The following is a 143,155-nucleotide window of genomic DNA, read 5'->3' on the forward strand; positions in this document are numbered from 1 at the left end:
CCATGGACCCTCCTTTTTCTCACCTATATACTGCCAGGAGGTGACATCGTCCAAAAGCATCGTGTTAGGTTTCACATGGACACTGACAATGCCCAGCTCTCCCTCCCCATCATCCCTCTTCATTACTCCACTGTTACTCAGTTATCAAACTGCTCACCACGCTCCCACTACTCAATTAGCTGCAATTTTCTCCAATGAAACATTGTAATGGTTAAAACCATTGCCTTCAGTTGCTATTAAAAATTACTTTCCCTTACTGCTCAGTCCCTCCCTCCCACTGGGAAATATCTGAGGTACAACTACATTCTTTCCAATATTGCTGTTATATCTGACCCCAAGGTGACCTTATGATCAGACATCCACACAATCACAAACACCAGGAATTCCATTCTCTAAAATGTTGCTTGTCTCCTCCTCACCCCAGCTCCATTGTTATGAAACCCCTTACCCGGGTCGGTGTTGCCTTAAACTTGATGAATCTGAAGCAGTACCCTTGATTCCGTGACTGACCCAGAACCTGCTGGCTTTCTGTGTTTTCTGCCAAATTACCCCCGGTCCCTTTGTGGCGCAGCTTTTTACAGTTTCCACCATTTAAATAGCACTCTGTTCTTTTATTATCTCCTCCAAAATGATCAACTTCCCATTTTCCCAAATTATACTCCATCTGCCAACTTGTTGCCCCCTTCTCCTGTGCATCTCTCTCTCTTCACAATCCTCTTAGAACTTTACAGTTATGCCTTTTCTGACAGATTTCCGCCACCCAATTCATCTAAACGTTTACTGGGAATCCTGGGAAGTGGGAAGCGTGCAGTGTTGCTCTGTTTTTCTATGGGATGACTGGGAGGAGCTTGCTGCCCATTGGTCAGAATGGAGACAACTTGCCCATCAAGCTGCATGAGCCTCTCACTCCCATGTCTCATTGATGAGGCACAGCGGCAGCACGGAAGGAAAGAAAAGGAAGGAAATCCTGCTCTCCACATCTCACTGACTCTTGGATCATTCTGGCCCATCTCTGAAAGATCTGCCCTGTTCAGTCACATGAAGTCCCAAGGTGGAAACCCATAGAAACCCACATAGATTTCCCCCTGAACTAACTGCTGACCTCCACAAGTGGTAATGTGTACAGTCATCCTGGCCCAGGAGGAGGGAATAGTGTGAGTTTCTAATCTGAACTGACAGTGATGGATTTTATAACTTGTATAAGAGGATACTACATGTTGACATTTCGATGGTAATCTCAGTAACTGTAATGCCAAACTCTGACAGCATTACTCAATTAATCAGGACCTGGATATTCACATTGTGCATGAGTATTGTGTTCCAGCTCAATCCCATTTACTGCATAAAAGTTCTCCTTTAAATCATCCCATTCTCTCAAGTGTTCTCCCCACACCTTCAATGTGTCCTGTAATCCTTGTATAATGAGCTGATGGGTGTAAGGTTTATTATTACAACGGGTAACTTTTGTAAACCCCTCTGTCACAGCTCCCCGCAATTTCCTTTGCTACAAGGAGAACAATCTCGGTTTCCCCAAACCCCTGATTCCCCAATGTCTGTTTGCTCTCTATAAGGTACACATCAGGATTGTGTTGGAACAGTGACCATTTGCCTGCGTCAGTGCAGCTCCCAGCAATGTTAAAGAACATGAACATCCTCCAGGACAAAGCACTGTGCCTGAGTGGTGTCCAATCCACAACCCACAGCATTCCCACTCTCCACTCCCGAGATACAGTGACATCACTGTGTAAGAGGCAAAGTCAGTATTGTCCTTCCAGACCATAGGGCTGCTCTCTCATTAGCGAGAGATGACTGGTCATGGTTTAACCTGAAGGTTACCCCAGCTCAGGCAAGGAGAGAAGTTGAGAAGGAGAGTCCATCTATTGTAGATCGATATTATCTACCCAATGTATCAGCAACAACTATATCACACCAATGAATAATGTAAAATAATATACAAAACATGCTGCTACAATTCCCCATTCCTTGAACCATCCTGGTAAATCTCCTGTGCCCTCTCTCAGGGACCCTGCCATCCTTCCCAATGTATGGGCGATCTCTGGTTTGCACAGACCCAGCTGCTCTGTGTTCCTGTGGGTGATGTCATCATCGAGCACCAGTTGCACTGAACCTCACTGTCTGGAAGGGTGGGAGACACAGAATTCCCAATAGCATTTAAGACATATTTAGGTGCACACTTGTGATACCAAGACAGATGGTGCGAATGACTGTGTATTGGAAAATGGATAAGGATAGTTTGGTGATAGTTTTCTTTACTGGCACAGACTCAATGGCCCACTGAGCCTTTTTCTGTGCTGTAAAACTCACGACACTTAATATAGGAATATGACAGGCCACCATTGAAACTAGGTCAGAAAAAATTATAGTAGAATCGATTACACATGATTTGTCAATGTGTTTGGGAGGAAAGTGAGATGGAGAGGTTTAGGCGGAAATTCTGGAGCTGGATGCAGGAATCTGAAAGGGACGTTATCAAGTGAGAAATAAAAATGGGGAATCCTCAAGGCTGGAATCAAAGAAAGGCACATATGGCACAGCTTTGAGAGACTGGAGGGGATTAGAGTTAGGGAGGGGTCTGAGGCTGGAGAGGAATTATTAGAGATAAGGATGATGTACACCGAGCTGGGAATTTGTGTTGCAGACATTTCGTCCCTTGTCGAGGTGACATCATCAGTGCTTGGGAACCTCCTGTGAAGCGCTTCTGTGATGTTTTCTCCGGTATTTATACTGGTTTGCATCTGCTGCTTCCGGTTGTCAGTTCTAGCTGTCCGCTGCAGCTGGAACTGACAACCGGAAGCAGCACATACAAATCAGTATAAATGCCTGAGGAAACATCACAGAAGTGCTTCACAGGAGGCTCCCAAGCGCTGATGATGTCACCGAGACAGGGGACGAAACGTCTGCAACACATATTCCCAGCTCGGCGAACAGAACCACAACAACGAGTACCCGAGCTAAAAAACTTCTCACAAACTTTGAAGATAAGGAAGAGTTGTCTGGCTGGGTGAGGTGACAGAGATAGGGAGAGATGTGAAGAGGGAGGAATGCAGAGATAGCAAGAATTAGAGTCGTAATGTTATGTAGCATGGAACCAGACCCTGTGATCCAATCAATCCATGTCAAACATAATTCCAAACTGAGTTAATGTCACCTGCCTCCCCCTGATCCACATGTATCCAAACATTTCCTAAAGGTACCTGTCCAAATGAGTTTCTCGTAGAATCACTGTGGAAAGTGGCCATTTAGAGTCAGAGTCATTGAGATGTAAAACATGGAAACACACCTTTCGGTCCAACCCGTCCATGCTGACCAGATATCCCAAGCCAATCTAGTCCCAACTGCCAGCACCTGGCCCATATTTCTCTAAACCCTTCCTATTCATGTTTCCACCGACAGAGGAACCCACATTATGTGAATGAGTTGGGTGGGCACTAATTCATTCGTATAATCAATGATTCGGTGAATTGATTAAATGCCTTACCTCTGGGGCTCGGAGTTTTCAAAGTCTGCTCCCCATTCAGAGGATTGCAGCAGCACACAGCACGATTGCCCGCGCACACACTGTCCCCAGCCTGACCCTCACTGCCGTCCACACACCGTCCCCAGCCTGACCTCCACCGCCGTCCACACACCGTCCCCAGCCTGACCCTCACTGCCGTCCACACACCGTCCCCAGCCTGAGCATTAACGCCATCCACACACCGTCCCCAGCCTAACCCTCACTGCCTCCCACACACCATCCTCAGCCTGACCCTCACTGCCGTCCTCACACCGTCCCCAGCCTTCCCTCACTGCCTCCCACACACCATCCCCAGGCTGACCCTCCCTGCCGTCCAAACACCGTTCCAAGCCTGACCCTCACTGCCGTCCACACACCGTCCCCTGCCTGACCTTCACCTCTGTACACACACCGCCCCCAGCCTGACCTACACCGGCATCCACACACCACCCTCAGCGTGACCCTCACTGCCATCCATACACTGACCCAGCCTGACCCTTACTGCCACCCGCACAACGCCCCCAGATTGACCCTCACTGCCATCCACACACCGCCCTCAGCCTGACCCTTACTGTTGCCCACACACCACCCCATCCTGGCCCTCACCACCGTCGAACACTACACCCAGCCTGACTCTCACTGCCGCCCACACACCACCCCAGCCTGACCATCACCACTGTCCACACACTGCCCCCAGTCTGACCCTCACCACCGTCAACACACTGCCCCCAGCCTGACCCTCACCACTGTCCACACACTGCCCCCAGCCTGACCCTCACCACCGTCCACACACCGACCCCAGCCTGATACTCACCACTGTCCACACACTGCCCCCAGTCTGACCCTCACAACCGTCCACACACCGCCCCCAGCCTGACCCTCACTACTGTCCACACACTGCACCCAGCCTGACCCTCATCACCGTCCACACACTGCCCCCAATCTGACCCTCACCACCGTCCACACACTGCCCCCAGCCTGACACTCTCCACTGTCCACACACTGCCCCCAGCATGACCCTCACCACCGTCCACACACTGCCCCTAGTCTGACCCTCACCACGGTCCACAGACCGTCCCCAGCCTGAGCATTACCGCCATCCACACACCGTCCCCAGCCTAACCCTCACTGCCTCCCACACACCATCCCCAGCCTGACCCTCACTGCCGTCCTCACACCGTCCCCAGCCTTCCCTCACTGCCTCCCACACACCATCGCCAGGCTGACCCTCCCTGCCGTCCAAACACCGTTCCCAGCCTGACCCTCACTGCCGTCCACACACCGTCCCCTGCCTGACCTTCACCTCTGTCCACACACCGCCCCCAGCCTGACCTACACTGGCATCCACACACCACCCCCAGCGTGACCCGCACTGCCATCCAAACACCGTTCCCAGCCTGACCCTCACTGCCGTCCACACACCGTCCCCTGCCTGACCTTCACCTCTGTCCACACACCGCCCCCAGCCTGACCTACACCGGCATCCACACACCACCCCCAGCGTGACCCTCACTGCCATCCACACACTGACCCAGCCTGACCCTTACTGCCACCCGCACAACGCCCCCAGATTGACCCTCACTGCCATCCACACACCGCCCTCAGCCTGACCCTTACTGTTCCCCACACACCACCCCATCCTGGCCCTCACCACCGTCGAACACTACCCCCAGCCTGACTCTCACTGCCGCCCACACACCACCCCAGCCTGACCCTCACCACTGTCCACACACTGCCCCCAGTCTGACACTCACCACCGTCAACACACTGCCCCCAGCCTGACCCTCACCACTGTCCACACACTGCCCCCAGCCTGACCCTCACCACCGTCCACACACCGCCCCAGCCTGATACTCACCACTGTCCACACACTGCCCCCAGTCTGACCCTAACAACCGTCCACACACCGCCCCCAGCCTGACCCTCACCACTGTCCACACACTGCCCCCAGCCTGACCCTCACCACCGTCCACACACTGCCCCCAATCTGACCCTCACCACTTTCCACACACTGCCCCCAGCCTGACACTCTCCACTGTCCACACACTGCCCCCAGCCTGACCCTCACCACCGTCCACACACTGCCCCCAGTCTGACCCTCACCACGGTCCACACACTGCCCCCAGCCTGACACTCACCACTGTCCACACACTGCCCCCAGCCTGCCCCTCACTACCGTCCACACACTGCCCCCAATCTGACACTCACCACCACCGACACGCCGCCCCCAGTCTGATCCTCACTGCCGTCGACACACTGTCCCCTGCCTAACCACCACCACTGTCCACAAACTGTCCCCTGCCTGACCCTCACTGCCACCCACACACAACCCCCAGATTAACCCTCACCGTCATTCACACGCAGAGACACAAGCCTGTCCCTCCCCGCTGTCCACACACCATGCCCAGTTTGACCCTCACCGCCATTAGCACTGCTGCCCACAGCGCCTGAGACCTGGGCGACAATTCCCGCCTCAGGCAACTGACTGTGTGGAATTTGCACGTTCGCCCCGTGTCTGCGTGGGATTCATCCGGGTGCTCCGGTTTCCTCCCACAGTCCAAAGATATGCAGGCCAGGTGAATTGGCCATGCTAAATTGCCCGGAGTGTTAGGTAAGGGGTAAATGTAGGGGTATGGCTGGATTGTGCTTCGGGGTCGGTGTGGACTTGTTGGGCCGAAGGACCTGTTTCCACACTGTAATGTAATGTAATGTAATCAAATCTAATCTAAAAATATCTAATCATTTACACACCGCCCCCAGCCTGGCCCTCACTGCCGCCCACACACCGCCCCCGAACTAACCCTCACCATCATCCACAATCCGCCCCCAGCCTGTCGCTCACCACCGTCCACACACCGCTCCCAGCTTGTCCCTCACTGCCGTCCATTCACCGCCCCCAGCCTGACTCTCACCACCGTCCACACACCGCTCCCAGCTTGTCCCTCACTGCCATCCACACGCCGCCCTTAGCCTGACCCTCACCAACGTCCAACACTGCCCCCACCCTGACCCTCACTGCCACCCACACACCACCCCCAGCCTGACCTTCACCGCTGGTCAACACCACCCCCAGTCTGACCCTCACTGCCGCCCCCAACCTGACCCTCACCACCCTCCAACACTGCCCCCAGCCTGACCCTCACTGCCACCCACACACCACCCCCAGCCTGATCTTCACCATTATCCAACACCGCTCCCAACCTGACCCTGAATGTCACCCACACACTGCCCCAGCCTGACACTCACCACCGTCCAGTCACCGCCCCCAGCCTGACCCTCAACACAGTCCACACACTGTCCCCCAGCCTGGCCCTCACTGACGCCCACACACCATCCCCAGCCTGACACGCACTGCTGCCCACAGACCGCACACAGCCTGACCCTCAGCGCCATCCACACACCGCCACCAACCTGATCCTCACCACCATCCACACTCCGCCCCCAGCCTGGTCCTCACAGCCAGCCACACACCACCCTCAGCCTGACCCTCAGCGCTGTCTACACCCCGCCCCAGCCGGACCCTCACCACCATCCACACACTGCCCCCAGCTTGACCCTCACCACCGTCTACACACAGTCCCCAGTCTGACCCTCACCACCACGCAAACACCGTCTCCAGTCTGATCCTTTCCGCCATCCACACACTGCCCCCAGCCTGACCCCCACCGCAGTCTACACTCCACGCCCAACCTGACCGTCACCGCTGTCCACTCACTGCCTCCAGCCTGATCCTCACTGGCATCCACACAACGCACCCCGCCTGACTCTCCACTTGGTCCACATACCGTCCCCAGCCTGACCCTCACCGACGTCCCCACACCACCCCCAGCCTGACCCTCACCGATGTCCGCACCACCCCTAGCCTGACCCTCACCACCATCCATCACCGCACCCAGCCTGTCCCTCATCGCTGTCCAACACCGCCCCCAGCCTGAACGCCACTGCTGTCCACACACCGCCCAAGACTGGCCCTCAGTGCCATCCACACATCTCTCCGAGCCTGACACTCACGGCCGCCGAAACACAACCACAGCCTGATCCTCACCGCTGTCTACACACTGCCACCTGCCTGACCCTCATTGCCATTAACACACCGTTCCCAGCTTTACCCTCAATGCCATCTACACCCACCCCACCTGACCCTCACCCGCCGTCCACACACTGTTTCTAGCCAGACCCTCACAGCCGTCCACACACTATCATCAGCCTGACCCTCACCACCATCCACACACCACCCCCATCCTGACCCTCACCAATGCCCACACAGCGCCCCCAAACTGACCCTCACCACACCGACACACGACCCCCACCCTGACCCTCACTGCCATCCACACACTGCGCCCATCCTGACCCTCACCACACCGACACACCGCTCCCAAACTGACACTCACCGCCTGCCCAAACACCAACCCCCAGCCTGACTCTCCCAGCCATCCACACACCACCCCACTCAGCCTGACACTCACTGCCCCCGACACACTACCCACAGTCTGACACTCACCACTCCCCAAAAAACCGCCAACAGCCTGACCCTCACCGCCCTCCAAACTCATCGCCAAACCGACCCACAACGATGTCCACACACCGCCCGTCGCCTCACCTTCACCACCACAACACACCACCCCAAGCCTGGCCCTCACAGCCGCCCACACACCGCCCCCAGCCTGACCCTCACCGCTATCCACACACTGACCCCTGCCTGAACCTCACCGCCGTCCACACACCGCCAACAGCCTGACCTTCACAGCCACCCACACACCGCACCCCAGCCTGACCCTCACGTCCAGTTAACACCATCCCCAGCTCACTCTCACCACCGTCCACACACCGCCCCCAGACTGACCCTCACCGCCCCCAGCCAGACACTCACTGTCCCCAGCCTGAACCTCACTGCCATCCACACACCGCCTCCAGCCTGACCCTCACCACCCGCAGCCTGACACTTACCACCCCAGCCTGACTCTCACTGCCATCCACGCACCAGCCAATGCCTTATCCTCACTGCTGACCACACACCGGCCCCAGCCTGACCCTCATCGCCGTCCAACATCGCCCACAGCCTGACCTTCATAACTGTCCACACACCGCCCCCAGCCTGACCCTCATCACTGCCCCCTCCCCCAACCTGTCCAACACCGCCCTCATACCCAACCCATCCAACACCACCCCCTCCTACAATTACATCCAACACCACCCCTCCCACTTGCGCCATCCATCACCGCCCCCTCCCCAATACCGTCAAACACCGCCCCATCCCCCAGCCCCGTCAAACAGCGCCCCCTCCCCAAACCCATCCAACACCGCCCCCTTCCCAAACCCGTCCAACACCGCCCCATCCCCCAACCCCGTCAAACAGCGCCCACTCCCCCAGCCCAGTCCATAACCGGCCCCTCCCCAAACCCGTCCAACATTGCCCCCTCCCCCCAACCCCGTCCAACACCGCCCCTCCTCCCAACCCCGTCCAACAACGCCCCCTCCCCCGAAAGCCGTCCAACATTGCCCCCTCCCCAAACCCGTCCAACACCGCACCCACCCCAACCCCATCGAAAACCGCCCCCTCCCCAATCCCGTCCATCATTGCCCCCTCACCCCATGGCCGTCCAACACCGCCCCCTCACCCCACTCCCGTCCATCACTGCCCCCTCCACTAACCCTGTCCAATGCTGCTCACTCCCCCAGCCCTGTCCAACACCGCCCCCTCCCCCAACCCTGTCCAACACAGCACCCTCCCCAACCCCGTCAAACACTGTCCCCTCTCCAAACATGTCCGACACCAACCCTCCCCAATATCGTCCATTACCGCCCCCTCCCAAACCCGTCAAACACCACCCTCTCCCTAAACCCGTCCAACACCGCCCGTCCCCCAACGCCATACATCTCTGCCGGCTTCCCCAAACACCGTCCAATACCGCCACTCCCCCAACTCCGTCCATCGCTTGCCCCTCCCCCAACCCCGTTCAACACCGACCCCTCCCCAACACTGTCCATCTTTGCCCCCTACCCCCAACTCCGTCCAACACCGCCCCCTCACCCCAACCCTGTCCATCACTGCCACCTCCTCCAAACACCGTCCAACACTGCCCCCTCCCCCAACCCCGTCCATCATCGCCCACTCCCCAACCCCGTCCATCATTGCACCATCCTCCAAACCCCATCCAACACCGCCCCCTCACCCCAACCCCGTCCATCACTGCCCCTCCCCAATCCCGTCCATCATTGCCCCCTCCCCCAACTCCATCCAACACCGCCCCCTCACCCCACTCCCGTCCATCACTGCCCCCTCCACCAACCCTGTCCAATGCCACTCACTTCCCCCAGCCCTGTCCAACACCGCTCGCTCCCCCAGCCCTGTCCAAAACCGCCACCTCCCCAACACCATCCAACATGGCACACTCCCCCAGCCCCATCTAAAACCACCCCCTCCCCAACACCATCCAACACCGCCCACTGCCCCAGCCTCGTCCAAAACCGCCCCTTCCCAAATACCGTCAAACACTGCCCCCACCCCAACCCCTTGAAACACCGCCCCCTCCCCAATCCATCCCACACCACCCTCTCCCCAACATATTCCAACACCACTGCTTCCCCAACCCCATCCAACACCGCTCCCTCCCCAATCCCGTCCAACACAGACCCCTCCTCAACCCCGTCCAACACCCCCCCAATCCCGTCCAAAACCGCCCCCTCTCCAAACCTGTCCAACACTTCCCCCTCCATCAACACCATCCAACACCGCCCACTCCCCCAGCCCCGTCCAACACTGCCCCCTCACTCCAACCCTGACCATCACTGCCCCTCCCCAACCCCATCAAACACCAGGGCCATCCCCAACCCCGTCCAACGCTACTCCCTCCCCAATCCCGTCCAATACCACCCCCCCAATCCCCATCAAACACCGCCCACTCCTCAACACTGTCCAACACCGCCCCCTCTCAAACACCGTCCAACACTGCCCTCTCCCAAACACGGTCAAACACCGACCCCTCCCTAACCCCATCAAACACCGATCCATACCCAACCCCATCCAACACTGCCCCCTATCCAACTCCGTCCAACACTGCACGCTCCCCCAACCCCGTCCAACACTGTCCCCACCCCAGCCCCATCCAACACCACCCCTCCCCCAACCCCGTCCAACACTGCCCTCTCCCAAACCCTGTCGAACACTGCCCCCTCCCACCAACCCTCTCCATCACCGCCCCCTCACCCCAACCCTATCAAACACCATCCCCTCCCCCAACCCCGTCCGTCACCTCCCCCTCCACAATCCCGTCCGATACAGCCCCCTCCCCCCAGCTCGTCCAACACCGCCCCCTACCACAACCCCGTCCAACACCGCCCACTCTCCCAGCCCTGTTCAAAACCGCCCACACCCCAGCTGCGTTCAAAACCGCCCCCTCCCCAACACTGTCCAACACCACCCCGTCCCCAACCCTGTCAAACACTGCTCCCTGCCCACAACCCTGTCCAACACCACCCCCTCACCCCAACCCCATCCATCACTGCCCTCTACCCCAACCCCATCAAACAACGGCCCCATCCCCAACACCATCCAACACCGCCCCCTCCACCAACCCCTTCCCACACCACTCCCTCCCCAAACCCGTCCCACACCTCCCCCTCCTGAACACCATCCAACACCGCCACCTCCCCAACCCCGTCGCACACCGAACCCTCTCCCCAACCCTGTCCCACAACACCCCCTCCTCTAACCTCATCCCATGTCACCCCTCCTCCAACACCGCCCAACACCGACGTCTCCCCAACCCCGTCCGACACCACACCCTCCCCAATCCTGTCCGACACCGCCCCCTCCCAAAATGCCGTCCCACACTGCCCCCTCCCCCAACCATATCCAACAACGACCCCGCCACCAACACCGTCCAGCACTGCCGCTTCACCAGCCTCGTCCAAAACCGCCCCCTCCAAAACCCGGTCTAAGACTGACCCCTCCCCCCAACCCTGTCCAACACTGCCCCCTCACCTAACCACGTCAAACACTGCCCCCACTCCCAACACCATCCAACACCGCCCCCTCCACCAACTCCGTCCAACACCGCCCCTCCACCTTTACCATCCAACAGCGCCCTCTCTCCCAGCACCGTTGAAAACCACCCCCTCCCCAACTCCGTCCAACACCGCCCCCACCCAACCCCATCCAACACCACCCCCTCCCCCAACCACGTTCAACACTGCCCCCTCCCAAACCCCGTCTAACACTGCTCCCTCCCACCAACCCGGTCCAACATTACTCCCTCCCCCCAACCCCATCAAACGCCGCCCCAACCCCAAAACCGTTCAACACTGCCCCCTCCCCAACCCCGTCCAACACCGCCCACTCCCCCAGACCCGCTCACAACTACCACCTCCCCATCCCTGTCCCACTCCGCCCCCAGCCCATCACCATCCAACACTGCCCCATTCCGCAACCCCGTTCAACACCGCTCCCTCCCCCAACCCCGTCCAAAACCGCCCCCTCCCCCAACACCGTCCAACTTCGCCCCCTCCACCAACACCATCCAACACCACCCAGTTCCCCAGCCCCATTAAAAACCGCCCCCTCCCCAACACCGTCCAACACTGCCCCCACCTCAACACGGTCCAACACCGACCCCACCCCAACCCTGTCAAACACTGCTCCCTCATCCCAACACTGTCCAACACCGCCCCCACCCCAACACCGTCCACCACCGCCCCCTCACCCAAAACATTCCAACACCGCCATCTCCCCAAAACCGTACGATCCCGCCCCTCCCCAATCCCATCCAACACCGCTCCCTCCTCCAACACCTCTCCCTCCTCCAACACGGTCCAACACCACAGCCTCCCTAACCCCGTCCGACTCTGCCCCTTACCCAACCCCCTCCATAACCGCCCCCTTGGGAGGGGAGTTGGGCGGTGTCGTACAAGTTTGCGAAGGCAGCGCTCTTCGGCGGTGTAAGGGGAGGTGTTGCTGTGGAACGGGATTGGGGGAGGGGGTGGAGTGGGACGGGTTTGAGGGAGGGCATGTAATGGGACAGAGTTGGGTGGGGGCGGTGTCGGACGGGGTTGGGAAAAGGGTTGGAGTGGGATGGGTTTTGGGGAGGGGGTGGTGTGGGACGGGGTTGGGGGAGGGGGCGGAGTTGGACGGAGTTGCGGCCGGATGCGGTGTTGAATGGGTTTGGGGATGGGGTGGTTTTGGACAGGGTTGGGGAGGGGGTGGTGTACGGGGTTGGGCGGGGGGGCTGTGTTGGACAGTGTTGGGGTGGGGGCGGTGTTGGATGGTGCTGGGGAGGGGGAGGTCTTGGACTAGGTCGGGGGAGGGTGCGGTGTTGAACGGGGTTTGGAAGTGGCCGGTGTTGGACTGGGTTTAGGGGAGGGGGAGGTGTTAGACGATATTGGTGAGGGGCCGGTTTTGGACGGGGTAGGAGAGGGGGCGGTGTTGGACGGGGTTGTGGGTAGGGGGTGGTGATGGAGGGGGTTGAGGGTATTGGGCGGAGATGGAGGTTTTGGGAGGGGTCAGAGTTGGACGGGGTTGGGGGGAGTAGGGGGTGTTGGACGGGGTTGGGGAGAGGGCCGTGTTGGACGAATTTGGGGAGTGGGCAGTGTTGGACGCGGATGTGGAGGGGTTGGTTTAGAATGGGGCTGGGGGAGTGGGCGGTGTTGGATGGTGTTGTTGGAAGGGGCGGTGTTGGACTGAGTTGGGGGAGGGGGAGGTGATGGACGGGGTTGGGGAGGGGGCAGCGTTGGACGGGTTGGGGAGAGGGCGGTGTTGGACGGGGTTGTGGGAGGGTGCGGTGTTGGACGGGTTTGGGGAGGGGGTGGTGTTGGATGGGGTTGGTGAAGCGGCGGTGTTGGATGGTGTTGGTGAAGCGGCGGTGTTGGACGGTGTTGGTGGAGGGGTCGGTGTGGGATATGGTTGGGGGAAGGGGGCGGTGTGGAACAACTTTGTGGGAGGGGGTGGTTTCGGACGGGATTTGGGAGCGGGCGGTATTGGACAGTGTTGGACGGGTTTGGGGAGGGGGTTGTTTTGGATGGGGTTGGGAAGGGGGCGGTGTCGGATGGGATTTGGGAGCGGGCGGTGTTGGACAGTGTTGGGGAGGGGGAGGTGTGGGACGGGTTTGGGGAGGGGTTGGTGTGGGATGCGCTGGGGAGGGGTCGATGTTGGACGGGGTTGGGGAGGATGTGGTGTTGGACGGGATTGGGGAGTGGGTGGTTTTGGACGTGGTTGGAGAGTGGGTGGTGTTGTACGGGGTTGGGGGGTGGGGCGCTGTTGGACAGTGTTGGGGTGGGGGTGGTGTTGGATGGGGTTGAGGAGAGGGCAGTGATAGACGGGGTTGGGTTGAGGGGGCGGTGTTGGGCGGGGTTAGGGGTGGGGGCGGTGATGGAGGGGGTTGAGGGGAGTGGGCGGTGACGGAGGTTTTGGAAGGGGGCGGTGTTGGTCGGGTTTTGGACGGAGTGGGAGGTGTTGGATGGGGTTGGGGAAGGGGGCTGTATTGGACGGGTTTGGTGAGGGTGCAGTGTTGGACGGCGTTGGGAGGGGGTGGTGTTGGATGGGGTTGGAGGAGGGGGTGGTTTTGGACGTGGTTTGGGAGGGGGTGGTGTGGGACAGGGTTGACGGTTGGGGGCGGTGTTGAATGGTGTTGGGGAAGGGGTTGGTGTGGGGAATGGGTTGGGGAGGGTCAGTGTCGGACAGGGTTGGGGAGGCGGCGGTGTTGGACGGTGTTGGGGGATGGGGCGGTGTGGGACGGGTTTTGGGTTGGGGGCGGTGTTGGATGGGGTTGGGGAGCGGGCGGTGTTGGACGGGATTGGGGAAGGGGCGGTTTTGGGACGGGGTTGGGGGAGGGGGCGGTGCGGGGTGGGTTTTGGAGTGGGGGCGGTGTTGGGTGTTGTTGCGGGAGGGGGTGGTGTGGGACGGGTTTTGGGGAGGGGGTGTTTTAGGACAGGGTTGGGGACGTGGCAATGTTTTACGGGGTTGAGGGGTGGGGCTGTGTTAGACAGTGTTGGGGTGGGGGTGTTGTTGGACTGACTTGGGGGAGGGTGCGGTGTTGAACAGGGTTTGGGAGGGGCCGGAGTTGGACGGGCTTGGCGGGGTGGGGGAGGTGTTGGACGGGGTTGGGGGAGAGTGCTGTGTTGGATTGGGTTGGGGGAGGGGGCGGTGTTGACGGTATTTGGGAGCGAGTGATGTGGGACTTGGTTGAAGGTGGGGCTGGTGTTGGATGGTGTTGGGGGAGGGGTTGGTGTGGGATGGGTTTGGGGGATGGGATTAATGAGGGACGGGTTTGGGGGAAGGGGTGTTGTGGGACAGGGTTGGGGAGGGGGCGGTGTCGCACGGAGTTGGGGAGGTGGCGGTGTTGGACAGTGTTGGGGGAGGGGGCGGTGTTGGACGGTGTTGGGGAAGAGGGCGGTGTTGGACGGGATTGAGGAGGGTCGGTGTCGGACGGGGTTGGGGAGGCAGCGGTGTTGGGTGGTGTTGGGGGAGGGGTTGGTGTGGGGCGTGTTTGGGGGCGGGGAGGTTTGGACGGTGTTAAGGGAGGGTGCGCTGGTGGATGGTATTGGTGAGGGGCCAGCATTGGACAGGATAGTGGAGGGGGCAGTGACGGACGGGGTGGGGTGAGGGGGTGGTGTTGGACGGGCTTGGGGAGAGGGGGAGGTGTTGGACGGTGTTGGGGGAGGGGGCAGTGTTGGACGATATTGGTGAGGGACCGGTTTTGGACGGGGTAGGGGAGGGGGCAGTGATGGATGAGGTGTGATGAGGGGGCGGTGTTGGACAGGTTTGGGGATGGGGGTGGTGATGGAGGGGGTTGAGGGTAGTGGGCGGTGATGGAGGTTTTGGGAGTGGGCATTGTTGGTCGGGGTTGGGGGGAGGGGGAGGTGTTGGATGGGGTTGAGGGAGTGGATGGTGTTGGATAGTGTTGGTGGAAAGGGCGGTGTTGGACGGAGTTAGGGGAGGGGGCGGTCATAGACAGGGTTGGGAGAGGGGGGTGGTGTTGAATGGAGTTGGGGAGGGGGCGGTGTTGGATGCTGTTGGGCGAGGGGGCAGTGTTGGACGGGGTTGGTTGGAGGGGGCAGTGTTAGACCGGGTTTCCGCGGGGGCGGTGTTCGAAGTGGTTCACGGGAGGGGGCAATGTTGGACAGGGATAGGAGAGGGGGCAGTGTTGGACGGGGTTGGAGGGGGGTGGTGTTTGAAGGGGTTCACGGGAGGGGGCAATATTGGAGGTGGTTGAGTAGGGGGCAGTGTTGGAGGGGGATGCTGGAGGAGGCAGTGTTGGATGGGGTTGGGGAGGGGGTGGTTTTGGATAGGGTTGGGGAGGGGGTGGTGTTGGACGGGGTTGGTGAAGCGGTGGTGTTGGATGGTGTGAGTGGAGGGGTCGGTGTTAGACATGGTTGGGGAGGCGACGGTGTGGGACGGCATTGTGGGAGGGGGTGGTGTCGGACGGGATTTGGGAGGGGGCAGTTTTGGGCAGTGTTGGGGAGGGGGAGCTGTGGGACGGGTTTGGGGAAGGGATGATGTAGAACGGGGTTGGGGGAGGGGGCGGTGTTGGACGGGGTTGGCGGATGATGTGGTGTTGGACGGGTTTGGGGAGGGGGTGGTTTTGGACCTGTTTGGGAAGGGGGCGGTGTTGTACGGCCTTCAGGGGTGTGACATTGATAAACAGTGTTGGGGTGGGGGCGGTGTTGTACGGAGTTGGGGAGGGGGAGGTGTTGGACTAGGTTGGGGGAGGGTGCGGTGTTGAATGGAGTTTGGGAGGGGCTGGTGTCGGACGGGCTTGGGGGGAGTGGGAGGTGTTGGACGGGGTTTGGGGAAGGTGCAGCGTTCGACGATATTGGTGAGGGGCCAGTTTTGGGCGGGGTAGGGGAGGGGACAGTGATGGACGGGGTTGGGGTGAGGGGACGGTGTTGGATGGGGTTGGGGATAGGGGGACGGTGATGGAGGTGGTTGAGGGTAGTGGGCTGTGATGGAGGTTTTGAGAGGGGGCGGTGTTGGACAGGTTTTGGGAGGAGGGGGAGGTTTTGGAAGGTTGGGGGAGAGGGCCACGTTGGACGGGTTTGGTGAGGGTGCAGTGTTGGACGGGGATGGGGAGGGGGCGGTGTTGGATGGTGTTGAGGAGGGGACGGTGTGGGATGGCATTGGGGAGGGGGCGGTGTTTGATCAGGTTGGGCAGGGGGCAGTGTTGGACGTTGTTGCGAATGGTCCGGTATTCGACAGGGTTGGGGACGGTTCTGTTTTGAACAGGGCTGGGGGAGTGGGCATTGTTGGGTGGTGTTGGCGGAGGGGGCAGTGTTGGATGGTGTTGGGGTTGGGGCCGTTGTTTGATGGGGTTGGGGGAGTGGGCAGTGATGGACGGGGTTGCGGTGAGGGGGCGGTGTTGGACAGGGTTGGGGGGCGGTGTTGAACGGTGTTAGGGAGGGGGTGGGTTTGAACTATGCCAGGAGAGTGGGCAGTGTTGGGTGGTGTTGGCGGAGGGGGCAGTGTTGGATGGTGTTGGGGATGGGGCTGGTGTTTGATGGGGTTGGGGTAGGGGGCAGTAATGGACGGCGTTGGGGTGAGGGGGCGGTGTTGGATGGTGTTGTGGAGGGGGTGGTTTTGAATGGTACCGGGGGAGTGGGCAGTGTTGGGTGGTGTTGGGAAGGGAGCGGTTTTGAAAGGGGTTGAGGAGTGGGCAGTTTTGAACAGGGCTGGGGGACTGGACGGTATTTGATGGGGTTGGGGAGGGGGAGGTGTTGGACCGGGTTGGGGGAGGGGCGGTGTTGGATGGGGTTGCGGAGGGGGTGATTTTGGAAGGGGTTTGTGGGCGGGGCTAATGTTGGACGGGGTTGGGGAGGGGACAGTGTCCGACGGGGTTGGGGAGGGGGCGGTGTTGGACGGGGCTGGGGGGGGTGTGGTGTTGGACGGGTTTGTGGAGGGGGTGGTTTTGGAGGGAGTTGGGGAGGGTGTGTTGTTGGACAGGATTGGTGAGGCGGCGGTGTTGGACGGTGTTGGGGAGGCGGCGGTGTTGGACAGGTTTGGGGATGGGCGGTGTTGGACGGAATTTTGGAGGGGCGGTGTGGGACGGTGTTGGGGAGGGGTCAGTGTTTGATCAGGTTGGGCAGGGGGCAGTGTTGGATGTTGTTGGGAATGGTCCGGTATAGGACAGGGTTGGGGAGGGGTTCTGTTTTGAACGGGGCTGGGGGAGTGGGCAGTGTTGGACAGGGTTGGGGCGGCGGTGTTGGATGGTGTTGGGGAGGGGGTGGTTTTGAACGCTGCCAGGGGAGTGGGCAGTGTTGGGTGGTGTTGGCGGAGGGGGCAGTGTTGGATGGTGTTGGGGATGGGGCCCGTCTTTGATGGGGTTGGTGTAGGGGGCAGTGATGGATGGGGTTGGGGTGAGAGGGCGGTGTTGGACAGGGTTGGGGGGGGCGGTGTTGGACGGTGTTGTGGAGGGGGTGGTTTTGAACGGTGCCGGGGGAGTGGGAAGTGTTGGGTGGTATTAGTGGGGGGCTAGTGTTGGATGGTGTTGGAAAGGGGGCGGTTTTGAACGGGGCGAGGGGAGTGGGCAGTTTTGAACAGGGCAAAGGGAGTGGGCGGTGTTGGATGGGGTTGGGGAGGGGGAGGCGTTGGATGGGGTTGCTGAGGGGGTGGTTTTGGAGGGAGTTGGGGAGGGTGTGGTGTTGGACGGGGTTGGTGAGGCAGCGGTGTTGGATGGTGTTGGGGAGGGGGCGGTGCTGGACAGGTTTGGGGAGGGGCGGTGATGGACGAAGTTGTGGGGGGCGGTGTTGGACGGGATTGGGGAGAGTGCAGTGTCGGACGGGTTTGGGGGAGGGTGCGGTGTCGGGCGGGGTTGAGGGAGGGGCGGTGTTGGACGGGAATGGGGAGGGGAAGTGTCAGACGGGGTTGGGGGAGGGGGCGGGGTTGGACAGGGTTGGGGAGGGGGCGGTTTTGGACAGCTTTGGGGGAGGGAGCGGTGTTGGATGGGATTGGTGAGGGGAAGGTGTTGGACAGTGTTGGGGAGGGTGTGGTATTCGATTGGTTGGGGGAGGGGGTGGTGTTAGACAGGGTTGGGGAGGGGGCAGTTTTGGACAGCTTTGGGGGAGGGAGCGGTGTTGGATGGGATTGGGGAGGGGGCAGTATCGGACGGGATTGTGGAGGGGGCGGTGTTGGACAGTGTTGGGGAGGTGGTGGTGTTCGATGGGGTTAGAGGAGGGGGCAGTGTTGGACGGGATTGGGGAATTGGCCGTGTAGGACTTGGTTGGGGAGGGTGAGGTGTTGGACGGTGTTAGGGAAGGGGCCGTTTTGGACGGGGTTGGGGAGGGTGTGGTGTTAGACGGGTTTGGGGAGGGGGTGGTTTTGGAGGGAGTTGGGGAGGGAGTGGTGTTGGATGGGGTTGGTGAGGCGGCGGTGTTGGACGGTGTTGGGAGGGGGCGGTGTTAAACAGGTTTGGGGAGGGGCGTGATGGACGGAGTTGTGGGGGCGGTGTTGGACAGGATTGGGGAGGGGGCGGTGTCAGATGGGATTGGGGAGGGACGGTGTCGGACGGGGTTGAGGGAGGGGCAGTGTTGGACAGGTTTGGGAGAGGGGGCGGTTTTGGACGGGATCTGGGAGGGGGCAGTGTCGGACGGGGTTGGGGAGGGGGCGGTGTTGGACGGGGTTGGGGAGGGGGCGGTGTTGGACGGGAATGGGGAGGGGGCAGTGTCGGACGGGTTTGGGGGAGGGGGCGGTGTTGGACAGGGTTAGGGGAGGGGGTGATGTTCGATGGGGTTGGGGCAGGGTAGGTGTTGGATGGGATTTGGGAATTGGCCGTGTTGGACTTGGTTGGGGAGGGTGCGGTGTTGCACGGGGTTGTGTATAGGTCGGTGTTTGACGGGGTTAGGGAGGGGTCGGTGTTTGACCGGGTTGGGGAGGGTGCGGTGTTGGCCGGTGTTGGAGAGGGGGCGGTGTTGGACATGGTTGGGAAGGGTGCGGTGTTGGACAGTGTTGGGGATGGGGCTAGTGTTTGATTTGTTTGGACAGTAGTGAGGGTCAGGCTGGGGCCAGTGTGTGGATGGTGCTGAGGGTCAGGATGGGGCCGGTGTGTGGATGGTGCTGAGGGTCAGGCTGGGGGCAGTGTGTGGATCATGCTGAGGGTCAAGCTGTGGGCAGTGTGTGGACGGTGGTGAGTGTCAGGCTGGGGGCAGTGTGTGGACGGTGGTGAGTGTCAGGCTGGGGGCAGTGTTGGACGGCGGTGAGGGTCAGGCTGGTTGCGGTGTATGGGCATCAGTGAGGGCCAGGCTGGGGGCGGTCTTTGGAAGATGGTGAAGGTGGTGAAGGTAGTGTGTGGATGGCACTGGGGGTCAGTCTTGGGGGCATTGTGTGGGCAGCAGTGAAGTTCAGACTGGGGGTGGTGTGTCGATGCTGGTGAAGGACAGGCTGGGGGCGTTGTGTGGGTGGCAGTAAGGGTCAGGTTGGGGATGGTGTGTGGGCGGCAGTGAGTGTCAAGCTGGGGGCGGTCTTGGACGGCGATGAGGGTCAGGCTGGTGGTGGTGTTGGATGGTGGTGAGGGACAGGCTGGGGGTGGTGTGCGGGAGGCAGTGAGGGTCAGGCTGGGGACGGTGTGTGGACGGCATTGAGGGTCAGGTTGGGGGCGATGTTTGATGGCGGTGATGGTCAGGCTGGAGGCGGGGTGTGGGAGGCAGTGAGGGTCAGGCTGGGGACGGTGTGTGGATGGCAGTGAGAGTCAGGCTGGGGACGGTGTGTGGGAGGCAGTGAGGGTCAGGATGGGGACGGTGTGTGGACGGCAGTGAGCATCAGGCTGGGGGCGGTGTGTGGACGGCGGTGTTGGTCAGGCTGGGGGCGGGGTGTGGGAGGCAGTGAGCGTCAGGCTGGGGACGGTGTGTGGGAGGCAGTGAGGGTCAGGCTGGGGATGGTGTGTGGACGGCAGTGAGCATCAGGCTGGGGGCGGTGTGTGGACGGCGGTGTTGGTCAGGCTGGGGTCGGGGTGTGGGAGGCAGTGAGGGTCAGGCTGGGGACGCGGTATGGGAGGCAGTGAGGGCCAGGCTGGGGACGGTGTGTGGACGGCAGTGAGGATCATGCTGGGGTTTGTGTGGACGGCAGTGATGGTCAGGCTGGAGGCGGGGTGTGGGAGGCAGTGAGTGTCAGGCTGGGGACAGTGTGTGGACGGCAGTGAGGGTCAGGCTGGGGACAGTGTGTGGAAGGCAGTGAGGGTCAGGCTGGGGACGGTGTGTGGACGGCAGTGAGGGTCAGGCTGGGGACAGTGTGTGCGCGGTCGATCGTGCTGTGTGCTGCTGTAATCTCCTAAATGGGGAGCAGACTTTGAAAACTCCGATCCCCAGAGGTAAGGCATTTAATCGATTCACCGAATCATTGATTATTCGAATGAATTAGTGCCCACCCAACTCGTTCACATAATTGAGGTTCCTCTGTCTGTGGGAATATGAATAGGAAGGGTTTAGAGGGATATGGGCCAGGTGCTGGCAGGTGGGACTAGAATGGGTTAGGATATCTGGTCAGCATGGACGGGTTGGAACGAAGGATCTGTTTCTGTGCTGTATATCTCTATGACTCTATGACCTTCCAGCCAATTTTGTATCCCAATCGCCCCATCTCCTTGTATTCTACGGTGATGAACTTGCTAACCAGTGTGTGATGTGGACTCTTGCTGAATGTCTTTCTGAAGTCCAAGTTAGTGATTCCCATGCACAAATCCATGCTGACTATCCCTAATCATTCTTGTCTTTCCAATTACATGGGCATCCTGCCCGTTAGAATCCTTTTCAACAACTTGCCTTCTACTGACTTCAGGCTCACTGGTCTATAGTTTGCTGAATTTTCCTTACCACCTTTCTCAAATAATGGCACCAGTCTTCCAGCATCTCGTCCACAACTAGACGGCATAGGTGTAGCATGACAGGGTAAAGATATAAAAGAGACAGAAGTGGCAACTTTTTCACACAGAGGGTGGTACGTGCATGGAATGAGCTGTCAGTGGAAGTGGTTGAGGCAGGTACAATTGCAACGTTTAAGAGGCATTTGGATGGTTATATGAATGGGAAGAGTTTGGAGGGATATGGGCCGCGTGCTGGCAGGTGGGACTAGATTGGCTTGGGATAGCTGGTCAGCATGGATGGGTTGGACCGAAGGGTGTGTTTCCATGTTGTACATCACAATGACCTCTGACTCTAAATGGCGAGTTTCCACAGTGATTCTAAGAGAAACTCATTTGGACAGGTACCTAATAGGGAATGTTTGGATACATGTGGATCAAGGGGAGGCAGGTGAGATTAACTCAGTTTGGAATTATGTTTGACATGGATTGATTGGATCACAGGGTCTGTTTCCATGCTACATAACATTAAGACTCTAATTCTTGCTATCTCTGCATTCCTCCATTTATGAGAGGAATGCATCCCCAGTTTATGAGAAGATTTGTAGCTCGGGTACACGTTGTTATGGTTCTGTTCGCCGAGCTGGGAATTTGTGTTGCAGACGTTTCGTCCGCTGTCTAGGTGACATCCTCAGGGCTTGGGAGCCTCCTGTGAAGCACTTCTGTGATGTTTCCTCCGACATTTATAGTGATTTGTATCTGCCGCTTCCGGTTGTCCGTTCCAGCTGCAACGGACAGGGGACGAAACGTCTGCAACACAAATTCCCAGCTCGGCGAACATCTTTCTTATCTCTAATAATTCCTCTCCAGCCTCAGACCCCTCCCTAACTCTAATCCCCTCCAGTCTCTCAAAGCTGTGCTATATGTGCCTTTCTTTGATTCCAGCCTTGAGGATTCCCCATTTTTATTTCTCACTTGATGATGGCCCTTTCAGATTCCTGCGTCCAGCTCCAGAATTTCCTCCTCAACCTCTCCGTCTCACTTTCCTCCCAAACACATTGACCAATCATGTGTCATCGATTCTACAAGAAATTTTTCTGACCTGGTTTCAATGGTGGCCTGTCATATTCCTATATAAAGTGTCTTGAGGTTCACAGCACAGAAAAAAGCTCAGTGGGCCATTGAGTCTGTACCAGTAAAGAAAACTATCACCAAACTATCCTGATCCATTTTCCAATACGCAGTCATTCGCACAATCTGTCTTGGTATCACAAGTGTGCACCTAAATATGTCTTAAATGCTATTGGGAATTCTGTGTCTCCCCCCCCCCCCCCACCCTTCCAGACAGTGAGTTTTAGTGGAACTGGTGCTCAATGATGACATCACCGACAGGAACACAGAGCAGCTGGGTCTGTGCAAACCAGAGATCGCCCATAAATTGGGAAGGATGGCAGGGTCCCTGAGAGAGGGCACAGGAGATTTACCAGGATGGTTCAAGGAATGGGGAATTGTAGTAGCATGTTTTGTATATTATTTTACATTATTCATTGGTATGATATAGTTGTTGCTGATACATTGGGTAGATAATATCGATCTACAATAGATGGACTCTCCTTCTCAACCTCTCCCCTTGCCTGGGCTGGGGTAACCTTCAGGTTAAACCATGACCAGTCATCTCTCGCTAATGAGAGAGCAGCCCTATGGTCTGGAAGGACAATACTGACTTTGCCTCTTACACAGTGATGTCACTGTATCTCGGGAGTGGAGAGTGGGAATGCTGTGGGTTGTGGATTGGACACCACTCAGGCACAGTGCTTTGTCCTGGAGGATGTTCATGTTCTTTCACATTGCTGGGAGCTGCACTGACGCAGGCAAATGGTCACTGTTCCAACACAATCCTGATGTGTACCTTATAGAGAGCAAACAGACATTGGGGAATCAGGTGTTTGGGGAAACCGAGATTGTTCTCCTTGTAGCAAAGGAAATTGCGGGGAGCTGTGACAGAGGGGTTTACAAAAGTTACCCGTTGTAATAATAAACCTTACACCCATCAGCTCATTATACAAGGATTACAGGACACATTGAAGGTGTGGGGAGAACACTTGAGAGAATGGGATGATTTAAAGGAGAACTTTTATGCAGTAAATGGGATTGAGCTGGAACACAATACTCATGCACGATGTGAATATCCAGGTCCTGATTAATTGAGTAATGCTGTCAGAGTTTGGCATTACCGTTACTGAGATAACCATCTGAATGTCCACCTGTAGTATCCTCTTATACAAGTTATAAAATCTGTCACTGTCAGTTCAGGTTAGAAACTCACACCATCCCCTCCTCCTGGGACAGGATGACTGTACACATTACCCCTTGTGGAGGTCAGCAGTTAGTTCAGGGGGAAATCTATGTGGGTTTCTATGAGTTTCCACTTTGGCACTTCATGTGACTGAACAGGGCAGATCTTTCATAGATGGGACAGAATGATCCAAGAGTCAGTGAGATGTGGAGAGCAGGATTTCCTTCCTTTCTTTCCTTCCGTGCTGCCGCTGTGCCTCATCAATGAGACATGGGGAGTGAAAGGCTTATGCAGCTTGATGGGCAAGTTGTCTCCATTCTGACCAATGGGCAGCAAGCTCCTCCCAGTCATCCCATAGAAAAACAGAGCAACACTGCACGCTTCCCACTGCCCAGGATTCCCAGTAAACGTTTAGAAGAATTGGAGTGTGGGGGGACGAAGGGGGGGTTGGGAATCTGTCAGATAAGGCATAACTGTAAGGTTCTGAGAGGATTGTGAAGAGAGAGAGATGTACAGGAGAAGGGGGCAACAAGTTGGCAGATGGAGTATAATTTGGGAAAATGGGAAGGTGGTCATTTTGGAGGAGATAATAAAAGAATAGAGTGCTATTTAAATGGTGGAAACTGTAGAACGCTGCACCACAAAGGGACCGGGGGGTAATTGTGCAGGAAACACAGAAAGCTAGCAGATTCTGGGTCAGTCATGGAATCAAGGGTTCTGCTTCAGATTCGTCAAGTATAAGGTAACGCCGACATGGGTAAGGGGTTTCTGTAGCAATGGAGCTGGGGTGAGGGGGAGACAAGCAACATTTTAGAGAATGGAATCCCTGGTGTTTGTGATTGTGTAGATGTCTGATCATAAGGTCACCTTGGGGTCAGATATAACAGCAATATTTTAACGAATGTAGTTCTACCTCAGATATTTCCCAGTGGGAGGGAGGGGCTCTGCAGTAAGGGAAAGTAATTTGTAATAGCAACTGAAGACAATGGTTTTAACCATGACAATGTTTCATTAGAGAAAATTGCAGCTAATTGAGTAGTGGAAGCGTGGTCAGCAGTTTGATAACTGAGTAACAGTGGAGTAATGAAGAGGGATGATGGGGAGGGTGAGCTGTGCATTGTCAGTATACATGTGAAACCTAACACGGTGCTTTTGGACAATGTCACCTCCTGGCAGTATGTAGGTGAGAAAAAGGAGGGGCCATGGATAGATCCTTAGATTCCCTACAGTGTGGAAACAGTCCCTTCAGCCCAACAAGTGCACACCGACCTTCCGAACATAAACCCACCCAGGCCCATTCCCGTACATTTACCCCTGATTAATGCACCTAACACTACGGACAATTTAGCACATCTTCGGATTGTGGGAAGAAACCGGAGCACACGGAGGAAACCCACGCAGACACTGGGAGAATGTGCAAACTCCACACAGACAGTCCCCCGAGTCTGGAATCGAACCTGGGTCCCTGGTGCTGTGAGGCAGCAGTGTTCACCACTGAGCCACCGTGGTGCCCAACCCTTGAGGGACATCACATGCATTGAATTCAGAAAGGAAATCAGAGAGGGTATCACAGCTACAGAAGTTACCATTGTCGAGGAGGGTCTGCCGACTGAGTCAGTATAGGTGGAAATTAGGAACAGTAAGGGAGCAGTTACTTCATTAGGGGTTTACTACAGGCTCCCCAATAGCAGCAGGGAGATTGAAGAAAGCATAGGTCGGCAGATTTTGGTAAAGAGTGAATGTAATCGGGTTGTTGTAATGGGTGACTTTAACTTTCCCAATATTGATTGGAAGCTCCTTCGAGCAGATGGTTTGGAAGGAGCTATTTTTGTAAGGAGTGTTCATGAGGGTTTCCTAACTCAGCACATTGAAGTGGCCGACGAGGGGAGAGGCCAGTTTGATTTTGGTGCTCGGAAATGAGCTGGGGCAGGTGACAGATCTTGCTGTGGTAAGTATTTTGGTGATAGTCACCACAACTGCCTCACATTCTACATAGCTATGGAGAAAGAAAGAAACAGGCACAATGGGAGGATATTTAATTGGGGAAAAGGAAACTATGATACTATCAGACGTGAGTTGGGAACCATGGACTGAGAGCAATTGCTCCATGGAAAGGCCACTATAGACGTGTGGAGGCGGTTTAAGGAACAGTTGTTGTGAGTGATGCATAAATGTGTTCCTCTGAGACAGGCAAGAAGGGGGTAAGATAAAGGAACATTGGATGACGAGAGCGGAGGAGCTTCTTTTCAAAAGAAAGAAGGCAACTTACGTAAGATGGAGGAAGCAAGGGTCTTGCTCAGCTCTAGCGGATTATAGGCAGGCGAGGAAGGAGCTCAGAAATGGTCTGAGGAGAGCCAGGAGGGGGCAGGAAAAAGGCTTGGCAGGAAGGATTAGGGAGAATCCAAAGGCACTTTACACGGAGGTGAGGAATAAGAGAATGATCAAAGAAAGAGTAGGGCCGATCAGGGGTCGCACAGGGATCTTGCATATGGAGTCTGAGGAGGTGGGGGAAGCCCAAAATGAGTTTTTTGCTTCTATCTTTACTCAAGAAAAGGACCTTGTAGTGAATGAAACCATTGAGGAGCAGGTGTGCATGCTGGAATGGTTAGAGATTGAGGAAGCTGATGTGCTGAAAATTTTGAAAACATTAAGATTGACAAGTCGCCAGGGTCAGATCAGATTTGTCGTCGGCTGCTTTGGGAAGTGAGAAATGTGATTGCTTCACCGCTTGCAAAGATCTTTGCATCCTCGCTCTCCACCGAAGTTATACCTGAGGACTGGAGGGAGGCAAATGTAATTCCTCCCTTCAAGAAAGGAAATAGGGCAATCCCTGGCAATTACAGACCAGTCAGTCTCACATCTGTCTTCTGCAACGTGTAAGAAAGGATTCTGAGGGATAGGATTTATGACCATCTGGAAGACGATGGCTTGATTAAAGGCAGTCAGCACAGCTTTGTGAGGGGCAGGTCATGCCTCACAAACCTTATCAAGCTCTTTGAGGATGTTTTTCGACAAGTTGATGAGGGTCGAGCAGTGGATTTGTGTATCTGAACTTCAGCAAGGCATTTGATAAGGTTTCCCATGGTAGGCTCGTTCAGAAGATCAGAATGAATGGGATACAGTGGAACTTATCTGTCTGAATGCAGAATTGGCTGGTCAACAGAAGACAGTGAGTAGTAGCAGAAGGAAAATATTCTGCCTGGAAGTCTGTGGTGAGTGGTATTCCACAGAGCTCTGTCCCTTGGCCTCTACTGTTTGTTATTTTTATTAATGACGAGGATGAGAAGATTGAAGGATGGGACAGCAAGTTTTCAGACGACACAACGTTTGCAGGTGTCATTGACAGTATAGAGGGCTGTTGTATGCTGCAGCGGGACATTGACAGGATGCAGAGATGGGCTATGCGGTGGCAGATGGAGTTCAAACTAGATAAATGCGAGGTGATGCATTTTGAAAGGTTGAAGTTGAAAGTTGAATACAGGATTAAAGCCAGGATTCTTGGCAGTATGGAGGGACAGCGGGATCTTGGGGTGCTGGTACATAGATCCCTTAAAATGGCTACCCAAGTGGACAGGGTTGTTAGGAAAGCATGTGGTGTTTTGGCTTTCATTAACAGAGGAGTTGAGTTTAAGATACGTGAGAGTTTGTTGCAGCTCCATAAAACTTTGGTTAGAACGCACTTGAAATATTGTGTCCAGTTCTGGTCGCCCCATTATAGGAAAGATGTGGATGCTTTGGAGAGGGTTCAGAGGAGGTTTACCAGGATGCTGCTGGGACTGGAGGGCTTATCTTATGAAGAGAGGTTGACTGAGCTCGGACGTTTTTCATTGGAAAATTAAAGGAAGAGAGGGGACCTAATTGAGGTGTACAAGATAATGCGAGGCATCGATAGAGTCGATAGTCAGAGGCTTTTTCCCAGGGTAGAAATTGTTAACACAAGGGGTCATAGTTTTAAGCTGTTTGGCGGAAGGTATAGAGGGAATGTCAGAGGTTGGTTCTTTACGCAGAGAGTTGCGAGAGCACGGAATGCGTTGCCGGCAGCAGCAGCTGTGGAAGCGAGGTCATTGGGGATATTTAAGAGACTATTGGACATGCATATGGTCACAGACATTTGAGGGTTCTTACATGAGGTTTACCTTACATGAGGATCAATGGTGGGCACAACATCATGGGTTGAAGGGCCTGTTCTCTGCTGTACTGTTCTATGTCCTATGTTCTATGTTCTATGAAGTGTATCTGTACCTTTTGACCATCTGCACCCTGTACTGACAGATAGTGCTCCCTCAATACCTTAGAAACCATCCCAGCAGTAAGTTTATCCCCAAAACACTTCAACAGAACATTCATGCCCTCAACACCTCTGAAAGCAAATCTGTTGCCCCCTTGTACTGTGTTCATCCCCAAACCTGTTCTCACTGTGATGACCCACTGCCTCCCCCAAGATTGGAGCCCAGGGCCCAGAACATTATTTGAGTCTCTGAATTGATCATAGATTCCCTAAGATGTGGAAGCAGGCCATTCGGCCTATCAGGTTTACACTGACCCTCGGGAGAGCATCCCATCCACCACCACCCGCCCCCCCCCCCCCCCCCAACCCGCAACCCCCCCATCCCTGAATCCCTTCATTTCCTGTAGCTAACCAACCTAGCCTGCACATCTTTGGACAGAGGGAGGGAACTGGAGCACCAGGAGGCTGACACGGGGAGAATGTAAAAACAATGACTGCAGATGCTGAAAACCAAATACTGGATTATTGGTGCTGGAAGAGCACAGCAGTTCAGGCAGCATCCAACGAGCAGCGAAATCGACGTTTTGGGCAAAAGCCCTTCATCAGGAATAAACGCAGTGAGCCTGAAGCATGGAGAGATAAGCTAGAGGAGGGTGGGGGTCGGGAGAGAGTAGCATAGAGTACAATGGGTGAGTGGGGGAGGAGATGAAGGTGATAGGTCAAGGAGGAGAGGGTGGAGTGGACAGGTGGAAAAGAAGATAGGCAGGTCGGACAAGTCAAGGAGACAGTAACTGAGCTGGAAGTTTGAAACTAGGATGAGGTGGGGTAAGGGGAAATGAGGAAGCTGTTGAAGTCCACATTGATGCCCTGGGGTTGAAGTGTTCCGAGGTGGAAGATGAGGCTTTCTTCCTCCAGGCGTCTGGTGGTGAGGGAGCGGCGGTGAAGGAGGCCCAGAACCTCCATGTCCTCGGCAGAGTGGGAGGGGGAGTTGAAATGTTGGGCTACGGGCCGGTTTGGTTGATTGGTGCGGGTGTCTCGGAGATGTTCCCTAAAGCGCTCTGCTAGGAGGCGCCCAGTCTCCCCAATGTAGAGGAGACCACATCGGGAGCAACGGATACAATAAATGATATTGGTGGATGTGCAGGTGAAACTTTGATGGATGTGGAAGGCTCCTTTAGGGCCTTGGATAGAGGTGAGGGAGGAGGTGTGGGAACAGGTTTTACAGTTCCTGCGGTGGCAGGGGAAAGTGCCAGGATGGGAGGGTGTGTCGTAGGGGTGTGTGGACCTGACCAGGTAGTCACGGAGGGAACAGTCTTTTTGGAAGGCGGAAAGGGGTGGGGAGGGAAATATATCCCTGGTGGTGGGGTCTTTTTGGAGGTGGCGGAAATGTCGGTGGATGATTTGGTTGATGCGAAGATTTGTAGGGTGGAAGGTGAGCACCAGGGGCATTCTGTCCTTGTTACGGTTGGAGGGGTGGGGTCTGAGGGCGGAGGTGCGGGATGTGGACGAGATGAGTTGGAGGGCATCTTTAACCACGTGGGAAGGGAAATTGCGGTCTCTAAAGAAGGAGGCCATCTGGTGTGTTCTCTGGTGGAACTGGTCCTCCTGGGAGCAGATACGGCGGATGCGGAGAAATGGGAATACGGCAGGGCATTTTTGCAAGAGATAGGGTGGGAAGAGGTGTAATCCAGGTAGCTATGGGAGTCAGTGGGTTTGTAAAAAATGTCAGTGTCAAGTCGGTCGTCACTAATGGAGATGGAGAGGTCCAGGAAGGGGAGGGAAGTGTCAGAGATAGTCCATGTAAATTTAAGGTCAGGGTGGAATGTGTTGGTGAAGTTGATGAATTGCTCAACCTCCTCGCGGGAGCACGGGGTGGTGCCAATGCAGTCATCAATGTAGCGGAGGAAGAGGTGGGGAGTGGTGCCGGTGAAATTACGGAAGATCAACTGTTCTACATAGCCAACAAAGAGACAGGCATAGCTGGGGCCCATACGTGTGCCCATGGCTACGCCTTTGGTCTGGAGGAAGTGGGAGGATTCAAAGGAGAAATTGTTAAGGGTGAGGACCAGTTCGGCCAAACGAATGAGAGTGTCAGTGGAAGGGTGCTGTTGGGGACGTCTGGAGTGGAAAAAACGGAGGGCTTGGAGGCCCTGGTCATGGTGAATGGAGGTGTAGAGGGATTGGATATCCATGGTGAAGATAAGTCGTTGGGGGCCGGGGAAACGGAAGTCTTGGAGGAGTTGGAGGGCGTGGGTGGTGTCACGAACGTATGTGGGGAGTTCCTGGACTAGGGGGGACAGGACAATGTCAAGGTAGGTAGAGATGAGTTCAGTGGGGCAGGAGAATGCTGAGACATTGGGTCGGCCAGGGTGTCAGGCTTGTGGATCTTGGGAAGGAGGTAGAACCGGGCAGTGCGGGGTTCCCGGACTATGAGGTTGGAAGCTGTGGGTGGGAGATCTCCTGAGGTGATGAGGTTCTGTATGGTCTGGGAGATGATGGTTTGGTGATGGGGGGTGGGGTCATGGTCGAGGGAGCAGTAGGAAGAGGTGTCCTCGAGTTGGCGTTTGGCTTCAGCGGTGTAGAGGTCGGTGCGCCAGACTACCACTGCGCCCCCTTTATCCGCTGGCTTGATGGTGAGGTTGGGATTGGAGCAGAGGGATTGGAGGGCTGCGCGTTGTGAGGGTGAGAGGTTGGAGTGGGGGAGGGGGGACAACAGGTTGAGGCGGTTAATGTCCCGGCGGCAGTTGGAAATGAAGAGGTCGAGGGCAGGTAATAGGCCAGCGTGGGGTGTCCAGGTGGATGCAGTGTGTTGGAGGTGGGGGAAGGGGTCCTCAGAAGGTGGGCGGGAGTCCTGATTGTGAAAGTAAGCTCGGAGGCGGAGGTGACGGAAGAATTGTTCGATGTCACGTCGTGTATTAAATTCATTGATGCATGGACGGAGGGGGATGAAGGTGAGTCCTTTGTTGAGGACTGATCGTTCGTCCTCAGTGAGTGGGAGGTCTGGAGGGATGGTGAAAACTCGGCAGGGCCGGGAGCTGGGATCTGGTGCGGGTGTGGAGCTGGGAGTGGGGTCGGAGCCAGTACTTGGAGTGGGTGTGATGGTGGGGGGAATGGGGGTGGAGGCATGAGCTGGGGTAATGTTGCCCTCAGGGTTCTGGGGTGTGGGGATAGTGACAGTGGGGTTTGTGGGGGGCGTGTCAGCAGAATGCAGGTGAGTGGCGCTGGTGGAGGCGGAAGTGGTGGTGATCATGGCAGTAGAGGAAGTCACTGAGCATGCGGCATCAGCGATGATGTGAGGGCCGGAAGTGGCTGTGGGAGTGGCCATGATGGGGGCAGAAGTGACATCATCACTCAGCGTGGGGGTGGTAGCTGCGTCAGCTGCATGGCTAATGGCGTTTCCGAGGCCAGGGGCATCTTCTGGACTGTTTGAGGAGCACTGGTTATGGAGGTGGGTGGATAAAAGTTTGTTGTCCTTCCAGTTTTTGATGTTTGAGATGGAATTGAAATTCTGTTTGTTGAGAGTATGAATTCTCCTGAGGATGTAGTACAGAGTCGGACCTTTGCAATTCTGAGAGAGTGTGGCCCTCAGCTGAGGCAGGGATGACTGGAGAGAGGTTAGATGACGGCGCATTGCTGCAAGCGTGGAGCGGAGGATCTTGAAGGAGAACTGTTGCTGGTGTTTTTGAATCTGTAGTCTGTCCTGTTTGTCCTGTTCGGGTCCGAACTCTGCTGGTTTAAAGGTGGTCTGGAGTCCGTGTGGGATGAGTTGATTACGGAGGCATGAACTGAGGAAGCAAATGTGGCTGTGGTACCGAGTTTGTTTCACAACATGGTTGAAGAGCTTCAGAGCAGAGGAAATGACCTGGGAGTTGCAGTGGGAGAGGGACTTTCTAAATGGTGAGAAAATTAATAAAGCCAAAGCACAAAGGGATCTGGGAGTGCGAGTCGAGGATTCTCTAAAGGTAAACATGCAGGTTGAGTCTGTGATTAAGAAAGCGAATGCAATGTTGTCTCTTATCTCAAGAGGGTTGGAATATAAAAGCAGAGATGTACTACTAAGACATTATAAAGCTCTGGTTAGGCCCCATTTGGAGTACTGTGTCCAGTTTTGGTCCCCACACCTCAGGAAGGACATACTGGCACTGGAACGTGTCCAGCGGAGATTCACACGGATGATCCCTGGAATGACAGATCTAGCATATGAGGAACGGCTGAGGATACTGGGATTGTATTCGTTGGAGTTTAGAAGATTAAGGGGAGATCTAATAGAGACGTACAAAATAATACATGGCTTTGAAAAGGTGGATGCTAGGAAATTGTTTCTGTTAGGCGAGGAGACTAGGACCCGTGGACACAGCCTTAGAATTAGAGGGGGTCATTTCAGAACAGAAATGAGGAGACATTTCTTCAGCCAGAGAGTGGTGGGCCTGTGGAATTCATTGCCACGGAGTGCAGTGGAAGCCGGGACGCTAAATGTCTTCAAGGCCGAGATTGATAGGTTCTTGAAGTCTAGAGGAATTAAGGGCTACAGGGAGAACGCTGGTAAGTGGAGCTGAAATGCGCATCAGCCATGATTGATTGGCGGAGTGGACTCGATGGGCCGAATGGCCTTACTTCCACTCCTATGTCTTATGGTCTTATGGTCTTATGGACTCCCTGAGATTCTTGTAGAGAGAGGAGGAAAACTTCTTCAAGGCAGGCATCCTTGCAAGAGGATTCGCAGTAGGGTTAAAATCAGCAAGGTAAAAACAATGACCGCAGATGCTGAAAACCAAAAACTGGATTAGTGGTGCTGGAAGAGCACAGCAGTTCAGGCAGCATCCAACGAGCAGCGAAATCGACGTTTCGGGCAAAAGCCCTTCATCAGGAATAAAGGCAGTGTGCCTGAAGCATGGAGAGATAAGCTAGAGGAGGGTGGGGTGGGGAGAGAGTAGCATAGAGTACAATGGGTGAGTGGGGGAGGAGATGAAGGTGATAGGTCAAGGAGGAGAGGGTGGAGTGGACAGGTGGAAAAGAATATAGGCAGGTCGGTGCCAACTCCACACAGACAGTCGCCCGAGGCTGGAATCGAACCCGGGCGGGGTGAGGCAACACTGACCCCCCACCCCCCCCCCCCCCCATGACAATCCCACCATCTCCTCCCCGTTGATGATCATTTGATGTCTATACCCGGGGAGTATCTAACTTGTCTAGCATTATTTAAGAAAGATTAGGGATAATGGTATTGTATCCACAAGCTCAAGATGCTCGATCCCCCTTGAAAAAAATATTTATATCAATTTCAAAAGGAGACTTCATTCACAAAAACACTTTATGTACAAACATAGTCACTAAAGTTCGGTTCTGTACAGTTTTTACAACAAGTCTTTGTCATGACATATATACTCCCCTTGGCTGATGAACTGAAATGTTACGTCTGAGCTGTTCCTTCTGAATTAACATCACAAAGTTAAATTGAGAAGGATCTTTGTGAAGTGTCTGTGTTCTGTATCTGTTCTCCCCGCACTCCGAATACAACACCTTACAAAGCCTTAAACCTGTTTGTCAACTTTCAGCAGAAGCAGCCTCAGGGCATTGAACACAGACTGAATTACTCAGTGACGCTTGGACCAGGTCACATTCTCAAGCAAACAGATGGCTGGGGACATTCAGCAGGTAGCAACAGTGAAAAGAGAGAGAGGAACAATTCACATTTCAAGTGACCCTTCCTCAAAACGGTCTGTTCTGAAGGAACTTTCCCGCAGAAATCAATGGATTAATAGGTGAACTCTGTCTGTCTCTTTCTCCCTCTCCTTCAGAGATGCTGCCGAACATGCTTAGCGTCTTCAGCAATCTCTGTATCAATGTTTCAGGTCTCCAGCGCGTCCGTACAGATTGATTTTAGTGTTCAATTCTCAAGCTTGCTCTATTAAAGGGATTGAATCCCTCGGCGACAAAGGGGGGTCAGTTACCACAGCTAACAGGTTTGTGATGCCAATATTGTTGGTTCGATCTCTATCATGTCTGAAATGACCATGAAGCCCCCAGCTTCTCAACTTTGCCCCTCACCTGAGGTGTGTGACCCACCAGTCCTCTCTCTCTGACAAGACAGCCGCTCTCGGGTCCTCCTGGTCTATATTAACTTCCCAATGTTAAAAAGGCACTCCAGTAAGAGAGCCCTTTACAGGGTTCAGGTCACAATCCCGGAGCTCCCTCCCTAACATCACTGTGGGACACCCAAGGACTGCAGCAGGAGAGTACACCCCACCCCCACCTTCCAGGCAAGTATTAGAGGGTGTGGTAATCACATACAAGCCACATTTGAAAATAAGTTTTATAACAGGGTCACGGTGTTTGGTCACTAACTCTGTTTCTTTACCTGTGTTAAAATCAGGGGAATGAAGAAGCTAAGGGTCGGTTGAAAATGACAATGATAGCCTTTCGTAGGTTGGTGTTTATGAGAGTTTGTATGAATGTTTGAGCACTTATTCAAGAGCATGCAGGTAGCTGCCTGAGTAACTGATGTGGGCTGGTATAATTGCGACATTTAAAAGGCATCAGGATGTGTATGTGAATAGGAAAGGTTTAGAGGGATATCAGCCAAGTGCTAGCAAATGGAATGAAATGAGATGAGAATATCTGGTTGGTATGGACAAGTTGGACAGGAGGGTCCATTTCCAAGCTGTGCACCTCTGTGACTCTGTGCCTCTGAATAGTGTATTGCCGAGAGTTTCAGACAGGGTTTGGTTTGTGTGTCTCTCTCATGCTTCCTCAGAATCTGCAAACCCTATGTCTCCAAATTTCCACAAGTCTCTATGAAATAGGAAAAATGAGGGTCATTGCTGATGGAGTGCTGTACTGTCAGAGGGTCAGTACTGAGGGATTGCTGCACTGTCAGAGGATCAGTACTGAGGGAGTGCTGCACTGTCAGAAGGTTAGTACTGTGGCAGTGTTGCACTGTAAGATGGAGTACTGAGGGAGTGCTGCACTGTCGGATGGTCAGTACTGAGGGAGTGTTGCACTGTCAGAGGGTCAGTACTGAGGGAGTGCTGCACTGTCGGATGGTCAGTACTGAGGGAGTGTTGCAATGTCAGAGGGTCAGTACTGAGGGAGTGCTGCACTGTCGGAGGATCAGTACTGAGGGAGTGCTGCACTGTCAGATTATCAGTACTGAGGAAGTGCTGCACTGTGAGAGGGTCAGTACTGAGGGAGTGCTGCTCTGTCAGAGGGTCAGTACTGAGTGTGTGCTGCACTGTCAGAGGGTCAGTACTGAGGGAGTGCTGCACTGTCGGAGGATCAGTACTGAGGGAGTGCTGCACTGTCAGAGAGTCAGTACCGAGCGGGTGCTGAACTATCAGAGGGTCAGTACTGAGGGAGTGCTGCACTGTCAGAAAGTCAGTACTGAGGGAGTGCTGCACTGTTAGAGAGTCAGTACTGAGTGAGCACCACACTGTCAGAGTTTCAGTCCACACGGCAAGCCTCACTATCAGAGGATCTGCACTGAGAGAGTACTGTACCATCAGATGGTCAGTACTGAGGGAGTGCCTCCTTGCCAGAGGGTCAGTACTGAAGGAGTGCTGCACAGTCAGAGTGTTAGTACAGAGAGAGTGCTACACTGTCAGATAGACTGTACCCTGAGGCACTGCCTGACTGTCAGAGGTGCAGGACCGAGGCAGACGGTCAGTACTAAGAGAGTACTACACTGTCAATGAGTCAGTACTGATGCAGTGCTGTAGTGTCAGAGTGTCAGTTGTGATGGAGTGCAGTACTGTCAGAGGTTTTGGCCTGAGATTGGGCCACACAATCGGACGGCCAGTATAGGGCCACATCCACACTGTCAGAGAGTGAGTACTGCGGGAGTGCATCACTATCAAGGATCACTATGGAGGGATTGCAGTATTTTTAGAGGATCGGTATGGAGGGAGTGCAGCATTGGCAGAGGATCAGTATGGAGGGAGTGCAGCATTGTCAGAGGATCGGTGTGGAGAGAGTGCATCATTGTCAGCGTTACAGTGTAGAGAGAGTTCAGCATTGTCAGAGGATCAGTATGGACGGAGTGCAGCATTGTCAGAGGGTCAGTGTGGAGAGAGTGCAGGATTTTCAGAGGATCAGTGTGGAGGGAGTGCAGCATTGTCAGAGGATCAGTATGGAGGGAGTGCAGCATTGTCAGAGGATCGGTGTGGAGGGAGTGCAGCAGTGTCAGAGAATCAGTGTGGAGGGAGTGCAGCATTGTCAGAGGATCAATGTGGAGGGAGTGCAGCATTGTCAGAGAGTAATTGTGGAGGGGGTGCAGCATTGTCAGAGGATCAGTATGGAGGGAGTGCAGCATTGACAGAGTATCAGTGTGGAGGGAGCGCAGAATTGTCAGAGGGTCAGTGTGGAGGCAGTGCAGCATTATCAAAGGTTCAGTGTGGAGAGAGTGCAGAATTGTCAGAGGGTCAGGGTTGCAAGAGTGCAGCATTGTTAGAGCGTCAGTCTGGAGGGAGTGCAGCATTGCCGGAGGATCAATGTGGAGGGAGTGCTGCACTGACAGTGGATTAGTGTGGAGGGAGTACAGCATTGTCAGAGGATCAGTGTGGAGAGAGTGCAGGATTGTCAGAGGGTCAGTGTGGAGCTTCAATCTGCAATTTGAGAGGGAGTGGGTACAATCGGAAGTGACAATAATTCAGGTGAATAAAGGGAAATATGGAGCTATGAGGGATCAACTGGCCAAAGTTCAATGGTGCAATACCTTAACAGGGAAGACCGTGGAGGAACAATGGCGGATATTTCTGTGTATAATGCAGAAGTTGCAGGATCAGTTCATTCCTAAAAGGAAGAAAGATCCCAGGAGGAGACATGGGTGGCCGTGGCTGACGAGGGAAGTAAAGAAACATATAAAGTTAAAAGAGAAAAAGTATAACTTAGCGAAAATAAGTGGGAAAACTGAGTACTGGGAAGCTTTTAAAGAACATCAGAGGATTAGTAAGAAGGAAATACGCAGAGAAAAAATGAGGTACTAAGGTAAACTGGCCGAGAATATAAAGGAGGATAGTAAAAGCTTTTTTAGGTATGTCCAAGGCAAAAAAATGGTTAGGACAAAAATTGGGCCCTTGAAGACAGAAACAGGGGAATATATGACTGGGAACAAAGAAATGGCAGAGGAATTAAATGGGTACTTCAGATCTGTGTTCACTGGGGAAGACACAAGCAATCTCCCTGAGGTAACAGTGGCTGAAGGACCTGAACTTAAGGGAATTTATATTTGCCAGGATTTGGTGTTGGAGAGACTGTTAGGTCTGAAGGTTGATAAGTCTCCGGGACCTGATGGCCTGCATCCCAGGGTACTGAAGGAGGTGGCTCGGGAAACCGTGGATGCGCTGGTGATTATTTTCCAGAGTTCAATAGAATCGGGGTCGGTTCCTGAGGATTGGAGGGCGGCTAATGTTGTGCCACTTTTTAAGAAGGGTGGGCGGGAGAAAGCAGGAAATTATAGACCAGTTAGTCTGACCTCAGTGGTGGGAAAGATGCTGGAGTCTATTATAAAGGATGAAATTACGGCACATCTGGATAATAGTAACAGGATAGGACAGAGTCAGCATGGATTTATGAAGGGGAAATCATGCTTGACTAATCATCTTGAATTTTTTGAGGATGTAACTCGGAAGATGGATGAGGGAGATCCAGTGGATGTAGTGTACCTGGACTTTCAGAAAGCTTTTGATAAAGTCCCACACAAGAGGTTAGTGAGTAAAATTAGGGCGCACGGTATTGGGGGCAAAGTACTAGATTGGATAGAGAATTGGTTGGCTAATAGGAAACAAAGGGTAGTGATTAACGGCTCCATTTCGGAATGGCAGGCAGTGACCAGTGGGGTACCGCAGGGATCCATGCTGGGACCGCAGCTTTTTACAATATATGTAAATGATATAGAAGATGGTATCAGCAATAACATTAGCAAATTTGCTGATGATACAAAGCTGGGTGGTAGGGTGAAATGTGATGAGGATGTTAGGAGATTACAGGGTGACCTGGCCAAGTTGGGTGAGTGGGCAGATGCATGGCAGATGCAGTTTAATGTGGATAAATGTATGGTTATCCACTTTGGTGACAAGAATAGGAAGGCAGATTACTACCTCAATGGTATCAAATTAGGTAAAGGGGCTGTTCAGAGAGATCTGGGTGTTCTTGTCCACCAGTCAATGAAGGCAAGCATGCAGGTACAGCAGGTCGTGAAGAAGGCTAATAGCATGCTGGCCTTCATAACAAGAGGAATTGTGTATAGAAGCAAAGAGGTGCTTCTGCAGCTGTACAGGGCCCTGGTGAGACCACACCTGGAGTACTGTGTACAGTTCTGGTCTCCAAATTTGAGGAAAGACATTCTGGCTATTGAGGGAGTGAAGCGTAGGTTCACGAGGTCAATTCCTGGAATGGCAGGATTGCCTTACACGGAAAGACTGAAGCGACTGGGCTTGTATACCCTTGAGTTTAGAAGACTGAGAGGGGATCTGATTGAAACGTATAGGATTATGAAAGGATCGGACACTCTGGCAGGAGGAAACATATTTCCGCTGATGGGGGAGTGCCGAACCAGAGGACACAACTTAAAAATACGGGGTAGACCATTTAGGACAGAGATGAGGAGAAACTACTTCACCCAGAGAGTGGAGGCTGTGTGGAATGCTCTGCCCCAGAGGGCAGTGGTGGCCCAGTCTCTGGATTCATTTAAGAAAGAATTGGATAGAGCTCTTAAAGATAGTGGAGTCAAGGGTTATGGAGATAAGGCTGGAACTGGGTACTGATTGGGAATGATCAGCCATGATCATATTGAATGGCGGTGCAGGCTCGAAGGGCTGAATGGCCTACTCCTGCATCTATTGTCTATTGTCTATTGTCTATTGAGTGAGTGCATCATTGTCAGAGCGTCAGTATGGAGAGAGTGAAGCATTGTCAGAGGATCAGTGTGGAGGGAGTGTAGCATTATCAGAGGGTCAGTGTGGAGAGAGTGCATCATTGTCAGAGGATCAGTGTGGAGAGAGTGCAGCATTGTCAGAGGGTCAGTTTGGAGGGAGTGCAGCATTGTCAGAGGGTCAGTGTGGAGGGAGTGCAGCATTGTTAGAGGATCAGTGTGGAGTGTGTGTTGCATTGTCAGAGGGTCAGTGTGGAGAGAGTGCAGCCTTGTCAGAGGATCAGTGTGGAGGAATTGCAGCATTGTCAGAGGTTCAGTGTGGTCAGAATGCAGCATTGTCAGAGGATCAGTGTGCAGGCAGTGCAGCATTGTCATAGTATCAGTATGAACGGAGTGCAGCATTGTCAGAGATTCATGTGGAGGGAGTGCATCATTGTCAGATGATCAGTGTGGAGGGAGTGCTGCACTGAGAGTGGATCAGTGTGGAGGGAGTGCAGCATTGTCAGAGGTTCAGTGTGGAGGGAGTGCAGCATTGTCAGAGGATCTGTGTGGAGGGAGTGCTGCACTGTCAGAGGGTCAGTGTGGAGGGAGTGCATCATATTCAGATAGTCCGTGTGGAGGGAGTGCAGCATTGTCAGAGGATCAGTATGGAGGGAGTGCAGCATTGTCAGAGGATCAGTGTGGAGGGAGTGCTGCACTGATAGTGGGTCAGTGTGGAGGTAGTGCAGAATTGTCAGAGGATCAGTGTGGAGAGATTGCAGCATTGTCAGAGGGTCAGTGTGGAGGGAGTGCAGCATTGTCAGAGGGTCAGTGTGGAGAGAGAGCAGCCTTGTCAGAGGATGAGTGTGGAGGAATTGCAGCATTGTCAGAGGTTCAGTGTGGTCAGAATGCAGCATTGTCAGAGGATCAGTGTGCAGGCAGTGCAGCATTGTCATAGTATCAGTATTAACGGAGTGCAGCATTGTCAGAGGTTCAGTGTGGAGGGAGTGCAGCATTGTCATAGGATCAGTGTGGACTGAAGTCAGAATTGTCAGAGTGTCAGTATGGAGGGAGTGCAGCATTATCATAGAGTTAGTGTGGAGAGAGTGCAGCCTTGTCAGAGGATCAGTGTGGAGTGAGTGCATCATTGTCAGAGCGTCAGTATGGAGAGAGTGCAGCATTGTCAGAGGATCAGTGTGGAGGGAGTGCTGCATTGTCAGAGGGTCAGTGTGAAGAGAGTGCAGCATTATCAGAGGATCAGTGTGGAGAGAGTGCAACATTGTTAGAGGATCAGTGTGGAGTGTGTGTAGCATTGTCAGAGGGTCAGTGTGGAGAGAGTGCAGCATTGACAGAGTTCATGTGGAGGGAGTGCAGCATTGTCAGATGATCAGTGTGGAGGGAGTGCTGCACTGACAGTGGATCAGTGTGGAGGGAGTGCTGCATTGTCAGAGGATCAGTGTTGACGGAGTGCTGCACTGACAGTGGATCAGTGTGGAGGGAGTGCAGCATTGTCAGAGGATCAGTGTGGAGGGACTGCAGCATTGTCAGATAGTCAGTTGGAGGGAGTGCAGAATTGTCAAAGGGTCAGTGTGGAGAGAGTGCAGCATAGCCAGAGGTTCAGTGTGGAGGGTGTGCAGCATTGTCAGAGAGTCAGTGTGGAGAGAGTGCAGCATTGTCAGAGGGTCAGTGTGGAGGGTGTGCAGCATTGTCAGAGAGTCAGTATGGAGGGAGTGCAGCATTGTCAGAGGGTCAGTGTGGAGGAAGTGCAGCATTGTCAGTGGGTCAGTGTGGAGAGAGTGCATCATTGTCAGAGGGTCAGTGTGGAGGGAGTGCAGCATTTTCAGATAGTCAGTGTGGAGGGAGTGCAGCATTGTCAGAGGGTCAGTGTGGTGAGAGTGCAGCATTGTCAGAGGATCAGTATGAAGGGAGTGCAGCATTGTCAGAGGTTCAGTGTGGAGGGAGTGCAGCATTGTCAGAGGATCAGTGTGGAGGGAGTGCAGCATTGTCAGAAGGTCAGTGTGGAGGGCGTGCATCATTGTCAGATGATCTGTGTGGAGGGAGTGCTGCACTGTCAGAGGGTCAGTGTGGAGGGAGTGCATCATTTTCAGATAATCAGTGTGGAGGGAGTGCAGCATTGTCAGAGGATCATTATGGAGGGAGTGCAGCATTCTCAGAGGATCAGTATGAAGGGAGTGCAGCATTGTCAGAGGGTCAGTGTGGAGGGAGTGCAGCATTGGCAGAGGATCAGTGTGGATGGAGTTCAGAATTGTCAGAGGGTCAGTATGGAGGGAGTGCAGCATTTTCAGAGGATCAGTGTGGAGGGAGTGCAGAATTGTCAGAGGGCCAGTGTGGAGCGAGTGCAGCATTGTCAGAGGGTCAGTGTGGAGGCAGTGCAGCATTGTCAGAGGATCAGTATGGGGGCACTGCAGCATTGTCAGAGGATCAGTGTGGAGGGAGTCCAGCATTTTCAGATAGTCAGTGTGGAGGGAGTGCAGCATTGTCAGTCGATCAGTATGGAGGGGGTGAAGCTTTGTCAGAGGATCAGTCGGGATGGAGTGCAGCATTGGCAGATGATCAGTGTGGAGGGAGTGCAGAATTGTCAGAGGGTCAGTGTGGAGAGAGTGCAGCATTGTCAGGGGTCAGTGCGGAGGGAGTGCAGCATTATCAGAGGGTCAGTGTGGTGAGAGTGCAGCATTGTCAGAGGATCGGTGTGCAGGGAATGTAGCATTGTCAGAGGGTCAGTGTGGAGAGAGTGCAGCATTGTCAGAGGGTCAGTGTGGAGGGTGTGCAGCATTGTCAGAGAGTCAGTATGGAAGGAGTGCAGCAATGTCAGAATGTCAGTGGGGAGGGAGTACAGCATTATCATAGGGTCAGTGTGGAGAGAGAGTAGCCTTGTCAGAGAATCAGTGTGGAGGGAGTGTAGAATTTTCAGAGGGTCAGTATGGAGTGACTGCAGCATTGTCAGAAGGTCAGTGTGGAGGGAGTGCAGCATTGTCAGAGATTCAGTGCGGAGGGAGTGCAGCATTGTCAGAGGATCAGTGTGGACGGAGTTCAGAATTGTCAGAGCGTCAGTATGGAGGGAGTTCAGCATTGTCAGAGGATCAGTGTGGAGGGAGTGCAGAATTGTCAGAGGGTCAGTGTGGAGTGAGTGCATCATTGTCAGAGGGTCAGTATGGAGAGAGTGCAGCATTGTCAAAGGATCAGTGTGGAGGGAGTGTAGCATTGTCAGAGCATCATTGTGGGGAGAGTGCAGAATTTTCAGAGGATCAGTGTGGAGAGAGTGCAGCATTGTCAGAGGGTCAGTGTGGAGAGAGTGCAGCATTGTCAGAGATTCAGTTTGGAGGGAGTGGTGCTCTGACAGTGGATCAGTGTGGAGGTAGTGCAGCATTGTCCGAGGGTCAGTGTGGAGGGAGTGCAGCATTGTCCGAGGGTCAGTGTGGAGGGAGTGCAGCATTATCAGAGGGTCAGTGTGGAGGGACTGCAGCATTGTCAGAGGATCAATGTGGAGGGAGTGCAGCATTGTCAGAGAGTCAGTGGGGAGTGAGTGGTGCTCTGACAGTGGATCAGTGTGGGGGGAGTGCATCATTTTCAGATAATCAGTGTGGAGGGAGTGCAGCATTGTCAGAGGATCATTATGGAGGGAGTGCAGCATTGTCAGAGGATCAGTATGAAGGGAGTGCAGCATTGTCAGAGGTTCAGTGTGGAGGGAGTGCAGCATTGTCAGAGGATCAGTGTGGAGGGACTGCAGCATTGTCAGATGGTCAGTGTGGAGGGAGTGCAGCATTGTCAGAGGATCTGTGTGGTGCTAGCGCTGGACTGTCAGAGAGTCAGTGTGGAGGGAGTGCAGCATTTTCAGATAGTCAGTATGGAGTGAGTGCAGCATTGTCAGCGGATCAGTGTGGAGGAAGTGCAGCATTGTCAGAGGGTCAGTTGGAGGGAGTGCAGCATTGTCAGAGAGTCAGTGGGGAGAGAGTGCAGCATTGTCAGAGGTTCAGTGTGGTGAGAGTGCAGCATTGTCAGAGGATCAGTGTGCAGGGAGTGCAGCATTGTCAGAGGGTCAGTGTGGAGAGAGTGCAGCATTGTCAGAGGGTCAGTGTGGAGGGTGTGCAGCATTGTCAGAGAGTCAGTATGGAGGGAGTGCAGCATTGTCAGAGGGTCAGTGTGGAGGGAGTGCAGCATTCTCAGCGGATCAGTATGGGGGGAGTGCAGCATTGTCAGAGGATCAGTGTGGAGGGAGTGCAGCATTATCATAGGGTCAGTGTGGAGAGAGTGTAACCTTGTCAGAGGATCAGTGTGGAGGGAGTGCAGCATTTTCAGAGGGTCAGTATGGAGGGAGTGCATCATTGTCAGAGGGTCAGAATTGAGAGAGTGCAGCATTGTCAGAGGGTCAGTGTGGAGAGAGTGCAGCATTGTCAGAGGATCAGTTTTGAGGGAGTGCAGAATTGTCAGAGTGTCAGTGTGGAGTGAGTGCATCATTGTCAGAGGGTCAGAATTGAGAGAGTGCAGCATTGTCAGAGGGTCAGTGTGGAGAGAGTGCAGCATTGTCAGAGGGTCAGTGTGGAGGGTGTGCAGCATTGTCAGAGAGTTAGTATGGAGGGAGTGCAGCATTGTCAGAGGGTCAGTGTGGAGGGAGTGCAGCATTCTCAGCGGATCAGTATGGGGGGAGTGCAGCATTGTCAGAGGATCAGTGTGGAGGGAGTGCAGCATTGTCAGAGGATCAGTGTGGAGGGAGTGCAGCATTGTCAGAAGGTCAGTGTGGAGGGCGTGCATCATTGTCAGATGATCTGTGTGGAGGGAGTGCTGCACTGTCAGAGGGTCAGTGTGGAGGGAGTGCATCATTTTCAGATAATCAGTGTGGAGGGAGTGCAGCATTGTCAGAGGATCATTATGGAGGGAGTGCAGCATTGTCAGAGGATCAGTATGAAGGGAGTGCAGCATTGTCAGAGGGTCAGTGTGGAGGGAGTGCAGCATTGGCAGAGGATCAGTGTGGATGGAGTTCAGAATTGTCAGAGGGTCAGTATGGAGGGAGTGCAGCATTTTCAGAGGATCAGTGTGGAGGGAGTGCAGAATTGTCAGAGGGCCAGTGTGGAGCGAGTGCAGCATTGTCAGAGGGTCAGTGTGGAGGCAGTGCAGCATTGTCAGAGGATCAGTATGGGGGCACTGCAGCATTGTCAGAGGATCAGTGTGGAGGGAGTCCAGCATTTTCAGATAGTCAGTGTGGAGGGAGTGCAGCATTGTCAGTGGATCAGTATGGAGGGAGTGAAGCTTTGTCAGAGGATCAGTCGGGATGGAGTGCAGCATTGGCAGATGATCAGTGTGGAGGGAGTGCAGAATTGTCAGAGGGTCAGTGTGGAGAGAGTGCAGCATTGTCAGGGGTCAGTGTGGAGGGAGTGCAGCATTATCAGAGGGTCAGTGTGGTGAGAGTGCAGCATTGTCAGAGGATCAGTGTGCAGGGAATGTAGCATTGTCAGAGGGTCAGTGTGGAGAGAGTGCAGCATTGTCAGAAGATCAGTGTGGAGGGAGTGCAGCATTGTCAGAGATTCAGTGCGGAGGGAGTGCAGCATTGTCAGAGGATCAGTGTGGACGGAGTTCAGAATTGTCAGAGCGTCAGTATGGAGGGAGTTCAGCATTGTCAGAGGATCAGTGTGGAGGGAGTGCAGAATTGTCAGAGGGTCAGTGTGGAGTGAGTGCATCATTGTCAGAGGGTCAGTATGGAGAGAGTGCAGCATTGTCAAAGGATCAGTGTGGAGGGAGTGTAGCATTGTCAGAGCATCAGTGTGGGGAGAGTGCAGAATTTTCAGAGGATCAGTGTGGAGAGAGTGCAGCATTGTCAGAGGGCCAGTGTGGAGAGAGTGCAGCATTGTCAGAGGGTCAGTGTGGAGGCAGTGCAGCATTGTCAGAGGATCAGTATGGGGGCAGTGCAGCATTGTCAAAGGATCAGTGTGGAGGGAGTGTAGCATTGTCAGAGCATCAGTGTGGGGAGAGTGCAGAATTTTCAGAGGATCAGTGTGGAGGGAGTGTAGCATTGTCAGAGGGTCAGTGTGGAGAGAGTGCAGCATTGGCAGAGATTCAGTGTGTACGGAGTGGTGCTCTGACAGTGGATCTGTGTGGAGGTAGTGCAGCATTGTCCGAGGGTCAGTGTGGAGGGAGTGCAGCATTGTCCGAGGGTCAGTGTGGAGAGAGTGTAGCCTTGTCAGAGACTCAGTGTGGAGGGAGTGTAGAATTTTCAGATGGTCAGTATGGAGTGACTGCAGCATTGTCAGAAGATCAGTGTGGAGGGAGTGCAGCATTGTCAGAGCGTCAGTATGGAGGGAGTTCAGCATTGTCAGAGGATCAGTGTGTACGGAGTGGTGCTCTGACAGTGGATCAGTGTGGAGGGAGTGCGGCATTGTCCGAGGGTCAGTGTGGAGTGGGGGAAGCATTGTCCGAGGGTCAGTGTGGAGGGAGTGCATCATTGTCAGTGGATCAGTGTGGAGGGAGTGCAGCATTGTCAGAGAGTCAGTGGGAAGGGAGTGGTGCTCTGACAGTGGATCAGTGTGGAGGGAGTGCAGCATTGTCAGATAATCAGTGGGGAGGGAGTGCAGCATTGTCAGAGGATCAGTGTGGAGGGAGTGCAGCATTGTCAGATAATCAGTGGGGAGGGAGTGCAGCATTGTCAGAGGATCAGTGTGGAGGGAGTGCAGCATTGTCAGAGTATCAGTGTGGAGGGAGTCCAGCATTTTCAGATAGTCAGTGTGGAGGGAGTGCAGCATTGTCAGTGGATCAGTATGGAGGGGGTGAAGCTTTGTCAGAGGATCAGTATGGAGGGGGTGAAGCTTTGTCAGAGGATCAGTCGGGATGGAGTGCAGCATTGGCAGATGATCAGTGTGGAGGGAGTGCAGAATTGTCAGAGGGTCAGTGTGGAGAGAGTGCAGCATTGTCAGGGGTCAGTGCGGAGGGAGTGCAGCATTATCAGAGGGTCAGTGTGGTGAGAGTGCAGCATTGTCAGAGGATCAGTGTGCAGGGAATGTAGCATTGTCAGAGGGTCAGTGTGGAGAGAGTGCAGCATTGTCAGAGGGTCAGTGTGGAGGGTGTGCAGCATTGTCAGAGAGTCAGTATGGAAGGAGTGCAGCAATGTCAGAATGTCAGTGGGGAGGGAGTACAGCATTATCATAGGGTCAGTGTGGAGAGAGAGTAGACTTGTCAGAGAATCAGTGTGGAGGGAGTGTAGAATTTTCAGAGGGTCAGTATGGAGTGACTGCAGCATTGTCAGAAGGTCAGTGTGGAGGGAGTGCAGCATTGTCAGAGATTCAGTGCGGAGGGAGTGCAGCATTGTCAGAGGATCAGTGTGGACGGAGTTCAGAATTGTCAGAGCGTCAGTATGGAGGGAGTTCAGCATTGTCAGAGGATCAGTGTGGAGGGAGTGCAGAATTGTCAGAGGGTCAGTGTGGAGTGAGTGCATCATTGTCAGAGGGTCAGTATGGAGAGAGTGCAGCATTGTCAAAGGATCAGTGTGGAGGGAGTGTAGCATTGTCAGAGCATCAGTGTGGGGAGAGTGCAGAATTTTCAGAGGATCAGTGTGGAGAGAGTGCAGCATTGTCAGAGGGTCAGTGTGGAGAGAGTGCAGCATTGTCAGAGATTCAGTTTGGAGGGAGTGGTGCTCTGACAGTGGATCAGTGTGGAGGTAGTGCAGCATTGTCCGAGGGTCAGTGTGGAGGGAGTGCAGCATTGTCCGAGGGTCAGTGTGGAGGGAGTGCAGCATTATCAGAGGGTCAGTGTGGAGGGACTGCAGCATTGTCAGAGGATCAATGTGGAGGGAGTGCAGCATTGTCAGAGAGTCAGTGGGGAGGGAGTGGTGCTCTGACAGTGGATCAGTGTGGGGGGAGTGCATCATTTTCAGATAATCAGTGTGGAGGGAGTGCAGCATTGTCAGAGGATCATTATGGAGGGAGTGCAGCATTGTCAGAGGATCAGTATGAAGGGAGTGCAGCATTGTCAGAGGTTCAGTGTGGAGGGAGTGCAGCATTGTCAGAGGATCAGTGTGGAGGGACTGCAGCATTGTCAGATGGTCAGTGTGGAGGGAGTGCAGCATTGTCAGAGGATCTGTGTGGTGCTAGCGCTGGACTGTCAGAGAGTCAGTGTGGAGGGAGTGCAGCATTTTCAGATAGTCAGTATGGAGTGAGTGCAGCATTGTCAGCGGATCAGTGTGGAGGAAGTGCAGCATTGTCAGAGGGTCAGTTGGAGTGAGTGCAGCATTGTCAGAAGGTCAGTGTGGAGGGAGTGCAGCATTGTCAGAGGATCAGTGTGGAGGGAGTGCAGAATAGTCAGGGGGTCAGTGTGGAGTGAGTGCATCATTGTCAGAGGGTCAGTATGGAGAGAGTGCAGCATTGTCAAAGGATCACTGTGGAGGGAGAGCACCATTGTCAGATGATCTGTGTGGAGGGAGAGCTGCACTGTCAGAGGTTCAGTGTGGAGGGAGTGCAGCATTGTCAGAGGATCATTATGGAGGGAGTGCAGCATTGTCAGAGGATCAGTATGGAGGGAGTGCAGCATTGTCAGAGGATCAGTTGGGTCGGAGTGCAGCATTGTCAGAGGATCAGTATGGAGGGAGTGCAGCATTGGCAGATGATCAGTGTGGAGGCAGTGCAGAATTGTCAGAGGGTCAGTGTGGAGAGAGTGCAGCATTGTCAGAGGATCAGTATGCAGGGAATGTAGCATTGTCAGAGGGTCAGTGTGGAGGGTGTGCAGCAATGTCAGAATGTCAGTGGGGAGGGAGTGCAGCATTATCATAGGGTCAGTGTGGAGAGAGTGTAGCCTTGTCAGAGACTCAGTGTGGAGGGAGTGTAGAATTTTCAGATGGTCAGTATGGAGTGACTGCAGCATTGTCAGAAGATCAGTGTGGAGGGAGTGCAGCATTGTCAGAGCGTCAGTATGGAGGGAGTTCAGCATTGTCAGAGGATCAGTGTGTACGGAGTGGTGCTCTGACAGTGGATCAGTGTGGAGGGAGTGCGGCATTGTCCGAGGGTCAGTGTGGAGTGGGGGAAGCATTGTCCGAGGGTCAGTGTGGAGGGAGTGCATCATTGTCAGTGGATCAGTGTGGAGGGAGTGCAGCATTGTCAGAGAGTCAGTGGGGAGGGAGTGGTGCTCTGACAGTGGATCAGTGTGGAGGGAGTGCAGCATTGTCAGATAATCAGTGGGGAGGGAGTGCAGCATTGTCAGAGGATCAGTGTGGAGGGAGTGCAGAATTGTCAGAGGGTCAGTGTGGAGTGAGTGCATCTTTCTCAGAGGGTCATTATGGAGAGAGTGCAGCATTGTCAAAGGATCACTGTGGAGGGAGAGTAGCATTGTCAGAGGGTCAGTGTGGAGAGAGTGCAGCATTGTCAGAGGATCAGTGTGGAAGGAGTGTAGCTTTGTCAGAGGGTCAGTGTGGAGAGAGCGCAGCATTGTCAGATGATCTGTGTGGAGGGAGTGCTGCTCTGACAGTGGATCAGTTTGCACGGAGTGCAGCATTGTCAGAAGGTCAGTGTGGGGGGAGTGCATCATTGTCAGAGGATCTGTGTGGAGGGAGTGCTGCACTGTCAGTGGTTCAGTGTGGAGGGAGTGCAGCATTGTCAGATGATCTGTGTGGAGGGAGTGCAGCATTGTTAGAGGATCAGTGTGGAGGGAGTGTAGCATTATCAGAGGGTCAGTGTGGAGAGAGTGCATCATTGTCAGAGGATCAGTGTGGAGAGAGTGCAGCATTGTCAGAGGGTCAGTTTGGAGGGAGTGCAGCATTGTCAGAGGGTCAGTGTGGAGGGAGTGCAGCATTGTTAGAGGATCAGTGTGGAGTGTGTGTTGCATTGTCAGAGGGTCAGTGTGGAGAGAGTGCAGCCTTGTCAGAGGATCAGTGTGGAGGAATTGCAGCATTGTCAGAGGTTCAGTGTGGTCAGAATGCAGCATTGTCAGAGGATCAGTGTGCAGGCAGTGCAGCATTGTCATAGTATCAGTATGAACGGAGTGCAGCATTGTCAGAGATTCATGTGGAGGGAGTGCATCATTGTCAGATGATCAGTGTGGAGGGAGTGCTGCACTGAGAGTGGATCAGTGTGGAGGGAGTGCAGCATTGTCAGAGGTTCAGTGTGGAGGGAGTGCAGCATTGTCAGAGGATCTGTGTGGAGGGAGTGCTGCACTGTCAGAGGGTCAGTGTGGAGGGAGTGCATCATATTCAGATAGTCCGTGTGGAGCGAGTGCAGCATTGTCAGAGGATCAGTATGGAGGGAGTGCAGCATTGTCAGAGGATCAGTGTGGAGGGAGTGCTGCACTGATAGTGGGTCAGTGTGGAGGTAGTGCAGAATTGTCAGAGGATCAGTGTGGAGAGATTGCAGCATTGTCAGAGGGTCAGTGTGGAGGGAGTGCAGCATTGTCAGAGGGTCAGTGTGGAGAGAGAGCAGCCTTGTCAGAGGATGAGTGTGGAGGAATTGCAGCATTGTCAGAGGTTCAGTGTGGTCAGAATGCAGCATTGTCAGAGGATCAGTGTGCAGGCAGTGCAGCATTGTCATAGTATCAGTATTAACGGAGTGCAGCATTGTCAGAGGTTCAGTGTGGAGGGAGTGCAGCATTGTCATAGGATCAGTGTGGACTGAAGTCAGAATTGTCAGAGTGTCAGTATGGAGGGAGTGCAGCATTATCATAGAGTTAGTGTGGAGAGAGTGCAGCCTTGTCAGAGGATCAGTGTGGAGTGAGTGCATCATTGTCAGAGCGTCAGTATGGAGAGAGTGCAGCATTGTCAGAGGATCAGTGTGGAGGGAGTGCTGCATTGTCAGAGGGTCAGTGTGAAGAGAGTGCAGCATTATCAGAGGATCAGTGTGGAGAGAGTGCAACATTGTTAGAGGATCAGTGTGGAGTGTGTGTAGCATTGTCAGAGGGTCAGTGTGGAGAGAGTGCAGCATTGACAGAGTTCATGTGGAGGGAGTGCAGCATTGTCAGATGATCAGTGTGGAGGGAGTGCTGCACTGACAGTGGATCAGTGTGGAGGGAGTGCTGCATTGTCAGAGGATCAGTGTTGACGGAGTGCTGCACTGACAGTGGATCAGTGTGGAGGGAGTGCAGCATTGTCAGAGGATCAGTGTGGAGGGACTGCAGCATTGTCAGATAGTCAGTTGGAGGGAGTGCAGAATTGTCAAAGGGTCAGTGTGGAGAGAGTGCAGCATAGCCAGAGGTTCAGTGTGGAGGGTGTGCAGCATTGTCAGAGAGTCAGTGTGGAGAGAGTGCAGCATTGTCAGAGGGTCAGTGTGGAGGGTGTGCAGCATTGTCAGAGAGTCAGTATGGAGGGAGTGCAGCATTGTCAGAGGGTCAGTGTGGAGGAAGTGCAGCATTGTCAGTGGGTCAGTGTGGAGAGAGTGCAGCATTGTCAGAGGGTCAGTGTGGAGGGAGTGCAGTATTTTCAGATAGTCATTGTGGAGGGAGTGCAGCATTGTCAGAGGGTCAGTGTGGTGAGAGTGCAGCATTGTCAGAGGATCAGTATGAAGGGAGTGCAGCATTGTCAGAGGTTCAGTGTGGAGGGAGTGCAGCATTGTCAGAGGATCAGTGTGGAGGGAGTGCAGCATTGTCAGAAGGTCAGTGTGGAGGGCGTGCATCATTGTCAGATGATCTGTGTGGAGGGAGTGCTGCACTGTCAGAGGGTCAGTGTGGAGGGAGTGCATCATTTTCAGATAATCAGTGTGGAGGGAGTGCAGCATTGTCAGAGGATCATTATGGAGGGAGTGCAGCATTGTCAGAGGATCAGTATGAAGGGAGTGCAGCATTGTCAGAGGGTCAGTGTGGAGGGAGTGCAGCATTGGCAGAGGATCAGTGTGGATGGAGTTCAGAATTGTCAGAGGGTCAGTATGGAGGGAGTGCAGCATTTTCAGAGGATCAGTTTGGAGGGAGTGCAGAATTGTCAGAGGGCCAGTGTGGAGCGAGTGCAGCATTGTCAGAGGGTCAGTGTGGAGGCAGTGCAGCATTGTCAGAGGATCAGTATGGGGGCACTGCAGCATTGTCAGAGGATCAGTGTGGAGGGAGTCCAGCATTTTCAGATAGTCAGTGTGGAGGGAGTGCAGCATTGTCAGTGGATCAGTATGGAGGGAGTGAAGCTTTGTCAGAGGATCAGTCGGGATGGAGTGCAGCATTGGCAGATGATCAGTGTGGAGGGAGTGCAGAATTGTCAGAGGGTCAGTGTGGAGAGAGTGCAGCATTGTCAGGGGTCAGTGTGGAGGGAGTGCAGCATTATCAGAGGGTCAGTGTGGTGAGAATGCAGCATTGTCAGAGGATCAGTGTGCAGGGAATGTAGCATTGTCAGAGGGTCAGTGTGGAGAGAGTGCAGCATTGTCAGAAGATCAGTGTGGAGGGAGTGCAGCATTGTCAGAGATTCAGTGCGGAGGGAGTGCAGCATTGTCAGAGGATCAGTGTGGACGGAGTTCAGAATTGTCAGAGCGTCAGTATGGAGGGAGTTCAGCATTGTCAGAGGATCAGTGTGGAGGGAGTGCAGAATTGTCAGAGGGTCAGTGTGGAGTGAGTGCATCATTGTCAGAGGGTCAGTATGGAGAGAGTGCAGCATTGTCAAAGGATCAGTGTGGAGGGAGTGTAGCATTGTCAGAGCATCATTGTGGGGAGAGTGCAGAATTTTCAGAGGATCAGTGTGGAGAGAGTGCAGCATTGTCAGAGGGCCAGTGTGGAGAGAGTGCAGCATTGTCAGAGGGTCAGTGTGGAGGCAGTGCAGCATTGTCAGAGGATCAGTATGGGGGCAGTGCAGCATTGTCAAAGGATCAGTGTGGAGGGAGTGTAGCATTGTCAGAGTATCAGTGTGGGGAGAGTGCAGAATTTTCAGAGGATCAGTGTGGAGAGAGTGCAGCATTGTCAGAGGATCAGTGTGGAGGGAGTGTAGCATTGTCAGAGGGTCAGTGTGGAGAGAGTGCAGCATTGGCAGAGATTCAGTTTGGAGTAAGTGGTGCTCTGACAGTGGATCAGTGTGGAGGTAGTGCAGCATTGTCCGAGGGTCAGTGTGGAGGGAGTGCAGCATTGTCCGAGGGTCAGTGTGGAGGGAGTGCAGCATTATCAGAGGGTCAGTGTGGAGGGACTGCAGCATTGTCAGAGGATCAGTGTGGAGGGAGTGCAGCATTGTCAGAGAGTCAGTGGGGAGGGAGTGGTGCTCTGACAGTGGATCAGTGTGGAGGGAGTGCATCATTTTCAGATAATCAGTGTGGAGGGAGTGCAGCATTGTCAGAGGATCATTATGGAGGGAGTGCAGCATTGTCAGAGGATCAGTATGAAGGGAGTGCAGCATTGTCAGAGGGTCAGTGTGGAGGGAGTGCAGCATTGGCAGAGGATCAGTGTGGATGGAGTTCAGAATTGTCAGAGGGTCAGTATGGAGGGAGTGCAACAATGTCAGAATGTCAGTGGGGAGGGAGTACAACATTATCATAGAGTCAGTGGGGAGGGAGTGCAGCATTGTCAGAGGAACAGTGTGGAGTGAGTGCAGCATTGTCAGAGAGTCAGTGGGGAGCGAGTGGTGCTCTGACAGTGGATCAGTGTGGAGGGAGTGCAGCATTGTCAGAGGATCAGTGTGGAGGGAGTGCAGCATTGTCAGAGAGTCAGTGGGGAGGGAGTGCAGCATTGTCAGAGGATCAGTGTGGAGGGAGTGCAGCATTGTCAGAGAGTCAGTGGGGAGGGAGTGCAGCATTGTCAGAGGAACAGTGTGGAGTGAGTGCAGCATTGTCAGAAGGTCAGTGTGGAGGGAGTGCAGCATTGTCAGAGGATCAGTGTGGAGGGAGTGCAGAATAGTCAGGGGGTCAGTGTGGAGTGAGTGCATCATTGTCAGAGGGTCAGTATGGAGAGAGTGCAGCATTGTCAAAGGATCACTGTGGAGGGAGAGCACCATTGTCAGATGATCTGTGTGGAGGGAGAGCTGCACTGTCAGAGGTTCAGTGTGGAGGGAGTGCAGCATTGTCAGAGGATCATTATGGAGGGAGTGCAGCATTGTCAGAGGATCAGTATGGAGGGAGTGCAGCATTGTCAGAGGATCAGTTGGGTCGGAGTGCAGCATTGTCAGAGGATCAGTATGGAGGGAGTGCAGCATTGGCAGATGATCAGTGTGGAGGCAGTGCAGAATTGTCAGAGGGTCAGTGTGGAGAGAGTGCAGCATTGTCAGAGGATCAGTGTGCAGGGAATGTAGCATTGTCAGAGGGTCAGTGTGGAGGGTGTGCAGCAATGTCAGAATGTCAGTGGGGAGGGAGTGCAGCATTATCATAGGGTCAGTGTGGAGAGAGTGTAGCCTTGTCAGAGACTCAGTGTGGAGGGAGTGTAGAATTTTCAGATGGTCAGTATGGAGTGACTGCAGCATTGTCAGAAGATCAGTGTGGAGGGAGTGCAGCATTGTCAGAGCGTCAGTATGGAGGGAGTTCAGCATTGTCAGAGGATCAGTGTGTACGGAGTGGTGCTCTGACAGTGGATCAGTGTGGAGGGAGTGCGGCATTGTCCGAGGGTCAGTGTGGAGTGGGGGAAGCATTGTCCGAGGGTCAGTGTGGAGGGAGTGCATCATTGTCAGTGGATCAGTGTGGAGGGAGTGCAGCATTGTCAGAGAGTCAGTGGGGAGGGAGTGGTGCTCTGACAGTGGATCAGTGTGGAGGGAGTGCAGCATTGTCAGATAATCAGTGGGGAGGGAGTGCAGCATTGTCAGAGGATCAGTGTGGAGGCAGTGCAGCATTGTCAGAGGATCAGTATGGGGGCACTGCAGCATTGTCAGAGGATCAGTGTGGAGGGAGTCCAGCATTTTCAGATCGTCAGTGTGGAGGGAGTGCAGCATTGTCAGTGGATCAGTATGGAGGGGGTGAAGCTTTGTCAGAGGATCAGTCGGGATGGAGTGCAGCATTGGCAGATGATCAGTGTGGAGGGAGTGCAGAATTGTCAGAGGGTCAGTGTGGAGAGAGTGCAGCATTGTCAGGGGTCAGTGCGGAGGGAGTGCAGCATTATCAGAGGGTCAGTGTGGTGAGAGTGCAGCATTGTCCGAGGATCAGTGTGCAGGGAATGTAGCATTGACAGAGGGTCAGTGTGGAGAGAGTGCAGCATTGTCAGAGGGTCAGTGTGGAGGGTGTGCAGCATTGTCAGAGAGTCAGTATGGAAGGAGTGCAGCAATGTCAGAATGTCAGTGGGGAGGGAGTACAGCATTATCATAGGGTCAGTGTGGAGAGAGAGTAGCCTTGTCAGAGAATCAGTGTGGAGGGAGTGTAGAATTTTCAGAGGGTCAGTATGGAGTGACTGCAGCATTGTCAGAAGGTCAGTGTGGAGGGAGTGCAGCATTGTCAGAGATTCAGTGCGGAGGGAGTGCAGCATTGTCAGAGGATCAGTGTGGACGGAGTTCAGAATTGTCAGAGCGTCAGTATGGAGGGAGTTCAGCATTGTCAGAGGATCAGTGTGGAGGGAGTGCAGAATTGTCAGAGGGTCAGTGTGGAGTGAGTGCATCATTGTCAGAGGGTCAGTATGGAGAGAGTGCAGCATTGTCAAAGGATCAGTGTGGAGGGAGTGTAGCATTGTCAGAGCATCAGTGTGGGGAGAGTGCAGAATTTTCAGAGGATCAGTGTGGAGAGAGTGCAGCATTGTCAGAGGGTCAGTGTGGAGAGAGTGCAGCATTGTCAGAGATTCAGTTTGGAGGGAGTGGTGCTCTGACAGTGGATCAGTGTGGAGGTAGTGCAGCATTGTCCGAGGGTCAGTGTGGAGGGAGTGCAGCATTGTCCGAGGGTCAGTGTGGAGGGAGTGCAGCATTATCAGAGGGTCAGTGTGGAGGGACTGCAGCATTGTCAGAGGATCAATGTAGAGGGAGTGCAGCATTGTCAGAGAGTCAGTGGGGAGGGAGTGGTGCTCTGACAGTGGATCAGTGTGGGGGGAGTGCATCATTTTCAGATAATCAGTGTGGAGGGAGTGCAGCATTGTCAGAGGATCATTATGGAGGGAGTGCAGCATTGTCAGAGGATCAGTATGAAGGGAGTGCAGCATTGTCAGAGGTTCAGTGTGGAGGGAGTGCAGCATTGTCAGAGGATCAGTGTGGAGGGACTGCAGCATTGTCAGATGGTCAGTGTGGAGGGAGTGCAACATTGTCAGAGGATCTGTGTGGTGCTAGCGCTGGACTGTCAGAGAGTCAGTGTGGAGGGAGTGCAGCATTTTCAGATAGTCAGTATGGAGTGAGTGCAGCATTGTCAGCGGATCAGTGTGGAGGAAGTGCAGCATTGTCAGAGGGTCAGTTGGAGGGAGTGCAGCATTGTCAGAGAGTCAGTGGGGAGAGAGTGCAGCATTGTCAGAGGTTCAGTGTGGTGAGAGTGCAGCATTGTCAGAGGATCAGTGTGCAGGGAGTGCAGCATTGTCAGAGGGTCAGTGTGGAGAGAGTGCAGCATTGTCAGAGGGTCAGTGTGGAGGGTGTGCAGCATTGTCAGAGAGTCAGTATGGAGGGAGTGCAGCATTGTCAGAGGGTCAGTGTGGAGGGAGTGCAGCATTCTCAGCGGATCAGTATGGGGGGAGTGCAGCATTGTCAGAGGGTCAGTGTGGAGGGAGTGCAGCATTATCATAGGGTCAGTGTGGAGAGAGTGTAACCTTGTCAGAGGATCAGTGTGGAGGGAGTGCAGCATTTTCAGAGGGTCAGTATGGAGGGAGTGCATCATTGTCAGAGGGTCAGAATTGAGAGAGTGCAGCATTGTCAGAGGGTCAGTGTGGAGAGAGTGCAGCATTGTCAGAGGATCAGTTTTGAGGGAGTGCAGAATTGTCAGAGTGTCAGTGTGGAGTGAGTGCATCATTGTCAGAGGGTCAGAATTGAGAGAGTGCAGCATTGTCAGAGGGTCAGTGTGGAGAGAGTGCAGCATTGTCAGAGGGTCAGTGTGGAGGGTGTGCAGCATTGTCAGAGAGTTAGTATGGAGGGAGTGCAGCATTGTCAGAGGGTCAGTGTGGAGGGAGTGCAGCATTCTCAGCGGATCAGTATGGGGGGAGTGCAGCATTGTCAGAGGATCAGTGTGGAGGGAGTGCAGCATTGTCAGAGGATCAGTGTGGAGGGAGTGCAGCATTGTCAGAAGGTCAGTGTGGAGGGCGTGCATCATTGTCAGATGATCTGTGTGGAGGGAGTGCTGCACTGTCAGAGGGTCAGTGTGTAGGGAGTGCATCATTTTCAGATAATCAGTGTGGAGGGAGTGCAGCATTGTCAGAGGATCATTATGGAGGGAGTGCAGCATTGTCAGAGGATCAGTATGAAGGGAGTGCAGCATTGTCAGAGGGTCAGTGTGGAGGGAGTGCAGCATTGGCAGAGGATCAGTGTGGATGGAGTTCAGAATTGTCAGAGGGTCAGTATGGAGGGAGTGCAGCATTTTCAGAGGATCAGTGTGGAGGGAGTGCAGAATTGTCAGAGGGCCAGTGTGGAGCGAGTGCAGCATTGTCAGAGGGTCAGTGTGGAGGCAGTGCAGCATTGTCAGAGGATCAGTATGGGGGCACTGCAGCATTGTCAGAGGATCAGTGTGGAGGGAGTCCAGCATTTTCAGATAGTCAGTGTGGAGGGAGTGCAGCATTGTCAGTGGATCAGTATGGAGGGAGTGAAGCTTTGTCAGAGGATCAGTCGGGATGGAGTGCAGCATTGGCAGATGATCAGTGTGGAGGGAGTGCAGAATTGTCAGAGGGTCAGTGTGGAGAGAGTGCAGCATTGTCAGGGGTCAGTGTGGAGGGAGTGCAGCATTATCAGAGGGTCAGTGTGGTGAGAGTGCAGCATTGTCAGAGGATCAGTGTGCAGGGAATGTAGCATTGTCAGAGGGTCAGTGTGGAGAGAGTGCAGCATTGTCAGAAGATCAGTGTGGAGGGAGTGCAGCATTGTCAGAGATTCAGTGCGGAGGGAGTGCAGCATTGTCAGAGGATCAGTGTGGACGGAGTTCAGAATTGTCAGAGCGTCAGTATGGAGGGAGTTCAGCATTGTCAGAGGATCAGTGTGGAGGGAGTGCAGAATTGTCAGAGGGTCAGTGTGGAGTGAGTGCAGCATTGTCAGAGGGCCAGTGTGGAGAGAGTGCAGCATTGTCAGAGGGTCAGTGTGGAGGCAGTGCAGCATTGTCAGAGGATCAGTATGGGGGCAGTGCAGCATTGTCAAAGGATCAGTGTGGAGGGAGTGTAGCATTGTCAGAGCATCAGTGTGGGGAGAGTGCAGAATTTTCAGAGGATCAGTGTGGAGGGAGTGTAGCATTGTCAGAGGGTCAGTGTGGAGAGAGTGCAGCATTGGCAGAGATTCAGTGTGTACGGAGTGGTGCTCTGACAGTGGATCTGTGTGGAGGTAGTGCAGCATTGTCCGAGGGTCAGTGTGGAGGGAGTGCAGCATTGTCCGAGGGTCAGTGTGGAGAGAGTGTAGCCTTGTCAGAGACTCAGTGTGGAGGGAGTGTAGAATTTTCAGATGGTCAGTATGGAGTGACTGCAGCATTGTCAGAACATCAGTGTGGAGGGAGTGCAGCATTGTCAGAGCGTCAGTATGGAGGGAGTTCAGCATTGTCAGAGGATCAGTGTGTACGGAGTGGTGCTCTGACAGTGGATCAGTGTGGAGGGAGTGCGGCATTGTCCGAGGGTCAGTGTGGAGTGGGGGAAGCATTGTCCGAGGGTCAGTGTGGAGGGAGTGCATCATTGTCAGTGGATCAGTGTGGAGGGAGTGCAGCATTGTCAGAGAGTCAGTGGGGAGGGAGTGGTGCTCTGACAGTGGATCAGTGTGGAGGGAGTGCAGCATTGTCAGATAATCAGTGGGGAGGGAGTGCAGCATTGTCAGATAATCAGTGGGGAGGGAGTGCAGCATTGTCAGAGGATCAGTGTGGAGCGAGTGCAGCATTGTCAGAGGGTCAGTGTGGAGGCAGTGCAGCATTGTCAGAGGATCAGTATGGGGGCACTGCAGCATTGTCAGAGTATCAGTGTGGAGGGAGTCCAGCATTTTCAGATAGTCAGTGTGGAGGGAGTGCAGCATTGTCAGTGGATCAGTATGGAGGGGGTGAAGCTTTGTCAGAGGATCAGTATGGAGGGGGTGAAGCTTTGTCAGAGGATCAGTCGGGATGGAGTGCAGCATTGGCAGATGATCAGTGTGGAGAGAGTGCAGCATTGTCAGGGGTCAGTGCGGAGGGAGTGCAGCATTATCAGAGGGTCAGTGTGGTGAGAGTGCAGCATTGTCAGAGGATCAGTGTGCAGGGAATGTAGCATTGTCAGAGGGTCAGTGTGGAGAGAGTGCAGCATTGTCAGAGGGTCAGTGTGGAGGGTGTGCAGCATTGTCAGAGAGTCAGTATGGAAGGAGTGCAGCAATGTCAGAATGTCAGTGGGGAGGGAGTACAGCATTATCATAGGGTCAGTGTGGAGAGAGAGTAGACTTGTCAGAGAATCAGTGTGGAGGGAGTGTAGAATTTTCAGAGGGTCAGTATGGAGTGACTGCAGCATTGTCAGAAGGTCAGTGTGGAGGGAGTGCAGCATTGTCAGAGATTCAGTGCGGAGGGAGTGCAGCATTGTCAGAGGATCAGTGTGGACGGAGTTCAGAATTGTCAGAGCGTCAGTATGGAGGGAGTTCAGCATTGTCAGAGGATCAGTGTGGAGGGAGTGCAGAATTGTCAGAGGGTCAGTGTGGAGTGAGTGCATCATTGTCAGAGGGTCAGTATGGAGAGAGTGCAGCATTGTCAAAGGATCAGTGTGGAGGGAGTGTAGCATTGTCAGAGCATCAGTGTGGGGAGAGTGCAGAATTTTCAGAGGATCAGTGTGGAGAGAGTGCAGCATTGTCAGAGGGTCAGTGTGGAGAGAGTGCAGCATTGTCAGAGATTCAGTTTGGAGGGAGTGGTGCTCTGACAGTGGATCAGTGTGGAGGTAGTGCAGCATTGTCCGAGGGTCAGTGTGGAGGGAGTGCAGCATTGTCCGAGGGTCAGTGTGGAGGGAGTGCAGCATTATCAGAGGGTCAGTGTGGAGGGACTGCAGCATTGTCAGAGGATCAATGTGGAGGGAGTGCAGCATTGTCAGAGAGTCAGTGGGGAGGGAGTGGTGCTCTGACAGTGGATCAGTGTGGGGGGAGTGCATCATTTTCAGATAATCAGTGTGGAGGGAGTGCAGCATTGTCAGAGGATCATTATGGAGGGAGTGCAGCATTGTCAGAGGATCAGTATGAAGGGAGTGCAGCATTGTCAGAGGTTCAGTGTGGAGGGAGTGCAGCATTGTCAGAGGATCAGTGTGGAGGGACTGCAGCATTGTCAGATGGTCAGTGTGGAGGGAGTGCAGCATTGTCAGAGGATCTGTGTGGTGCTAGCGCTGGACTGTCAGAGGGTCAGTGTGGAGGCAGTGCAGCATTGTCAGAGGATCAGTATGGGGGCACTGCAGCATTGTCAGAGGATCAGTGTGGAGGGAGTCCAGCATTTTCAGATAGTCAGTGTGGAGGGAGTGCAGCATTGTCAGTGGATCAGTATGGAGGGGGTGAAGCTTTGTCAGAGGATCAGTCGGGATGGAGTGCAGCATTGGCAGATGATCAGTGTGGAGGGAGTGCAGAATTGTCAGAGGGTCAGTGTGGAGAGAGTGCAGCATTGTCAGATAATCAGTGGGGAGGGAGTGCAGCATTGTCAGAGGGTCAGTGTGGAGAGAGTGCAGCATTGTCAGATAATCAGTGGGGAGGGAGTGCAGCATTGTCAGAGGATCAGTGTGGAGCGAGTGCAGCATTGTCAGAGGGTCAGTGTGGAGGGTGTGCAGCATTGTCAGAGAGTCAGTATGGAAGGAGTGCAGCAATGTCAGAATGTCAGTGGGGAGGGAGTACAGCATTATCATAGGGTCAGTGTGGAGAGAGAGTAGCCTTGTCAGAGAATCAGTGTGGAGGGAGTGTAGAATTTTCAGAGGGTCAGTATGGAGTGACTGCACATTGTCAGAAGGTCAGTGTGGAGGGAGTGCAGCATTGTCAGAGGTTCAGTGCGGAGGGAGTGCAGCATTGTCAGAGGATCAGTGTGGACGGAGTTCAGAATTGTCAGAGCGTCAGTATGGAGGGAGTTCAGCATTGTCAGAGGATCAGTGTGGAGGGAGTGCAGAATTGTCAGAGGGTCAGTGTGGAGTGAGTGCATCATTGGCAGAGGGTCAGTATGGAGAGAGTGCAGCATTGTCAAAGGATCAGTGTGGAGGGAGTGTAGCATTGTCAGAGCATCAGTGTGGGGAGAGTGCAGAATTTTCAGAGGATCAGTGTGGAGAGAGTGCAGCATTGTCAGAGGGTCAGTGTGGAGAGAGTGCAGCATTGTCAGAGATTCAGTTTGGAGGGAGTGGTGCTCTGACAGTGGATCAGTGTGGAGGTAGTGCAGCATTGTCCGAGGGTCAGTGTGGAGGGAGTGCAGCATTATCAGAGGGTCAGTGTGGAGGGACTGCAGCATTGTCAGAGGATCAATGTGGAGGGAGTGCAGCATTGTCAGAGAGTCAGTGGGGAGGGAGTGGTGCTCTGACAGTGGATCAGTGTGGGGGGAGTGCATCATTTTCAGATAATCAGTGTGGAGGGAGTGCAGCATTGTCAGAGGATCATTATGGAGGGAGTGCAGCATTGTCAGAGGATCAGTATGAAGGGAGTGCAGCATTGTCAGAGGTTCAGTGTGGAGGGAGTGCAGCATTGTCAGAGGATCAGTGTGGAGGGACTGCAGCATTGTCAGATGGTCAGTGTGGAGGGAGTGCAGCATTGTCAGAGGATCTGTGTGGTGCTAGCGCTGGACTGTCAGAGAGTCAGTGTGGAGGGAGTGCAGCATTTTCAGATAGTCAGTATGGAGTGAGTGCAGCATTGTCAGCGGATCAGTGTGGAGGAAGTGCAGCATTGTCAGAGGGTCAGTTGGAGTGAGTGTAGCATTGTCAGAAGGTCAGTGTGGAGGGAGTGCAGCATTGTCAGAGGATCAGTGTGGAGGGAGTGCAGAATAGTCAGGGGGTCAGTGTGGAGTGAGTGCATCATTGTCAGAGGGTCAGTATGGAGAGAGTGCAGCATTGTCAAAGGATCACTGTGGAGGGAGAGCACCATTGTCAGATGATCTGTGTGGAGGGAGAGCTGCACTGTCAGAGGTTCAGTGTGGAGGGAGTGCAGCATTGTCAGAGGATCATTATGGAGGGAGTGCAGCATTGTCAGAGGATCAGTATGGAGGGAGTGCAGCATTGTCAGAGGATCAGTTGGGTCGGAGTGCAGCATTGTCAGAGGATCAGTATGGAGGGAGTGCAGCATTGGCAGATGATCAGTGTGGAGGCAGTGCAGAATTGTCAGAGGGTCAGTGTGGAGAGAGTGCAGCATTGTCAGAGGATCAGTGTGCAGGGAATGTAGCATTGTCAGAGGGTCAGTGTGGAGGGTGTGCAGCAATGTCAGAATGTCAGTGGGGAGGGAGTGCAGCATTATCATAGGGTCAGTGTGGAGAGAGTGTAGCCTTGTCAGAGACTCAGTGTGGAGGGAGTGTAGAATTTTCAGATGGTCAGTATGGAGTGACTGCAGCATTGTCAGAAGATCAGTGTGGAGGGAGTGCAGCATTGTCAGAGCGTCAGTATGGAGGGAGTTCAGCATTGTCAGAGGATCAGTGTGTACGGAGTGGTGCTCTGACAGTGGATCAGTGTGGAGGGAGTGCGGCATTGTCCGAGGGTCAGTGTGGAGTGGGGGAAGCATTGTCCGAGGGTCAGTGTGGAGGGAGTGCATCATTGTCAGTGGATCAGTGTGGAGGGAGTGCAGCATTGTCAGAGAGTCAGTGGGGAGGGAGTGGTGCTCTGACAGTGGATCAGTGTGGAGGGAGTGCAGCATTGTCAGATAATCAGTGGGGAGGGAGTGCAGCATTGTCAGAGGATCAGTGTGGAGGGAGTGCAGCATTTTCAGATAATCAGTGGGGAGGGAGTGCAGCATTGTCAGATAATCAGTGGGGAGGGAGTGCAGCATTGTCAGAGGATCAGTGTGGAGGGAGTGCAGAATTGTCAGAGGGTCAGTGTGGAGTGAGTGCATCTTTCTCAGAGGGTCATTATGGAGAGAGTGCAGCATTGTCAAAGGATCACTGTGGAGGGAGAGTAGCATTGTCAGAGGGTCAGTGTGGAGAGAGTGCAGCATTTTCAGAGGGTCAGTGTGGAGAGAGTGCAGCATTGTCAGAGGATCAGTGTGGAAGGAGTGTAGCTTTGTCAGAGGGTCAGTGTGGAGAGAGCGCAGCATTGTCAGATGATCTGTGTGGAGGGAGTGCTGCTCTGACAGTGGATCAGTGTTCACGGAGTGCAGCATTGTCAGAAGGTCAGTGTGGGGGGAGTGCATCATTGTCAGAGGATCTGTGTGGAGGGAGTGCTGCACTGTCAGTGGTTCAGTGTGGAGGGAGTGCAGCATTGTCAGATGATCTGTGTGGAGGGAGTGCTGCTCTGACAGTGGATCAGTGTGGAGGGAGTGCAGCATTGTCAGAGGATCAGTGTGCACGGAGTGCAGCATTGTCAGAAGGTCAGTGTGGAGGGATTGCATCATTGTCAGAGAATCTGTGTGGAGGGAGTGCTGCACTGTCAGAGGTTCTGTGTGGAGGGAGTGCAGCATTGTCAGAGGATCAATATGGAGGGAGTGCAGCATTGTCAGAGGATCAGTATGGAGGGAGTGCAGCATTGTCAGAGTGTCGGTGTGGGGGGAGTGCAGCATTGTCAGAGAGTCGGGACGCAGTGATTGTTGTTCAATGAGAGTGTCAGTCATGATGAAGTGCGCACTCTCTGACGGTCAGTACTAATGGATAGCCATGCTGTCAGAGTGTCGCACTGTGAGAGGGTTACTACTGAGTGAGCGCTGCACTGTGAAAGGGTTAGAACTGAGGGAGCAACTCACTCTGAGGTGGTTAGTACTGAGGGATCACCGCGCTGTGAGGGGGTCAGTACTGAGGGAGCACCACACTATGTGTCGGACAGTCAGTACTAAGTGATTGTTGCATTGCCAGAGGGTCAGTACTGAGAGAGTGATGCACACTCAAAGGGTCATGACTGAGGGAACGCTACACAGTCAGTGTGTCAGTTCTGAGGGAGTGTTGTTTCAGAGGGTCAGTTCTGAGGGAGTTCTGCTCTGTCGGGGGGTCAGTACTGAGAAAATGCCACGTTATTGGAGGGTCAGTACCGAGGGAGTGCTGCACTGAAGGAGCATCTGTATTGAGGGAGTGCCACATTGTCGGATGGTCAGTACTGAGGGAATGCCACATTGTAGAAATGTCAGCACAAAGAGAGTGCTGCAGTGTCAGAGTGTCAGTACTGAGGGAATGCTGTTGTATCAGAGCGTCAGTGCTGAGGGTGTGCTGCAGTGTCAAAGTAGCAGTGCTGAGGGAGTGCTGCACTGGCAGAGGGTCAGTACATCGTGTTAGCGCGGATGAAATGATCTCAGTCCGAGCCCAGAGTGCGGTTCGACAATCGATAATTTATTAAACTGTTTAACGCCAGCGGAGACCAACCGAGGTCCGAATCTCGATCGCTCTCTCGTTCCCCTCGCGATGTTACAAGTTATATACTTCATGAGTCAGGATGTAGGAGATTGGGTATGAATGAGTGTGAATGGTGGTACTCATGGCTGGAGTATGTGTGAATGTCAACCTTCCTACCGTCCTCGGAGAGTCGCAGCATACACAAAAGGTGTGCTGTTTATCTTAACGTAAATGGGTCCGGGTGCTATCTGCTTGTCTCTCCGTGAGGGCTGGAGGCTAGCACCCACCTTTGTTACTTCCATAGTATCTGTTAGATTCATCTTGTTCGTTTGGTGTTTTCCTTTTGTGTAGGACAGTTTTACATGATCAGATTATGGGTGTGTGTCAGTTGGAACCTCGACGAGATTATAAAGTGGGTTTCGATCACGGGGCGGTTTATAACCCCCCCTTCAATAGGGAGTGCTGCACTGCCAGAGGGTCAGTACTGAGGGAGTACTGCACTGTCAGAGGGTCTGTACTGTGGGAGAACTGCATTGTTGGAGGGTCAGTACTGAGGGAGCACTGCGCTGTCAGAGAGTCAGTACTGAGGGAGTCCTGCACTGTCGGAGGGTCAGTACTGCGGGAGCACTGCACTGTCAGAGGGTCAGTTTGAAGGATGGCTGGAATCTCAGAGGGTCAGCACTGCTGGTGTTCCGTACTGTCGGAGGGTCAGTACTGTGGAAATGCTGCACTGTCAGAGGGTCATTACTGAGGGAGTGCTACACTGTCAGAGGGTCATTACTGAGGGAGTGCTGCCACTGTCAGAGGATACTACTGAGGGAGTGCTGCACTGTCAGGGGGTCAGTAATGGGGGGTTGCCGCAATGTCAGAGGGTCAATCTGGGGGCAGTGCTGCACTGTGAGAAGGTCAGTACTGAGGAAGTGCTGCACTGTCAGAGAGTCAGTACTGAGGGAGTGCCACACTGTCAGAAGGTCATTACTGAGGGAGTGCTGCACTGTCAGAGGGTCAGTCTGGGGGATACCTGCATTGTAAGAGAGTCAGTAGAGTGAGTGCCACACTATCAGATGGGCTGAATGGCCTAATTTCTGCTCCCATGCGTTGTGGTCTAAGAGGAATATCTGAAATTGTTCAGTACATTTCTGCCTCTGCGTCCTTCATAACCTGCTCAGCAATGAATCCCACGTCCAGATTCCAGAGACTGTGTTCAAACAGACTGTCTTCATTTGGTTACCACCCTCTTTTCCCAGGGATCAAGTTTTCGTTTCGTGTGACTGACCTGCCAGCTCAAAGGGATATTTTCATGCTGCAGGGCTGAGGTTTATTCCTCAGCTTCCCTGTGCTCATCCCAAATGAATCCCACTGCCCCACACTCAGTACAGTCATGTGTTCCTTATTTCTGAGCTTCCCAATGCTAATCCACATCCAGAATGCCATCACACACTCCTCGTATCGCAGGTTATTTGCCTGGGAGAGAGGAGTGCTAAGAGAGGAAATAAAAACCTGAAAGTAGTTTACAGTGACATTAAGGGTGAATTGATAATGAGAGAAAGAGTAGGTTGTGGATCACAGTGAGAATTTTTGCATGGACACAGAGGCTACAGTGAATGGATGCATTTTGTCAGCGCTCATTGGGACAGGGTTGATATGAAATTGTGAAGATGCTCTTTTATACAATTAAATTAATGAGCATATATATAGAGAGAGAGATGGTTCTGAGTGGTCTGGCCTTCTAACAACCCAATAAATCTCCAAAGACGGTGGAAATGTATCTCAGTTTACCGAATGAGGTGATGTAGGAAGTAGCAGGTACACTTGCAAACATTTTCAAATCCCCTCTGACCACAGGAGAGGTGTCATCGGACTGACCATGTGGTACTGTTATTCAAGAAGGAGCATGAGATATATCAGGCAGCTACAGGCCAGTCAGGCTAATATCGTGGGTGGGACGTGTGTTGGAAGTAATTTTGGGAGAGAGAATTAATCAGCATTTAAAGAGACTGGAGTTCATGAAGACCAGTCAGAATGGTTGTGTTAAGGGGAGCTCGGGTCTGACCAATGGGATTGCACTTTTTAAGGAGGTGACCAGGTGTATAAAAAAGGGCAATGCTTTCCTGTCACCTGCTTTGAGGTCTGTAAGGCTTTTATCAGGACCCATACTGGAAACTGATAGTGAACATAAAAACTCAAGATCCAAGAAATGTGGCACAGAATGGTGAGTGGCAGGAAGCAGACAGTGATGGCCCAATTAGAAATCTCTGTCTGTTCATGTCTCACTGTTGGGATCTTGCTGATGTGGTTGATAGAAAAGATTTAGATTTGAATGGTGGCGGGTTAATCATTGGGTTCATGAATGATATGAAGATTAGTTGGGTGATAAGTACTGAGGATAATAGCCTTAGATTACAGAAGGATGGAGATGGACTTGTCAGATGGACCAATCAGTGGCAACGGGTGAGGTGCCTGAAGACTGGAGGGTGATTAATGATGTGCCATTATTGAAGTAAGGCTGCAAGGAACAGCTATTGAACTATGGAGCTGTGAGCCTGATGGCAGTGGTGGGTAAGCTGTTTGAGGGCCTTCTGAGAGACAACTTACATGCATTTGGAAAAGCAAGAATTGATTCGGTATAGTCAGCATGGCTTTGTTTGTGGAGATGGTGTGTCCAACTTGATAGAGCTTTTGAAGGGATGACCAAGGAGACAGATGTGAAGGTTTCACATGGGAGATTGCTTAGTAAAAGGTTAGATGACATGACATCCAGGGAGAAAGGACAGCCCGTTACCTCAGTGGTTTGTTTCTAACTCCTGGTGACTGTCTGTGGGGAGTTTACACATTTTCTCTGTATCTGTGCGGGTTTCCTCTGGGTGCTTCGGTTTCCTCCCACTACCCAAAGATGCCATGGGAAATACAGCATTACAGGGATAGAGTAGAGGATGTGAATCTGGGTGGGATGATGTTCAGACAGTCAGTGTGGAGCCAATGGACTGAATGGCTTGCTTCTACACTGTAGGAATTCTAAAATTAATCCAGAGAGACAAGTAATGTTCAGGGGACCTGGGCTCCAATCTTGGACAGGGGTGGATGTGGGTCCTTCCAGTCTGATGGGGTTTGAACACAATCTGAGGGGGGGGGGGGCTGGGCTGAGCCCTGAAGTGTTGAGCGTTTGAAACTTTTTGGAGGTAATGTCTGAGGGGCTTTGGGGGTTAAACACAACAAAGTGACGCTTTCTTAGATATTGAGGGAGCACTATCTGAGGTATTGAGGAAGGACTTTCTGAGGTATTGAGGGAGCACTATCTGAGGAATTGAGGGAGCATTATCTGAGGAAGAACTATCTGAGCTATTGAGAGAGCACTTTCTGAGGCATTGAGGGAGCACTTTCTGAGGAATTGAGGGAGAACTATCTGACGTATTGATGGAGCACTTTCTGAGGTACTGAGTTAGAACTATCTGTGGTACATAGGGAGAACTATCTGTGATATTGAGGGAGCAATTTCTGAGGTATTGAGGGCGCACTATCAGAGGAATTGAGGGAGCAATATCTGAGGAAGAACTATCTGAGCTATTGAGAGAGCACTTTCTGAGGCATTGAGGGAGCACTTTCTGAGGTATTGAGGGAGAACTATCTGTGATATTGAGGGAGCACTTTCTGAGGTATTGAGGGTGCACTATCTGAGGTACTGAGGGAGAACTATCTGTGATATTGAGGGAGAACTTTCTGAGGTATTGAGGGCGCACTATCTGAGGTACTGAGGGAGAACTATCTGAGGGACTGTGGGAGAACTATCTGAGGTATTCAGGGAGAACTATCTGAGGTACTGAGGGAGCACTGTCTGGTGGTACAGAGTGCAGACGTTCGAAAGGAACAGATGTAATTCCCTGATCATTTCCTCAGGGTCCCCGAGGCATTCTGGTGTCGTAATTTGGAATGGAAGTCACTCCCCATTTCAGAAGATTCAGATCATTTTAAACATTCAGTGAAAAATAACAGCAGCATGTGTCTGAAACATGGTTTGGGGGAAAACTTTCATCAATCTATTGTCACTTGTTGCTTGGAGACGTTTTAGAAAAGCCGGCACCCAAACAGCCTAACGCTGTCGATGCAAGATGTGGTACACAGGAAGATCCAACAAGTCATCTGTAGCTGCTGGCTGTCTCCCTGGAGCAGTCATCATGCGAGATCAGGGTTCAATCCTCAGAGAAATCACTTCTCCATCAAAACCTCAACCATGCCGTGACAGCTGTGTGTGTGTGTGTGTGTGTGTGTGTGTGTGTGTGTGTGTGTGTGTGTGTGACAGAGAGAGGGAGAGAAACAGAGAGATAGAGAGAGAGAGAGTGACAGAGACTGCCCGTGTTTGTGCGTGCGAGAATGTGGATGCATGTGTATCTCTGTGTGTCTGTATATGTTTGTGTGAGAGAAAGTGCATGTTCATGTGAGAGTGTGTGGCTGTGTGTATGCTGGAGGGGGTGCGTGTCTCTGTGTGCATGTGTGTGAGTGAGGGTTTGTGTGAGAGAGTGTGTATGTGTGTGTGAGAGAGTGTGTCTGTGTGTATGTGTGTGTTTGTGTGTCTGTGTGTGAGAGAATATCTGAGTGTCTATGTGTATGTGTCTGTGTGTCTTGCATTAGAGAGAGTGTGTATGTGTTTGTGAATGAATGTGTCTGTGTGCGTGTGTGTGAGAGTGAATGTGTCTGTGTGTGAGAGAGAGTGTGTGTCAGTGTGTGTGAGAGAGAGAGTCTGTCTATGTATGTTTGAGGGAGCGTGTGTTTGTGTGTGAGAGGTGAGAGAGTGTAACTGTATGTTTTTGTGTGTGAGAGATAGTGTGTCTGCGTGTGAGTGTGTGTCTGTGTGTGTGAGAGAGAGTGTGTCTATGTGTGTTTGAGGGAGCGTGTGTCTGCCTGTGTATGTGTGTGAAAGAGTGTAACTGTGTGTTTATGTGTGCGTGTGAGATCGTGAATCTGTATGTCTGTCTGTGTGTATGTGTGTGAGGGAAATTGTCTGTGCATGTGAGAGACAGCGAGTGTGTGTGTGTGAGAGAGAGAGTGTCTGTGTGCGTGAGAGTGAGTGGGTGTGTGAGAGAATGAGAGTGTGTGTGTAAATGAGAGAGAGTGTGTGTATTTGTTTGTGAGAGAGTGTGGCTGTGTGAGAGAGAGTGTTCCCGTGTGAGAGAGTGTGTGTGTGCGTGAGAGAGAGTGTCTGTGTGTGTGTAAGAGAGAGTGTGTCTGTGTGCATGTGTGTGTGAGAGTGAATGTGTCTGTGTGTGAGAGAGAGTGTGTGTCAGTGTGTGTGCAAGAGAGAGTGTGTCCATGTGTGTTTGAGGGAGCGTATGTCTGCGTGTGTATGTATGTGAGAGAGAGAGTAACTGTGTGTTTATATGTGTGTGAGAGAGTGTGTCTGTGTGTGTTTGAGGGATCGTGTGTCTGTGTGTCTGTCTGTGTGTATGTGTGAGAGAGAATGTCTGTGTGTGAGAGACAGTGTGTCTGTGTGCGTGAGAGTGAGTGGGTGTGTGAGAGAGTGTGTGTATGTGTGTGTGAAAGAATGTGTCTGTGTGTGTGAGAGAGAGTGTGTCCGTGTGAGAGAGAGTGTGTGTCTGTGTGTGCTTGAGAGAGAGTGCCTGTGTGTGTGAGAGAGAGAGTGTGTCTGTGTGGGAGAGAATGTGTCCGCATGGATGTGTGAGGGAGTGTTTCCGTGTGTGTATTTGAGGGAGCGTATGTCTGTGCGTGTGTGTGTGTGTGAGAGATAGTGTGTGCTTGTGTGTGTATGTGTGTGCGAGAGTGTGTCTGTGTTTGTGTTTGAGGCAGCGTCTGTCTATGTGTGGGGGGGAGTCCTTTGTGTATGTGTGTGTAAGAGTGTCTCTGTGTGTTTAAGGGATCGTGTGTCTGTGTATCTGTCTGTGTGTATGTGTGTGAGAGAGAATGTCTGTGTGTGTGAGAGAGAGAGAGTGTGTGCGTGAGAGTGAGTGGGTGTGTGAGAGAATGAGAGTGTGTGTGTGTGATAGAGTGTGTTTGTAAATGAGAGAGAGTGTGTGTCTGTGTGTGTGAGAGAGAGTGTGTCCGTGTGAGAGAGAGTGTGTGTCTGTGTTTGCTTGAGAGAGAGTGCCTGTGTGTGAGAGAGAGAGAGTGTGTCTGTGTGGGAGAGAATGTGTCTGCATGTATGTGTGAGGGAGTGTTTCTGTGTGTGTATTTGAGGGAGCGTATGTCTGTGCGTGTATGTGTGTGAGAGAGATAGTGTGTGCTTGTGTGTGTATGGGTGTGCGAGAGTGTGTCTGTGTATGTGTTTGAGGGAGCGTCTGTCTATGTGTGGGGGGAGTCCGTTGTGTATGTGTGTGTAAGAGTGTCTGTGTGTGTTTGAGGGAGCGTGTGTCTGTGTCTGTGTGTGCGTGCGTGAGCATGATAACTAGCCAATCTTATTGGGTGCTCATGAATATAAAATCCACCTGCTGTTTCAGGTGAAATGGTCCTTGTGTCTCCAAACACAAAAAGGCTGCAAGAGTGACTTAACTGGGGGAAAGAAAGTGCCGTTCATTCCAGTGGGGATTCATCCAGTAAACCTTCCCCACACACTAACATCCCTCTGGCAATGCAGTCACTAGTCCTGCACACAGTACTCCAGGTACAAACCAATGTAATGTCACCATAGTCTTACCAGAGCTTGGGACAGGTCCTCATTAGAGAGTGGGGTCTGGTGGTGCATTAATCAGAGGGTCACCATGGCCCAACTGAGGGAAGAGGTTGGGAAGGAGAGTCCTTCAGGGTAACCCCAGCTGGTGTGGGAATTGAACGCACGCTATTGGTTTTACTCTGCATTCTCAACCAACTGTCCATCCAACTGAGCTAACCAACCTCACTCCAGGGGCATGTCCTGTATAACCCAATTATAGCCAGCCTTCACCTCAATAAGAGCCAGGAGCAAGGCCATTCGGCCCCCCACTCTAACCCAGAAGGGAGATCATGGGAAGCTGATGAAGGAAACAAGCGCCTCCCATGTAGCCTTCTGAAATGGAGCTGGAGGACATGGCAGACCTGGCCTGCTGTTTGCTTCCCCGGGACTGGCCTGCTCCACCTTACAGTGATATACTGACGGGAATCTCGAGGAGATTTCATTTCTCACTGAGAGGTTGCAACTCCAATCCAAATCAGGCTGGTTCCCTCCGAGACTCACGGAAGAGTGCAGCACTCTTCAGCTCAGGGCCTTGTGGAGTCATAACCTCCAGTGTGGGGACCAAGAGCTGGGAGATAGTGTTAAGAACATAAGACCATCCGAAATAGGAACAGGAGGAGACCATTCAGCCCCTCGAGTCTGCTCTAATATTCAATAGGATCGTGAAAGATTTAGCATTTGATTTGGGAGCTGAAACCCGGACAGTACAGAGACAGGGAATCAAATTATTCTGCGATAAGGAATCATCAGACAGGAGCTGGAACCAGAGAGAGTGAACACACACACACACACACAGACACAGACACAGACACACACAGACACAGACACAGACACACGCACACACAGACACACACACAGAGTCACACACACACACACACACACACACACACACACACATTGTGGGATTCAGGCTGTCTGTGGGAATTTTACCACAAGATATGAGCTCTACACTGAGGAGTGACAAAGGTGGAAAATGCTAGAGAGGGCAGCTGCACAGTCTGATCCCACCGATCTCACTGCTTCCCACTCCCATGAGAGCTCTTATGTATATTTCTGTGTTCCCAGCTGTCTCTCCCACATTTTTCCTTCAATCCCTATCTCACAAGATGCTTCATATCTCTGCCCTATTGACATTTCCCTGCAGATTCCCTTCCTACAACACTCTGCCCCTTTGACACCCCATCATGTTTTTCAGGAATGCTTAATCATTCAATCTTCCACAAAATCAAAAACTTGCTCATCTCTCTCTGCATCTTTCTCTCAGCTCTGTGAGATCTTGCCTTTCTTGTCTGTAAATCATTCTCGCTGCATCGCAGCAGCAACCGCCCTCTCTCAGCTCTATGCTGCTGCTGCAACTCCTCTCTCTCTCTGACCCTATATCTCTCCCTGGGATTTCTCTCTTGCTGTCTATCTGACCTTCTCTCCCTGTCTTTGCCTCCCCTTTTCCCCCTTGTATCTGTCTGACATTGTATTTCTCTTCCTGGGGTTTTACTCTCTCTCTCTCTCCCTTTCTCTCTCTGCCTCTCTCCTGCTCTTTTTTCAGTTCTTCTCACTTTCTCTCCCACCCTCTGCCTGCCTGTCTTTCTCTTATTCTCTCCCTCCCTCTCACTGTCTGTCTACCCATCTCTCTTTCTCTCTTGTAGTTTCTCTCCCTCTGTCTCCCTAGACCCCTGTCCCAGTGACTGGGGAAGGGACATGGGAAGAGTTTGTCTCTGTGACGCTGGATGCTGTACAGTTAATGCGGGGGATCAACCTTTTCCTGGTCTCTCCTGAATGTTACCCCGACTGTGGGGAGCGAGTTAGTGTAAGGGACATAAAAGTACTTTTCTCATTGAGTCTGAAATGAAGAAAAAGAGAAGGGGAGGGTGACAAAAAGAGAAAGATAAACATGGAGAGAGTGGGGATGGAGAAATTGAGGACAGAGAGAGAGGGACAGTGAGAAACAGGGAGAGGAAGAAGGACACATATGGAGGGAGAAGGACAGTGTGTGTGGCTGGGGAATGGTTGCAGAGTGGGATCTTTCTGTGCATGACTGCAGTCAGTCAAAAGGTGTGTTAGTCTCTGCACCATGTCCTCCAGCCCAGGAGCTGTTGGTCGACATGGGAAGGGAGAGTTTGGGAGACAAGCGGGGAGTGGGACAGCCAGAGACAGGGGACTGTTTGATGGGGTTTTGGGGTTGGTGGAGAAAGGAGGGGCTGCTGTGAGAGACAGAGAAATTGAGAGACGGACACCATGAGACGCAAAGTCTGAGACAGGATGGAGAAGAGGTGTTCAAAGTTTGGGAGAAGATTTGTAGCTCGGGTGCTCGTTGTTGTGGTTCTGTTCGCCGAGCTGGGAATTTGTGTTGCAGACGTTTCGACCCCTGACTAGGTGACATCCTCAGTGCTTTGGAGCCTCCTGTGTAGCCCTTTTGTGTTGGTTCCTCCGGCATTTATAGTGATTTGTCTCTACCGCTTCCGGTTGTCAGTTCCAGTTGTCCGCTGCAGTGGTTGGTATATTGGGTCCAGGTTGGTGTGTTTAACAAACACATCGTCCTGGACCCAATACACCGGACAATGCAGCGGACAGCTGGAACTTACAATTAGAAGTGGCAGAGGCAAATCAGAATAAATGTTGGAGGAAACATCACAGAAGCGCTTCACAGGAGGCCCCCAAGCACTGAGGATGTCACCTAGACAGGGGACGAAACGTCTGCAACACAATTTCCCAGCTCGGCGAACAGAACCACAACACGGCGAAGAGGTCTCCACAGAAAGGATAGTCAGTGAGGCCATTCAGGGGACAATCCTGAGGATCCTGAACAGGAACAAGATCATTTAATGTGGGAGGGGGGAATGGGCAGAAAGGACTCAATCTGTGATACAAGCCTTCTATAATTCTGGGACTGGGATCTTCCTGTGCATTAAAACAGCCATAGGCCAGTCAGTCAACCCAGACTCATTTACCTGCGTGAGAAAGTGAGGACTGCACATGCTGGAAAGTCAGATTTACAAAGTGTGGAGCTGGGGAATCACAGCGGGTCAGCCAGGAGAGTCGACGGTTCTGGCCTGACCTGCTGGGCTTTTCCAACTCCACACTTTTCCACTCATTTCCCTCTGCCCCGCGGAGTGGGGCTCAAAGCAATGTTGGGGGCAGCAAAATATTTGAGGGGGGCTAATTTGGTGAGGCAATTATTTGGGAGGGAAGATATTTGGGAAAGGGTATAAATTTGGGAAGACAGTGAAAATGAAGGGCATCGTATTTTTGAGGGGGTACAAAATTGGGTGAGATCTTTCAGGTCTGAAATAACGAAAAACCGAAAGGGAGGGTGAGAATAAGAGACAGAGATGGAGAGAGTGGGGATGGGGAAGGGGGATGGGAGAAAGATGGGCAGAGAGAGACAGGGAGAGTGAGAGAGTGAGAGAAAGTGTGTGTATGTGAGAGAGAGAGAGACAGACAGAAGGATAGAGAGAGAGGGGACAGAGAGAGGGAGAGAAGGGGAAATCAGTCTAAGACTGAGGAGTTAAAACATGGACAGACTGAAGGGGTGACACTTGTTATTCCAGTTGGTTCCAACTCTCTCTCTCAATTGATTTTCACATTCCCTTTCTCCCATGCCCCTGGGTTTTGCTTCAGCCTGTCTCTCTCTCTCTCTCTCTCTCTCTCTCTGGTTCTGTTTCTGGGTCTGCGAAACTGTTTTCGCTCACCCTTTCTCTCTCTGGATGGTCAGATGGACTCTGTCTCTTGCCCCATACTGGTCTCCTCAGAAGGACTCCAGAGATTCAGGCAATCAGTCTGCAGATAAACCCTGTTTTTGTTCATTTCTGGATGGTTTTCAGGAACTTTCTATCGTTCTGGCCAATTAGGAGAGTCCGTTAATAGTGTGAAGCATTGCCAATCATTTGGATGGCTTGTTGCTGTTAGTTTCTTTGTGTAGCAAGACCCGGTGCCTTCCTGTCTGTGCCCTCATTTGTTTGGTAGATACGTCTGTCCAGAATAAATGTTGCCTTGTACATTATGCTGTGTTTGCGCTGTGCCTGGTGTGCAGGTTTTGTGATTTGGGAGATTTCCTTGGCCAATAAACCTTGGCCGTCTATCTGTGTTTTAGCCAGGAGGTTGTGACATCTCCCCCAACTCATCCACTTGAAAGGAAAGAAAAGAAGCTTATGCAATAAATTACAAATGTAATTTTAAAAGCTGGTTATGCTTGTTGTCAGAGTAGCCAGCTGTCTGTGCAAAAGCCATTGTGTATGTTTTCCAAAGCGATGGTCTAATCGCTTCACTTGGAGGTCGCCACTGATGATACTACCCAGCCAGGTAACGAAACGTCTGGATATCAAACCTATCAACGAGCAAACTACACCCTAAGTCTTATAGCTGATAAGTGATATCATAAAATCTTGACAGAACAGAATCAGACCGTTCGGCCCATTGAGTCCACAATGGCCATCTGAAGAGAATCCAACTCAGACCCACTTCCCCAATGATATCCCTGAAACCCTGCATTTCCTATGGCTATTCCTGCTGGCCCGAATATCCCTTGACACAATGGGAAAATTAATATGGCCAATCTGTCGTAATGGCAACTATGGGCAGGAAATCAATACTGGCCCAGCCAGGAACACTCAAACACTGCAAATGAATGAAACTAAGGTGATCACCCGGGGAGTTCCATCTACCTTCCAGCCCCTGGGGGTGTGTCCAGGCATTATTCACCGTGATCGTACCCATCTGTTGCAGCCTGCAATCCTAACCACCGGTATCCCGAGATATATCAAGGTGAGTGTGGTTAGGACCACAGCCGATGGGAGACGAGCCGAATTCTTGGATAACAGGCTATGGGAATGTCATGGTACGACCTGTTCCTTCCCATTTACGTAAGTATGGTCCCTGTCAATGTTCCCTCTATCTCCACAGTAAGTGGGAGGTAATCATGGTAGCCCATCCAAATACTTTTTTTATACAACTCCGATAATTTGGAATTCACCCTAACTTTGGTCACTTAGGTTAAGTGGAATCCCTCATACCAAGCCCAGGTTTCCCACCGAGAGTGTCCTTACAGCTGTTATTAACCCAGCCCTTGGTGAGCTGCTGTCACTGACAGTGAGAGACGTTGGTGTGGGTGTTCTCCTGGAACAAATATTTACACTGCTTGTCAATAACCCAGGATGGGACTTTCCCTTGGCTGGCCTGCCTGAGCTCCTCCCTCAGCTGTTTCATCATCCCGTTACTGCACAGGGTGTGGTTTTAGTGCTCACCATCGTCTCTGATTGGGCCGTGGATGATCTGGTTAATCGTGTTGGCGTGACTCTCCGGTTTGGTCACTAAGTGATGGTTAGCCTGATTCTCCACGAGTTGTCCCATGGTCTCCTCTGGGTTTTTTGTATTAAGTCTTTCTCAGGTGCATGAGAGAGTTGTTGGGTCAGGATCCTGAGTTTATTCTCCAAATTAGCCAAGTCAACGTACTGACTGGTAACACTCCCGCCCTGGGGGTGGACTCGTATACTGTGGCTCAATCATTAAGGAGTTCCCTTTTCTTTTGTCTGTTGATTACTTTTCTGGGTTCTGTGTTTTCCCTCAAATTTCCCTGTCCTTTGTCCCATTATCCTGTGGGTCAGTTGGGAACATGATTATTTTAATGGGGAAGGACACCACTCTGATTACTGTATCCCTGATACATTCAATATGATTAGTGTCAGTTTGTGATAAATGTTCGTGAACAAGGAATTCCCTATGAGTTTAATGCCTAGTCCATTGTGAGAGCCTGGTATGTGTGGGACAAGCTGGGGGAGGAGCCTTCCCTCCTGGTCACAGCCCGTTTTTAATTTTGTTTCTGAGGAATTCTGCCTGGTGGGGTTCCTGGGGATATCACTCTCCAAACATGACCCCTAGTCCAGGCAGGGTGCTTGGTATCCTACTACCATGCACCCATTCTTGGGGAAACCCTACCAATCGCTTCTGATCCCTGTGCTCCTGAAACACAATGTGGATATCCCTAAAGTCTATTTCGTATTCAGCAATTAATTAGCAGAGAGCTCAAGCCTCATTACAGGCGCGATTGAGGGGTCTAATCCCAGGTGTCCCTCCTCCTTTCTGAGACCTGGGAGACAAAGGGTCGGGCCCAGTTTCCCATCGTTAAGAGAGATGCAGATCATATCCCCAGAAATCCAGAAAAATTGGACCCAGAGTCTCCGGGTGAAGCTGACGGGGGGAGGGGACAGGCATTCCCCTGGTTGTTGTTCTGCAGTTATGTAGCGCCTCTGCAGGATATGCCTTATCCTGCCCTCGAGCAGTGAGGATCGCTGCCTTCATCTCATCATGGATGCCCCTCCCTAGCTGTTGGCCCTCAGGGAGGGCTGAATGGCCTGCTGGACTAAGGCACATGGCGGTTCATTTGGTTTGCTCCTCAACATCCTCTCTGTGTATGACAGACTGTCAGTCAATCTCATCCAAACATGTATCTGTGCCAGAGACGGGATGTTTTTGGTGCTGCCCACCGGCTGGGTGCCTGGAATGGCTGTTGTGTACGGAGTGAGACCATAAGCTGCTTTATACTGGGTAACCACATGATTCATGGAATCTGAGTTCGGCTGTGGCTCAGGGCTGGGGGCAAAAGGTGCAGTTACCTGGGAGACAGGCAGTGGGAATCCCCATCTGTGAGCGGGTGTGGATGTGTCAGTGTGGAGCCTGTCATTATCTCCCTGGGGAGGTAGAACCCCAAAGGCACACATTATCCCATTCTGGGAGGAACCCTAGTTCCCTAGGGATTGTATTTGCTCCTGGCACCTCCTACTAGGGCCTGATGTGTATTGCTCCGTGTGGCAGGTGTACAGGACCCATGCAGCTGCTTGGAGCTCATACACTGTCCTTCCAGATTGTGAATGTAACCTGAGGCTGCCTCCCCATCCCAGAGACCCTCCTTTCACTGGACTGGGCTCTTCCCAATTGTAACTGGAATAGTCCCATGTGGGTGACATTTTCCTGCAACGTTCTGTCCAGCTTATTGTGTCAGAGAGCTAGCTCTGTCACAGCTGTAGGTTTCCCTGGGGTGACCGGATCCCAGTTGCCTTATCCCAGCCGGGGGTCCTCCAGGCTATCGGAGTGGAGTGAACTTTCCAGCTTCCTTCCCCAGTGCTCTATGGGCTTCTCACCGCAGCTCCTGTGCCAGGAATCATTCACTGCAAGACCAGGCTGGGTTCCTGCCAAATTCTACAGGACTGTTTCACATTTGTACAGGCTCGTGTTCCTATTGCTTTGGCCACTTCTGTATTATGGGACAGCGGGGTATGTTCAAGGTGTTGTAGAGTTCTACAGCATGGAGACAGGCTCTTTGGTCCAAACTGGCCCATCCACACTAACCCCGTTTCCCTGCACTTGACCCATATCCTTCCAATGCATTCCTCTCCATGTATTTGTCCAAGTGCCTTTTAAATGTTATTAAATGTATCCTCCTTGACCACTTGCACTGGTAGTTCATTCCGTATGTGTACCACCCTCTGGGGAAAAGCATTGTCCCTCAGGTTCCCTTTTAATCTTCCCCTTTCAACATAAACCGATGCCCTTTCATCCTCGATGTCCCAAGCCTTGTTTAAAGACTGAGTGCATTCACCTAACCATGCCTCCCATCATCTTAAACACTTCTATAAGGACACCCCTCAGTCTCCTACACACGAAAGAAAATGTCCTTGCTTGTCCAACCTCTCTCTATATCTGTCTAGTTGAGTTCTGGCAACATCCTTGCAAGTTTCTTCTGCACTCTTTCCAGTTTAATAACAACTTTTGTATAGCAAGGAGGATAAAACTGAACACAATATTCCAAGTGCGGCCTCACTAACATCCTGCACAACTACAACACAACTTCCCCACTTCGATATTCAATGCCCTGACTGATGAAAGGCCCAGTGTGCTAAAGGCCTACTTCACTGCCCTGTCTCCCTGTGACTCCACTCTCAGAGAACCGTGCACCTGGAATCTAACTCCCTCTGTTCCAATACACTCCTTCAGGCCCTACCATTCACCATGATAACCCCTGGCTTGATGTGACTTTCCAACATGCGAGATCTCGCCCTTGTCTGTATTAAACTCCATTTGCCATTTCTAAGCCCAATTCCCAAGCTGATCAAGGCCCTGTTGCAATTTCTGAGAACCTTCCTCACTTATTTTAGTGTAATCTGCAAACTTACTAATCATGCCTAAAACATCCTCATCCAAATCATTGATCAAGATAACAAACAGCAATGGGCCCAGCACTGACGAGCTCAGTGGCACAGTGGTTCAGTGGTTAGCACTGCTGCCTCACAGCACCGTGGATCTGGGCTCAATTCCAACCTCACAGGATGGTCTGTGTGGGTTAGATCCTGTTAGGGTTTGATTTCCTCCAGTATGGAAACAGGCCATTTGGCCCAACAAACCACACCGACCTGCTGAAGAGTAATCCAGCCAGAGCCATTCTCCCTGCCCAAGGTTTACCCTGGACGAATGCACCGAGCACTATGGACAATTTAGTCTGGCCAATTCATCTAACCTGCACATTTTTGGACTGTGGGAGGAAACCGGAGCACCCAGAGGAAACCCACGCAGACACAGGGAGAATGTGCAAATTCCACACAGACAGTCACCGAGGGCTGGGGTCCAACCCGGGTCCCTGGCACTGTGAGGCATAGTGCCAACCACGGAGCCACTATGACACCCCAACTGGGTTTGTACGTTCTCTTCATGTCTGCGTGGGTTTCCTCTGGGTGCTCCGGTTTCCTCACACAGTCCAAAGATAGACAGGTCAGGTAAATTGACCATGCTCAATTGCCTATAGTGTTCATGGATGTGCAAGTAAGTTGCATTAGTCAGAGGTAAATGTAGAGTAACAGGGTAGGGTAATGCGTTTGGCTGGAATAATCTTCAGAGGGCCAGTAGACTTGTTGGGCCGAAGGGCCTGTTTCCACAGAGGAGGGATTCTATGATCCTATGACCACTGAGGCACACCACTATTCACAGTCCTCCAGGCTGACTGTTACTCTCTGCTTCCTACCATCAAGCCAATTGTGTATCCAGTTTGCCAATGCCCCCTGGATTCCATGCGATCTAACCTACGGGGGGGGGGGGGGGGGGGGGGAGTGGTGAGTGCAGAGTTGTGTAGGTATCACTAAGGATTGCAGTGTTGGGTAGGGATCAGTCAAGGAGGGAGAGATTACAGTGTTGAGTAGGGATCAGTAGTCAGGGAGGGGGAGATTACAGCGTTGGGGAGGGATCAGTCACGGAGGGGGAGATTGCAGTGTTGGGTAAGGATTAGTCAGGGAGGGGCTGACTGCAGTGCTGTGTAGGGATAGAGGGAAATCAGGAGGGAAAAAGGTGGACATGAGATTGTTTGGCAAATAGGTTTAAGGAGAATCCAAAATGTTTTTATAAATCCATAAAGGACAGTGCCCAAAGATCATGGCAGCCTGCACGTGGAGCTGCAGGAGATGAGGGAGATACTAAACAAACATTTCCTGTAGAGAAGGACATGGATGATATAGAATAGAATGATGGTTTGGGAAATAGCATTGGGAAATAGATTATGTCATCTTGCAAAATGTCCAGATATACAGAGGAGGAGGTGCTGGATGTCTTGAAATGTTTAAAGGTGGATAACTCCACAGGACCTGATCAGGTATACTCTCGATCTCTGTGGGAAGCTAGGTAAGTGACTGCTGGGCCCCTTGCTGAGATATTTGTATCATTGATAGTCACAGGTGAGGTACCAGAAGACTGGAGGTTGGACTAACGTGGTGCCACTGTTTAAGAAGGGTGGTAAGGACAAGCCAGGGAACAACAGACTGGTTCGCCTGTCGTCAGTCATGGGCACATTGAGAGACGGATACATGAGGGACAGGAATTACATGTATTTAGAAAGGCAATATGTAATTGGGGATAGTCAGCATTGCTTTGTGCCTGGGAAATCATGTCTCAAGATATTGAGTTTTTTGAAGAAGTAACAAAAGGGCAGCACGGTGGATGTGAGTCATATGTACTTCAGTAAGGTGTTTGAAATGTTTCCACATGGGAGATTGGAGAGCAATGACAAATCTCATGGAATACAGGGAAAACCAGACATTTGGATGCAGAACTGGCACGAAGGTAGAAGACAGAGGGTGGTTGAGGAGGGTTGCTTTTCAGACTGGAGACCTGTGACCAGTGGAGTGCCACATGGATCGGTGCTGCGTTCACTACTTTCCATTAATTATATAAATGATTTGAATGTGAACACAGCAGGTATAGTTAGTAAGTTTGCAGATGACACCAAAATTGTAGTTGTAGTGGACAGTGAAGAATGTTACTTCACATTATAATGGGATGGTGAACTGATGGGCCAATGGGCTGAGGAGTGGCAGATGGGACTTCATTTAGACAAATGGGAGGTGCTGCCTTTTGGGAAAGCAACTCTTCGCAGGACTGATACACTTAATGTTAAGGTCCCAGGGAGTGTTTCTGAACAAAGAGATCTTGGAGTGCAGGTTCATTGTTCCTTGAAAGGAGAATTGTGTGTTGACAGGATAGTGAATAAGGAGTTTGGTATGCTTGCGTTTACTGATCAGTGCATTGAGTAGAGGAGTTGGTAGGTCATGTTGTGGGTGTACAGGACATTGGATAAGGTAGTTTTGGCATATTGCGTGCAATTCTTGTCTCCTCCCTATCGGAATGATGTTGTGTAAATGGAAAGGGTTCAGAAAAGATTTGCAAAGACGCTGACAGGATTGGAGGATTTCAGCTAAAGGGAGAGGTTAAATGGGCTGGGGGTGTTTTCCCTGGAATGTCCGAGACCGAGGGGTAACCCATATGGAGGATTATAAAGCTATGAGAGGAATGGTTAGGTTTAACAGACAAGGTCTTTTCCCTGGGGTGGGGAGTCCAGAACTGGAGGGCCTAGGTTGAGAGTGAGAGGGGAAAAATATAAAAGGAACCTAAGGGGCAACGTTTTGATGTGGAGGGTGTTGCGTGTGTGGAATGACCTGCCAGATGAAGTGGTGGAGACTGGTACAATTACTGCATTTAAAAGGCATCTGGATGGGTATACGAACAGGAAGAGTTGAGGGGGATTTGGGCCAAGTGCTGGCAAATGTGATGAGATTATGTTAGGATATGTGGGTGACGTGGATGAGTAGGACCGAAGGGTCTGATTCTGTGCTGTCCATCTCTATGTCTGTAAATGTTTTCCACTGTCCATTACCAGCCATACACTTCACTGTTTTCCCTGTTTACCTTGGTCAGTTCCCCTCTCAAACACGTGTCAATGGCTTTGGTTGTGATTGTAGGGTGTGCTTTATGGTCACTTTAAAAACCCATCATCTCTCTGAATTCCACGATACTACAATTTCCCAGAGGATATCTCAGTGTGACATTACTCCTTCACTCAGCGTCATCACCCAACGGTCCATCTGAGATCGTCACATCCCTGGACGTTTGCACAACGTGTTATTCAAAGAATCACTGACAGAAACATCCAAAGAGGAGTTCGGAGAACATCACTTTTGCCGATGTGACTGTCCCAGATTATACAAAGACTGAAGTCTCCCAGAATTATCACAGTGCCTTTGTATTACACAGGAATACATTGGAATGTGTAACAGGGTTGAACAATGACATGCTGTTGGGCAGCCTCTAAACTGTTCTCCTGCTTGTGTTTTTGACACGTGTTACCCAGAATCTGCATTCAGACTGATTCAGCTTCATCATCTGAGGCCAAATGCTTTCTCTGTAATGCCTTTGTTACTCATTACTGTAAGGGTTACCCATCCTGCACTCCCTGAGACCCCTCAATAAGGTGTACAATAAAATATTCATGTTCCACCTTTTATTCACCTTGTCAGCACTAAATCTCATTTATCTCTGTGCCACAGTCCATCCACCTTATTGCAGAGACTTTGTCAATCCAAAAAAGAACATTACGATTGACTCTTTCCACAATTTCTTGTCACAGTCCAATTCACTGATGTACAGTTTCAGTTAAACTCTGTCTCTTCCTGTTCCTTTCTGCTTGTCTTCAGCTATATTGCCATTTCTGTTTTGATTTGGCAAGCTCCTTTCACCTGAACCCTGTCCCTGCATCCTCTCTGTCAGTTTACAGTCCTGTCCATGAGCTTACCGACATGATTGGCCTGGACACTGCTCCCAGCAGTGTTATGTTTAATTCACTCATGTGATGTTGCTGTCTCTGGCTGGCCAGCATCGCATGCCCACCCGAGCTGCCCTTGAGCTGAGTGCCTTGCTGGATCATTACAGAGAGCAGTTTAGAGTCAACCCCATCGTTCTGGGTCTGGGCCTGGCCAGACCCGCTGTCTATAACAGATTTCCTTCCTAAAAGGATATTAAGCAGTTAGATGGGTTATACTGGACACCGGCATTAACATCTGGATGAACAGTAAGGTGAGAATAGCACGAGGCCATCACCTGTCCCACTCGTAGCTCACCTGTCAGTGAGTACTGATCCTCGTGCACCATGAATCACAACCGTTTCATCATGACCATTGTGTGATCCTGATACCTTCCTGCACTCTGGTGATATCACTCAGTATATCTCCATGTGGTATCCCTCACTGTGTGTGTCTAATTGCTGCCTCTGTCAGTGCCTCTCACTCTTGCAGCTACTCCAGATCCTGAGCCAGTGGAATTCCCATTCCAGAGAGACACAGCAGCACATGCCAGGGATGGAGACAGGGATTTTCCAGATCCTCCATGTGTAACCCTCACTGCATCCGTCTAACTTCCCATTCCGTCTGTTTCCCTGTCTCCTGTAGGTCATCAGGATGTTCCTGTCTCAGCCGAATTCCTAACTCCTGTCTCGTCCATAACCACATCAAAGACGATTGGTCAGCCAGAGAGAGACGGAGAGGGAGATCTGGAGCCTTCAGTAAATTCTGCAGCCGGTAAGATCACTCACAGTAAACAGCACAGGGAGGGGTTAGTGACCTTCTGTATTCAGACCCGGAAGACAGGACATAGACACAGAGCTGGGTAAGGTACTGCTACATTCTAGGTTTCATTCACATCATCTGGTGAGGGACCTGCTTTCACCTCTGCTGTACTGGTCCTTCCTGAGACATCTCTCTCTCTCTCAGACTCTCTGTCGCTTTTTCTCGATCCCCTCTCTCACTCCCTCACTATCTATCTCTCACCGTCTCACTCTCATTCTCTCTCTCAGCCCCTCTCAACTTCTCTTTCTATCTCTCTTCCCCTCACTCACTCTCTCTCTCACCCACTCACTCACTCTCAACCTCATCCCTCTCTCTCACCTGACTCTCTCATTCCCCCCTTGCGTGCCTCTCACTCACGTCCCTCTCTCTCCAGCTCACCTTGTATCTCTCCCTATCTCGCTCTCCCCCTCTTTCCATCTTTCTCTCTCTCTCTCTCTCTTTCTCTCTCTTGTCCCCTTATTACACACTCTCTCTCGATCTCTCAGACTCTCTCTCATTTCCATCCCCTCACTCACACTCACACTTGCACCTCTCTCTGTCTCTCGTTCGCCATCCTCTCGCCCGTCTCTCTTGCTCACACCTTGCTCTCCCTATCTCTCACCCGTCACTCTCTCTCTCCACTCGCTCTCATTTTCTCCCCCATTTCTGCCCCCTCTCTGCCCCCTCTCTCCCCCACTCTCTCTCTCCCCACCCTCTCTCCCCACTCTCTCTCCCCCGCGCTCTCACCCCTCTCTCCCCCCTCCCCTCACTCTCCCCCTCTCGACCCACTCTCTCGACCCCCTCTCTCGACCCCTGCACTCGACCCCTTTCTCTCCCGTTCGCTCTCTCTAATCCATCTCTCTCTAACCCCTATCTCTCCCCTATTTTTCCCGTTCTCTTTACCCTTCTCTTTCTCCTTCTCTTTCCCCTTCTCTCTCCCCTATCTCTCCCGGTACGTCTCCCCAATCTCTCCCCAATCTCTCCCCCAGTCTCTCCGCCTTATCTCTCCCCCTTATCTCTCCCCTTATCTTCCCCCTCTCTCTCTTCCCCTCTCTCTTCCCTCGCTCTTTCTTCCTCCTCTCTCTCTTTCCCCACCTCTCTCTCCCCCACCACTCTCTTACTTACCTCTCTCTCACTTACCTCACTATCGCCCTAACTTCTCTCTCTCACCACCTCTCTCTCCTCTCTCTCTCCCACTCTCTCTCCCCTCACTCTCTCCCACTCCCTCTGTCCCCCTCTCTCGCCCTCCTCGCCCCCTTCTCTCTCCACTCTCTCTCTTTATCCTTCTCAATACTCCCGTCTCTCTACCCCTGTCTCTCTACCACGTCTCTCTCTCTCCGCTCTCTCTCCTCTTGCACTCCACTGTCTCTCCCCTCTCCATCTTCCCTCTCAATTCTCTCCGTCTCTTCTATCTCCATCTCCCCCTCTCTTCCCCGCTCTCTCCCCTGCTTTCTGTCTTCCCCTCTGTCTTCCCCCTCCCCCTTTCTCCCACCCCTCTTTCCCCACCCTCTATCGCTTCCCCTTCGCTCTCTCTCTCTTTCTCCCTCTCTCTCTTTCCCCATGTCTTGCCCCCTCTCTTGCCTCACTCTCTCACCTTTCTCTTTCTCCCCCCTCTCTCCCCCTCTCTCCCCATTCTCTCTCTCTCTGCCTCCTGTCTCAACCCCTCCCTCTCCCCTTCCTCTCTCCCCCTCTCTCGCCCCCTCTTTCAACCCCCTCACTCTGTCACCTCACTCTCCCTCCCCCTCTCACTCCCTCCCCCTCTCTCCCCCACTCTTTACCCCCTCTCTCCCCACTCTCCCCAGATTCTCTACACGCACTCTCTCCCCCACTCAATCCCTCACTCACTCCCCCACTCAATCTCCCCGCCCTCTCTCCCCCTCTCTCTCGCCTCTCTCTCTCGCCTCTCTCTCTCCCCCTCTCCCTCACCTCTCTCTCACACCCTCTCTGTCTGCCTCTCTCGCTTGTCCCCGTCTCTCGCACCTCGCTTTCCCACTTGCTCCCCCCTCTCCCTTCCCCTCTCTTTCTCCCCTCTCTCTGCCCGTTTCACTCACCTCTCTCTCTCCCCCTACCTTGCCCCCTCTCTCTCCCCAACTCTCTCTCCCCTTCTCCCCCTCTCTCCCCTCTCTTCCCACGCTCTCTCCCCGCTCTCTCTATCCCCGCTCTCTCCCCCTCTCTCTCCCCCTCTCCCCCTCTCTCTCCCCCTCCTCTCTCCGCCCTCTCCCTTGACCCCTCTCCGTTGGCCTTACTCCCCTCTTTTCACCTCCCTCTCTCTGCCCTTCTCTCTCTTCCCCTCTCTCTCTTTCCTCCTCTCTCTCTTCCCCTCTCTCTCTTTCCCCACCTCTCTCACCCCACCTCTCTCTCACTCACCTCTCTCTCTCCCCCACCTCTCTCTCGCCTACATTTCTCTCTCCTCCAGCATTGTCTCTCCTCCGCTTCTCTCTCTCTCCCACCTCTCTCTCTCCCCGCTCTCGTCCCCGTCCCCTCTCTTTCCCTTCTCTCCCCTCTCACTGCCCCTCTGTCTCAACCTCTCTCCCTCCCCCTCTCTCTCTACCCCTCTCTCTCGCACCTTCTCTCTCTCCCTCTCTCTCATGCCCTCACGCCCCCCTCTCGTCCGCCTCTCTCGCCCCCTCTCGCGCCTCCACTCTCCCCTCTCTCTCCTCTCTCTCTCTCTCCCCCTCACTCTCACTCTCCCCACATCTCTCCCCTTTCTCACCCTAATGCTGTTCCCCTCTCGAACCACCTCCCTCGCCCACTTCGTCTCCCGCGCCCTTTCTCTCCCCGTGTCTCCCCCATCCACGTCACTCTCCCCGTCTCTCTCCTCACTCTCTCCCCTCTCTCTCCCCGCTCTTTCACCCCCCTCCCCTCTCCACCCTCTGCCTTGACCCTTTCCCTTGTCCCCTACCCTCTTTTGCCCTCCCTCTCTCTGCCCTTCTCTCTCTTCCCTCTCTCTCTCTTTCCCCTTCTCTTTCTTCCCCTCTCTCTCTTCCCCTCGATCTCTTTCCCCATCTCTCTCACCCCCACCTCTCTCTCACTCACCTCTCTCTCCACCATCTCTCTCTCTTGCCTACATCTCTCGCTCCACCACCATTGTCTCTCCCCTGCTTCTCTCTCTCCCATCTCTCTCCGTCCCCGCTCTCGCCCCCTTCCCTCGTCCCCTCTCTCTCCCCCCTCTCTCCCCCTCTCTCTCTCCCCTCTCTCTCTCCCTCTCTCTCTCATCTCTCTCTCACCTCTCACTCCCCCCTCTCTCCCCCTCTCTCTCCCCCTCTCTCTCACCCCCTCTCCCTCCCCACCTCCTCTCTCTCCCTCTCTTTCTCCTCTGTCTCTCTCCCCCCTCTCTCAACCCACTCTCTCTGCCTTCCCTCACTTCCCCTCGTTCTCTCCACTCCCTTCTCTTCCCTCCCTCTCACCCTCTCTCTCACACCTCTCTCGACCCCCTCTCTCTCTGCCCTTCCCACTCTCCCCTCACTCTGTCACCTCACTCTCCCTTCCCCTCTTATTCCCTCTCACTCCCTCTCTCTTCCCCCTCTCTCTCCCCTCTCTCTCCCCCTCTGTCTCTCTCACTACCCACTCACTCTCCCTTACTCACTCTCCCCCACTCTCCCCGCCCTCCTTCTCTCCCACTCCCTCTCTCCCCTTCTGTCTCTCCCACTCCCTCTGTCCACCTCACTCGCCGTCTCTCTCACACCACTTCTCCCCCTCTCTTTTTATCCTTTTCACTGCTGCACTTATCTACCCCTGTCTCTCTACCCTTTCTCTCTCTCTCGTCTCTCTCCCCTCTATCTCTCTCCTCTCCATCTTCTCTCTCCCCTCTCTTCATCTCCCCTCTCTCCATCTCCCCTCTCTCCATCTCCCCCTCTCGCTGCCCACTCTCTCCCCCGCTCTCTGACTTTCCCTTCTCTCCAACCTCTCTCATACCGCTCTCTCACCACCTCTTCCCCCTCTCTCCGCACTCGTTCTCTGTACCCCCCTCCCCCTCTCTCTCCCCACTCGCTCTCCCCCGCACTCTTCCCACCCTCTCTCTCTCCACCTCTCTCTCCCCCCTCCCTCTACCCCTCTCTCTTTCCCCCTCTCTCGCCCCAATCTCTCGCCCCACTCTCTCCCCCTCACTCTCTCCGCCCTCTCTCTCACCCCCTCTCCTTCCCCACTTCCTTTCGCTCCCTCTCTTTCTCCTCTGTCTCTCTCCCCCTCTCTCCCCCTCTCTCAGCCCACTCTCTGTCCCTTCCCTCACTTCCCCTCGATCTCTCCACTCCCTTCTCTCCCCTCCCTCTCTCCCTCTCTCGCACCACTCTCTCGACCCCCTCTCTCTCTGCCCTTCCCTCTCTCCCCTCACACTGTCACCTCACTCTCCCTCCCCCTCTCATTCCCTCTCACTCCCTCGCTCTCCCCGCGTTCTCACCCTCTCTCTCTACCCCTTCTCTCTACCCCTCACTCTCTCTCCCCTTTTTTCTTCACTAACTTTCTCCCCACTCTGTCACCGAACCTTCTCCCCTCTCTCTCACATTCTGTCTCTCACCCTCTCACTCTCCCCCACTCTATTCCCCACTCTCTCCCTCACTCTCTACCCCCTCTTCCACACGCTCTCCCCACACTCATTTCTCCCACTCACTCGCCCCACTCTCCAGCCCCTCTCTCCCCCTCCTCCCTCTCTCTCTGCCCCCTCTTCCCCACTCTCTCCCACCATTCACTCCCCCATTCTCTCCTCCAGTCTCTTCCCCACTCTCTCCCCCATCTCTCCCCTCTCTCCCCTTCTCTCTCTCGCCCCTTGTCTCTCCCCCACTCTGTCGCGGCCCCCACTCTCAACCACCAATCTTGCCCATCCCGCTCTCGCCACCACTCTCTCGTCCGCTCTCATTCTCCCCTCTCTCTCCACCTCTCCCCTCTCTCCCCGCACCACACTCTCTCTCTCCATCTATCTCTCCCCCTCTCTCTCCCCTCACTCTCCCTCTCTCTCTCCCCTCTCTCTCACTTCTCTCTCACCTCTCACTCCTCCCTCACTCCCCCTCTCTCTCCCTCTCTCTCTCCCCCTCTCTCTTCCCCGCTCTCTCTTTCCCCCTCTGTCTCTATCTCTACCCACTCACTCTCCCTTACTCGCTCTCCCCCACTCTCTCGGCCTTCTCTCTCTCCCACTCCCTCTGTCCCCCTCTCTCGCCGTCTCTCTTACCCCACTTCTCTCCCCCTCTCTTTTTTTTGCCTTTTCACTACTGCACTTATCTATCCCTGTCTCTCTAACCTTTCTCTCTCTCTCCCCCCTCCATCTTCTCTCTCCCTTCTCTTTGTCTCCCCTCTCTCCGTCTCCCCTCTCGCCATCTCCCCTCTCTCTCCCCACTCTCTCCCCCTCTCTGACTTTCCCCTCACTCAAACCTCTCTAATCCCCTCTCTCGCCACCTCTTCCCCCTTTCTCCCCCCTCGCGCCCTCTTTCCCCCTATCCCCCTCTCTCTCCCCCTCTCTCTCCCCACTCTCTCTCCCCCACTCTCTCCCCACCCACTCTCTCTCTCCCCCTCTCTCTCTCCCCTCCCTCTCCCACTCTCTATTTTTCCCTCTCTCGCCCCAATCTCTCGCCCCAATCTCTCGCCCCACTCTCTCCCCCTCTCTCTTTCTCCACCCTCTCTCTCTCCCTTCTTTCTCTCCCCCCTCTCTCTCCCCCTCTCTCTCCCGTCTCTTTCTCCCCCTCTCTCTCTCTCACGGCCTCTCCCTCATCACTCCCTCTTTCTCCCTCTCTTTCTACTTTCTCTCTCCCTCTCTCCCCCTCTCTCAACCCACTCTCTCTGCATTCCCTCACTTCCCCTCATTCTCTCCACTGCCTTCTCTCCCTCCCTCTCACCCTCTCTCGCACCCCTCTCTCGACCCACTCTCTCTCCGCCCTTCCTCTCTCCCCTCACTCTGTCTCCTCACTCTCCCTCCCCCTCTCATTCCCTCTCACTGCCTCGCTCTCCCCGCACTCTCAGCCTCTCTCTCTACCCCTCACTCTCTCTCCCTCCTCTCTTCACTAACTCTCTCCCAACTCTGTCACCGAACCTTCTCCCCTCTCTCTCCCTGTCTCACTCCCTCCGTCTCTCACCCTCTCACTCTCCCCCACTCTATCCCCCACCCTCTCCCTCACTCTCTACCACCTCTCTCACTCCCTCCCCACACTCACTTCCACCACTCACTCCCCCCACTCTCCAGCCCCTCTCTCTCCACTTCCTCAAACTCTCTCTCTGCCCCCTCTTCCCCACTCTCTCCCCCATTCACTCCCCATTCTCTTCTCCAGTCGCTCCCCCTCTCTCCCCTCGCTCTCCCGCTCTCTCTTCCCCTTTCTCTCCTCATTCTCTCTCTTTCTGCCCTTTCTCCCCCTCTCTCTCCCCACTCTCTATCTCACCCCTCCTTATCCCCCTCTCTCCTCCCCTCTCTCTCCCTGTTCTCTCTACTCCCCCCTCCCCTTATTCTCTCCCCCTCTCTCTCCCTCTCTCGCCCGCTTTCTCACCCCCGCCTCACTCCCCTCACTCGCCATCCTCTCTCGCCCCCTCTCACTCCACCCTTCTCTCTCTCTCCCCTCTCTCTACCCCTCTCTCTCGCACTCTCTCTCTCTCCCCACCCCTCCCCCTCTCTCTCTCGCTCTTCTTCTCATTCTCACTCTCCCCATCTCTCTTCCCTCTCTCTCCCCGCGCTCTCTCCCCCCTCTCTCACGCCAATTCTGCCCCCTCTCGAACCCGCTTCTTCGCTCACTTCATCTCCCTCCGTCTCTCTCTCCCTCCGTCTCTCCCCCTTCCTTCGCTCTCCCCCTCTCTCTCCCCCCTCTCTCCCCACCCTCTTCCCTCACTCTCTCTCTCCCCCCCACGCTCTCCCCCTCTCTCTCCCCCACTGTCTGCCCCCTCACTCTCACCCCCGCTCTCTCACCCCCGCTCTCTCACCACCACTCCCTCACCAACCTCCCTCCCCTCTCTCGTCCGCTCTCTCTCTAACCCTCTCTCCCCGCTCTCTCCCACTCTCTGTCCCTCACACTCTCCCGTTTTCTCTTCTCCCCTTTCTCTTCACACACTCTCTCTCTGCCCCCTCTCTCCCCCCTCCCGCGCTCTCGCCACCTCTATCACCACCTCCTCTCGCCCCCTCTCTCTACCCTGTCTCTCTCCCCTCCCCGTCAATCTACCCGTCTCTCTCCCCTCTCTCTCCACCTCTCTCCCACTCCTGCTTTCCCTCTCTCTACCCCTCTCTCGCCCCCCACTCTCTCCTCCACTCTCTGCCCTCTCTCTCACACCCCTCTCTCCCTCTTTCCCTCTCTCACCCTCTCTTTCTCTCTCTCGCCCTCTCTCTCCCCCTCTATCTCTCCCCCTTTCTCCCCCCCCCCTCCCCCCCCCCCCCCCCCCCCCCCCCCCCCCCCCCCCCCCCCCCGCCCCCCCCCCCCCCTCCCCCCCTCCCCCCTCCCCCCCCCCCCCCCCCCCCCCCCCCCCCCTCCCCACCTCTTCCCTCTCTCTCACACACTCTCTCCCCACCACTCCCTCCCCTCTCACACCCCCCTCACTCACCTCCACAATATCCCCATCTCGCTTCCCCACTTTCTCCCCCCGCTCTCTGCCCCCTCTCTCCTGCCCTCCATCCCCTCTCTCTTCCCTCGCTCCCCCTCCATCTCTCTCCCTCTCTCGCTCCCACCCACTCACTCCCCTCTTTCTCCCTCTCTCTCACGCCCCTCACACACCCCCACGCTCTCCCCATCTCTCTTCCACCACTTTCTCCCCCCGCTCTCTGCTCCCTCTCTTCCACCCTCTCTCCCCTCTCTCCCCCCTCGCTCTCCCTCCCTCTCTCCCCCGTCTCTCTCCTTCCCTCTCCTTCGCTCTCCCCCACTCCCTTGCCCCTTCTCCCTTGCCTCATCTCCTATCCCCTTTCGCCCTCCTTCTCTCACCCCTATCTCTCTGCCCCTCTCTCTGCTCCTCTCTCTCCCCTCACTCTGTCACATCACTCTCCCTCCCTATCTCACTCCCTCCCTCTCTCACCCCCCTCTCTCCCCCTTCTCTCTCCCACTCTCTCTCCCCCCCTTTCTCCCTTCCCTGTCTCTCTTCCCCCTCTCGATCTCTCTCTACTGCCTGTCTCTCTTTCCTCTCTCTCCCCACTCTCCCCGTCCTCTCTCTCCTTCTCTCTCCCCTTCTCTCTAACGTCTCTCTCAGCGCCTCTCTCAGCACCTCTCTCTTCACCCCCCTTTCTCTATCCCTCTCTCTCTATCTCCCCTCTCTCTCTTCTCTAAATCTCTCTCCCACGCTGTCACCTAACTCTCCTCCACTCTCTCTCCCTCCACTCTCTCCCCCAACTCTCTCTCCCCCACTTTCTCTTCACCCCACTCTCTCTCCCCACTCTCTCATCCTCACTCTCTACCTCCATCTCTCTTTACCCTGCTCACCCTCTCTCTCTACCCCTCAAACTCTCTCTCCCCCCAGCTCTTCACTAACTCTGTCGCCTTAATCTCCCGCCTCTCTCTCTCTCCGTCTCTCACTCCCTACCTCTCTCACTATCTCACTCTCCTCTTTCTCTCCCCCCACTCTCACCCTCTTTCTGTCCCCCTCTCTCCACCTCCCTCGCCCCCTTTCTCTCCTTTCCACTCTCTCTCCCCGTCTCTCCTCCTCTCCCCGTCGCTCTCATCGTCTCTCTCCCCTTCTCTCTCTCCCCCTCCCTCTCCCTCTCTCTCTCCGCCTCTCACTCCCCCAATCTCTTCCCTCGCTCTCACCCCCTCTCTGTCGGCCTCTCTGCCCCTCCCTCGCATCTTCCTCTCCCTCCCCCTCTATCCCAATCTCCCCCCTCTTTCCCGTCACTCTCCCCGCCTCCCCCCCTCCCCCTCTCTCACCCCTTCTCTCTCTCCCTCTCTCTCTCCCACCCATTCCCTCCCCTCTCTCTTCTTCTCTCTCTCACCCACCTCACTCACCCCAACACTCTCCCCATCTCTCTTCCCCCACTTTCTCCCCCCCGCTCTCTGGCCCCTCTCTCCTGCCCCTCTCTCTCCTCTCTCCTCTCTCCCTCTCACTATCTCTCTCCTTCTCTCTCCCCCTCTCCCTTGCCCCTTCTCCCTTGTCTCCTCTCCTTCCCACTTTCGCCCTCCGTCTCTCGCCCCTATCTCTCTGCCCCTCACTCTGTCACCTCACTCTCCCTCCCTCACTCACTCCCTCCTTCTCCCCCCTCTCTCCCACTCCCTGTCCACTCTTCTCCCTCTCTGTCTCACTTCCCCCTCTCTGTCTCTCTCTACCGCCTCTCTCTCTTCCCCCCTCTCGCCCCCCCTCCCTCTCTCTACCGTCTTTCTCAGCCCCTCTCTCGGCACCTCTCTCTCGCACCTCCTCTCGCTACCCCTGACTCTCTCTCTCCCCTCTCTCTTCACTTACTCTCTCTCCCACTCTGTCACCTACTCTCTCTCCCTCCTTCTCTCCCCCTCTCTCTCTTCCCCCTCTCTCTCCCTCCACTCCCTTTGCCACTCTCTCTTCCCCACTCTCTCTCCCCTCTCTCTCACTCCCTTCCTCCATAACCCGCTCCCTCCTCCACCCTCTCCCCTCTCTCTCTCCCCCTCTTTCTACCCCTTCTCTCACCCCTCTATCTCCCTCTCTCTCTCTCGATGCTCTCTCCCCCCCCTTCTGTCCCCCTCCCTCTGGCCCTCTCCCCCGTTCCCTCACTCTATCCTCTATCTCTCCACCCCGACACTCCCCACTCTCTCCCCCACTCTCCCCCTCTCTCTCCCCATCTCTCTTCCCCCCTCTCTCTCCCCCTCCCTCTGTCCCCCACTGTCTCCTTTTCTCTCCCCCGACTATCCCCTCTCTCCCCCCCACTCTCCCCCTCTAACTCCTCTCTCCCCTCCCCTTCTCTCCACCCTCCCTCTCCTCCTCTCTCTCCCTCCCTCACTCTCACCCCACTCTCTACCCGCACTCTCTCGCCCCTCCCTCTCTCCCCCTCTCTCTCCCCCTCTCTCTCTCCCTCCACTCTTTGTCCCCCTCCCTCTTCCCCCTCCCTCTGTCCGCCTCTCTCTCCTCTCTCTCCCCCCACTCTCCCCTCTCTCTCCCCCACACTCCCCCACTCTCCCTCTCCCCCTCCCTCTCCCCCTCTCTCTACCCCACTCTCTCCCCTCTCTATATCCCGTCTCTCTCTACCCCGGTCACCCTCTCTCTCCCCCTCTCTATCACCCCTCTATCTCTCTCTCGATTCTCTGTCCCCCTCCCTCTGGCCCCCTCCCACTGTCCCCCACTCTCTCCTCTCTCTTTACACCCCGACACTCGCCACTCTCACCCCCACTCTCTCCCTGCACTGGTTCACCCCACTCTCTCTCTCCACTCTCTTCCTCACTCTCTCCCCACACACTCTCTCCCCTCCTTCTCTCCCCCTCTCTCCCGCCCTCTGTCTCTCCCTCCACTCTCTGCCCCCCTCCCTCTTCCCCCTCCCAATGTCAGCCTCTCTCTCCTCTCCCTCCCCAACCCTCCCCTCTCTCTCCCCCACTCTCACCCTCTCTCCCTCTACCCCTCCCTCTCCCCTCTGTCTACCCCACTCTCTCACGTCTCTCTCTATCCCCTCTCTCTTCCACTCTCTCCTCCCCCACTCTCTCCCCTCTTTCTCTCCTCTCTCTCCCCTGCTCTCACCCTTTCTGTCCCTCCTCTCTCACCCTCCCTCGCACCTTCCTCTCCCTCCCCCTCTCTCGCCCCATCACTCTCCCCCTCTCATTCTCCTCTCTCTCTCCACCACTCTCTCCCCATCTCTCTCCCCTCTCTCTCCCCCCTCACCCTCTTTCTGTCCCCCCCACTCACACAATCCCTCGCAACTTCCTCTCCCTACCCCCTCTCTCCCCGTCTCTCCCCCTCTCCTGTCGATCTTCCCATCTCTCTCCCCTCTCTCTCACCCCCACTCTCCCCCCCTCTAACTCCTCTCTCCCCTCCCCTTCTCTCCACCCTCCCTCTCCTCCTCTCTCCCTCCCCCACTTTTACCCCACTCTCTCCCCACACTCTCTCCCCTCCCTCTCTCCCTCTATCTCTCCCCCACTCTCTCTCTACACTCTCTGTCCCCCTCCCTCTGTCCACCCTCTCTCTCCCCCCCCACTCTCCCTCTCCCCCTCCCTCTACCCTCTCTCTACCCCACTCTCTCACCTCCTCTCTCTATCCCGTCTCTCTCTACCCCGCTCACCCTCTCTCTCCCTTCAATATCTCCCCATCTATCTCTCTCGATTCTCTGTCCCCCTCCCTCTGGCCCCCTCCCTCTGTCCCCCACTCTCACCTCTCTCTTCCACCCCGACACTACCCTCTCTCTCCCCTACTCTCCCCCCTCTATCCCCTCTCTCCCCTCCCCGTCTCTCTACCCTCCCTCTCCTCCTCTCTCCTCCCCCACTCTCTCCCCGCACTGTTTCTTCTCACTCTCTCTCCCACTCTCTCCCTCAATCTCTCCCCAAACTCTCTTTCCCCTCCTTCTCCCCCCGTCTCTCTCTCTACCCTCTCTCTCCCTCCACTCTCTGTCCCCCTCCCTCTTCCCCCCCCACTGTCCGCCTATCTCTCCTCTCTCTCCCCCCACTCTCCCCTCTCTCTCCCCCACTCTCAACCTCTCTCCCTCTCCCCCTACCTCTCCCCTCTCTCTACCCCACTCTCTCAACTTCTCTCTCTATCCCGTCTCTCTCTACCCCGCTCACCCTCTCTCTCTTCCCCTCAAACTCTCTCTCCCTCTCTCGCTCTTCACTAACTCTGTCGCCTAAATCTCTCCCCTCTCTCTCCCTCTCACACTCCCTCCCTCCCTCACCCTCTCACTCTCCCGTCTCTCTCCCCGCGCTCTCTCCCCCTCTGACACCCCCTTTCTGTCCCCCTCTCTCCAACTCCCTCGCCACCTTCCTCTCCCTCCCCCTCTCTCTCCCCGTCTCCCCTTCCCGTCTCTCTCCCCCTCTGTCTCCTCCTTCCTCTCACCCCTCCCTTTCCCCTACTCTTACCCCACTCTTACCCCCATTTCTCTCCCCACTCTCTCGCCCCATCTCACCCACTCTCCCCGTCGCTCTCCCCGTCTCTCTCCTTCCATCTCCCCCCCTCTTCCCACTCTCTCTTCCCCCACTCTCTCCCCTCTTTCTCCTCTCTCTCTCTCCCCCGATTTCACTTTCTTTCTGTCCTCCCTCTCACCCTCCCTCGCATCTTCGTCTCCCTCCCCCTCTCTCGCCCCGTCACTCTCCCCCTCTCACGCTCCTCTCTCTCTCCCCCACTCTCTTCCCATCTCTCTCCCCTCTCTCTCTCCTTGCTCTCACCCTCTTTCTGTCCCCCCTCACCCTACCTCGCACCTTCCTCTCCCTCCCCTGCACCTTCCTCTCCCTCCCCCTCACTCTCCCCGTCTCTCCCCCCTCCCTTTCGCTCTCCCCGTCTCTCTCCCCCTCTCTCTCCCCTCCCTCTCCCATCTCTCTCTCCCCCTCTCTCTCCCCCTCTCTCTTCCCCCACTCTCTCCCTTCTTTCTCCCGTCTCTCCCCCCCGCTCTCACACTCTTTCTGTCCCCCCTCTCTCACCCTCCCTCGCACCTTCCTCTCCCTCCCCCTATCTCGCCCCGTCACTCGCCCCCTCTCACTCTCCTCTCTCTCTCCCCCACTCTCTCCCCATCTGTCTCCCCTCTGTCTTCTTCTGCTCTCACCCTCTTTTTGTCCCCCTCACCCTCCCTCGCACCTTCCTCTCCCTCCCCCTCACTCTCCCCCTCTCTCCCCCTCTCCCTGTCGCTCTCCCCCTCTCTCTCGCCCTCCCCGTCTCTCTTCTCCCTCGCTATCTCTCTCTCTGCCGCCTCTCTCTCGCCCCCTCTCTCTACACCTCTCTCTCTCACCAACTCTCTCTACACCTCACTCTCTCTCCACCTCTCTCTTCACTAGCTCTCCCCCACTCTGTCACCTAAATCTGTCTTCTCTCTCTCACTCCCTCCTTCCCTTACCGTCTCCCTCCCCCATTCTCTCCCCCACTCTCCCCCCGCACTCTCTCCGGCCACTGTCTCTCCCCACTCTATCCCCCACTCTGTCCAAACACTCTCTCTCCCCCTCCCTCTTTCTCTCCCTCTCCCTCTCCCCTCTCTCTCTACCCCACTCTCTCACCACATCTCTCTACCCTCTCTCTCTCTACCCTGCTCACCCCCCTCTCTCGACTCCCAATCTCTCTCTCCCCTTCTCTCTTCCCTAACTCTCTCTCCCACTCTGTCGCCTAAATCTCTCCCACTCGCACTCCCTGCCTCTCTCATGCTCTCACTCTCTCCTCTCTCACCCCCACTCTCTTTCCCCACTCTCTCCCCTACTCTCTTCACCCACTCTCACACCATCTCTCTCCCCTTTCTCTCTCCCCCCCTCTCTCTCGTCCCCCCTCTCTGTCTTCCCTCTCTCTCCACTCTCTCTCCACTCCCTAACTCACCATCTCACTTTCACCCTCTCTCTTTCCCACTTTTTCTCCATTGTCTCCCCCAATCTCATTACCCCTCTTCCTCTTCCCCTTTCTCTACTCCCTTCTCTTCCCATGCCCCCCTTCTCTTTCCCGTTTTCTCAACCCCCACTCTCCCCCTCTCTCTCCCACTCACTCTCTTCCCCCTCTCTTTCCCCCCTCTCGCATCTCCTTCTCACCTCACTCTATCGCCCTTTCTCTCTCCTCCCACTCTCCCCCTCTCTCTAACCCTTCACTCTCCCCACCTCTCTTGTCCCTCTCTCTCTCTCCTCTCTCTCTCACCCCTTCTCTCTCCTCCACTCTCTCCCCCACTCTCTCTGCCCCACACTCTCTCCCCCCTCTCTCCAGCCTCTCTCTCCCCTCTCTCTCACCCCTTCTCTCTCCCGTCTCTCTCTCCCCTCTCTTTACCCCTCTCTATCCCCCTCTCTCCAGCCCTCTCTCTCTCCCCTTCTCTCTCCCCCGTCTCTCTACTCTCCTCTCTCTTCGCCCTCTCTTTCCCTCCCTCTGTCTCTCTCCCCTGTCCCTCTACCCTCTCTTGCGATCACTCTCCCCTCTCCAATTCCCCTTTCCATCTCCCCTCTCTTCCCTTCTCCCCTCCCCTGTCACCCCCTCTCTCCCCCACTTTCTCCTCACTCTCTCTCTCTCCCCATGCTTTCTCCCCTCTCTCCCACTCCTCTCTACCCCCTCTCCCCCCTCCCCTCACCCCCTCCACTCTCTCGACCCCTCTCTCGCCCCCCTCTCTCGACCGCCTCCCTCGATCCCGTCCCTCTGCCCCCTCCCTCTGCCCCCTCTCTAATCCCCTCTCCCTGCCCCCTCTCCCTGCCGCGCTCTCTCCCCCTCTCTCTCCCCCTCACTCTGTCCAGCTCACTCTCTCCCCGTCTCACTCCCCCTCTTCCCCCCTCTCTCCCTCGCCCCTCCTTCTCCCCGGCTCTCCCACTTGCTCTCTACCCCCCTCTCTCTCTTCCCCTTCTCTCTCCGCCCTCTCTCTCCACGCCTCTATCTCTATCCCATCTCTCCTCCTCCCCCCTTTACCCCTCACTCCCTCTCTTTCTACCCCTCACTCTCTCCCCCAACTCTCTCTTCATTAACTCTCTCACCCAATTCTGTCATCAAACTCTCTCCCCTCTCTCCCTCTTTCATCCCTTGCCTCTCTCAATCCCTACCTCACTCACCCTCTCACTCTCCCCATTTCTCCCTCCCCATCTCCCCCTCTCATCTCCCTCGCGCTCTCCCCACTCTCTTCCCTCCTCTCCCTCCCCCCTCTCCCCTCTCTCCCCTCCTCTCTCTCCCCTCCTCTCTCCCCGTCTCTCCACCGTCTGTCTCCCCCTCTCTCCCCCACTCTCTCCCCATCTCTCTCTGTCCCCCTCTCTCTCTCTGTGCCCCACTCGCACTGTCCCCTAACTCTGTCCCCCTCGCACTGTCCCCGCTCGCTCTGTCCCTCCTGTCTCTCTGTCACCCCTCTCTCTGTCCCCCTCCTCTCTGTGCCCTCCTCTCTGTCCCCCTCCTCTCTGTCCCCCCTCCTATCTGTCCTCCCTCTGTTCCCCTCTCTCTGTCCCTCCTCTCTGCCCCCCTCTATATTCACCCCTCTCTGTCCCCCTTTCTGTCCCCCCTCTCTCTCCGTTCCACTCTCTCTGTCCCCCTCTCTCTGTCACCCCTCTCTCTCCATTCCCCTATCTCTGTCCCCCCTCTCTCTGTCCCCATCGACTCTGTCCCCCCCTCTCTCTGAACCCTCCTCTCCCTCTGTCGCAATCTCTCTATCCACCCCTCTCTCGGTCCCCCTCTCTCTGCCCTCTCTCTCTGTCCCCCCACTCACTGTCCCCCTCTCTGTCCACCCTCTCTTTCCCCCTCTTTTTACCCCCTTCCCTCTGTCCCCCTCTCTCTTTCCTCCTCGTTCGTTCCTCCGCGCTCTCTGCTCCCCTTTCTGTCCCCCCTTTCTCTTTGCCCCCGGCTCTCTGTCCCCCTCTCTCAATGTCCACATCTCTCTGTCCACCTCTCTCTCTATGTACCCCTCAATCTGTTGCCCTCTCTCTGTCCCCCTCTCTCTGTCCACCCACTCTCTGCACTCCTCTCTCTGTCCCCCCTCTCTCTTCCACCTCTCTCTACCTCCCTCTCTCGCCTATCACTCCACCCTCTCTCTCCCCCCACTCTCTTGTCCCCTCTCTCTCTTGTCCCCCCTCTCTCTGTCCCCCTTTCTCTTTGACCCCTCTCTCTCTCTGACCACCCCCTCTCTGTCCCCCTTGTCTCTGTCCCACCATTGTCTCTGTCCCCTCTTTCTTTGGCATTCCCTCTCTCGGTCCCCCCCCCCCCCCTCTCTCTCTCCGTCCCCCCCTCTCACTTTCTCCCCTCTCTCTGGCAACCTCTCTCTCTGTCCCCCACTCTCTCTCTCTGATTCTCTCTCTGTCCCCACTCTCTCTGTCAACTCTCTCTCTCCCCTCTGACCGCCTCTCTCTCACCCCTCTCCCTCTGTTCCCTCCTCTCTCTGTCCACCTTTCTCTGTCCTCCCGTCTCCCCGCTCTCTGTCCCACTCTCTCTGCCCCCCCTCTCTCTGTTCCCCTCTCTCTGTCACCACGCTCTCTGTCCCCCACTCTCTCTGTCCCTCCTCTCTCTCGGTCCCCCCCCCCTCCCTGTCTGTCCTTCTCTCTGTACCCCTCTCTCTGTACAACTCTATGTGCCACTTCTGCTGCCTTCAGTCTGTGGCCCCCGCTCTCTCTGTCCCCCCACCTCTCTCTGCTTCTCCCGCTCTCTGTCCTGCTCTCTCGGTTCCCACTCTCTCTGCCCCTCCTTCTCTCTGTCCCTCTGCTCTCAGTCCGCCCCCTCTGTCCCCTTCTCTCTCTCTGTCCCCCCCCCCCCCCTCCGTCCCCCTGTCCCCCCCTCTACTGCGCCCCGTCTCTCTGTCTCCCCTCTCTTACTGTCCCCACTCTCTCTGCCCCCTCTCTCTGTCCCCCTTGTCCCTGTACCCCCCTCTGTTCCCTCTCTCTCTGTCCACCCTCTCTCTGTACCATCTCTCTGTCCCCCTCTCTCTGTGCCCCTTCTTCCTCTGTTCCCATCTCTCTCTGCCCCACCTCTCTGACTCCCCTCTCTCCATCCCTCCCATCTCTGTCCCCCCCTCTCTGTCCCCCTCTCTCTGTCCCCCACTCACTGTCCCCCCTCTCTCTGTCCACCCTCTATCTCTTCCCCCTCTCTTTACCCCCTCTCTCCCCATCTCTCCCCTTCCTCGCAACCCCAACTCTCTTGTCCCCCTCTCTCTCTGTCCCCTCCCTCTCTGCTCCCCCTCTCTCTGTCCCACCCTCTCTCTGTCCCCACTCTGTCTGTCTGTCCCCTCTGTTCCCCTCTCTCTTTTTTCCTCTTTCTTTCCCCGGTCTCTTAGCTCCCCTCTTGCTGTCCCTTCTCTCTCTGCGCCCCCATCTCTCTGTCCCCCGTCTCTCAATGTCCCCCCACCTCTGTCCCCACTCTCTTTAGGTTCCCCCTCTCTCTGTCCACCCTCTCTGTACCTCCCGCTCTGTCACCCTCCTCTCTGTCCCCACTCTCTCTCTGTCACCCTATGACTGTGTGCCTCCCCTCTCCCTCTGTCCCCATTTCTCTGTCCACCCCTCTCTCTCTGTACCCCCTCTCTGTCCCTCTCTCTCTTTCCCCCCACTCTCTGCAACCTTCTCTCTGTCCCCCTCTCTCTCTTCCCCCTATCTCTACACCCCTCTCTATCCCCGATCATTCCACCCTCTCTCTCCCCCCACTCTCTTGTCCCCCTTTCTCTCTGTCCCCCCTCTTTCTGACCCCATCACTCTCTGTCCGCCTCTCTCTCTGCCCTCTCTCTCTTTCTGCCCCCTCTCTCTCTGTCCCCCTTACTCTCTGTCCTCCGCTCTCTCTGCCCTCTCTCTCTGTCCCCCTCTCTCTCAGTCCCCCCTTGTTCCCCCCTCTCTCTCTCCCCCTCTGCCACCCTCTCTCTGTGACCCCCAGTATCCCTGTCCCCCACCTCTCTCTGTATCTCCCAATTTCTGTCCCCCTCTCCTGGCCCCCTCTCTCGCTGCCCCTCCTTCTCTCTGTCCCCCCGACCTCACTCCGCCCCCTTTGTCCCACTCTCTCCTTCCCCCTCTCTCTATCCCCTCTATCTCTCTGTGCCCCCTCTCTGTCCCCGTCTCTCTCTTCCCCCCTCTGTCACCTCTCTCTCTGTCCCCCCTATCTCAATCCCCCCTGCCCCTCTCTCTGTCCCCCTCTCTCTCTGTCCCCTCTCTCTCTGTCGCACCCTCTCTCTGTCCCCACTCACTCTGTCCGACCCTTCTGTCCCCCTCTCTCTTTCTTCCTCTTTCTTTCCTCTGCGCTCTCTGCCCCCCTCTTTCTGTCCCCCCTTTCTCTCTGCACCCTGCTCTCTGTCCCCCTCTCTCTGTCAGCCCTCTCTCTGACCCCCCCCCCCTCTCTGTTCCCCCCGTCCCTCCTTCTCGGAACCAGCCCACTCTATGTGTCCCCTCTCTCTGTCCCCTCACTCTCTCTGTCCCCCCCTCTCTCTCTGTCACCCTCTCTGTCCCCACGCTCTCTCTGTCCCCCCTCTTTCTGTGTCCCCCTCACTCCGTCCTCTCTCTGTCACCTCCCTCACTGTCTCCCGTTCTCCCCCCTCTCCCCCAACTCTCTCAATCCCCCACTCTCTGTCCCCATCTCTCTGTCCCCCACTCTCTCAACCCCCACTCTCTCTCTCTCCCTCTCTCTATCCCCCTGCTCTCTGTCCCCTCTCTCTGTCACCCCCTCTACTTCACCTCGTCACACATCTCTCTCAGTTCCCCCTCTCTGTCCCCATTCTCTCTGTCCCCCTCTCTCTATCCCCTCTCTCTCTGTCCTCCCCGTCACCCCAGTTCCCCCTCTCTTCGTTCCCCCCTCTCTGTTCCCCCTCTCTCTGTCCCTCTCTCTCTGTCCCCCTCTCTCTGTGCCCCTTCTTGCTCTGGCCCCATCTCCCTGTGTTCCCCCCACTGACTCCCCTCTCTCCGTCCCTCCCATCTCTGTTCCCCTCTCCCTCTCCCCCTCTCTCTGTCCCCCCACTCGCTGCCCCCCCCTCTCTGTCCTCCTCCTCTCTGTCACTCACTCTCTGCCCTCCCTTTCTCTGTCTTCCCTCTCTCTCCGTGGGCCTCCCTCTGTCCACTTTCTCTGTCCACCCTCTCTCTGTCCCGCCTCTCTCTCTGTTCCCCTCTCTCCGTCCCCCCTCTCTCTGTTCCCCCTCTCTCTCCATTCCCCTCTCTCTGTCCCCCTCTCTTTGTCCCCCTCACTCCGTTCCCCACTCTCTGCCCCCCTTCTCCCTGTCCCCCCTCTCTGTCCCCCCTCTCTCTGTCCACCCTCTCTCTCCGTTCCCTCTCTCTGTCCACCCTCTCTCTGTCCCCCCCCTCTCTCTCTGTCCCCCTCTCTCTGTCACCTCTCCCACTCCGTTCCCCTCTCTCTGTCCTCCCTCTCTCTCTGTACCCCCTCTCTCTCCGTTCCCCTCTCTCTGTCCCCCCTCTCTATCCCCCGTCTCTCACCGTTCCCCTCTTTCTGTCCCCTCTCTCTCTGTCCCCCTCTATCTGTCCCCTGTCTCTCTGTCCCCCTCTCTCTCCGTTCCCCTCTCTCTGTCCCCCTCTCTCTATTCCCTCTCTCTCCGTCCACACCCGTCACCCCCGTCCCCCCCTCTTCGTTCCCCTTTCTCTGTCCCCCCTCTCTCTGTCCATCTCTCTCTGACCCCCCTCTCTCTGTGCCCCTTCTTCCTCTGTCCCCATCTCTCTCTGTCCCCCCCACTCTGACTCCCCTCACTCCGTCCCTCCCATCTCTGTCCCCCTCTCTCTGTCCCCATTCTCTCTGTCCACCCCTCTCTCTGTTCCCCTCTCTCTGTCCCCCTCTCTCTGTTCCCCCACTCACTGTCACCCTCTCTCTGTCCACCCTCTCTCTCCTCCCCCTCTCTTTACCCCCTCTCTCTCCCCATCTCTCCCCTGCCTCGCTCCCCAACTCTCTTGTCCCCCCCTCTCTCTGTCCCCTCCCGCTCTGCTCCCCCTCTCTCTGTCCCACCCTCTCTTTGTCCCCACTCTGTCTGTCTGTCCCCTCTGTTCCCCTCTCTCTTTTTTTCCTCTTTCTTTCCCCCTGTCTCTTAGCTCCCCTCTTTCTGTCCCTACTCTCTCTGCGCCCCCATCTCTCTGTCCCCCCTCTCTCAATGTCCCCCCATCTCTGTCCCCAGTCTCTCCAGGTTCCCCCTCTCTCTGTCCCCCCTCTCTGTACCCCCCGCTCTGTCACCCTCCTCTCTGTCCCCAATCTATCTCTATCACGCTATGACTGTATGCCTCCCTCTCCCTCTGTCCCCATTTCTCTGTCCACCCCTCTCTCTCTGTACCCCCTCTCTGTCCATCTCTCTCTGTCCCCCCACTCTCTGCACCCCTCTCTCTTTCCCCCTCTCTCTCTTCCCCCTATCTCTACACCCCTCTCTATCCCCGATCACTCCACCCTCTCTCTCCCCCCACTCTCTTGTCCCCCTCTCTCTCTGTCCCCCCTCTCTCTCTGACCCCATCACTCTCTGTCCCCCGCTCTCTCTGCCCTCTCTCTTTCTCTCTGTCCCCCTCTCTCTCTGTCCCCTTACTCTCTTTCCTCCGCTCTCTCTGTCCTCTCTCTCTCTCTGCCCCCCCTGCTCCCCCCTCTCTCTCCCCCCTCTGCCGCCCTCTCTCTGTGACCCCCAGTATCTCTGTCCCCCACCTCTCTCTGTCTCTCCCGATGTCGGTCTCCCTCTCTCGGCCCCCTCTCTCTCTGCCCCTCCTTCTCTCTGTCCCCCCGCTCTCAGTCCGCCCCCTCTGTCCCCGTCTCTCTCTCCCCCCTCTGTCACCTCTCTCTCTGTCCCCCCTCTCTCAATCCCCCCTGCCCCCCTCTCTCTGTCCCCCCTCTCTCTCTGTTCACCCTCTCTCTCTGTCCCCCTCACAGTCTGTCCCCCCTCTCTCTGTCCCACCCTCTCTCTGTCCCCACTCTTCTGTCCGACCCCTCTGTCCCCCTCTTTCTTTCCTCCTCTTTCTTTCCTCCGTGCTCTCTGCCCCCCTTTTTCTGTCCCCCCTTTCTCTTTGCCCCCAGCTGTCTGTGCCGCTCTCTCAATATCCCCCTCTCTCTGTCCCCACTCTCTCTCTGTACCCCCGCTCTGTCACCCTCCTCTCTGTACACACTCTTTCTGTCACCCTCTCACTCTGTCCCTCCCTCTCCCTCTGTCCCCATCTCTCTGTCCACCCCTCTCTCTGTCCCCGTCTCTCTGTCCCCCCACTCTCTGCACCCCGCTCTCTGTCCCTCTCTCTCTCTTCCTCCTCACTCTACCTCCCTCTCTCCCCATCACTCCACCCTCTCTCTCCCCCCACTCTCTTGTCCCCCATTCTCTTGTCCGCGCTCTCTGTGTCCCCCTTTCTGTTTGACCCCCTCTCTCTCTCTGACCACCCCCTCTCTGTCCCCCTTCTCTCTGTCCCTCCTCTCTCTGTCCCCACTCTCTCTTTGAATCCCTCTCTCTGTCCCCACTCTCTCTGTCACCCCTCCCTCTTCTCCCTCTGAGCCCCTCTCTCTCACCCCTCTCCCTCTGTTCCCTCCACTCTCTGTCCCCCTTTCTCTGTCCCCCCGTCCCCCCGCTCTCTGTCCCCACTCTCATTCCCCTTTCTCTGTTCCCCTCTCTCTGTCACCACTCTCTCTGTCCCCCCACTGTCTCTGTCCATCCTCTCTGTCCCCCCACTCTCTGCACCCTTCTCTCTGTCCCCCTCTCTCTCTTCCCCCTATATCTACACCCCTCTCTATCCCCGATCACTCCACCCTCTCTCTCCCCCCACTCTCTTGTCCCCCTCTCTCTCTGTCCCCCCTCTCTCTCTGACCCCATCACTCTCTGTCCCCCGCTCTCTCTGCCCTCTCTCTTTCTCTCTGTCCCCCTCTCTCTCTCTGTCCCCTTACTCTCTTTCCTCCGCTCTCTCTGTCCTCTCTCTCTCTCTGCCCCCCCCCGTTCCCCCCTCTCTCTCCCCCCTCTGCCGCCCTCTCTCTGTGACCCCCAGTATCTCTGTCCCCCACCTCTCTCTGTCTCTCCCGATGTCTGTCTCCCTCTCTCGGTCCCCTCTCTCTTGCCCCTCCTTCTCTCTGTCCCCCCGCTCTCAGTCCGCCCCCTCTGTCCCCGTCTCTCTCTTCCCCCCTCTGTCACCCCTCCCTCTTCTCCCTCTGAGCCTCTCTCTCTCACCCCTCTCCCTCTGTTCCCTCCACTCTCTGTCCCCATTTCTCTGTCCCCCCGTCCCCCCGCTCTCTGTCCCCCACTCTCATTCCCCTTTCTCTGTTCCCCTCTCTCTGTCACCACTCTCTCTGTCCCCCCACTGTCTCTGTCCATCCTCTCTGCCCCCCACTCTCTGTCCACCCTCTCTGTACCCATCTCTCTCTCCCCTCTCTCTGTCCCTCCCGCTCTCTGTCCCCCTTCTCTCTGTCTCCCTTCTCTCTGAACCCCGCTCTCAGTCCGCCCCCTCTCTAACCAGCTCCCTTTACCCCACTCTCTGCCCCCCTCTATCTGTCCCCCCTCTCTCTGCCCCCCCGTCTCTCTGTCCCCTTCACTCTCTGTCCCCTTCTCCCTGTCCCCACTCTCTGTTCCCCCACTCTCTGCCCCCATCTCCGTTCCTCCCCTCTCTGTCCCCCTCTCTCTGTCCGCCCTCTCTCTGACCCCCCCTCGCTGTTCCCCCCGTCCCTCATTCTCGGTCCCAGCCCTCTCTATGTACCCCCCCTCTCTCTCCCCTCACTCTCTCTGACCCCATCTCTCTCTATCCCCCTCTCTGTCCCCACGTTCTCTCTGTCCCCCTCTCTCTGTGTCCCCCCTCACTCCGTCCTCTCTCTGTCACCTCCCTCTCTGTCCCCCCGTCCACCCCCCTCTGTCCCCCAACTCTCTCCATCCCCCACTCTCTGTCCCCCTCTCTCTGTCCCCCACTCTCTCAACCCCCACTCTCTGTCTCCCTCTCTCTATCCCCCTGCTCTCTGTGCCCCTCTCTCTGTCGCCCTCTCTCTATCCCCCTGCTCTGTGTCCGCCTCTCTCTGTCCCCCTCTCTCTGTTGCCCTCTCTCCGTCCCCCTCTCTCTCCCGTTCTCTCTGTCCCCCTCTCTCTGTGCCCCCTTTCTCTCTCTTCCCCTCTATCTGTCCCACCTGTTTTTCCCACTCTCTCTGTCCCCCTCTCACTGTCCCCCTCTCTCTGTCGTTCTCTCTGTCCCCCCTCTCTCTGCCCCCGTTTCTCTCTATCCCTCTCTCTCTGTCCCTCTCTCTCTCTTTCCCCTCTCTGTCCCCAGGCTCTCTCTGTGCCCCCTCTCTCTTTGTCCCCCTCTCACTCCCTCCTCTTTCTGTCACCTCCCTCTCTGTCCCCCTGTCCCCCCTCTGTCCCCCACTCTCTCCATCCTCCGCACTCTGTCCCCCCTCTCTATCGCCCACTCTCTCCAGCCTCCACTCTCTGTCTCCCTCTCTCTGTCCCCTTGCTCTCTGTCCCCATCTCTCTGTCCCCCTCTCTTTGTCCCCCCCTCTCTGTCCCCCCCTCTCTGTCCCCCTCTCTCAGTACCCCCTCTCTCTGTCCCCCTCTCTCTGTCCCCTTCTCTCTCCCGTTCTCTCTGTTCTCATCTCTCTGTCCCACTCTCTCTGTCCCCCCTTTCTCTCTCTTTCTCTCTGTCCCCCCTCTCTCTGTTCCGCTCTCTGTCCCCACGCTCTCTGCCCCCCTCTCTGTGTCCCCCCAACCACTTCCTTCTTCTCTCTGTCACCTCCCCCTCTGTGCCCCCGTCCCCCACTCTCTCCATCCCCCACCCTCTGTCCCCCTCTCTCTGTCCCCCACTCTCTCTCTGTCTCCCTCTCTCTGTTCACCCTCTCTCTCTTCCCCCTTTCTATACCTCCCTCTCTCCCCATCTCTCCCCTACCTCGTTCCCCCCACTCTGAGGTACCCCTCTCCCTCTGTCCCCTCCCTGTCTGTCCCCCCTCTCTCTGTCCCACCCTCTCTCTGTTCCAACTCTCTCTGTCCATCCCCTCTGTCCGCCTCTCTCTTTCCTCATCTTTCTTACTCCCGCTCTCACTGCCCCCCTCTTTCTGTCCCCCTCTCTTCACCCCCCTCTCTCTGTACCCTCTCTCTGTCCCTCTCTCTGTACCTCCCGCTCTGTCACCCTCCTCTCTGTCGCCACTCTCCCTGTCACCCTCTCACTCTGTCCCTCCCTCCCCCTCTGTCCCCATCTCTCTGTCCACCCCTCCCTCTCTGTACCCCTCTCTCACAATGTCCCCCCTCTCTCTGTTCCCACTCTCTCTCTGTCCCCCTCTCGCTTTCTCCGCTCTCTGTACCCCCCCGCTCTGTCACCCTTCTCTCTGTCCCCACTCTCTCTGACACCCTCTAACTCTATCCCTCCCTCTCCCTCTGTCCCGCTCTCTCTCTTCCCCCTCTCTCTACCACCCTCTCTCTCCCCTATTACTCCACCCTCTCTCTCCCCCACTCTCTTGTCCCCCACTCTCTTGTCCCCCTCTCTCTCTGTTCCCCTCTCTCTCTGACCCCCCCTCTCTCTCTGACCACCGCCTCTCTGCCGCCCTTCTCTCTGTCCCCCTCTCTCTGTCCCCTCTTTATTTGCCCTTCCCTCTCCCTGTCCCCCTCTCTCTCTCCATGCCCTCTCTGTCTCTTTCTCCTCTCTCTCTGGAACCCCGTCTCTCTGTCCCCACTCTCTCTCTGTCACCCCTCTCTCTTCCCCTCTGCCCACCTCTCTCTGACCCCCTCTCCCTCTGTTACCTCCTCTCTCTCTGTCCCTTTTCTCTGAACCCCGTCCCTCCGCTCTCTGTCCCCCTCTCTCTGCCCCCGTCTCTCTGTTCCCCTCTCTCTGTCCCCACTCTCTCTGTCCCCCCACTCTCTCTGTCCCCTCCCGTCTGTCCCCCTCTGTCCCCTCTCTCTGTACACCTCTCTCTGCCACCTCTGCTGCCCTTACTCTGTGACCCCCACTCTCTCTGTCCCCCCACCTCTTTCTGTCTCTCCCGTTCTCTGTCCCCCTCTCTCGATCCCCTCTCTCTCTGCCCCTACTTCTCTCTGTTCCCCCTGCTCCCAGTCCGCCCCCTCTGTCCCCTTTTCTCATTCCCCCTCTCTCTGTCCCCCCTCTCTCCGTACCCTGTCCCCCCTCTACTGCGGCCCCGTCTCTCTGTCTCCCCTCTCTTACTGTCCCCACACTCTCTGCCCCCTCTCTCTGTCCCCCTTCTCCCTGTACCTCCCTCTGTTCCCCCTTCTCTGTCCCCCTCTCTCTGTCCCCCCCTCTCTCTGACCCCTTTCTCTGTTCCCCACCCCCTCTCTGTCTCCTACTCTCAGTCTCCCTCTCTGTCCCCCCTCCACTTCTCGGTCCCAGCCCTCTCTCTGTCCCCCCCTCTCTGTCCCTCTCTCGGTCCCCCTCTCTCTCAGTCCCACTCGCGCTCTGTCCCCCCTCTCTGTGTCTCCCCCTTCCTCTGTCCCCCTCTCTCTGACCCCCCTCTCACTGTCCCCCCCTTCCTCTGTCCTCCTCTCTCTGTCCCCCTCTCTCTCTGTCACCCCTCTCTGTCCCCCCTCTCTCTGTCACACCCCCTCTCTCTGTCCCCCCTCTCTCTGTTCCCTCTCTGTTCCCCCCCCCCCTCTGTTCCCCCCTTCTCGGTCCCAGCTCTCTCTCTTTCCCTCCCGCTCTCTGCCCCCCCCTCTCAGTCCCCCTCTCTCTCTGTCCCCCTTATCTCTGTCCCCCCGCTCTCAGTCCGCCCCCTCTGTCCCCGTCTCTCTTTACCCCTCTCTCTGCCCCCCCATCTGTCCCCCCTCTCTCTGTCCCCCCGTCTCTCTGTCCCCTTCACTTTGTGTCCCGCTTCTCCCTGTCTTCACACTCTCTGTTCCCCCCTCTCTCTGCCCCCTTCTCTGTCCCCCATCTCCATCCCTCCCCTCTCTGTCCCCCTCTCTCTGTCCCCCCTCTCTCTGACACCCCTCTCTGCACCACCCCCGTCCCGCCTTCTTGGTCCAAGCCCTCTCTATGTACCCCCTCTCTCTGTCCCCTCACTCTCTCTGTAACCACGCTCTATCTGTCCCCCTCACTCCGTCCTATCTCTGTCACCTCCGTCATTGTCCCACCGTCCCCTCCTCTGTCCCCTACTCTCTCCATCCCCCACTCTCTATCCCGCTCTCTCTGTTCCCACTCTCTCCATCCACCACTCTCTGTCCCCTCTTTCTGTTCCCCACTCCCTGTCTCCCTCTCTCTATCCCCCTGCTCTCTGTCCCCCTCTCTGTCCCCCTCTCTCTGTTGCCCTCTCTCTGTCCTCCTCTCTCTCCCGTTCTCTCTGTCCCCCTCTCTCTGTCCCGCCTCTCTCTGCCCCCCTGTCTTTGGCCCCATGTCTCTGTCCCCCTCTCTCTCTGTCCCCCACTTTGTGTCCCCCCTCTCTCTACCCCTCTCTCTCTGTCCTTATCTCTCTGTCCCTCCTATCTCTGTCCCCCTCTCTCTGTCCCCCTCTCTGTCCCCACGCTCTCTCTGCCCCCCGTCTCTCTGTGTCCCCCTCTAACTCCCTTCACTCTCTTTCAGCTCCCTCTCCGTACCCCCTGTCCCCCCATCCACCACTCTCTCCATCCCCCACTCTCTGTCCCCCTCTCTCTGTCCCACCCTCTCTGACCCCTCTGTCATTATGTCCTCCCCTATTTCTCTCTCTCCCCCTCACCTTATCTCTCCCTTGCCTCTCTCTCTCTGTCTCTCCCTTCTCCTTCTCTCTCTGTCCACCCCTCTCACTCTCGATCCCCCTACCTCGGTCTCTCTTTCTCCCCACTTCCCTGTTTCTCTCTGACTAAATCTCTCTCTCTCCTGCCCCTCCCTCCCTCTCTGACGCAGTGTGTCTCCCTGACGCGTCCCTCTCCCTCTGATCCAGAGACTGGGGAGGTTAGTCGTGGTTAGTGCTGGGGCTGCATGTGGTTGGAGGGGTGGTTGTGAGATGATAGAGAGATGTGGGAAGTGCGAGGTGGGGGAAAAATGGGGTAGAGACGGAATTGCGGAAGGGGGATAGATGGCAGGAGAGAGAGAGAGTGCGGGGGGGAGGGTAGAGGAAAGAGTGGAGGCAGGTGGAGAGTGTGGGGGAGAGGAAATGGGGAGGCCAGATTGGAGTTGGGGGGGTGTCAGAGGGAGTTAAACCCAGCTCCTGAGCTCAGGGCCCGTTGCCCTCCCCTTCCCTGAGGACCAGGACTTGGGGCTGAGTCTGTCTCTCTCCAGCTCAGCTTCTCCAACCCAAACACAAACAACAACATCGGTCACTCTGCTGCTCGGCACGCTTTAATGAACATTTTTATTGTTTAAATGGAAGTGATGGATACAGTCAGTAGGATGGTTCCCTTTCTCACTGGCCCCTGGGTTGTGAGAAACATTGAAATGTTTCCCTGTAACCCCCCTGTGGGATAAGGATGGACAAACCAGCGCTACCCTCAGTCTGTTACCACAGCGACAGGCTGCTCCATCGCTGAAACACTGAACTGAAATGAGAAAATCCCGGATGGTGTGATTAATGAGGGAATTTGATGGATGGATGGATTTGGGTGGCGGGATATTTCAGCACGTTCTTCAGCTGCTGCCTGAACTTAGTCTGGGTCACGGCATAAATTGCGGTGTTTGTGCAGCAACTGAGGAGCTGCAGCATGAAGCCCAATTCCCGCAGAAAGGATTGGAGATACACAGACCGATACCCAAAAAGCCACATCCGTCTCCATATAGAATACAGCATTAACATTGACCATAACAGGATGAAATTGGCCGAGATCACAAACAGTAAAATGATGGATTTTTTTCGGTTTCTCATTTCAGTGTTAGACTGAGCGTCCCCATTGGTGTGAGCGCGGAGTCTCCTGCGGGCTCTGCTGGTCACTAAAATGTGTCTGACGGTGAGAACATTGAGCAGCAGAATCAGGAGAAATGGGACACACGGGGTTAGAATGTGGTGGAGGAACCCGGTTATGACCCAGACTCTGGAGAGTCGAACAGCTTCTGTTACCTCACAAAACCAGGGGGAGTTCCACATGTAATACCGAGCCTCGAGCATAAAATACCAGGAAATGTTCTTTAAACAGCTCAGCACAGTCACTGCTCCAAGAACCACGGCTGCCGTTTTCTCACTGCAATATTTATTTTTCAGCTTCTGGCAACAAATGGCCACAAACCGATCAAAGGTGAAAGTGACGGTGAACCAGACAGAGCAGTCAGTGGCTGCAAAAAGCAGGACGGCGTGGATATTACACACGCGGACGGAGAATCTCAGGAAATAAAACTGTTCCCGATAGACAATGGGAATGTGTCTCAGGATCAGGTCGAGGATAATGACCAGGAGATCCGCCGCTGCCATGGTCGCCAGATAACGTCTGACACATGGGGACAATCCACAATTTTTATAAAGCAGGACGTAGATGGTCACTACGTTAACTGTGAGAAAGGAAAACAAACCCATTATCCATCAGCCTGGAGGCAAAGGGACCCGTTTGATCGTGGACCCAGTGAGATTTTCAAATGTGTCCCTGTATTCAGGGATTTATTAAAATAATTGGAGCTGGAATAACAAATGGGAAGGTCAGAATTACTGACAAAAATGTGACATAAACCACAAGAAACCCTCCCTCCCCAAACACACAGAGACACATCAATAAGGACAGATTGTTTCTAGAACACTCCCACACATTCACTCACTCGAGAGCAGACACAGGTCACTCCTTCCCAGTTCCTAATACGGAGGGTGGAAACGTTGCTGTCCTGAAGGAATCTCTCCCAGTTTCCTGAAGACAAACGGAGTTTGGGAATTTCTGTATTTTGGTCTAAATTGTGTTCCATCCTGTGTCGTGGAGAAATGTAAACACAGGGAAAACGTATTACCCCTTCAACTGCCTGAGGGACCTTCGGAACAGTGTTTCCTTCTCCCTGGAATGGGATCTCTTCCCTCGGGATCTTATCGTTTGTTCAATTCACTGACGTCCGGCCGTTCATAAACAATGTCAGGGACAGAACGTTCCGGGGAATGTCAGTTGTAGAATGTCAGGGACAGAACGTTCCGGAGAATGTCAGTTATAGAATGTTGGGGTCAGAACGTTCCGGGGAATGTCAGTTATAGAATGTTGGGGATAGAACATTCCGGGGAATGTCAGTTATGGAATGTCAGGGACAGAACCTTCCGGGGAATGTCAGTTATGGAATGTCGGGGACAGAACGTTCCGGAGAATGTCAGTTACAGAATGTTGGGGACAGAATGTTTCGGGGAACTCCTTGACCTCTCCATCACCTTTTCCACCATGTCCACACCACACTCCTCTCTGACCAATCACCTCTCCCCCACCTCCATCTCCCGATCACATTCCCAGCTTCCATCCCACCAGCCCCAGCCCTAGCCCTAGTCCCCTTTCATTTATCTCAACACCCCCCCCCCACCCCCGGCCCATAAGCCTCATTCCTGATTAAGGGATTCTGCCCGAAACATTCATTCCCCTGCTCCCCGGATGCTGCCTGACTTACTGTGCTTTTCCAGCACCACTCTCCCAGTCAGGAAACAGTCTGACACCGTCATACTCACGGGACCAGGCCTGATGTATCATGTTTCATGAAGCCCCATCACCATCCCTGGGTATATCATGTCCCACCGGCAGGACAGACCCACCAGCGGTGGGGACTCCCTGGGATGCAGTCAGGGATGGAGTTACCCTGCAATTCACCAACATTGATTCCAGAATCCGGGAAGGCTCATGGTAACAGGTCACAAATGGTCAAGGAAATCGCCTGAGGACGGTCATTCCTGCCCCTCCACCCCACCCCTTCCGTGATAACTTAGTTCCCTTGAGGTTGGAAACAAATCAGTGGAAGCACTGAGGGTGATAAGGACACTGACCGTCCTCTGGGTGTTGGACTTCAATGTCCATCACCAAGAGTGCCTCCATAGGTCCACACCTGACTGAGTAGGGAGAGACCTCACATACACAGCAGACCAGACTGGGGCAAATGATGGGGGAACCAACAAGAGGTAAACATTCTCACCCAATCCGTTGTCCCAGAGGGATCTGTCCCTAACGGAATCTGTATGAGCAGCCAGCACACAGTCCTGGTGAGGAAAAGACTTAGCCTCATATATGAAGTCCCTGCCCACAGTGTTATGTGCATGGGTACACTGGAATGTTAATGGGGTGAGAGATGGAGGGTCCAATCACAGGAATGGGAACTAAAGGCATTGCCAGATCAGCTGAAACGGTTAGATATACCACATTCTCAATCCACCTCAAAGAACCAGCCCAGACACCATACACCCAGAGGAGATATCTGTTCACCGTGGCTCACTGTGCAGACCAGGCCAGTGTCCTGTTCAGTACAACCCAGCAATCTGTCCAGAGTGGAACACTGTGCAGATCATGTCAGAGCATTTATCTTTAAAACATCTGTCGAGTATGGGAAGCTGGGATAGAGGAAAAAAAACTGCAGATGCTGGAATCCAAAGTCGACAGGCAGGAATCTGGGAGAACACAGCAAACCAGGCAGCATTAGGAGGTGGAGAAGTCGACGTTTTGGGAGTAACCCTTCTGCAGGAGACCTGAAGAAGGTTTACACCGGAAATGTCAAACTTCACACTTCCTGATGCTGCCTGGCTTGCTGTGTTCCACCAGCATCCTGCCTATTCGGTGTGGGAAGCAGTGGAGACCACACCCATGCATTGATCGATAAACCCGGATTAGATATCTGTCCAGCACCGGGAGCTGCGCAGTCATCACCAATGTGTAACCTGGAGCAGTTACCCTCCCTGCATGCAGGACGGCATAAACCAATCCAGTGCATTGATCTTTAAACCAGGAGCAGTTACCTTCCCAGCATGTAGGACTGTGTACCCCACCCCACTGCATTGATCTGTAACCCAGGAGCAGTTACCCTCCCACCATGTAGGACTGTGTACCCCATCCCAATACATTGATCTGTAACCCAGGAGCAGTTACCCTCCCTGCATGTAGGACTGTGTACACCACCCCAGTACATTGATCTGTAACCCAGGAGCAATTACCCTCCCAGCATGTAGGACTGTGTACACCACCCCAGTACATTGATCTGTAACCCAGGAGCAGTTACCCTCCCAGCATGTAGGACTGTGTACCCCACTCCAGTACATTGATCTGTAACCCAGGAGCAGTTACCCTCCCTGCATGTAGGACTGTGTACACCACCCCAGTACATTGATCTGTAACCCAGGAGCAATTACCCTCCCAGCATGTAGGACTGTGTACACCACCCCAGTGCATTGATCTGTAACCCAGGAGCAGTTACCCTCCCTGTATGTAGGACTGTGTACCCCACACCGTCTGTAACACTTGTTAGATCACTGTCGAGTGTGGGGAAACTAGCATCCCATGCTGGAAGTGACAGGATGTACAGCTCCCACCGATTTACAGCTCCATATCTCCACTGTTGCCCTGATAAGGGGGTGCTGTGGGTGTGAACATCACTGCCACAGAGAGATGGCGGGGGAATCAGTTTAAATATAACCACATGGGAGGGGTTTGGGGTATAGACAGAGAGGGGGAGACTGCGAGACAGTGTCATAGAAGGATGTGTTCCCAGGTTTCAGAATGCTGAAATGTAGACACTTCGGTAGCATCCTGTAACATGAGCCAGTCTTCCCAGGAAAGATGGGAAAAAGGGAGATTGGTGTGAAGTCAGATAAGCATTTGTTCTGCGTCTTTATAACTGGAATTAGTTTGAACAGAATCTATGATTCACTGGGCTGAATCTGACAATAATTTATCTCAGTGACATTTTCAGTGAGTGTGACAGAGGGATGATCTCACGAGGCTGAGCTAGTTTCCTGGTGCTGTCGGATCGAACTCACCTCATTAACTGCCCAGCCCACCCCATGGTATCCCTGTCATTCAATACCAGCCCGATTCTCACACCCATCACGGCTGGAGGTACACACCATCACCCAGATGCCCCTGGATATTCCGTGATCCCTGACACTGATGTCATCTTTCAATGCCCAATGGGCACACGATTGAGCTTTCTCAGTTTGGAGCTGCACTGCACAGTTTACCCGAGCATGGCAGATAAGGGACAATTACACCACGGTTTGTCGACAGGGACATGGAGGTCCGGGTGGATAGGCTAGTACAGAAGGGGACCAGTCTCTTCCCAGAGGGGGCCACACCACCAGACACAGCGACTATGGTCTGATCTCTCCACCCAGCTCAGTGCAGTATCTGTGGTCTGAGGAAATGTCCAGCAATTCAGGACAAGCATCAATAACCTTCCCCACTCTGCCAGGATAAGGGTCACCGTATTCTCTCTGCTCCCTCACACTCACTGCATATCTGTAACAGCACCTACCCCCGAACTAGGTTCCTGCTCCACCACTCTCACCGCTGCATGCAGCACCTTCTGTCCCTACCTCTGTCTGTATGTCTATCTCGCTCTCCCTCTCCCTCGCTCCCTCTCTCCATCCACTTTACCCCCCCCCCCCCCCCACACTAATAACACTGCCTGGATACAACACTGTGGACTGATTCCATCCAGACCCCTCAGCATGACTCCGTCCCCCACCGACACCGGCTCTAACAGCAGAGCCATCCACTCCCACCGTCCCTCCCTCCCCTTCTCCCATTCCAGGTGAAACAGCCTGGAATAGGACAGAAAGGGCCAAGCCGGGTGGTGGAGTGCCCGATATCCGTTCCCTCTCCCTCCCCCCGCCATGTGGGGAGGACCCTGGTACGAGGAGATTCTGAAACATCCACGTCCCACCGACCGAGTAAGGAGCAATGTTCAGTGAAGGATAATTCTCACTTTAAACCCACTGGCAGCTCTGTTTCCCCCCGGCACAACTTAGAAGCCGTGGCCCTGATGCAATCTACCTTTTGTGTCAAGCTGGTACAAATGGAATCCCCACGGTCTCGGTGGGCAGGAGGGTGGGCTCACAACACATCGTCACCACCACCTCCCAGGAAGGGAGCATGGAGACTCCCTCCTACACCTCCCCCTGTAAACAGCTCAGATACTGAAACTAATCTGTGATAGTTACTGCTCTCCTCACTTGTCCTGATATCTTCAATAATATGTGCTCATATACACACAGCACTCTCTGCTCTTGCACCCCGTTTATAACGGCGCAGCCCGTTTTTAAACTATCTTTGCTTGTCCTTCCTACCAAATTGCATCACCTCACACTGCTCTGCATTGATCCCCATCTGCCCGAAAACTACACCACCGTGTGATTGTACTGTTAGAGTTTCACACTGTCCTCCATAGACTTCAGAGCTCTTCCTGGTTTGGTGCCATTTACAAACATTGAGATTGTTATAGTGTGACAGTCCCCAAGGAACAACTGAAATCCTGCCCTACACACACACGAGTGTGAGCAAGTGAAATACTGCTATATTCCCACGGAGGGAGTCGAATAATGACATGCTGTCAACAGACCAACAAAACTCCTGACACACACCAGACACAGTGAGTGAAACATTGACAAACCATGGAGCAAGAGAAATCTGACTATGCTCTGCTTATCTTCAGTGACATCATGGTATTAATGTTATGAAGTTGGAAGTGTGCACTGTACTTTTAAGAGAGAGTGAATACTGTTCTGAACGGAGAGCTTTCAAGCGCCTGTGTAAATGAGAGGATCGCAGACTCAGAATGTCAAGGACAACTGAAAATATGTCACAATTGGCTGTGAAATAGATCCCTGAGTTGGTTGCCCTTTCAACAACAATTCGAATTTTACCAATTAGTTTCAATTATGCCCCAGGATACCCAAACCAAATCAAGTTTGAATTTATTGGTTTTCGATAAATGATCCGACGTCGGGGAAATTAAGAATGCAGGCATTTTGAAAATTGCAAACAGAGCAAATGCCATCAATACAGATCCAAGAAATTGGAAAACAATCTCTATCAAAGGTACCTTTTCGTATGAAACATATTCACAGTAAAAAGAAAGAAGGTAACCCGGGGAGATCCACAGCTGAACGAAAACACCGAAAACAACAGCTGTTGAGTGGTTTTGAAATTTAAAATGATGTAATTTTAATAAGTGTCTTATTGAAATAGTATATTGCTATAGAGTTGGAGTGGGGTAATAGGCAGTTAAGAGATTGGGGGTCTCAGAATTGTGAACAGTTGATGTAAAATGTTCACTTTCAGAGTTATAAAATAAATTGATGTTTTTATTTAAACAGTGGGATTTGGGAGTTCTCTGTCACTCAGATTTTAACAGTTTACGAGTTGAGTTGAACATTTAAGTTGTTTCATTTAAGTTACCAGATGAGCTTCACGCCGTGTCCTAACCCATTCCCGTGTGTGTGTATCTGTGTGTCTCTGTGTGGGGCAGGTCTGGCAGTCTCTGTGGTGTTTAAAGTGATGCAATGCCACACGCTGGCCTCCACACGCCACTGCACAGGCATTGGCAGAGGGTGAAAACCAACAGGAATCCATTCAGAGATGGGGAAGGAGAGGGCAGCTGCTCACAGCACCATCCAAACTGATGTCTTATCAATATACTGATCTAAATGTCTTTCAAACATTGTAACGGTCCCTGCTTTCACCACTTCCTCTGGAAGTTCATTCCACACCCAAGCCAGATTCTGTCTAAAATATTTACCTCTCGTGACTTCTGTAAATCTTTTTCCCTCGCACCTTAAAATATCCCTCAGTTTTGAATCCTCAACTCTAGAGAAAAGACATCAGCCCTTCAGCTTATCTGTACCCTCATGATTTTATAAACCTCTGTGAAGTTACCGCTTAACCTCATACTCTCCAGTGAAAAAAGTCCCAGCCGATCGAGCTCAATCCCACCATTCCCAGCCACATCCGGGTTAATCTCTTCAGAACCCTCTGCAGCTTAATAATATCAAGGTCAATAATATCAAAGTAAATAGTCAAAGTATTTTCGAAGGGTACGGGGAGTCCACAACTAGAGGACATAAGCTTGAGATGAGAGAGAGGGGAAACATGCAAAAGTGACCTAATGGGCACCGCTTTCACCCAGAGGGTGATGTGCCTATTGAATGGGCGGGCAGGATGACCAGACTGGACACTGTATTCCAGAAGAGGACTCACTAATGTCCTGTACATCCTCAACATGACATCCCAATTCCGATACTCAAACATCTGACATATGAAGACAAGTATGCGAAACACCTTCTTAACCACACTATCTATATGAGATGCAAATTATGTAGAATTAGACCTGACGGCCTAGGTCTGTGTTCTCCAGCCCTGCCAAAGGCCCTACGTTTAATTGTATAGATCCTACTCTTGTTTGATTTACCAAATCCAATACTTCACATTAATCCAAACTAAACTCCATCTGCCACCCGTCAGCCCAGTGAGTGATATTACTGTCACCTCACCCTCCCCTTCAATTTTAAAATGCCCATCCCTCTCCAGAATGCCTGCACACACCGGCCTTGATTTTCACAAAGACCCTGAGCTTGGTTTGCCTTGTGTGGTTAGGGGGAGGAGGGACAGATTGCAGACACAGTCAGTGGGGAGAAGAGGCTGGACAGTAATCAGCGACCTGGTGTCACTTCATGGTTTTAGGAAGAGGCAGTCACATGTTAGAGGTGGCTAAGAGTCATCGTTGTTTTGGGACCAGAAATTAAGCTCTTCCTTCGTCTCTGGTGTTCAGTAATAAATATCTATTTGAGACCCTTCATTGGGCAGAGTGTGAGTGCAGGATTTCTTTCTCAAATATTGCAGACTACAGATAATAGCGATTAAAGATGGTCATAGTTAATTTCGATAGCACAGCACGTACACTCAATATCCTACAGTTGAGACAAATATCTTGCATTTGTTTAACAATGCAAAACGTTTTGTGTAGCTCAGTAATGGTAACCTGATTATAATAAATCCACACCGAGCTGAAAGTGGGCACTAAAATATGACCCAAAATCTGGGTATGCTAGTGTGGTGGGTAGTGTCCCTGCCTCTGAGCCAGAGCTCTGGATTTGATTCCAATTCCTGAACTTGTGTGGTAGTTTTCCTAGCTCTGGACTAGAAGGCCTGGTTTCAAGTCCTGCCTGTTGCAGAGGTATGTCACAGCATGTCAGGACAGTCTGATGAACAATCACACAGGAGAATACTGTTACAGCTTTATGGGTATTGTTGAGTGATGCTAGCGTCCCTACCTCCGGACACAAAGGTCTAGGTGTAAAATCCACAGAAGTGTCTCAGGATACATCTGCAAAAACTGATTAAAATGGATTTAGAATTGTGACTTGTTGGAGAAGGAAGAGGTGTCAGTGTTGCATTTCAGAATTTAAACCCGGGATGACTGAACGTACAGCCATTCGTGTTGATTGGGGTCAACTTTCGCAGCAGTAAAGGTTTATAAAATCAGAACGGTCATGGATAGGGTGAGTAGTCAGGGTTTTTCCCCAGGTTAGGGGCGTCCAAAACCAGAGCGCATTGGTTCAAAGCGAGAGGGGAAAGGTTGTGAAGAGGGCTAAAGGGCACCATTTCACACAGAGGGTGGTGTGAGTATGGAATGACCTGCCAGAGGAAGTGGTGGAGGCTGGTACAACTGCAGCGTGTAAAAGGCATCTGGCAACTGACAGGCCTGCCGAACCTTTCCAGCAATTTCTGTATTTCTTTTACAAATGCATTCAGTTTAACACAGGTATTCTGAATAAATTAAACATTTTACTTTTTTAATGATGCAGGGCCACGCAAACATATTTCAAATCAACTGAGACCATTTTCTGGTAAGGGTATGGCTCTGTATATGACAGCAGCAATGATGCACCGACATGGAACAGGGAATGTGATGGAGACATAGTTTTGACAATGTACAAGGAGACCTCACATGTTCCAGTTTGGGAGAGGATGATAATATTGTGTGATTCAGCTCAGAGAGGGAGAAAATGTAATCTGCTCGAGAAGGAACGGCCTATTGCAACTCTCTCCTTCATTGTTCCTCATCACAGCAATGTGTGCGAGCTAAAAAAAACTCTACAGTTATCATTACCGTTCTTATTTTTATGGAATCCCTGCAGTGTTGAAACAGGCCCTTCAGCCCAACAAGTCCATACCAACCTTCCCAACCCATTTTCCTATATTTACCCCTGACTATTGCACATAACCTAGAAATCCCAGAACAATACGGACAATTTAGCATGACCAATCCACCGAACCTACACAGTTTGTGGTAGGAAACTAGATCACCCGTTAGAAACTCACGCAGACAAGGGGAGAATGTGCAAACTCCACACAGACAGTCACCCAAGGCTGGAATCGAACCCAAGTCCCTGGTGCTGTGAGGCAGCAGTGCTAACCACCGTGCTACCCTTTGGATACCCAGAATTCACTGGAATCTACTCACTGCCTAAAGCAAAGGGAATTCAGCCAAATCCCAACTCTCCCAGGATGAAATCCCATTGCTGGCAGCTTGTGTGAGTACAATATCTTCAGAAGCAGTATAACGTTTTCGACAATCTCACAATTTTTCCTTTGTCATGAGTTCCAATAATATTTGGACCAAGTTATTTCAAGTTAAAATTGCAGAGATTGTGTGTGTGTGTGTGTTTGTGTGTGTGTGTGTGTGTGTGTGTGTGTGTGTGTGTGTGTGTGTGTGTGTGTGTGTGTGTGTGTGTGTGTGTGTGTGTTTGTGTGTGTGTCAGTGGTTTTAGAAAGGGAAATATTGATTATATAATTGCAATACCCAAACAGTTTGCCATTCATCTTTCCATCATAGTTTGCGTAACATTGCTCTGGCTCATAAACGTGTTGTTTTAGCAGATTAAAGAAACTAGCCTGACTTTTTCCTAAAACTGACCCAGTCTGAGACCGATATCATCAGCCATATCACGAGCCTGGTTACATTTAACATTCCTTGTGAGCAGTGGAAGAGTGGGACTAGAAAAGGAAACAGTGACCCCAAAAAGCCGGGGAACTATAGACCGGTGAGCCTGATGTCAGTGGTGGGTAAGTTGTTGGAGGGGATTCTGAGGGACACGACTTACATACATTTGGGAAGGCAAGGGCTGATCGGAGTAGACAACGTAGCTTTCTGCATGGGAAATCATGTCTCATTAATTTGGTTGAGTTTTTTGAAGAGGTGACAAAGAAGATTGATGAAGGCAGTTTGGTAGACGTTGTCTATATGGACTTCAGCAAGATGTTCATTTAAAGAACAAAGAGCAAAGAAAATTTACAGCCCAGGAACAGGCCCTTCGCCGTCCAAACCTGAACCGATCCAAATGTCCTGTTTAAATCTGTCGCCCAATTCCTAAGCATCTGTCTTCCGCTGCTCCCCATCTGTCCAGACGCATCTTAAATGAATCGACTGTGCCTGCCTCTGCCACCTCTGCTAGCAACGCGTTCCAAATGCCCACCACTCTCTGTGTGATGTACTTACCGCGTGTATCCCCTTTAAACTTTCCTCCTCTCACTTTGAAAGCACAACCTCTCATTATTGAATCCTTCAACCTGGGAAAAAGCTTGTCTCTATCCACCCTGGCTATACCCTTCATGATTTTGCAAACCTTAATCAGGTCCCCCCCCCCCCCAATCTCCTTTTATCTAGTGAAAATAAACCTAACCTACTCAGCCTCTCTTCATAGCTAGTATTTCATTCTGATTAGTAGACAGATTAGTAAGTTTCAGTCACATGAGACACAGAGGAAGCTAGTCACAAATGGCGTGAAGGAAGAGGGATATTTTTTAGCCTGGAGGCTTGTGAGCAGCAGTGTGCTGTAAGAATCAGTACTGAGTTCACTGCATTTCATTATTTATGTAAAGGATTTAGATGTGAATATTGGGCCATAGTTAGTAAGTATAGAGATGACAAAAGAAAGGTGGTGTCGCAGATTATCTCAGAGTACAAGACCGCAATTAGATGGGACAAAGAGGCAAGGAGTAACAGATGAAGTTTAATTTAGATAAATATGAAGCTTTGCATTTTGGGAAGGCAAATCAGGGCAGACATTATATACTTCATGGTCAGGTCCTGGGGTATGTTGTGAAACAAAGGGGCATAGGGCTGCAGGTACATTGTTCCTTGAAAGTGGAGTCGCAGGTAGACAGTGTTGTGCAGAACACATTCGGCACATTTGCCTTAATCAGTCAGAGTATTGAGTATAGGAGTTGTGGTGGCATGTTGCATCTGTACAGGATGTTGGTGAGGCCACTTTAAGAATACTCCGTACAACTCGAAATGACTTACACGGATGTTCCAGGATTGGAGGCTTGAGCTATAGGGAGAGGCTGATTACATTGAGCTGATTCCCCCTGGAGTGTCAGAGGTTGAGAGGCAACATTATAGAGGTTTATAAAATCATCAGGGGCATGGATATTCTGAACAGACATGTTCTGCCCCCAAGGATAAGGGAGTCCAGAACAAGTCAGAATAGTTTGAAGGGGAGAGGGCGAATGATTTAGATGGGACGTGAAGGTAAATATTTCACACAGAGAGTGGTGTGTGTACAGAAAGTGCAATCAGAGGAAGTGGTCAAGACGGGTACAATCACAGGAGGGATATTGGCCAAATGCTGGCAAATGGGACTAAATCAGATTTGATATCTGATCGGAGTGAACAGATTGGACTAATGGGTCTGTTTCCATTCTGCATGACTCTCTGATTCTATAAGAGGGATGACGAATAATTCGGAAAGGACCTTTCAAGTCGGAATTCTCTTCAATGGAAGGTTATCGTGTCTCTATGTTCACATCGAGTGAAACCTGCGTTCGTTAATTATTTGACAGAGAAGTGGGTCATTCACAATGGGACGCAGACAGGTAAGTGGGGCTGAGACCACAATCTGATCAGTTACAATTTTAATGCCTGGTGGAGAAGGCTCAAAGTTTCTAATGGCCCACTCCCGCTCCTCAGTCCCATGTTCCTGTGTTCCATTCAGCCCCTCAAACCTGCTAGACAGGAGCAGTTAGAGGCTACTTACTCCTATAACCTGTTGCACAGAAACACAGGAGACCATTCAGCCCCTCAGTACTGTCCCACACAGTTTGAAGTGAATTGGGAATGTAATTGGAAAACCCAGGCTGGGTAGGAAAGAGGCCCCTCATCTCTCTTCACAGAGCTTCCCCTCGCTGCAAGTTGTGCTTCATTTGTTGGTCCTGTTGTAGACCCAGATGCAGTGTGAATACAGCCCCCATACCTCACTCAGGGATTGCTCACAAAATTCTCTGGTCTCCCTGTCTGCAACATTCAATAAAAGAACATTCATGAAAATAACACCCACTAACTTTCCAATAACAGAATGGGAGAACATCAGAAACAGGGGCATGTTGTTCACCCCCCAGCCTGCCTTGCCCTTCACTAAGATCATGACTGATCTGCTCTTTGTCTCAAATTCTCTTTCATATCCAATTCCTCATGGCCCTTAACTCTCTGACAGGTCAATTTCAATCTACCTCATCTTCAAATAAGTTCAGTCATCTAGCTTCCCGAACACCCTTGAGGAGAGAAATCCTGACATTAAATACCACCTGTTTGAAGAAAACACTTGCTGCTCCTATATCATGGCCTATTGATGTGAACAAAAGAGGTTGACACAAGGGTTCAAGTAATAATGACCGGCGCTGGTATCAAGGCAGTGGTTCCCTTCTGTTGACATCAAGGAGCTTAACAAAACTGGACTTAATGGGAATCAGAGTAACCTCTCCAGTGTTTGGGGTCAAACATGGCACAAAGGAAGATGGTCATCATCTAAGTCCTGGGTCACCTCTGTACGAGATCCTCAGGGTAGCTTCCTCTTCACAAACAGCTTCAGCTGCTTCATCAATGTCTCCCCGGCCCCACTCTCCCCACCATAAGATCAGAAGTAGGGATGGTCACTGAAGATTCCACAATGTTCAGAACATTTTGTCCCACGTCAGCTCCTGAACTGGTCTGCGTCCGTGTGCAGCAAGACCCAGACTCCATTGAGGCATGTGCTGTTAAACTGTCGGTAACATTCATGTAACAGCACTCGTGGGCACTGCACATTGCCACAGTAAAATAAGAGTTCATTCATCACCTCACGCTGGTTTCACAGGAATATGAGGAAGTCGTTCAGCCCATTGACACTGTTGGAGAAGAACAGGGACAGCCTATTCAGTGCCTCCAGCCTATTACTCAGGAAGAGAAGGAGTCTAGTGTGATGGACCTCACCAGAACCCCTCTAAAATATTTGAAGGCGGTAGCGTAGATTCTAATGTTTTCTTATTTTAAAGGAAATGTAAAGTGTCTGTTCCAGATGCAATGTGACTGGTCAAACTACTCGGTGTGAAGCAAAACACCATCTACTTAAACACGAAAGAGAAAATGAAACCAAAGAAAGAGAAATTTAGAATAACGTAATTCTATTGGACAGCTTAACAGAATAATAGATCTAGGAACTATTACTGATAAACTGTTCAAATATAGGGAAATCCCATAAACACAGCCCTTGGCAAAAAGAAATATTCAGACACAGATTGTCACAAACAATTCTCCAATCCAAGAATTAAAAACAGTATCAAGAGAAATTTCAGAGAGAGTAGCAGCCAGGAAAAATTCACTGAAGCTTCCAACTCTGTGGAGACCCCAATAGTTTCTGATGTTACTGAGAAACCAAAACCCAGAGATCCTAATCTGTGAGCGTTGGCCACACCCATTCAGGCTGCATTAAAATTAACCTAAGGCCTCCCTAGCTGTTACTCAAGTGGTCTTAACTGGCAAGGCTGGTAACAATCGTTCAATCTCTCTCATAAAATAAACCAGGACAAAATAACCTCTTAAAGCTGCAGCATTGTTACATGAGTCAGTACAATGAGCTGTCAAACAGGAACCAGGGTTAACCAGTCAGGCCCTTGGCCCTGTCCAATCGGACGAGGTTGAAGCCAATCACTCCCTTGAGTCACTTACACAAGAACAGCAGGAGGCCATTCCCACCTCAATGCACTTACACGGGGGCAGAATGAGGTCATTTTTGCTGATTCCTGATGAATGTCTTATGCCCAAAACGTCGATTCTCCTGGTCCTCGGATGCTGCCTGACCCATTGTGCTTTTCCAGCAATTGATGCTCTACTCTGATGTCCAGCATTGGCAGTCCTTACTCTCTCCTAATTGATGGTCTAACATGATGAACAAGTGGGGCAGAGGCTGCACAGACAGACTGTTCCACGTTGTTCCTCCTGGCTCCGTTGTTTATGATACACATGTGGGACTTTAACGTGGTTTTCTAGTGGTGAGCAGGGAAGCCATATGTCTTGTGTGAAGTCTCAAGAAGGCATCTTCCATCTCCACGAAGACAGCCTGGTGTTCTCTATGTAGTGTGGAAGCTGATGGGAATGTCTACCTGTTTCAGATGGTAGGTATTGTGGCTGCTGTTGGGGATTGTGAGCAACCTGATGTTCAGTACAGGGGTCACACGCTGACTGCACAATAACATGGGCAGAGTTAGTAAAGGCATATAAACTATTAGGATAGTCACGTTAGACTGATGAATGGACTCTCTAAGTTCAAATAACGCTGATCTTGTTCATGTTGATCTTGTCGCATGTTTGTCCTGTTCAGTGTAACCTGTATGCCTTACTCTGTCCAAGTCTATTTCCACCCTATGATCTGTCTGGCCATGCTTACTATGATCTTCCTCCACTGCTCAGAAACAAAGTGTTTCCCTGTACTGAGGTACACGTGACAATAAATCAAAGCAATCAATCCTGGTTAACGTATGGAATTTCTCTCCCTGTCAATGTCTCTTTTGGAAATAAGAGATCGCTGCCACTCCTCATGTTTCAGTATCACCATTTCTTCGTCTCTCGCAGCTCTACAGATTAAACACTTAGCTTCTTCACTTCATTCTCATGATACCATCATCAGTGTCTGTGGTTAGGGAATCATTCCTTACAAAGGACATCAAATCTGTACAGAGTGCCCCAAATGCTCTCTCAGCAAGGCTCTACAACAGCAGGAAGATGGCTTTACTTATGTACTCGCATCATCTTACAATGCAGGACAGCATACCATTGACTGCACCCATTACTTACACAGGGTTTGATTCGGAGCAGTCAGCACAGACTTGTGAGTGGGAGATCATGCTTCCCAAATTTCTTAGAGTCATTTGATGAAGTTACCAGGACGTTTGATGAGGGCAGAGTGATAGACGTAGTCTCTATGGATTTCAGTAAGGCCTTTGATAAGGTTCCACATGGCAGGCTGCTCAGGAAGGTGACATCTCGTAGAATACTGGGGGAACTGGCCAATTGGATACACAGTTGGGTTGATGGTAGGAAGCAGAGGGTTGAGTGGAAGGATGTTTGTCAGACCAGAGGCTTGGTCCATTGCTGTTTGTTATCTATGATTTGGTTGAGAATGTACAAGGTATGATTAGTAAGTTTGCAGATGACACTAAAGTAATTGGGAGCATGATCAGTGAGAATGTTTATCAAAAATTGCAGCAGGACCTTAATCAGGTGGGAAATGGGCCGAGAAATGGCAAATGGAATTTAATATATAAGTGTGAGGTCTTGCATTTTGGAAACTCAGATCAAGGTAGGAGTTTCATGGTGAGTGGGAGGGTCTTCAAGGGTGTAGTGAGCAGAGGGACTTGGCGTTCAGGTGCACGGTTCTCTAAGAGTGGAGACACAGGGCAGTGAAGAAGGCTTTTGGCACATTGGCCTTCATCATGCAGGATATTGAGTATCGAAGTTGGGACGTTATGTTGCAGTTACACGGGACTTTGGTAAGGCCGCACCTGGTGTATTGTGTTCAGCTTTGTCACTTTGTTATGGGGAGGATGTTGTTAAATTAGAAAGAGTGCAGAAGAAATTTACAAGGACATTGCCAGGACCCAATGGTCTGAGTTATAGGGAGACTGTGGACAAGCTAGGACCTTTTCTTTAGCATGTAGGAGACTGAGGAAGTCCTTATAGAGCTGTATAAAATCACGAGGGGTATCGATAGGGTTAATGCTCTCAGTCTTTTTCCAAAGTGTAGAGAATCGAGGATTAGTGGGGATCAGTGTAAGGTTAAAGGAGAAAGAATAAAAGGGAACCTGAGGGGCCACTTCTTTATACGAAGGGCTGGTACGTGGATGAGTTGCCAGCAGATATGGTTGAGGGGGGTATATTAAAAACATTTCTAAAACATTTGGATAAATATGTGGATATGAAAGGACTGGAAGCATATGGGCCAACTGCAGGGAAATGGGGCTAACGTGGATGGACATTTACAAGGTGGACTCGAACCCCTCTGTTAATTAAACCCAAACACCCAGAAAAGCTTGTCTCACCTCGTAATCTGTTAAAATATGAGCAACACAGATCTCCTACATTCTACTATTTAAACAAAAATTATCAAGTTAGTTTCTTAACTTTAATAGTGAACACTAAACAACAACTATTCGCAAATACAAGCCCCTCTTTTCTTAGCTACTTACTATCTGACTCCAACTCTGTAAAAATATGCTGTTCCAACAACCCACATATGAAACATTACAATCTCAAGACCACACAGTATCTATCTTCCCCGCTGTGCTCACTCTTCCAGCTACTGATCTCCCTGGGTCGTTTTTTTTTATTGCAAATAGGTTTGCATGAACATGTGTCTTTGATAGAGAGTGTTTGAGATGGCCAGTTAGCACTCCTGCTCTACAGCAGTTGCTCTGCTGTTGGATGGCAGTAGCTCTCCCTCCAGTGTTCAAAATGCTGGGTTTGTATACTCCCAATGATATAATACTTCTCATAATTTGTTTGCTGTCCAGGTGTCCAAACAATAATATTCAAATTCTGTTGGCCTATGGTGTCCTGAGCGTTATTTAAACTCTTTGGTTACATTTGAATGGCTGTCAAAACAGCAACCAAAACTCAGGAAGACATTCCTCAGCTAATGGTGACATGTGGAACAGTGTGACCTTTAGCTGGCATCTGTGGCTTTAATTTCTATTCAACAAAACCCGATCTGTCTTAAAGTGCCCATACATGTTTTTGGCTTCATAACATCTTCCTGCTTCAGAAAATAAAATGAACCAGCAGAATGAAAAGATGGCTACATTTCTTTTCCTCTAATTCTTAATCCAAATTATATGAAATGCAAAAGTATTAATCTCAGTTATATCATTCATATTAATTCTGCACACCAATACAACATTGTAATAAGTCAAATCTTATCTAAACTGCTTTCCTTTAAATCCGCGAAAACCCATCTGCTATCACATTATAGGAGCCACAAAATGTACATTTTATGAGTTTAAAGTCGGTAAGGTAAGACTCCAGTTAAATAGTCTCATATTCTGGCCTTTAAATATTCCAAAAAATGCGAGAGATTTGTCGTTGTCCACAAACATCTCTGACAATTTGTTTGTCATATAAACATTAAAATATTGTCAGGCCAGTGTGGAACATAATCCTTCTTGTTCAATAATGGAGACTTTGTATTTTTTTTTGGTGGATATTGAGTTTTTTCGAGAAGTAGCCAATTAGCCATTCAATTCCATCATCCTCTTTCTGTATCAATACATCTCCGACCCCTATATCCCGAACATCAAACACAATTTTCAAAGGGTTTCAGAATATTTGGTGTAGCTAAACCTGGCGTGGTGATTAATCCTGCTTTAAAATTCTCAAATGCCTCCTGCCATTGTTCTGTCCACCACAATTCTGTGTTCTTCTTCGGTAAATCCATCAGTGGTGCCAAGACGCTGCTGAAGTTTTGAACAAACATTCAATAGAATCCACTCAGTTCCATAAACCAAAGCACCTCTTTCTTCGAGCATGGTCGTGGAAATTAGTCAAAGCCCTTCGTTTTTATGTTCCATGGGGTCAACCTTCCATGTCCAATGTAATGTCCCAAGAACGTCACGTCTGCCTTCACGAATTATGTTTTCTTTAAGTTTATTACCAAGTTTGCTTCTTGTAATCGTTCAACATGCTCTGGCAACTTTAACATGTGAGCTTTCAATCACTTGCTAAAGATCACTACATCATAAAGATAAGCTGCACAATTTGTTCATATGGCCACACCTCTGTTCTTGAGTCTTAAATGTGGCTGGTGCATTATTCATCCATATGAAATACTCCATAAAGTTTTTTGTCATCTCCGGTATCTTTACCAGGTAGTCTAACTGACTCCACACTTTTTTTTTAATTTCAAAGGGGCCACTAAACCTGGCTTTGAACGGATTTCCTACCACTGGTGGCGATACTGATACGTCATCCCCACGGGAAATCGTCAAAGTTTCAGAGAGTTTTATCTGCCACCTGCATCAATCTATACTGTGCCCTCTGCAGGTTTTGTTTAGCTAACTCACCTACTCCATCCAATCTCTCCCTCAACTCACATACATAATCCAAGTGTGAGATATCCAACTTTGGTCCTGTAAGTTTATACTTAATTAATTTCAAAGGACCTCTCACTTCATGTACGAATATTAACTCGAAGGAAGTAAAGTGAGTAGATTTATTTGGGACATCTCTAAGGGCAAACAATTTAATGGGGCACCTTTATCCCAATCATTTGGCCAACCAAAACTGTACGCTGTTAACATAGTCTTCAGCATCTGATGCTAACTTTCCAAGGCTCCCTGGGATTCAGGATGGGATACCCTTGATTTGAAGTGCTGTATGCCTAAGCCATCCATGACTTCCTTAAACAGCTGAGCGGTAAAATGAGACCTTGGTCTGACTGATTCTCTCTGGGCAGTCCACAGCGAGTAAAGAAAGCTACCAACTCCTCCACCTCCCTTTTTGCCTTGACACTCCAATAATGGAATTGCCTCTGGAAATTTGGTCGACACATCCATTATAGTCAGCAAATATTGGTTTCCACTTTTACTTTAGAAAGGGGAGCTACACAATTAATCATAACCCACGTGCAAGGTTCTTCTAATGCAGGAATTGGCAAGAAAGGTGCTGGTTTTATTACTGCCTGTTACGTAACTGCCATTTGGGATGTATGTGACATACAACAAAAATTAACGCGTCCTTGTGCATTCCAGGCCACTAGAAATGTTTCTGTCCCTTAGCCTGTCTTCTGTACTCCGAGGTGACTGCCTGCAGTTAGTTTATGAGCTACCCGTAACCCTGTACGTTACTTCTAACACAATCTGGTGCACTTCGGCCCATTTCCCTTCTGCAGTAACCTATCGGGGTCTCCATTTTAATTTTATGATTCTATCTTTAAGTTAATAACGTTCGACAATATATTCTGATTCCTTTTCTGTGTGTGTGCATGTGTATGTGTGTGTGAATGTGTGTGTATATATCTGTTGTAGGTCCATTAACCTTCAGGACTAAACACCTCTGCCTGATCCTCTGCCTGTTCAGGGTTTTCCTGCACCGTTACATCAAACAGGGGGTCAGATCACTGAGCATCAATTCATTTGTCTTTTTCGTTCGTTTTTCCTTCCTGCTGTAACTTATGACAGTGGGATCTTGTTACTACACAGTCTGGAAAAAATCCTGGGTAATTTTCTTTTAACTCACCAATTCCCGAGTCTTCCTTTGGCTTCTCCACCACAAGGGGTGCCTATCCCACCTTGCCTCCTGCTAAATCGTTCCCAAGAACAAACTGTATTCCTGGAACTGACACTCTGTTACTCACTGTCACTGCTACTTCCCTAATCTTGATTTGGCATTCCATCCTGATGCTACACAAGGGAATGCTTAATTTCTGTCCCCATTCCACAAATTAACATGCTCTTCATTAACATGCCAGAAAGTGTGAAAAAATCTTGCATCTCTTCCTATTCGAGGGTGAGAGAAAGTGAGGGCTGCAGATGCTGGAGATGAGAGTTGAAAAGTGTGGGGCTGGAAACGCACAGCACTTCGGCAGCATCCGAGGGGCAGGAGCGTTGACGTTTCAGGCATAAATCCTTCATCAGGAAAGTGGGAGGTAAGGGAGGGGGAAGGGAGTTGAGAAATAAATGAAAGTGTGGGGACGGCGCTGGATGGAAAGGAGCTTGGAAGGCGATAGGTAGATGCAAGTGGGGTGTGATGGTGGTAGGTCGGAGAGGAGGGTGATAGAACTCCTATCGGTGATAGGACAGTTGCAACCCTCAAACTGTATAGCATCGACGTTGACTTCACCAATTTCCAAATCTCTGCTCCACCAACCTCTCCCAGATCCAACCGTTCAATCCAGCACTGCCCTCTTGGACTGCCCTAACTAACCATCTTCCTTTCCACCTATCGACTCCACCCTACCCTCCGACATATCACTATCACTCCCACTTACATCTTCTTATTGCCTTCCCAGTGACCCTCCCACCAGCCCAGCTACTACCCTCGTATTTATCTTTGAGCCCCCTTGTCCCCCCACCATGTTCCTGACGATGGGTTTCTGCCTGATATTCGATTGTCCTGCTGTTTGGATGCTGCCTGATCTGTTGTGCTTTTCCGGCGCCTCAATTCTCAACTATTACAGACTGAGCAGATCCCGTATCTCACATTATTATAAATTCTTGTCCTTTTCCCCCTGTTCTTTCTGAGTAAACTTTATCTGCAGAGGTGAATTCTTTAGAGAGATCAGGCACTGCCTCCATACCCAGCCCTTGCCTAGGCTGTGCAATTTCCTGCAGCTCCTCGGGTCCACTTGGGCTCTCCTTTACTGTTTCACTAGTGCCACTGGGCTTAGCCTCTTCTACTGCATCTTTCCCCAAAGTGTCTTCCTTTAACGACCAGCACGGCGTGTCCCAGCTTACTGCAGTGAAAACATTTTTTTCCCTGTGCCCTTCTTAAACTACCAGCACTGTAATTTTATGTGTTACACTCCCTTATAGTGAGAGCACCTGAGGCCTTTCACCACCTTTCAACCCCCTTGGGCTTCTTTCTTCACTGTGGTAAACTATTGTGAGCTACTGTTCGCTTTGTAATGTGTGACCGTCCCTTCTCCCAATTTCTATCCCTCACAGGATGAAATTCCTGCCAGAAGCTAAATATCATCACATGCCACAATGCATATTTATCTGCCATTTCTGCCGCGCTTCTCACTTCTTGAATTTTCGATTCATACACATGAATTCTTACTATCTCTGGAAGTAAGTCTTTTAACTACTCCAGCAGATTAATCTCCCTTGAAGCCTCACAGATCTTATTAATTTTTAAGGCCAGCACCCACCTGTCAAAATGACTGTGGTTAATTCTTTCAAACTCAATATAAGTTTGACATGGTTCCGTCTCTATTTTTCTGAACTTCTGTCTATATGCTTCTAGTACCAATTCAAAATCAATAAAAATAGCCAATTTAACATCTTGATAATCTATTGACCCCTCATCTGGCAGCGCTGCACATACCTCACCAGCTGTGCCCACCAGCTTAGTCTGAACTAGCATTACCCACAAGTTCACTGGACACGTCATCTGACTCGCAATTTTTTCAAATGAAATAAAAAAGGTTTTGACATTTTTCTCACAGAAATATGGCAAGTTACTAACCTAGTTGTATACATCCCTACGTTCTCCCTTCATCTCTATCCTGTTAATTTAACTTTCTTGTCTAATTACCAACTTCTGAATTTCAAATCCCCTCTCTATTTCTTTTTCCTCTCTTTCTCTTTCGTCTCTCTCTGTTTCCGTTCCTTTATTTATCTTCTATCCCCAGTTGCCACATTTGCAATTTAGGTTTTTATAACTCTACTGCAACTACCTATTTCTCTGATACATCAAAGTGCTTAACTAACACCATTACAATTTCAACTTCCCTTTTCTCCCTGGTTAAACCCAATTCCAACCTATTTGCTAATTCTAAAAAATGTCCTCTTTCTGTCTTTCTAAACTTCCTTGGACAATTTGGGAACCTCTTTAGTAATGTTAAAAGCTATTTCCCTCACTTTTCATTTAACCAATCACAAGTAACAAAATTAAACGAATTTTCCCACTGGTTTTATCTGAAGATCAAAGACACTAATTCCAATGAATTGGAATTTGCTGGGACCTGTTGTATCTCAAATCTGTTCAAGTCGGTCCAAGTGCCACAAAGCAAGGCCCCAAACTGTTATGACATCAATGTCGAACCCCTCTGTTAATTAAAATCACACACCTAGAAAAGCTCACGTCACATCATAATCTGTCAAAACGTGAGCGACAGAGAACTCCTAAATTCCACTAGTAAACAAAAAATAACAATTCATATGTATGCAACTTAGCTCACTGAACTTGAAGGCATGTTTTCAGAAGTTTTGTCACCATGACTAGGTGACATCATCAGTGAGAGTACCTGCTGAAGCTCTGGTGATATGTCCCGCCTCTCTATTTATAGGTCTTGGTTTCTTAAAGTGGGCGATGTCATTTCCGGTTATTTTAACAAGACAATGTAGACAGGATCTAAATTAATGCGTTTATTGGTGGACTTCTGGTGAGAATACCATTCCTCTAAGAAGGTCCTTGCGTGTCTTAATATGTGTGTGTGCTTTGTCCCAGTCAAAGTGGTGCCCTTCTTTGTCTGTACGTATGGAACATAGTGATAGTGCGTCATGTCTTTTGGTGGCTACCTGGTGTTCTTGTATCCTCGGAACACAACAACAGGACAGTTTCAATGGTGGAAAAATAATTTTATATACACTGTTTAATCAATGTGTGTGTGCAGATAAGTCGCATTTTTCATATGTGCACAACACATTGTAAATGAACAACAGAGACACAGTTAACGAAAAATGATACATGTGATGTATAAAATTGATAAAACATTAACTTGATTTGATCCTCTCAACGTTCCCTCCTTTTCTGGAATTCCCAACTCTAATCTCTTATTCTTACCAGGATGTGTGCTCCAAATTCTTGATTCTGGTGTCCCAACTTTTTCCAGTTAATCCCCTTTCTACCGGGACGTCAATATGTTGGCCTGCTGGGTTCTTTCCAAAGCTAGTGTCTGTCATATTATTGAAGATAAATATTCTGGCATCAGGTCAGCATTTAAACATATTACTCTGTTGTACATACACTGTACAAAGGACCACAGCACACAGGCATTGCCAAACCATTGGGGGATGTTCATCTACTTCTTTCGATAGTTTTCTCATTTTCCACATCTACATATCTATATCCTATCTCTCGTTCTCCCTTTGTATCTAGTTAAGAAATCCACCAATTATTCTTCGTGTCCCATCTCCCAAAACTCCTTCTTTCAGTTTATATCTAACGCTCTCTTCAAGTTGTAATGTGGTTATAATTAAACAATGTAACTACAAAAATATGCGGGAGGAGCTGGCCAGAGTTAATTGGAAGGGGAGCTGAGCAGGTAAGACCGTGGAGCAGCAATGGGAGGAGGTTCTGGGGATAATTCGGAAGATAATACCAGAAATGCAACCCCAAGAACTTGAAACATTCTCCTGGGAGAACAAGGCAGCCATGAGTCAAAAGGCATCAAATCAAAAGAGAAAATATACAATGTGGTGAAGATGATTGGGAATCCAGAGAATTCATTGGCTCTGCAATTACATAACGCTGGCATCACTGACACTACAGAGCTCTTAATCATGATCAGGAAAAGAAACAGAGGAAAAAACATTCACTTTAAACACAGAAGATGCTATTACTCAAGGAAAAAGATTCAGGTGAATTAAACATTTGCATTAAGATTAGTTAATTTCTTTTGTGGAATGTGTCAGATTGGAAGCAAGACCCAGGGTGAGACCCTCAGCAGAAAGAGAGTATGAAAATGGAAGTATTTCCACATCAGAAACCAGGTTAGGTCACTGAGTGCAGGGCTGATGGGTGATTGGGTCTCAGTGAGAATTGGGGAACCGACAGCAGAATTGCATTGCAGATATTGCAGCTCGAAACTGCGTATTCATGTAGTGCTGTAGACCACAGCAGCAGGAGAAGCAGACATGCATTAAACCACAACCTGTAACTTTTTGCCAGGGAAACACCTCAGTCTGTCATTACGATCAACACCATCTATGGCTCAGTGACGAGTGGGGGTGAAGATGTCAGAGTCAGAATCACATCAACTTTAACCTGATGCTAACTCATTAAAGCTACCAGACCTGACCAAAAGATCGGATCGAAGCACTGCAGTCCTGTCACATTCAGTCATAAATGATGATGGACGATTAAACAAATGACTGGAGGAGAGGGCTCCACAAACATTCCCATCCTAAATAATGGAACAGACCTGCACATCTGCATCATCCTCTGCCAGAAGGGTTGTGTCGATGATACACCTCACCCTCATCATGATGCCCACAGACTCACAGATGCCATTCTTCAACCAATTTGATTGGCTGCACGTGACATGAGGAAACAGGTGAACACAGCAGATATGACACAGGCAATGAGTCCTGACCCCATTCCTGCAATAGGACTGAAGAGTTGTGCTGCACAACAAGCCGTGTCCCTGGGGAAGCTGTTTCATTCCAGCTCCAACTCTGACATCTCCCTGGCAATGTGGAAAATTACTCAGCTATTTCCAGTCCCCTAAAACGGGAATAATTACAATCTGACCAATTACCACCTCCTCAGTCCCATCATGACAGTCAAATTAGTGGCAGTTCTTTTTTACAGAGCTGTCAAGCAGCACAGAAATATCCTGCTCAGTATGGTTTTTCACAGGTCCCCATGTGGAGATGGTGCTGTTGTGGAAATGTCACTGGATTACTAATCCAGACCAGGCTAATGATCTGGCAGCTGTAGGAAGTTAAATACAATTAATAAAATATCGAGATCTAAAATCTGAGGTCAGTAACAGTGACCTTAAAGCCAATATGGATTGTAAACAGTATTTCCTTCTCCAATGTAGTTTTAGGAAGTGAATCTGCCATAATTTCCTGGGCTGGCCTAAAAGTGACTCCAAAGACCCAGACAAGTGATAAACATTTCAATGGTCTCTGAAATTGCCAAGAAAGGGCACTCATTTGTATCAAACTACTCCGAGGTCTGAAAGGAAGAAACCCGACAGAACACCCGGCCTCAGCATCAATGTCAGAAAAGGGAATGGGAACACAGTCCTGTCGACCCTGCAGAAGCCTCCTTCCTAACATCTGAGAGCTTGTGACAACATTTACAGAGCTTTCCCACAGACTGCACAGAAACATCGGGAATGGAAAACACATTTAGCCTCCCCATTCCAGTTCATGGAAAAAAATCTCTTCAATTCACTTGCCCCACACGATATACATATCCGTATATGTGAGTAACCTTGGGAAGCTATAAAATAGGTGGTGCAGTAGTACGTTTGGTCCATCGAGTTTGCTAACCAATTCAATATAATGATGGTTGTCCCTTCATTTCCATTCCGTACTCCTGCTCTCCCACCATCCCTTTACTCTCTCTAAATCCTTATTTATAATGAGTGTCTCGGTATCCAGGTGCGAGCGAATTCCCCAGGTTCCCCAGTCAGTGACAGCAGACATTTATTATCATCTCAATGAAGAATGGCCTGCCTGTACCTAATACTGGCCACTTGCTTTAGAAGTCCCAGCCAGGGGAATTGTCACCCCTGTTTCCAATCTGTCTCACCCTGTCAGAGTTTTGTACATTTCAATGAGATCTCCACTCATTTTCCTAAACCCCATGGAATACTGGCCCAGTCACCCCAAACCCTGCTCCGAAAACAAGCCTGTTATCCCAGAGATCAGTCTGGTCATCCTTCACTGCACTCCATCAATGTCAGGTTTGTCCTTTATTCGGGAAAGAGACCAAAACTGCACACAATACTGCACAATGGTCAAGATTATATCTCACCAAGGCCCTGTACAGGTGCAGTAAGACACCTTTTCTCCTGGACTCAAATCCCCCTGAAATGAAGGTCAACACACCATTTATCTTCCTCACTGCTTTCTGTTCCTGCAATATTACTTTCAGCGACTAGTGTACAAGGAGATGCAGATCCTTTGCAATGTTAGAGCTCCCCACTTGGTGGGTCTGTATACACTGGGCAGCGTGCCAATCTCCATGCCCAGTATTGTCATCTGGTTACAGAACTCACTGCGCTGCAGGGGCCTCAGAGGTTTATGCAGAAGGAAACAACAAACAGGAGCATACGTCCCTTTGTAGATCAACATGTTTCAACCAATCCCTTTCAAATGGTAGGCTGCCAATTTATCGTTTCCACCAAAGGGCACACTGTCACCTCTTTCCACATTGTTCTCCATCTGTCACGTATTTACCCATTCACTCCACTCGTCTTAGTCTTCTCTGTGTTTTTTTACATCCTCCTCACCCACTCACAATCCCACACCCGTTAGTGCTGTCAACAGGCTGGGATATATTGTATCTGATTCCAGTAACCAAATGTTTAAAGGGCATTGAGAACAGCTGGGCCCCAAGCACCGATCCCTGTGACACCTCATCAACCTTCCTCTGGTAATTCATATTTATTTATTTCATGAATCTGGGAGTCACTGGCTGGGCCAGCATTTATTGCATGACCCTAGTTGCCCTTGAGAAGGTGGTGGTGAGCTGCCTTATTGAACGCTGAAGTCCACCTGCAGTGGTTGACCTCCAATGTCATCAGGGAGGGAATTCCAGGATTCTGACCCAGTGACAGTGAAGGAGCAGTGATATATTTCCAAGTCAGGATGGTGAATGGCTTGGAGGGAACCTGAAGATGATGGTATTTCCAATCATCTGTAGCCCTGGTCCTTCTAGATAGACATGGGAGTTGGGAAGATGGTCTCTGAGGATCTTTGGTGAATCATTTCATTGCAGCATGTAGATAGTAAAACACTGCTGCTGCTGCTGAGCGTTGATGGTGGAGCATTGTGGATGAAGGGATGGTCAAACTGGCTGCTTTGTCCTGGATGTTATAAAGCTTCTTGAATGTTGTTGGGGCTGCACTCATCCAGGCAAATTGGGAGTCTCCTTTTTCACTGCTGTCTTATGCATTGTAGATGATGGACAGACTTTTGGAAGTCAGGATGTGAGTTACACGCCGCAGTATTCCTAGCTTCTGACCTGCTCTTATAGTTACTGTGTTCATATGGCGAGACCAGTGAGTGTCTGAGCAATGATTACCCACCAGGAATTTGATACTGGGGATTCAGTGCTAGTAACACCATTGAAGGCCAAGGGGCAGGTTAGATTGTATTTTACTGGTGATGGTCATGGTCTGGCATTCGTGTGGCCTGAATATTACTTGCCACTTGTCAGCCTGGATACTGTCAAGGTCTTATTTGAACATGGACTGCTTCAGTATCTGAGGGGCCACAAATGTTGCAGAAAATTGTACAATCTTTGGCGAACATCCCCACTGCAGACCTTAAAATGGAGGGAAGGTCATTGATGAAGTAGCCCTGAAGAAGTTTTCGGCCACTGCTCGAGGGACTCCTACAGACTTGGAGTTGAGTTGACTGACCTTCATCAACCATGACCACCTTCTTACGTGTCAGGTATGATTCTAACCAGCAGGGAGTTTGCCCCTGATACCCATTGATTCCAGTGTTGCTAAGGCCCCTTGATACCACACAGGGTCGAAGGCAGCCTTGATTTAAAGGGCTATCGCTCTCACCCCACCTCTGGAATTCAGCTCTTTTGTCCATGTTTGAACCACGGTAATGAGGTCAGGAGCTTAGTGGCCCTGGTGGAGCCAAAACTGGGCATCATTGACCAGGGTATTGCTGAGTAAGTGCTGCTTAAAAACACAGAGACCTTCCACCACTTTACTGATGATCGAGAGGAGACTGATGGGGTGGCAATTGGCCGGATTGGACTTGTTCTGCTTTTTACAGACAGGAGATACTTGGGGTAATTTTCCACATAATTAGGAAAAGCCATTGTAACTGTATTGAAATAGTTTGGCCAGGGGAGTGGCAAGTTATGGAGCACAAGTTTTCATTACTATTGCCATAATGGTGTCAGATTATGCACCTTTTGGAGTATCCAGTATCTCCAATCGTTTCTGGATATCGAGTGGACTGAATCGAATTGGCTGATGACTGGTAACTGAATTGCTGAGGATCACTGTAGGAGGCTGAAAAGGATCATCCACTCAGCACTTGTGACTGAAGATTGTTGCGAATGCATCAGCCTTATCTTATACACTGAAGTGCTGGGCTCTTCCATCATGGAGGAAGGTGTTATTTATGAATTCTCTTCATCCAGTGAATTGTTTAATTGTCTCCAAAGTTTCTCGGCTAGATGTGGAAGGACTGCAGAGCTTAAATCTGTTCGTTTGCTTGTGGGATCACTTAGCTGTGTCTATCACTTACTGCTTATGCTGTTTGGCGCACAAGTAGTCCTGATTGGTGGCTTCACCAGGCTGAAACCTCATTATCAGGTATGCCTGGTGCAGCTCCTGCCATCCTGCACACTCCACTGAACCAATGTTGATCCTCTAGATTGATGGCAATTGTTGCGAGGGGGATATGCGGGAGGCCATGAGGTTATGCGGGACTACAACTTGGCTGCTATTGATGACCCACAACACTTTATGGACATCCAGATTTGAGCTGCTAGATGTGTTCGAAGTCTGCCCAGTTTAGCAATGTGATAGTACCACCCAAAATGGTGGAGGTTATTCTCAATGTGCAGGTGTGATTTTGTCTCCACAATGACTATGCAGGTGGTCTGTCTTACTGATAATGTCATGGACACATACTTCTGCAACTGGCAGATTAGTAAGGCTGTGTTCAAGTATGTATTTTCCTCTTGTTGGTTCTTTCCCCACCTGCTGCAGAACCAGTCGAGCAGTTATATCCTTTGGGGCCTGGCCAGCTCGATCAGTAATGCTGTCGCTGAGATACTCTTGGTGGTGAACACTGAAATCCCCCACCCAGAGTAGATCTTGCGTCCGTGCTACCCTCAGTGCTTCCTCCAAGTGTTGGTCAGCATGGAGGAGTACTGATTCATCAGTTGAGAGAGGCTGGTACATGGTAATCAGTAGGAGGTTTCTTTTACCATGTGCAAACTAATTCCATGAGACTTCATGGGATACGGAGTCACTGTTGAGGACTCCAAGAGCAATTCCCTTCCAACTGTATCCTACTGTGCCACCACTTCGGCTGTGTCCTTCCTGCTGATGAGACAGGAGATATTCGGGTTAGGTAATGGGGTGTTTGCGATATAGTCATACTCACAGAATCATACCTTACAGACAATGTCAGGCTGTTGCTTGCCGAGTCTGTTTATTTCTAGTCACCGTTTCCTGCCAGCTCTCCCATTCTGGAAACATAGCCAGATATTAGCCCCAATCAACTCAGATTTGATTTTGCAAATTGGGTTTGGAGCTTTACCAAAATCTTTCTAAAACTCCACATGTTTAACATCCATTGCTTCTCTTTCATTTTTCTCCCATTCTGTTTCTCAAACATCATTCCCATTTCATAAATCTATGTTAGTGTTGTCTATGGCCATTACTTTCAACCACAATAATTTCTCAAAAACCATTTCCTTACTATGCTCGATGTTCAATGTACTCTATCATTTTCCCACACCCGACTCGGTTTTCCTTGTATTGTTGGAACGTTCTGTGAAGACAGAACTGAAGTAGAGGCTTCATAGTTCTGCCATTTCCCGGTTTCCCATTCCCCATTCTCTGGTTTCAAACTGTACGGACACTGCACTTGTTTTCTCATATTTCTCACATTGACATAATTTAACAAGCTATTACAGTTCACTGTTTTAACCCTTGTGAATATACTCTTCAGAAAGCCATCAATTCCTGCCTTAAACTGCTCAATAATTGACCTTCCACACCATGCACTCACAGGAGCATTGACTCTGTGCCAACAGAAATACAGCACGATCTATATTAGTCCCACTTTCCTACAGCAGGCCCATAGCCTGGAGTTTTATGACACTTCCAAGTGCTCGTCCAAGTACTTTTTAACGATTGTGAGGTTACCCGTGATAATTCCCCTCTCAGGAAGTAATCCCAGAACCTCACATCCTCGAGGTGAAAAAATATTTAAGTACTCTCTGAACCTCAAACTCTTCACTTTAAAAGTATGTTCCTTTGTTCTTGACCCACTCACTAAAAGGAACAGCTGCTGTCTATCCACCCTGTCCATGTCCCTTATAATCTTATCCTTCTGAATCACGGACCCCTCAGCTTTCTCTGCTCCAAAGTAAACAACCCGAGCTTATCCAGCCTCTCTCCATAGCTGATATGCTCCATCCCAGGGAACATCCTGATGAATCACCTCAGCACCCTCTCCAGTACAATCACATCCTTCCTGTAATGTGGCTCCCAGAGCTACATACAGTACTCCATTTTGGCCGATCCAAAGTCCTGTATTGCTCTAATAATCTACGTCCTGATTAGGAAACAGTACACCCAAGTTCTAATTCTTGACTAGTCCATTAACCTGTCCAGTCACATTCAAGGATGTGTGGAGAAACACAATCTGAACTTCCCAGTGTGCTGTCATTCATTGAGTCCTCCCCTGTCTGGTTCCTTCTCCCAAAGTGCATCACCTCATATTTATCAGGGTTAAATGCTACCTGCCATTGATCTGCCCATCTGACCAATCATCTGCATCTTCCTGTAACCTAAGGCCTTTCCCCACACTGCGAACCAACCGGTCAATCTTTATGTCAAACATACACTTACTTATCACAGCTCCCCAACTCTCCACCTCGCCCCCTCCACATTAACTTCTTTTTTTTTTATGAATAACACAAACAATAAGGGACACAGCACTGATCCCTGTGGTATACCAGGGGACATTGGTCTCCAGTCACACAAACAGCCTTCTCCCACCACCCTCTGCCTGCTGTTGCTAAGACAATTTTCCTTGTAACTTGTCAAGTTATCCTTCATATTGTGAGATTTTACTTTATTTTTCTGTTTCCCAGGTGGGCATTCGTCAAATGCCTTCCTACCAAACTAAATAATTGACCTCCTCAAACTAATTCAATCAAATCAATTGGATGTGACTTCCTTCTGATAAAGTCATGATGATTATCCCTGATCAAACCTTGTGACTCTGATTGGAGTTCAATTTTCTCCTTCCCTATTTTCTCCAGTAGTTTCCTTAACAGCGATCTAACACTCGCTCATCTATATTTCCCTGGTCTATCTCTCCCACCCTTACTGTGAAGTGTAATCGTATTAGCAGTTCTCCAGTTCTCTGGCACTTTCCCTATGGTCAAATTCTAATTAAAATATTCAATCAGGGTCTTTCCTCCCTTGACCTCAACAGCTGCCTGTGATACAACTCTTTCAGACATGGAGATTGGTCCAAATTTATACAGAACAAAGCCTCAAATCCCTGCTCGTATTTTACATCAATCTGTTCAAGAGTTGTCCAGTCCATCTTCTTGAATTCTGTACCTGCATCCTCCTTCTCCCAAGTGAAATAGATGTGAAGGTCTCATGTAACAATCCATCAATGTTCTCCAGCTTGACACACTGACTGCCACTTTGTTTCTAATGGACACTAACTGTTTGCTGATTATTCTGTTCTACTTGTCTGTGTAGAATATCGTGGGATTCTCCCTTATCTCGCCTACTTGTACTTCCTCATGTCCCTCTGATATTCAGTCCTTTCGATGTTTCTAAGATTCACTACGATCACCTCTCATGTTTTGAAACTCGAGATTACAGGCTGAGTTACCCCGTCAGACAACCTTGCCAACTTAGGGGTTAATTTGGAGAATACCTTTTGCAGTTCCTCTGTAGTCAGTATATTCTTTCTTCGATTGAGATTACGAACGATGCACAATAGTCTAAGTTTAGTCTCACCAACGCTCGATGCAATTGGTGCATGACATCCTCTATATTCCAATTACATTCACACGAATGTAAACCTAATTTTTACTTTCCCATTTGCATATGTTCTTCCTAATACCTCTCGCTTTAACTTTTCTTATGAGCTCAGTGTGTGAGTTCCTTAAAAATTCTCATGAATATCCAACTATACGTTATCCATTGGTTCTTCATTGCCTATGTCCACAAACCATTCAGAACCATCTTCAAACCATTCCAAAAAAAATGTTTGCCACTTCTGGTTTTCCGTTCATCGGTACGTTCTCACACTCCCCAGTTATGTTATTGCCTTCTAAATATCTAGTAGCATGTTCTTTGTAATCGAGTCCAACAGATACACGACTGCGGATGACAAGATAATTGGTCTGTAGTTTACCATTCTCCAAATCCATCCTTTCTTAAACTATTGGATAATATTTATAACCTTTGCCTTATCCAGATTGGCTAAATGCCTTTCGGGAATGTGTCGGAAAATAAAGTGAAAATCCGCGATGCAATCAACATGTCTATTGCTGCATCCTCTGAAATCCTTGTATGAACTACATCTGATCTGTCAGATTTGTAAGTACTCAATCCAGCTTTCTTTTCAAAGATGACCCCAACACTGATAAGAATGACCTTAGACTTTACTTACACAAGTCCCCTGGTCACTTGGTATTTCTGGGAGAATTTCTGGACATTCTTCCATGAAGATAGACACAAAGAAACTGTTTCTTTTCCCTGCGATTTCTCTGTTCTCTGCAATAAATTATCCTGAACGTGCACCAACTGTTCCACATTTGACCCAGTTTTTATTTTTTTTCATACATTGATAGACTATTTTTAGCAGTCTTCATGTTTTTCTCTCTTTTTGATTTTATTCTCAGTCTCTTGGTCATCCTTTGCTGGGTCCTACATTTCTCTGAATCCACTGGCTTACTGCAACACTTGGCATTTTTCTAAACTGCCTCCTTTCATCTAATAGGTAGATGAATGTGGGGTTGAAAGTAATAGTCGGAGAGGAGGGTGGCCCAGATTGAAAGGAAGGACTGTGGACATATCGGAACATTCAAAAGGGCGGTGCTGACTTGAAAGGTTGGAGTGGGATACGGTGGGATTAGGGGAAATGGGGAAATGGCGAAATCCACTACGATCCCCTTTGGTTGGAGGGTCCCAAGGCAGATGAGGCGGCTTTCTTCCTCCAGGATTCTGGTGGCTCGGGTTTGGCGATGGAACAGTTCTAGGACCCTCATGTCCTTGGCAGAGTGGGAAGGGGAGTTAAAGTGCTCAGCAGCAAGGCAATGGAGTTGTTCAATGTGGCTGTCCCAGAGATGTTCTCTGAAATGATCTACAAGTTGACCTCCTGCCTCGCCAGTGTAGAGAAGACCACATTGGGTTTAATGGATGTAGTAGATGAGCCGTTCTGTCTCCTTTCGTCACCTATCATCTTTATCTACCTTTCATAATCCCAGCTACCTCCCCCCTGCCGCACCCCCTTCTCATTTATATCTCACCCCCTTAGCCCATAAACTTCATTCTTGTTGAAGGGTTTATGCCCAAAATATCGATTTATCTGCTCTTAGTATGCTGCCTGACTGTGCTTTTCCAGCACCAAACTCTTCGACTCTGATCTCCAGCATCTGTAGTCCCCACTTTCTCCTCACACCTTCAGGACTTGCATGACTCAGATTTAT

The sequence above is a fragment of the Chiloscyllium punctatum genome, chromosome 14, assembly GCF_047496795.1.
Source record: "Chiloscyllium punctatum isolate Juve2018m chromosome 14, sChiPun1.3, whole genome shotgun sequence".
NCBI lineage: Eukaryota > Metazoa > Chordata > Chondrichthyes > Orectolobiformes > Hemiscylliidae > Chiloscyllium > Chiloscyllium punctatum.